Source organism: Denticeps clupeoides, unplaced genomic scaffold (assembly GCF_900700375.1).
Source record: "Denticeps clupeoides unplaced genomic scaffold, fDenClu1.1, whole genome shotgun sequence".
Classification (NCBI taxonomy): Eukaryota; Metazoa; Chordata; class Actinopteri; order Clupeiformes; family Denticipitidae; genus Denticeps; species Denticeps clupeoides.
The window spans coordinates 1-122975 of NW_021629743.1; the positions used below are offsets into that span (position 1 = coordinate 1).

At 41.3% G+C, this 122975-nt stretch overlaps 1 protein-coding gene across 1 annotated transcript; it reads right to left on the reverse strand.

Annotated features, from left to right (window-relative positions):
• Positions 1-133: 133 nt before the first annotated feature.
• On the reverse strand, positions 134-115186 carry LOC114773210 (inactive N-acetylated-alpha-linked acidic dipeptidase-like protein 2; the record flags this gene model as incomplete). Its single annotated transcript, XM_028965717.1, has 13 exons — positions 114700-115186; positions 91507-91774; positions 86112-86231; positions 80412-80562; positions 58590-58733; positions 50887-50979; positions 49872-50077; positions 48845-48973; positions 33099-33245; positions 20721-20816; positions 4127-4220; positions 754-952; positions 134-241 (listed from the first exon to the last, which is right to left on the reverse strand). Coding segments are annotated over exons 1-13 (2240 nt in total), but the record flags the coding sequence as incomplete, so codon positions are not given.
• Between the last annotated feature and the right edge of the window lie 7789 nt (positions 115187-122975).

Here is a 122975-nt window from a genome sequence, read left to right on the forward strand (position 1 = left end):
AAAAGTTAAGATCCTTCCCTGTCTGGTTGTTCGTTGAAGGTAAATACTTCCGACAGAAATTCAAATTGGCACGTCTGTCACCAGAGCCTTGAACAGTTACGAACAGCCCACCATGGGGAAGTGATGTCATTACTCATTTGGAACATGAACTTGAGAATGTCTGTCTTGGTCCAGCGTTTGCTTTTGCATCTTAGCACTGAAACAGAATTCCGGGATGCCACAGCATTCATTATGGATTGACCTGCATGGAGATTGGAGTGGGTATGGACAGCAGCAGCGTGAAAGTCAAGATAAATTTGTGCTGTTCATCTCAAAGGTGGGGCTACATCCTGTGATCTGTTCTTGATCTTGTGACAGACCATAAAGTGCTTCTGACAACAATGAGTGTTTATCTCGCTCACGGTCTGCGCTGCCATAGATGGCGTTAAAACCTTTATAAAACAGGCAGCATATTAGCGGATGTCAACGTTCCACTTGTTTGAATGTCAGCTCATTTGCTCAACATGCCCTTTACATATGTTGCGGTCTGCAATCACTTTTTTTTTTCTGTTGCTGTGCGCTTATTATTTTTCTGTATCTACAAACATCAAAGTTTCCCTAACCTGTCTCTCTTACCTTCTTTATTCCCTTTGAAATCTGGGAACCTTTGTGCCTTTATATATAATATATTGGTCAGTAGAGAAAAGCAGAGCAGGTAACTGTAAGTACTCACTTCAGTACACTATCGCTGGCGAGAGTCTACAGTGTGCCTACCTGTACAAACCAGGTGGAGGGTTACGGATGAGGAAGCTTTTCTCCAGGTCTCGCAGCACATCGTTCAGCATGCGCACATGGGCAGGGTCCCTCTCCTTGGGGTCATTGGCTGGCCGCATGATCTCTGACTGGAGCAGCGAGGCGTTTTCCCTCAGCGCGGCAGCTGCGTCCAGCAGGTCACTCGTCCTCAGCGGGTCATCTGTGCCCAGAGGTGCAGATACAAGAGTTAAGATCAATGGCTAAACATACAGACACATAAAAGCCACAACTTTACAATAGCTTCAGTCTTGAAATAGGCACACCATATGTTGGTCTTCAACAAACAAAAATTAATATATATATTGTTTAAATTCTATAGCTAGATACATACAGTGCTATGAGTGACAAATATATTATATATATATATATGTATATGTATATGTGTGTATATATATATATGATAATATATATGTATCTGCAAACAAAGCACTGGATCTGTTTATATTCAACATTTTTGCATCTTATGAATTATAGCAATCAATATAAAATGTATATTTATGCATGAATGTCCCTATGTGCACACAGGACTAGTGATATCCAGATGATTATTCTGATTACATTTAGGTTTATAAATGGGAATGAATTCAATACACTTGTCACATCAAAATGTTTTGCTTATTTTGTTCATTCTGTGATCAGTCTATTTGGCTGTTCCACCAATCACACACAGTCAAGTGGGAGTGGTTTCCACACCACGCCTATATCAAAATGAAGCCAAGAGTGACGCAGGGGTTTTGGAGCAGAGTGCACTGAGTGCTTCTAGTTGATTGATGATGTGCTGCGCTACCAATACATCAAACGCAGCAAACTGGTAAACCTAAGCAAACGTAGCACGTAGGGAAACGTAGGGAATCAGGGTTGCCAAGACTGCTTATTACAATTATAGCACAGGCTGATTTTCTCTCAGAAAATGTGTTTTTCATCCTATCACTGCAAGTAAACTACTACTTGACTTCTTTCTCATCTGTCACAGATGAAGTGATTAAGTAGATAGTTTCTATAAAATAAATAAAAATAAAAAAACACACACTGACACTGACTACCTGGACTCTGCACGTACATGAAAACACATTTTGCATATCTGTCTGGTCAATCAAAACCAGCAAGACTTGTTTTCAACCTTCCCAAATTCTCCCACAACATTCTCCCACAACGCTCCCTCCACTGGCTCCTAGTAGCTGCCCACATAAGATTCAAAATACTGATGCTGGCCTACAAAGCCAAATATCGGGTAGCACCATCCTACCTCAGAGCCCTTATTGCACATCACGCACTGCACCTCGCACTCTCCGACCCTCCAGTACTGCTTGCCCGGTGGTGGAATTAACTTTTCAAATGGCAGCTTACATAAAACTTTGACTAACTTGTTACTTTCCTAAAGTCTGACTTACGCAAAAGAAAAACTACAACTGAGTGAATAAAATGATTTGTATTCATGGTTTGAGTCCTAGTGAACCAGAACTGATGTTAACATGAAAGCACGTTGCAAGTCGTTCTGGATATGGGTGTCTATCAAATGGCACAAATGTAAATGTAAACATATGTAAATAAATCTGCTTTGTGCAGAGAGTCATCAAAAACTAATATTCATATTGGGTGTTAGTAGGGTGGTGGTAGTAGCCTAGTGGGTAACACACTCAACTATAAACCAGAAGACCCAGGTTCAAATCCCACTTACTACCATTGTGTCCCTGAGTTGCTCCAGGGGGGGACTGTCCCTGTAACTACTGATTGTAAAGTCGCTCTGGATAAGGGCATCTGATAAATGCTGTAATTGTGAATGTACAAAATATTGATACATTGCAGGTAAAAATTGTTAACCATGATGTTCCACATTCTGACTATAAATTAATCAGTTCCACATTTAATATATATGCAGACTTTATTACAACTTCCAGATATTGTGTTGTCCTTGAACGTTTCCCCCAGTGCCACAGAGACAAATTAACAGTACTTTGACTACTCTCGCCACTTCTGGTGCTGACATTTTCAAATGAAAGAGAACATTCAAAGGTGTTTTTTCTTCGATTAAAAAGAAAGAAGAAGAGAAAAAAGGAAACAAAAGATCTCAAAAGTTTCAATTAGCCATGCCTGTTTGATCTCTGAGAATCCATTGCATTACTCATGAATAGTGTAATTGTGTAAGAGGTGTCTGTGAAAATCCATTTACTATTCCAATCCCAACACAGCATGGAACGATATAAAGAGATGAAAGATCAAGACCAGCTGCCTAGAATTATTTATTTACCTTGGCCCCATCTTCCCGGTTTATTTTTAACCACACAGATAAAAGCATGCTATATTTAATTCAACCTGTTCTCGGCACAAAGCCTAAAGCTGGACGGCCAAGACACAAAGAAAACACAGGCAGGTAATCACTCGATCTCAATCACAGCACCCAGGCAATTTGTATGCATTAAGCCTGACCGGATTGTGGAACTGATGAGCTTCACCGGAATTTAGCATCATTAGTAAGTGTTACATCAGTTTTCTACAGACTCAAAGCCCTTTAAATGGTTAAATAACATTACTGGCAACAATAATGTATTTTATGTGCATTGTGCAACCACTACAGCGTACATAAACTCATTTTACTGATTCTAATAAAATTGTATTATTATTATTATGCAAATCACACGTGCACAAAGGAACTTTCTCTTTCCTTGTAAAGCTTACTTGGATGCCTTTTGCCTTCTATTTAGTGAGCCTGTGCTGCTAAAGCTTGAATCCAGGGCTGTATTTTTTAAAATAAAAAAAGAAAAAAGCATTTTTATTATATTTTTCTCCTTCATGTCACAGGACAAGCAAATGCAAATGCAACTCTTCACAACTTTACTTTTTTTTCTTTATTCAGTGCTCTTTTTGAAGGCTATTGGGAATGAAAGGCAATCAAGTCCAAAGCTGATAATCTTCTCCCTTTCAACGGTACCAAAAGAGAAAAGCCTGCTGCTGATTTGAATTTTTTCAAATGCAGAAATCAAGGTCATTCTGCTAGTGGCCTCTTGTGCTGTGATGTGGCGATCGATACGTCCACCCAAACAGATGATCTACCACTAAATCATCCTTATGGGGAGAAGGAAGAGCTGTCATTGCCTGGCTGTGCGGTGAGGTTATAGATCTGCACACACTGCCTGGAATACACAGGGCATTTAGAGAAATTCTGACGGCAACATATTGCAGCAACTTGTGCAGAGCATTACAGAGCACGGTGTTTTGCTTGTCCATTGTCAAAAACTTTTTTTAAAACCGTTTTAAGAGTAGTGTAATTACATAATTACATTATGCATAATACCTGAACATTTATGGCACTGAAGAATAATAAAGTCCTCATTACCTTTAAGTTTATTCTGCACATCTAGAGCAATGTCCAATGGGTAAAATGGTAGGACTGGATCGGAGCTGAGTCGCAGAATGGCCTCTGCAGTCATCTTAAAAAAAAATCCAATCAATTAATAAATAAATTGAGTGATACAGTAGATGCTACATACAGTATGACAGTAGGAATAGCCAATACTTTAATACTGACATCTCTAAGTGACAACAGTTACAATCAATAATCACAACAAGGACAAAGAAGACATGTATTTAAACTATAACATGAAAAAATATCAGCTAAGTGGCATCACCTCCTAGAATCCATTGGTGCATCCAGACACCCATTTTGATGTCACTGTATTGCCAAATTGTAGGTTTTAAAACAGAGTTGTCTGTGGTGCTGACTCCTTATTTTCTGACATTTATTTCTGAATTAATAAAGCACATTTTATGAGATGCATAACTGTCAGGTCTCCGTTTATGGCAATTTTAATCAAAGTGGTCATAGGGCACAAAACTTTAAGACCTGCTTGAGACTTTATGGAGAATTGACTGTTCAGGTGCCTGGATCGCGTCACTGGCGATAGTAGAGAGAGACGACTCTGTGATTTCCCTCAAGCCTTGTTCAGTGTTTGTATTACTGACCCATGAACAAACACATTACGCAGTACAACGGACACCAACAGATCCTTAGCTGTCTTGAGGATCTGTAGGGTGTCCACAAGCTCCAGCGGTGAGCAGGAGCTCCAGAGCATTGACTTTGGAGTGAACAGTTGTTCAAAATTCTTTATGTTACCCTATCATTGGTACCCTTAAGTGCTTCAACAGCTCTTCTTGAAGTGATTGTCATTGTGAAACACTGCAGTACAGCACATGGTGACACAATTAAATGTGTCCTCTGCTTTTAACCCATCACCTTTGTGAGCAGTGGGTAGCCGATTACGGGAATGTTTCCTTCCCTCTTCTGTGGTCCAATGGAATCTCTTTTCAGATGTTTGAAAAGCTTTGCTTTTTTTTGTTATCCCAAACTCAAACCTGAGCTTTTTTCAAGCAGTTATTTGATGCTTTAGACCAAATTAAACATTTTTCACGTAACTACAACAAAATTCACGTAACTACATGTAATATTTTTGTCCCTCTAAAGCAGAGTAAAGTAAAGGTATTTCATTAAAAATAAAAAAATCATAGATAACTACCAAAAACTTTCAGATATAGTGTATGAACACTAACATATATAATTTCCCCCACATTTAATATGACCTATGACACACAGAATTATATGGAAAATCAAAACAAATCCAAAAAAACCAAAAAACACTCTTTCATTAACCAGACATGTAATTTATCCCCCCAGTCATTAAAGTAGGACTCCTCTCCTCCAGGTGGTAAGTGAGATTGTTGTGAGCCTCTGAGAAGTTTCAGTCTGCATGCAGACTTTGACATCTTGGTTTCCTCCTTTTCCAAGACACACTGAAGAACCAGAGGGCTTTGAAAGGGGAATACATTTGCGTGCATTACAGCAACAGGACGAAAAATCTCACAACAGCATCTGGTCTGTACTGTCAGCAGAGGGCCCTCTTGGAGAAGCTTAGTGTGTCTGAAACCGCAGCGTGGTGATTGCTAATTCACCAGAGAGGGTCCGGCTGGCTAAGCTCTGCCGTGGCGCGCCGAGGTGATTTGTTTCTCGTGCCGCGTTATCCTATTTCAGGGGTCAGCACCGCAGAAGCCATAAGCACTATCTGGATCCGTTTACACTGGGAGTTGTTCATGTAAATTCCAGGATTAGGGTTGGAAAAGTCAATGAGCGGTGCTGAGGAGCACAGAGCTCAGGGTCTTCTTAGCACTTTAAACCTCATATTCATTCTGCAAGAATTCCAGCGGCAAAATCAATAGCAGATTGGAATTAACGGAGTCATTTGCATTTGCCACTGACATTCATCAACCTTAGTTGAGAAGGATGTCTTGAAAGATCACAAAAAAATCGAAAATAAAAGTAGAAACTGATTAAAAACCTGAGGGTTAATGTGCATTGAAAACAACAACAACAAAGAAATCACGTACAATACAGCAGCCACTTCTCTTTTTCATACTGAAATACTTAATTGGACAAAAAGCTGACTCTCTTATGCAAATCGGGCCATTATTATAGCAAATTGGATAAAATTCGAGACAGAGGCAAATTCTTCATGTGGTGGAATCTCACTGAACACGAGCAAAAAAAAAATGGCTAAATTGCCAAGAATGTAAACATGGACAATGTAAATTCTCAGAGGCTTATATATTCCAGCTGTGTTGTGCACACTAATTAAATATTTTCATATTTATTCTTACAAAAAAAAGTGTTAGTGAAACTTTCATAAACTCTAATTTAACGAAGCCTAATTAAAGTGGTCAAGGAAGGCACATCAAGGATCAAAGTCAACATCTTACATTCCTTGGTAATTAATTAACACTTTGACGATCATTGTTGCACGTCTTTATGAGATCAATATGCCGCACAAGATTGATTCTCTGTCTCCAAGCTCTGCACTCCACTCATTACGATGCCAGATGGTGCAAGAGAGTCAGAAGTTAAAAAAAAACAAACGCACACTAAACAAGACAGATTGACGGTGACATGGTCATATTTCTGAGAGGCCGGATGCAGCGATTTTATGTCAGTGCCATCTCAAAATATGTCACCCAGTTCAATCGTGTGAAAATTGTCTATTACTTTAACAATAGGAAATCCGAAAGCTGATCTATGTCATGAAGGTGAATAATCTAAAAGTGGAGATACAGACACAGATGCTTTTAATGGCATTTGAGGGTCTACATGTTCCTTAATGTTTTCTCTGCAGAGACTGAAAAATGTGCTTTAAACTTGAGCACCGCACAATTTAACATGCATTATTATGTAGTGTTATAGTTTGCACCAAGAAACATAATAGTACTTATTCTGCAGGTTAGAGACTTTAGCATGTGCCACTGGGAGCTACACCTGTAGGCAGAAAATAGAGAGAGAAGCAAATGTTTATGTAATTTTATGAAAAAGAAATGATCTGATGACATGTATCTGGTGGGTCTGTAATGGTTCCCCACCAGTTTTTGGAAATTTCAAGATCACAGCATTTCCTGTTTGAATTCAACCCTTCATATGTCAGTATGTCTGATAGAGCCTTCCAGTACCATTTGGCACATTGTGACATGTGCTACAACTGCTAAAAGAAAATATCTGAGTAAAACCATCTTGTGAAATGACCTGACTCCATCCACCCACCCATATTTTTAAATGAACATATTCCCATCATCCTACACCAGTTAGGAGCAACCAACTCCAACCCACTGAATGTCAATTTAGAAGTAGACCCTGATAATATATATCAGAATATTGTGGTCCTTTTCACTTTCTTCCCATGCTCATATACTTATATTGGTAATCTATTAATCACCAAAAATGAACACATATTACTTCCACTCTTGACTTAAATTGTGGTAAGATCAAGTGATGATTCAGCCTTATTCATTAGGAAATAAATCACTGAAACCGGTGTTGGTCATTTCCAGGAACAATTTCTCAGGACTTCATTATGGACAAATATGCTGAGAGGCCTGAGAAAAATAGATGCACTTTAACTGGCTGCATTTCTCTTTTAAAAAATGGTAAAAACACAATAATGAATGAAAATGTATGGAGAGGGTTTCCAAGAAGGGGAGGTTATTTTTTTAAAAATAGGGGAAAAAGTTTTTTTTTTTCTATGGATATGCTGATTCTAAGCATCTGCTAAAAACCTGTGAAGGGCAGTCTTAAAAGATCTGGAACACAGGAGCTGGTCCAGCGCCAGGATGGTAATCCAGCTCCTTTCCCCTCCAACCACTTCAGACTGGAGATTGGTATTAAAAGGATCAAATGCACTTTGTGGTTGCAGCAACCATATGGTCTTGCAGCGAAATCAAAGCCCATCATGAGCACAGGAGAGGCGTTATGCCGGTAAGAGTCACTGTCGGCTCAAAACCCGTGCCCCAGAAAACCATCCTGAAACCCACAAACGAGGAACGTCTGCTGTGGATGCAAACTGTCCTGTATATCTAAGATGATGTTTTTCTACAGCAAGAAAGTACATACTGTAACACTGGGCATTGTAAAATATGAAAAAGTAAGGTCTGTTAATAAAGGTACTGGAGCTCTGAAGGGACTGCATGTGGGCTTTGCATGAAGGGTGTTGCTGAGAGATGAAGCTAAAAGTGATGAACAATGCATGAGAAAGACAAGGTATGCAGTCATTGGTTATTAGTTATCATTTTATGAGGCGAGGTTGCTCGGCGAAATATACGTTTATGCCATCAAGTTTTGTTGCGAGGAGTGGAGATTAAGGAGCGTGAAAAATTAAAAATGTGAGAAGAACTGACATCCAGTTTAAAAGAACTTCATCAAAATATGTCAAAATGAACACTGCCTCAGCACAATGCTGATAAATCCCTCATTACACCTCGCCAGCGCTGAAGGAATGCAGAACCATGGGAATTCTGCTACCACCGCGTGCATGTGTAATGCGTGTGGGAGTCACTGTCGCTGTCGCTCTCAAAGAGGGGGAACATGAATGCTGATGGCGGCGATGACAGAGCTGTTTAATAAACATTGTTGACAGGTCCCTGAGGAACGGTGGGCCCCAGACCCACATGTAATTTCCTAAAATATACCATAAAATGTCCCCTCTCTGGCTGCTGCCAATCATCCATGCTTGAATGCGCCTCCACCATTTCTTATACAAGTTAGAGCAATGGGGTCAGATCTCCACAGACCTGCCCACGATCCACGATTGTGATGGATGTGCCAATCTGCCCCCCCCATCATTCCTATTCCTGAACACAGGTAGTACAATACTGAGGAGGACTGAGTGTTTAAATTCACCCCTCAATATATGTGAAATTTTCTCCATTGTGATGAAAAGAACGATTATGAGGGCAGGGTGCATCATTAGCAGATGATGTGACAGGGAGGATAAGGTGTGACAGAGAGGAAACTATGTACACTACCGTTCAAACGCTTATGGTTGCTTAGAAATGTCCTTTATTTTGCAATTATTTGGTGCATTAAAAAGACCTCCAGTCCAGACATTATTCATGTTGTAAATGTCAGTTAATGATGGAATGTCTGCATACATGTAGAGAGGAACTTTATCAGCAACATTTACTCTTGAAAAGAAGCAGTAAAACCAGCCAAATTCACTAGTGCTGTATCTTGCATGAACTACATGATTATTTCAAACTTTGTCGATGACAATTTATTATTATTTTTTATGGAAACAAATTCTAAATGAGTATAAATGGTAGTCCTCATGTTTGTTTACGCAAGTCTTAATTCTGAAACACAGACAAAGGAGGGATGGCTGAGGGGTGTTGGGAATGAATAAAATAACAAATGTGCCAGGCAGAGAAACTGAAACATAGCACCAGAGAGAGTTTTGGCAGGATGAGGTTTACGCAGCATCTGGAAGAAAATGCTGTGATTTCTTCAGACAGAAGAAAGGATAGTAAAGGATCGCCATTAACACCACGTTAATTATTCATTATTCAGAGACTCTGCCTGCCTGTCTGCAGCAAAACAGTGTGGAGTTCTGGCTGTGAGAAACGTCTGTGAGAGCACAGAGGGAGGCCAAACTCATAACTGTGGTTTATGTCTGCATACATCTTCTAACAATTTCAGATTCAGTTCTAGTTGGGCTAATTATGCATGCATATCTGACTGTCCTAATTGGCGTTGGTGGGACTTCCAAAAAGGAAGTCTGAATCTACTGCTCAGTGAATACTGGTGTTCGCTCATGAAATAAAGACTTCAATCAAAACATTATACATAAAACGTACCCATTATTAGACTCTTGAAAAAAAGCTGAAAGTGACAGCAACGATTTTACATAAAACTTGTGGTGCACTGGGAAACATAAATGTTTTTGAAAAATATGTCATTTTTTCTTCTTGTCAAAAAAGACGTTTTATTGGCAAGTGAAACACTTCTTTTGTTTTAGCTGACAATTTTGCCTGAAATGGTGAAAACATGAATTAAAATAATCAAAAATGATCTGCCAACAGGATAGGAAAATTGAGATTTGTCAAATCCCACACAGCATCTGTAAGAAATTGAACAGTGACCAACGAGAAGGCAGTTGATTGTCAACATAATTGAATTTACTCAACATTATATTAAAAACAACTCAGCAGCACTTTGAACAATGTGATTGAAAACAACAAAAACAATATTAATAATAACAATAAAATGATCAAATACTTAATTAACAGAACCTGCAGTCATGAACAAACCCAAATCTTCCAAAAAGGGAAAATTTGTTCACTGCAAAGTGCCGGGTTAGATCCCATGTGTCATCATGTCTTGATTTTTAAGTTTTAAATTTTTCAGCCAGAGCAGAGCAGCATCAAAAGTGCAGCGGGGTTTTTTAATCACGAGCAGTGATGGATGAGCCGCAAGTTCCTCGCTGCGCTGGGGACAACTCTGGTGAGACGGCCGAACCGGCGTGGCTCTGCGGACAAATTACACTCCTCCATTACAATGCACATCAAACACGCCCGTGTCAACTCTCATCCACCCAGACGCCAGTTGCGTTACCCAGGTGATGAAGGAGCACGCCTGAGATACTGCCGTCAAAACACAGGGCTAAACCGCCGTGTGTCTGGGAAAATTACTTCCTGACACCTTGTCATGTTATATATTAGGGCACAATAACCTCCCCACCATTTTTGGAGCAGTTGGTGTCAAATTTGTGGGAGGTTGAAGAGTAACTTCCCTGAAGGAACTGATACTCTGAGACCACTGCCAGGCTCAAACCGGTGCAATATAGGCGTTGTTTGGGTGTGAATATGGATATGGAAAAAATCCTGCTTCTATCTCAGGTCTTTATCTCATAAAGGTAAATCTCTTTAAAATGCACACACCTATATATAGACAGGTTAGCGTAAAAAATTATGCTGTGCTATTCTTCAGCCTCAGCCGGCTTGTTTAAACAGTGCTGGCCAGCACATTTTAAAAACCATGGGGGAAACGGTTCATTTAAGTTAATGAGAAGTCAAGAAACATATATGCATTTTAGAGGAATATGGAATGCATATTTAGCCCCCCATCAATGTGTGTAAAAAAAAAGGTTTTAGACTATTGGAAATGGTTCCTTAATACTGGCTATATTAAAAAACTCTCAGCAGAACACAGTCAAGTGTGAAATTTACAAGTGAAGCTTCTGTGATTCTCTCTGCAGTCTAATGAACGTCTTGGAGGGTAACACATGGCAGCCCCAACAAAGAAACCAATGACAATTAGCAGAGGAAGTCTGACAGGGCACCTCTGAAAATATTAAGTCAATTTATATATTCAAATGAGAGAGCAGATATACCCTTCAGTTAAATGGCCTGCCAAGAAGGTTCAACTAATAAAAAAATCTTCTCACATGGACTTTCAGGACATGATCTCTGGACACCACTGTTCATCTGGATATACAGTACAGGCCAACTGTTTGGACACACCTTCTCATTCAATGTGTTTTCTTTATTTTCATGACCATTTACATTGGTAGATTCTCACTGAAGGCATCAAAACTATGAATGAACACATGTGGAGTTATGTACTTAACAAAAAAAGGTGAAATAACTGAAAACATGTTTTATATTCTAGTTTCTTCAAAATAGCCGCCCTTTGCTCTGATTACTGCTTTGAACACTCTTGGCATTCTCTCGATGAGCTTCAAGAGGTCGTCACCTGAAATGGGTTTCCAACAGTCTTGAAGGAGTTCCCAGAGGTGTTTAGCACTTTTTGGCCCTTTTGCCTTCACTCTGCAATCCAGCTCACCCCAAACCATCTCGATTGGGTTCAGGTCCGGTGACTGTGGAGGCCACTTTTTGTTAAGTACATAACTGGCCCAAAACAACCAATGGACTAAATTCCCAAAACCAAAAATTCTGTAGGAATAATTGGACTACTGAACAAGGATTATTTTGGGAGTTAACTGACACTTCAGGCGAGTGCTGCACAAGAATATAAGCCCTAATATCTTCTTGCAATTGGCAGAAGGAAAAATGTGAAGGGTATTTAATTACTTATCACGGCGGTATTGTTTAGAATGTCAAAAAGAGTCAGAGAGCTCTTATTTAAGACCCTTTGGAAAACAAATTGTCTCCAACTTCACTGCCTAGTTCACAGGGAATCACAGCAATTTGCAACGTTATTTGCCAGTTTTAGCATTGATGGTAAGAGAATGCCTCATCAAGTGTCATAATTACAGTCATTAGCATTTGCTGGTGTTAGGAGGGGAGGAACACAGGATTGGGTGAAATCAGATGGAACTTTGCCTCACACTTTACTACTCATTATCACTGAAGCACAACCCCCAGAGGCTAATTCAACCTACAAAACGGTGCACCCAACACATCCTCTATAACAAAGGGAAGCGCAGGGAATGTTAGATGGAAGTCTAATTTGTTGCCTATAAATAATGAAACAAATTGGAATCGCAGCTAATCTAGCAACAAACCATTTGACTCACATACAAGTGTGACAACAACATGGTCAATTGGACAAGAGAAATGGCAACAATATATCAAGGTCCATAAATAAATAGACAAAATGACTCCCCTATTTTGAGTTTGTTACATTTACATTGTCTGACCTAATGTCTCCTTCTGATTTGTTAGTGGCACCTTCAGTGGCACCTCAGTGGCACCTTAGATTCCTTTGAGGTGCCACTGAGCGAAGCACCGTCCCCACAGACTGCTCCCCGGGTGCCTTTATTACCCTTTAATAAAAAAACTGTAAATAATAAAAAAAAAAACAATATATATTCATTTGATTTAGGCCATCTCACAGATGCATGGTTGCAAACTTACACAGAATTAAAGCAAGAATGGTAAATGATCTTGTTTTATTTTACAGCAAGAAGGAAAAATTTTACAACTACATCCTCTAGAAAATGAGCAAGAAAGTAAGCGCAATATTTTTTCTATGAAATTAGAATATTGACAAATCTCTCTCTCTTCTTATGATTAAGATCCCTTCTCCCTTGGATTCATTGTTTTTGTTTTGTTATTTCTCCATTCAATTCCATACTTTTTTATGATGTTCAAAAATCTACTAATAAAAACATTTTCCTATTTTCCACTGTGACCTTTACGCTGGCCATTATGTATACACATAGCTTTACTAGATATTGTAGAATCGGCCTTTGCAATATCTACCCTTCAAAACTGTCCCCTTCATCTATGTGCTGTACTTATTGTAAGATGCAGTCCTTCTTTAGCTTTTGTATTTACACTCCTCATACATTCACTTGAACTGTAAATGACAGCGTTATTCTGTACTTCTGACTAGATGCTAACTGTGTTTTTAAATTGGCTTATTATTTGTAATAACTTAACAAAGCTGATAGTAATTGAGAAGTAGTAGGTGAAGCAACAGCAGGTTCCTAAGTAATGCATTTTATATACAGTGCATCTGAAAAGAGAGCATACATTTTCCCACATTTTGTTATGTTACAGTCTTATTTCAAAATGGATTACATCTATATTTTCCATCAGAAGATAAAAAACCTGATAATTATAATGTGCATAAAGTGTACAATTATAGACATGCAAATGTTTCTGATACACAAACAACACAGATACACAAACTCACATAGATAAGATGAATACTATGAATACTATGTTGCAACATGAGGATTTAAAGTATTAGATATTATAGTGCTGCAAATGTCCAATAAAAATTGTCACTGTCAATTTTGTCAAATTGTCACAATTGTCAATTGTTCACTGGCTCAGAAACATGTCTATGTTGCAGTCGGACTATTGTCTGAATACTTAAGACCTTTTAAAGTTACTACATATGAAGAACTCAAAAACTGTAATTGTGTAAAGATAAGTAGATTACAATAAAAATTTTATGAACAATAAATTTGCGTACTGTCTGTAGTCATGCACATTACACGGTATTGTAAAATTTTATATCAGTATTTTGTCATGAGACCAAGAAACAGGTTGGACTATTCATAATTTTTTTTTTACTACTACTACTATGAGCTGCTCACTGAGTTCCTTGTGTTATGAGAACATCCCCTGGACTAACCTCCAAACAGAACACTGACCCAGCTCTACACCCTTTAAACCAGCCTTCTCAGCTCAGCTCCACCTTCAGACCATTCACCACTCCAATCAGCAAAGTCATTTCACTTTCCTTTTCTGATCGCCCACACGAATGTGAACACCTTGGGGTGTTCTGTTTATTCATTTCCATGCGTCTGTAGAATAAAGGCAAGATTCACCTCCCCACTCCATGTTTGGGTTTTCAGATCTCTCGACATTCATAGTATTATTGTCACATGTTTGCCACAAAATAAGCATCAGATTTATTTTCAATAACATCATGTTCAGCATTGACAATACGAAATCAGAATTTGTTATTAAAATGCAGCTGATTAATCAAGAATGTAATACAATTAATAATATTCAAATGATAAGTATTCAACATTACTAACATATTAAATAAACTACCAACATCATGTAAACTTCTCGCCCCGGCTCCAATCTTGACACCATCATCATTGAATGCACTGGACCTTGGCACTAAAATAATCAGTGTAACCACATAACATTCTGAAATAGTAGCAGTACTAGCTGTGGAATCTCAGTACTTTTGCATTATTTTTACACAAACTAATCAATGCAAAAATAAAAGGAAAGAAATGTTCAGTGTATGTGAAAGTGTCCATTAATGCAAATCCATGGTAACAAATTTTCAACAGGAAAACAAAAATTAATCAATAAATATATTTTATTAATACAATAATGACATGCTAAATTATAACCCAGGGTGTTAGGAATTAAACTTCCACTTCACATGATGTTAGCAATGCATTTTTATTGTTTATTTAGGAATCTTTCTGTTCCACAGTGGGCTACAATGATCATTTGATTGGACAGGACTGACTGCACAATTTCCACTCTGTTTCAGCCACTCGGTAGCTAACTGTCTCAGGCACACACCCTTCCGACCCACACCAAACCCAGTGCAGCAGTGACACATCTGTCAAATTCACTGCTTGCAGTGATACCATGGCCATGTCAGAGCTCAGCCACTTCCAGTGGCGCCCAGGGCTGGGGCATCAAGATGGCAGCTTGACACCTTTCATTACATCATGCGTGCTTGGCTTCAGGTAGCCTGGGTAAGGGCAGATCTTCTGGGTCTTAGCAAGATTCTCTTCTCAAGGCACAGCAACCCGGTTCTTGATGGTAATAGGAATGAAAATCAGCAGTACAATACCTGGATCATGCAGAGTATTGTCATGGCTGGATGCAGCTGGGTTTGCAGCCTGCACCAATCAGCGTGACAACAGGGCTCTAATCATGGACAGGTGCTGCTGATTAGGCTTCCATGATTAGGGCCCCGTTAAAAGGGAGCCGTGGGGATGGGTCGAGCCACGGCAGGACACACCAGGGCAAGGACGCAAGCACCTAGAGCTGCAAAAGAGGTGTCACCCATTCGAGTTGTGGATCGCGTAAGGGCGAGTAGCGTTGTGGTGGAGCGACAGCCCCAGCAGGATCTGTGACACCCGGAAGCGGGGCAGTCTGTAGGTGAGTGGTTGGAGGCAGGAAGATGTGGGATGGGACTTCTGCGTGCGCTGGCAACATGTCCCACATCGACTGGGATGATGCCAAGGATGACATCAGAGAAGACTAGGATTGGTTGGGATAGGCGCGGGGTACAGCCCAGAGAGAGGTCCCTCCCATTTGTCTTTGTATGACGAGAGGAGAGTGAGGTGGAAAGTGGGGAATCCACCATCAGCAGCAAGACACAGGGAGACTCAGCAAGACTGCAGAGTCAGATAGCCATGCCTGTATCCCATACCTGTGCCAAGAAGTCACCAGTGATGCCAGTGAGGGGGTGTTAGCACTGGGGGGCTGCTTGAGGGCCCTGGCTCCAACTTTCCTGCCCCAGCTTCCAGAAGAGGTTCCAGAGCCTGACAACCCACTCTTTTGTTTCTCCACTTATCTTCCAGGTGGCGCTGTCAAGCAGAACCCCAAGGACAAGGTCCCTGACCTGCATTCGCCAGTCCAGGGATGGTGGGTAGGGGCATGTGGGTTGTGCGCTCATCTTGAAGGTGGGGGTTGGCAGGGAAGCAACAGGACTGGACCCTCTGGTAGCCAGTAAGGAGGGTCTCCTGGACTGCCCCCTTTTCAGTACACAGTACCGATTTGACTACAGTCTACTGTGCTTGGTCCTGACCTCTGTCAAGGTTCTACTCTAAAGCTGAGTTATGGAGATGGGCTTAGTCCATCAAATACTTCTATTTAGTGATATTACACAAGTTTCCATGCTTGACCAGTATTATATTTGGGAGATGTATGTGTTAATATTTTTGGTTTAACATTTTGCTTTTTGAGGACTACCTTCTTTTATCACAATCATTCTTACTTACAGTCTGCAAAGGAAAACTAAGGACCTGGTGCCCATTACTTGTTTCACTCTTACATGAACATATTTATATTAGAAATCATTTGTGTGGTAAAATCAACCCTCCAAATGACCTGTTGCACAAACTGCCAACTGGCTATCTGCAACATACTTCCGCCTATTTTGATTTTCAGGAAGGCTGAAGCCCACAGTCTGTGGCAGGTTCATTTAAAAGCACCTTCCTCCAAGATGACTCCATTTCTGGCCCACTCTCCCTCATCCGTCCCCACCCTGCATCCCGTCTCAGTGCATCCTGAGCAGGTTAATGGGTTCTTTACACACCAGCACTCAGTCCATCATCATATCGTCGCTGTTCCATTTCAGTTACTGGCCTCTTTATACTCCTTCACAGGAGGCATGCCGAGGGAGTTGATGATTGCAGGACGAGTCACATTATCAGCAGCACAATGTGGAATGCATTTCTGGTAAATTCACTTCTTCCCCAAGCCAGTGGTCCAGGTAAACACACATTTTGTGACACCTAAGCTAAACAGAAACAAGTGATCTAAAAACCAAGTGCAATAAGAAGGAAAAAATGTCAAAAATAGGAAATGACAGAGGCCATCTGCTCGGAATACCCGGACGGTATTATGGTCCACTGGGAAGCTGCATGGTCCACTAGGCTTCTTTCAGTCACCCTGTATCGCCAACAATCTAACGTGCCTTGATAGTGAGGATTCATGGCACCCAGTCCCTTTCACTCGATGCTCACATTCAGCGATCTATTTTCTGATACTCGACTGTCACTAAGCCTTTTATTTGTGAAATGAGATCCCAGCAAGCACTGATACATTTGTATTGTGCTCCTTGATGTTGTGGAGACAAGGTGATGTAGTTAGTGTAGATTGAAAAACAGTAATTTGGTTTTTAGGCCTGACTTTTATTTCATTAGTTTGACTCTTTTTTTTTAAAAAATGAATAAAGAACATACAGTAAGTATAACAAGTATTGAAAGTATGTTGTGTTAATCAGGTGGTGTTAATGATAGATGAGTATCCACAAAGTCTGAATGCTGTAATTAAATCTAAAGGTACCTTAACCAAGTGCAACCAAGGGTGCAACCAGATTGTTGTCCTTTGTGTTTTCCCCCTTTGGGGCAGTAGTGGCCTAGCGGTTAAGGAAGCGGCCCCATAATCAGAAGGTTTTTCACAATACTGTAATATTTTGAGATGCACAACATTATTAAAATTCAGTTTAAAGTGGCAAAAACAAGAACAGCAGGGTCCATCAGTCTCTCCACTGCTCGATGCAGTGTCTGTATTTTTTTTGGCCTCTCCTGCATATCACAAGTGGACTTAGCGGAGCAGGGGGATCGAGCGCAAGCGACTCTGGAGCCCCAAATGATCGATGCCGGCCAGCCATGCCAACTCAAAGGGAGCTGTCTGAAAAGGGGTCTCAAAAACCCAGTTGAAAAATGAGCTTGGGGAGACGAATTGAGGAGGGAAAAATCCCTCGGCTCCATTGCGAGCGGGAAGAAAGAGTGGACCTTGGCTGAGCTCCCCAGGGATGCAGGTAAGTCTACAGCTTTCATGACAACCAGAACTGGCCTCAAAGGGAGAGGCTGGGGAATTTCACTGCTGCCTAAAATGTAGGGGATATTGCAGAATTACACACACACACACTCACGCTCACACAGAGACCCAACAACCAAATCAATTAAGTTCCCATCAGGCCCATATGGAGGCCACCACAGAGGAAGCAGTGCCCACCAGTGCATTTGAAGAACTTAATCATATTTGCTTTTTAACTTTCACTTCACCTGGTGTCACAGTGAGGTCACAGGCTCTATTGTGAGCGAGACCTTGGCTGAGTTGTAGCATGCTGCTGTTCTAGGGATTGCTAAACTTTCATGCAAAAAATGCACAAGTGGATCAGCTATGCAAACTCAGCCTGCAGTTTGTGCATCTGGGCGCTTTGTTGCACAGACGCCCAAAAGAGGCAACTTTGTGTCAAGGTCATTTTGTCATTCACAGACACACTACCCACTCGTTTCACCACAGCTTAATTAATGTACCGTCAGGGAGCTCATTATGTGTTCCCGGGGCTTTTATTAGAAGCGGAGAGGTGAGCGGCCTTACACGACGACAGACACATTAAAACCCAAACATGCAATACTTCATGCTGCAATTAGACACTAATGCAGGGACGGCATTAATGGCAGATATAAAGCTCTTCGCTAATGCATCCGGGACGTTGAACGAGCGACAAGTCCACCCGGGCGCGGCCCTGCGAGAGGACGGTGGTGGGAGGATTTTCTTTGTTGCTCAGGGTACAGACAGACTTTCAGAGGAATTTCATAGTGACTTTTTTTTTTTCTCTCCTCCCTTCTCTCCCCCCACTGCTTTCTATTCTCTTTCCCTCTGTCTCTGGCAGCTGTGTTCATGTTCGGCGTAATCCCGCGAGGACCGGAGAGGTTGCTTGATGAGACAAAAGTGTTCCTGACACTTGTGCGCGGGTGTGTGCGCATGCAGACATTTGTGTCCATGCTGGTGAGCCTGCACACATTCATCCATCCATCATATATATATATATATATATATATATATATATATATATATATATATGTATGTATGTATGTATGTATGTATGTATGTATGTATGTATGTATGTGTGTGTGTGTGTGTGTATGAATAGAAGTTTGTCATGTGCATTTGTTGTGTGTGTATGGGGGTGTGTGTCACAGTGAGTTTGTGTATGATATATATATATACACACACACACACACATATATATATATATATATATATATATATATATCTAAATGTAGTATTTTTTTTGTTCTCTTTGTTATTCAGGAAAAGTTTTTCAACCCCTGCCCACTGTGCTGGGAAATGTGATATCTTGACACTTTCGATTCCGTTCTTTGAATTCCATATCAACGTGACGGCTGCTTCTCCTCCAACTTCTGCCATTGTTTCTGATCAGTTTGCCTCCAAAGTTCTTCATGCTCGCACATTTCCCTCTGAATCTATGTAAATGCGCGGACAGCGGCACGGCGCCGCGCCTCTAATTTCCTTTCTGTGTAATGTGACACTGTTTTTTTGGGTTTCTTTCATCCGCCGCCGCTCTTCTTCCTCGCAGCACAAATAATCCCTGGCACTGAACATTATCTCTGTGGCAGTGATGAGGAGCTCTAACTACGTTCATATTTCTTTCTGCCACCGATTTGTTAGGCCGTCATCAGACGGGCAAAAAAATGTTTATGATGGGCGCTCGTCTTTTTTTTTTACCCCACCGCCGCTTTTGTTTTCCGTCTTCTCCCCCCCTCCTAAAACGTGCGACCTGTCCTTCTGAAGACAAAGAGCAGGTAGGGTGAAAAATGAGCTGTCAGGCCTGAGCCTTCAGCCAAGCAATCAGTGTCTGTTGAAGAGGAGGAGGAGTGACTGCTGGCTTTTAATGAAGTGACACGTCGGCAACTCTGGACAGTGTCTCCTCCAGCCCGCGGCCTCCACGCTCGGACATATGGCCAGGGGGTGGAGCAAGGGGAGGGTGCGGGACGCGGTAAGCGAGGCACGCACTCAGCTGCATATGCATTCAGCCGGCGTCGCGGCCATGGCTCTGACAGTCTGAGGAGTGTCTGAGGGGGAGCTCGTGATTGGGTGAGAGATGCGTTGCTCACACATCAGCAGACAGCACGCCGTAGTCTTACGTGACTACATCGCGGTGGCGGCCCGAGCGCCACGAGGTCGTCAGTCAGTGTGTGCTGATCGAAGGAAATAGCATTTCAACCACAGTTCTTCCCACTATCAGCTTTATTTAAACTTTTAGCATCACTGTTATCTTTTTTTAACAAACATGCCAAATATAAAATATATATAAGCAAAGCATAAATAGCAAAGTCCTCATAATTGATTGAAATCGCGAGGCAGACACAAACCACATGATGCATTTCATCCAAAAGAAAATGCACACTTCACATGAGGAATGAGACTCTGGGAGTCTGACAGAATGCTGGGGAAAGGTATTCATGTATTCTTTGCATAAATATGGAAGAGGTGTCACGATAAGGATATGTGCTGCACATTAGTAGACACCACAGAATGGTGACCACTGAGGGGACTGGCTTCACAAAATCTCAAGTTCATCTCAGTATGGATGAAACAGGGAAAAAAAGAATAGACAGCTGGCCTACCTTAGCAACAGACTCGTGAAGTTTAAAGGAAGGATCCAAGATTTCCACCGCCGATGAGTCAGTGTGGAAGAAGGCCTCGGAAAGGAAACTTGTGCTCTAGGAACAAAACAGAAGGAGGGACGACCTTCATCTCCAATGCTCTTGACAAAAAAGGGATCTTTTAAAGCTCAATTAAAGCCAGTTTAACATTTATTTATTGGATTGCAAGCGACTTGATTACATCTAAAGCATCTTGCTTAGGAACACAATACTTGTGAGAAAAATTTGGACCTATGCATTTAGCTGAATGATAAATGCCTCCCATATAGATAAATAAATATAGACCTGTGTAGATAAATGCATGTTACTTAATGCACTACATTTACATTTATGTATTTTATGGTGTTTATCAGACGCCCTTATCCAAAGCGACTTACAATGTGTAGTTACAAGGACAGTCCCCCTGGAGACACTCAGGGTTAAGTGTCTTAAGCGGAGTTGGACATAAGCAAATGTGTTGCCCACTAGGCTACTACCACTCATTAGTTTCATCTTCCATTTCAAGGAGGTATTTTTTTCCTTGACCCATGTGAGTAATTAGCATAATAATTATGGTAAACTCAAGGGTCGGAGTAATGAGGGCTTTCACAAACACACATACTCAGACAGACACAAAAACCCTGCAAAATGTGCTCTGTGCTCTCTGAGTGGCAGCTCAGCCCACACACCGTTTTCCCTTTAGCTCCGATGCTAAATTACCTCCAACACAGCCTGGGTCGAGAAGAAGAGACGCCTGGCCATTTTCAAGACTAATACTAGGCCCTAGTGAAGAAGCATGTGAGTCACTGCAGTCGTGAGTCATCATCCCGGCTGCGGGCAAAGCCCTGCCCTCAATAATGATGGTGCACACTGGCCGATAACCAGAGTGAGGTGGTTCTTCTCCTGTCTCACCACTGGGCGCAGAACAGAGAAGAAAAACGCTTGTGGCTTTCCGCAAAACAAACAGCCAGGAAAGCTTTGATGCACCCACACTAGTCATATATAGCTGCGAGTATTAGTTGTGTGTGTTCCTATTGAGTATGTTGACCAGAATCACAAGACAAGGTCCCTAGAACAATGGTTGTACTTTTCCCCATCATCTTTTGCAGTGGTCTTGTAAAGGAGCACAACAAAGACGGCGCCAAGGAGAAGATTAGAGGCATTAGGCACACTGTAGCACTTAAGGGCCACTTTTCATCCTTCTGAGCTCCTCTCCTTGATCCTTGATGTCTTCCAGCACAATGGTGCACTGTGAAAACTTCCCTTGTTATTTATTAATATAGAAATACTTATTTTTTTGGAAGGTTTGCTTACCGTAATAAAAAAAATGAGCCACTGCCATTTTCTCTCATAAGGCCATGTTACAGGTCACTGTAATTTTTCATCAAAAGTTATCTTCTACACAATGCACCTCGTCTCACATACGCCGTCCATTTAGCGCTGAACTAAAGCCAAAGTCTCTCATGGGCCCATTTGAATGTGCCATCAGCCATTAGGGTTTAGAGATCAGAAAGCTCCTGGTTGGTAAATGGCATCATTTTAATGCAGTGTGCTCAGATCCCTCATGTGAAAGTGAAAAAAAAAAACCCACATCTGCAGAAAAATGACCTGTAATGCTTATTTTGACCTGGCTGTCAGGGCTCCACTGCAGCGTCAGCATGTGGGATTTGACCCAGCTTTAGCCTCGGAAGGCTGTATATTTAGTCTGTTGGTGCTGTTCTAGCGGCCGCCGGAAAAAAAACGTATATATTTTTTTTCTTTTTTATTATACAAATGTATTCGCTGAGATCTACATGAATCCTCAGCTCTGCTTGATAAACCACCCCAAGGCCAGTAGTGACGAACCACAGATGTTGGCAACTGCTGCGTCCGGGTCAGCGCCGAGCTGTGGGCAGTGTGGGCCGAGTTTCCTTTTCAGACTCAAAGTGCAGTCGTGCTCTCTCCCAGCCAGAAGGGTCAGGATAGAGGGCAGCGAGATATTGTGTGTGTGCTGCGGACGAGTGTTGAAGTTCTGTGATGAGTAGGTAGAGTTTCATTTTTGCAGAGCTTAAAAGCTTAAAAAAATCTCTCTCTCTTCCACACACACACACACACACACACACACACACTCTGACTCAAACAGGTTAGATTTTATCAAGGTGGCAGTTAATGCCAGAAGGGGTCCCCTGCATCCCAGAAAGACCACTTTGTGACAGCAGGCGCAGAAGAAGAAATAATCACATACTGTGTGTGATGGTGAGTGGGACACGCTGTTTGTGGAATTTGGGAAACGATGCTTTGAATGGGGTAATCAGTGTGACGCTGTAGATCACCCTCTCCAAAAGCTCACGCTTTGAAGCACGGGACACTCATGCCGTGAGTGCTTTGAGCTGTTTAGTGCAACATCATTTCACAGCAACCAGAACTAATGGCCTATTGTTGGCAACAAGCATATGAATATTCAAGCACAGTGAAAGGGGAATAATGAGAAGCGCCAACGCTGGAAAGCAGTGAAGGTAATGGGATCAGCTGTCATTCCATGCAGCTATCACTAATTTAATCAAACAGGGACTTCAATGAGATGCCGGACGTGTTGAGTTCAAGTGAAATGAGGATTCCACAATGCGAGGGCGGAAAGCCTTGGTCATAAAAAGATCCTCAGGTTAATGAAAGATGGCATGATAACTTTTCTGCCCCAGTTTATCAAAAAGCAAAGGTTTGGCCCAAAAGTTTCTTCATACCACTACAGAAGTTAAGGATTAGACAGCCATTGTCAAGAACAACCTAATTTAGGCCTTAATACTACTTAATACTACAAAAAAAAGAAAAAAAAAAAAAGAATATGTGTGTGTGTCTGTGTTCATTCATAGTTTTGATGCCTTCAGTGAGAATCTACCAATGTAAATGGACACACCTTCTCATTCAATGTGTTTTCTTTATTTTCATGACCATTTACATTGGTAGATTCTCACTGAAGGCATCAAAACTATGAATGAACACATGTGGAGTTCTGTACTTAACAAAAAAAGGTGAAATAACTGAAAACATGTTTTATATTCTAGTTTCTTTGCTCTGATTGCTGCTTTACACACTCTTGGCATTCTCTCGATGAGCTTCAAGAGGTCATCACCTGAAAATGGTTTTCCAACAGTCTTGAAGGAGTTCCCAGAGGTGTTTAGCACTTGTTGGCCCCTTTGCCTTCACTCTGTGGTCCAGCTCACCCCAAACCATCTCGACTGGGTTCAGGTCCGGTGACTGTGGAGGCCAGGTCTCCACTTTTTGTTAAGTACGTAACTCCACATGTGTTTATTCATAGTTATAATGCCTTCAGTGAATATATCTACATATGTATGTATACATACATACATACATCCATACATATACATATACACACACACACATATATAGATATTTTCACTGAAGGCATCAAAACTATGAATGAACACATGAGGAGTTATGTACTTAACAAAAAGTGGAGACCTGGCCTCCACAGTGTGTGTTTGTGTGTGTGTGTGTGTGTGTGTGTGTGTGTGTGTGTGTGTATATATATATATATATATATATATATATATATATATATTCCTTTAACTGTAATTTCCATTTTATTGCATCATCATACACAAGGGAAAAATTGTGTTCTTTATAGGAATATTGTTATGTATGTTTCATTTGTAAAATGGGTGGAAAGATGTGGATATTAAGTTTAGGTTTTTATTCTGCACTGCATTAAATAAATAATTACGTGAGAGACTATTGAAAAGCATCAGGAAGGGGGAAAAAATCTAATTTCCAGATTTTGGTGTGGTGGAACAAAAACAAACTGTTAATTAAGAGGGAGACAATTCCACAATATAGGTACATAAACCACATTTACGGGCAAGAGGGTGCAACTCTTTAACATTTCCAACACAGCGGAGCAGTTAACAGACCAATGACTTTCTGCTGTAAACACGCCTGCAGTAGCTGAGGATATAGCTGCATAACTTTTATTCCACATTAAATTACCGCTCGCGTTTCTCGGCAACTGGGATAATGAACTGAAAGTGAAAAAAAAGGCTTTTCAAGGCATGGTCCATTACGGGTCTCTAGACACTTCACAGTGGAAAAAAGGTCTTTATCAGATTTAAGTTAAAATGGACTCACTTCAACTTTAGCAACCTTGTATTTACTCTTCAGTTATCTCAGTAGTATCCCTGGGTGCGTTTATATAGGGAAGCAGATGAGTGCTGGAGAGTTCCAGATCCATGCCACCAGTGGCACTGGGATTATTTCACCACCTAGGTGGGGGTTCCTACAGAGTGAGATCTAAAGACATCTCAACCAGACTTGATTCCATTGTGAATTTACTGGAAAGTGTCACATCCACGGGCTGATGGGGTTAGGAAGTGCAGAGACGGGACATACAGGAAACAATGATTTATTACCAAAAGGACACAAAAGAAAAATGGCACAAGGGCCAAAACAAGGGAAACAAACCCAAACAAACCCACAGGCGTGTGATGATTGCCCTGAGCTGAGAACCTGCATAAAGTAAGTCACAGAGTCCACTTTAATTCAGTTTTTTTGGATTCCCGATCCATTCATAATGGTACCAGATGCATTGGATCAGGACTCCATAATCAGGTGCATGGACACCTGCTGTGACAGAAAGTGTCCCACTTTTAAAACAACAAAACCTAAATCCAGGTTAATTACAATGTAATTAGTGCAGCAGAGCTGACACTCACACTGTGAGGTGAAATGAAAGAAGTGTTGACCCCAATGTCTCTTCAGGAGAAAAAAAAGTTGATGGCTCCAGTTGGGAAGTTGTCCCCATTGGCAATGCTGAGCCACTGTGTTAATAAAAAATTTGCCAACAATCCAGACTGATTAATATCTTGGCCTTGGATTTGGATCGTTCTTTCTGCATGTTTTATTGATTTGCGAAACAAATTATCCATGTGAAGATTGTCTGCAAGAGTTTTTAGGTAGGCAGTATGTATCCTCCTCAACAAAACCAGGACCCAAGGTTTCACAACAACACGCAGCCTTGAGCATCTCAGCAGACTCTAATTCCAGCCACAGTGCACCACTGCAGCCTTCTCTTTCACATCCAGCCATCCATGTGATATAAAATCAAAGACTAATCAGCCTAGAGTCTCTATTAAAACTGACCATATAGCTTAATGTGAAATTTCACTACATAGTAGTGTGAAAGTGTGAAAGTGATTATTACATGTGATACAGCACAGCACTCAGTGCACACAGTTAAATGTGGCCTCTGTATTTAACCCATCCCCTGAGAGAGCAGTGGACAGCCACGACAGGCGCCCAGGGAGCAGTGTGTGGACGGTGCTTTGCTCAGTTGCACCTTGACGGTTCGAGATTTGAACCCGCAACCTTATGATTACGGGGCCACTTCTTTACCCACCACTGCTCACATTCTAACACAGGCTTCTGCGATATTCTGAGACTGAACTGTGCACGTTTCTTTTGGTAAATCGCTAAAAAATTATTCCGCCATTGCGAGAACTTGACTGGAACAACCGATGAAGGACACTGGCAGTCACCCAGAACCTCTAACACTTCCTCTTCTCTATATGTGTGTGGTATTGGGGGAATATTGCATCAGATGTAGGTGGCAGAACAAATGTTCTCTGCTCTTCTTTTTAGCATCATTTAAAAGAGGTAGATGTTAATGCATTGTTCAATTTCCCCTGTGTATTTATTTTCCCAACAGAACACTGTTTCCATTTCCGCACACAGTTCCATTTTAAGGCAGCAGAAAATGAAAGAAATGCATTTTAAATGAGAAATTCTCAATTGAACGGCATAAGGCATACATTTGGCAGCGTAGCCCTTGAAGACATGCGAGACATTGTCATGAAATGAGAACACAAAACATGAAAAATTACCGTTTTCTGCTCCTAAATAGTCTTCAAGGAGGGTAGTGTATGTGTGCAAGCAAAGATACTTTCCCTTCCAGTCTGTATAAGATTGGAGGAAAAAAATATTGATTGTGAGAGTGTCGGCAGGGAGATCTTTAATTGTCTAAGATCCACGCGTAACATTTCCGGATCATGCTCACCCTCCATAATGGCTTATTAAACATGGCCTGACGGAGATAAGAAGTCATTGACCAGCTGTTTGTGAAGAATGGCTGCCTTTTTGATTGCGCTTCGATTAAGAATAAAATGTTCAACGTTCAAAAAGATCAGCATCTTCTACATTCATTTGGCCAGGTCTCTAGATGTTCATTAATTGATTTAAACATTACGCAGCAACATCTAAACACCATCTTTCACTAAAAAGTTCACTTTTGTTCACTTTGTTGAACAACAATGTTTACGATAAATGACGTAAAGTCCCTATTGATTAATTAATTCAAATAATTTAAAATGAGAACCTTTCACAGTCAGGCAGATTCCATCTGGATGAACATACAGTGCCCTTCACTGGACTGATGTGATCCCTTTGTGCATGAACCATGGCTTTTGCTGTGGCAGGAAAATTCTACTGGGAGAGCTGAACTTCATTTGAGATTAATCCGAGTCTCATATTTGGTGGCAGGTGTGAACCCTAGAAAAATGCTGTAAACCCTACATGACTAAATGCTGTGAAGGTGTTTCAACAGTGTAAAAAAACGCTCTGATTTGACCAAATTCTTGCATGTGTGTTTTTTGGTTAATTTATTCAAATTATTCAAACTCAAATTTGCTTCCTTTTTGGTTCAGTTAGTTTTTCAAGGACCCAAAAAGCGGCGTTCAAATCAAATCATGAACTCTGGTGCGATTCATCTGGTGAGAACACGTACTGAACCAAAACAGGACAAAACGCTATCATAGGATTTGAGAACAGGTACATTTCAATTTATTTTGTGTCTGACCAATCAACAGAGAGAAAGCAACGGATTTTGCGTGAATTTGTCCCTGTGTGAAAGGAAATCAAACCAATAGGAAAATTATACAATGTTCCAAATCATCGACTGTTTTGGACTAAAGCAAATGTATTAATGTGTGAAAGCACCCTAAATATGAAGGTTTCTTAAATACACACTATTTTCAACAACTTTGTCACATTGAATTTACCACTCAGGTTACAGCATGACTTCTACAAGGAAATAAATGGAACTGTTAAAGTGACCACTTTCATTTTAATAGTTCTGGAATACATGCTAATCAGATTTGCCATTAACAGAGGTATATCAATGCAGACAGCAACACATTTTAAAAAATTCCATCTACAAGAATCGTAAGATGGTGGGCCATGCTTCGGCCTGTGTCACATATCAGCCTATCCCCTGCTCACCAGTCTACAGACACATCTGATCACAAGACATCAGCACTAAGGTATCTCCCACATCCAGCTGTAGCAACTTCACACAGTTAATTGGATTAGCTGTCCAATGATGAGTGCGGCACCTCTGGACAGGAAGCCTGAACACAGTCGTCTGTATGGTCCTGATCTGCTCCGGCGTAGAATAGACAGGACAGGACATGGCTGTGAGGCATTATGAACCAATAAACAGTGGCAAGTGTTAGCGCATTTGGGCACACGTCTCAACTGGTTATCAATTCTAAGATCTGAACAGGGATGGAGAACGCAAGCAGTATGCAGTGACCAGCTGGTGAGAGGAGCACAAATGGCAGCATAGTGGGGAAGCCTCCCTGACCCGTCACTTTGCATTAAGTGAAGGTGTCTTTTGCGGAGAAAATGCCGACACAAGCAGCTATGGACTGGATTTACCCTGTGCACAGAAAAAAAATTATATTATATTATATTTATTTATTTATTTGCATGGGCAAATAAATAAAATGCTTCAATAAATCAAACTAGCCAGTGACTATGATAAATTGCAAGTTCAAAACTTTGAATGAATTTTTGAATGAATAACATTCCTTTCAAGTTTTTTTTAGGCACTGTCTGATTCTTCAAGAGCAGACTAAGATGAACATAATAAAGACCAAATACTTAAGTAAGTTTGGGGCTCATGACTCATGACAAACCTTTCAGTCTGCAACAGGAAGCTACAGGTTCAATTTGATTATCACTCTCTTCCCCCGCTTCTGGCAGAAATTACAGTACCATTTTTGGCCACTAAACAAGCCTCCTTTCAATCCTCCAAGGATCCTACACCGCCTTTATATCCCAAGAAGATCTATCAACATGATCTTTAAAAACACAATTTTATAATCACTGGTTAAGAAGGGTTTTAAAGTTAATAGCATTATAAATACACCATTAAGATATTGTGCTCTTACTTCTTGTTCTGAAAAACAAACATTTTCTATGACTTCTGTTGTGCTTCCCAGTCATCAGTGAGGTTTTATTAGGATGAATTTATTATATATAATTTTAACATTATAATGATATTTTAATGACAAGAAGTCCTTTTCTCCATTTATGTGGAAAATAGTTCAAAATCAGTTTGCTTTGGCCACAAGATGCCACTAATTCCCCAGTTATACTCTAGTGCTACGAAGGCCTGAACAATAAAAAATATATATATTTTTTGTTTTTCTTTAGCAATTTAGCTTAAGCATTTAAGCAAAGAAAGCCTGAGTTGCCATTTTTATACTTATAATTATTTTATTTATTTTCACTAAGAAGATAAGAACACACACACACATTCTCAATTATTGCAAGGAAAGCCTCTGAGCATGTGTGTCATTTTAAATCTGCAGACTTTGACTCAGAAGGATCCTCAAGCTGCTGGCTGTGCTGGAGACTCCGCCTCCAAGGCTGGTGCTGCTCCCCACAGTGGGCTGCCCGACATCCCCACACTCTAATTCATCCTGATGCGCTGTATGCCAGGAAAAGGTTACGTTCACAGTTTAGGGCACACAAGTATAGCACGGCAAATGCCTAGCCAAGCATGTATGCAGGATTAGACAGATGGACCAATGAGAGTGGAGGAGGTGTCACCATGGCGCATGGACGCCTGCTCCCCGAGAGATCGGAGAGGAAAGCTGAGACAGTCCATTTGTTTATGAAGCCACATTTTACTGTCCATGGCAGTAATGAGCACCAAAACGATCCATCTCATTTTAACGACCAATGCATTAGAATTCATCTTTGTAATCTAATGCCGAGCCTCATCAGATGTTAGAACGCATTGGAGATGACCATAAAGTTGTTATGATATGTTCAAATCAAAATGCATCTAAAAAAATAAAAAGTCCTTTGGAGGTATGTGGTAAGCACACTCCATACAGAGAGCTCAGATGTGGTCAAGATACCTCCTTGGATCCAGACACCACACTTAAAATGCCCCCCAACAAAAAGAGTCTGAGTGGATGTGAGGCGGATGCACAACTTTGGAGGTGACCTGACACATTTTACACAAGCTTCTGACAACCAAGGCGCCGAGACAGATGGCAGCATGACTCTGTGTGCGTTTGTTTGTTTGCATATTTCAAATTTGTTCCTTTTCACCTCCCTAGTCATAATATCCTCTCGGTATACTGCATTAACCCTGTTGAGCTCACACCCATGTCTACTTAAAGAAAAAAAAAACGTTATAATTTTTTTTTGTTGTGACAAAGATGTCATTTTCTGTCACTATTTTAAAGTTAAAATCCATTTTCCCGTTCTTCCATTCATCAATTTGGCGAATTGTGTGTGTGATCAGGAGTTGATGCAAAAATCACATGATGCACCAGATATGTTATGCTGCTTAAAGCTGTTAAAGCTCAATGAAGAACTTTGCTGACCTTTGCTTAAAGCTTTTATGCCACCATTGTTTTTTGTGGGTTAAAATCACAGGTTATGAACAATGAAAGAATTACACAATGACACGGCAAGCATTGTGTACTGTGTTAGTGCTGGTCAGTTTATTGATTGTTTCAAAAAGGCCGAACGGAATAATTTTTTCCCAACATTAGCAGACGGAAATGAATAAAAGCTGCGGTAATTATGGCACAGGCCGCAAAAGGAAAGTGGATAATGACTCGCATTTGACGAATGCATTTGTTACGTCGACTGATAGGCGCCTTTCAAATAGATGGCAAGCTCCCAGTAAGCATTCAACACTTCCCGCCAGCCGGAGATTCGGGGATCCGGGGATGCTTTGTGCTCTCTCGCTCTCTTTCTGTTGCCCTCTTTCTCTCGCTCTTCTTCTCATTTGTTGAAAAGTTGAGGGAATTCATTGATTTTAAAAGAGAGAGAAACTGCTTTCAAACCGCCTCACTATCATTCACAAATCAAAAGCCCCAAAGATTTTTCGAACTTTCATAGTTACTACAATGCAGAACTAATAAACGCCGAGAATATCGCTCTCTCTCTCTCCTTCTTGTACAAACAAGAAAAGACATTCCTGAAGGATATGCCAGCACCCAGCTTCCTTCCTCTCTCCCTCCCTCCCTCCCTCCCTCCCAGTCCTGCTCTCTCTGCATATGCTTTCTTTCAGCTGACGGATGGCTGTAACCTTGTTAAGACACAGTTTTTAGTTCATCATTCGGCAGCCGCCTGTGCCTCCGCCGGGGCTCCGAGACGCGGCGTACCTCGCACCCAATCTCCATCCATCCTTTCCGCATAATTAAACCGTGTTCTCGCTGGTCCGAAGTGCCTCCTCCCTGCACGCCGCTTTACTTCCACGCCATTGGGTGTGATGCTGGGCGTGGAAACCGGCCAGGTCTTCCGGAATGCAGTGGTCTTTGCGAGAAGCCAGACAAATGATGGATAAATTCATTTGCAATCTTTAAGCCTCTGGGCCATGAGTGTGACTGCTTCAATACCAAATTCATGCCTGCCACAACAACAGAGGCCACATGCGAGCTGGAACCTGTGATCCCCGGAAGAGAATCAGTAATAAGCAGCGCATGCTCTCTACTCTCCAAAAAGCAGAGTGGACTCGTTCAAAAGTTTGCGAAAGCGCATTGCGGTCTGGGGGTCTGGGTTGTATTGTGGAGGCGAAGCAGGCTCTCTCGGAGGCTGTTTGGAAATGTTCTTAATAAATGTTTTAAAAGTGAGAACAAACACAAGGTTTGAAAATGTAACCTTCAACCGCACCTTAAGTGCATAGTTATTTATAAATACATTTACAGTTTCCCAGTGTCTGTACCACATAGACGTGTGGTTTGGAATATTAGTTTTGTTCGTTCCTTCACTCGCGGCTTACTTCAAAGTGTTCCGAAAGTGGAGTGATGGCACATTCATTCACAAATGCAGTTTAAATGCAGGTTTCAATGCAGGCCTGTCGTGTGTAGTGTTTGCCGAGTCGTTGTATGTAAATGGTTGTGTTATGTCCACTTTTTCTCCACCATGTGCCCTTATTTGTATATTGTGTTTTTAAAATTGTATTTATACCTTTGTATTTAATGTTACTGTTTGTATTTAATGTTACTTGTAAGCACCATGGGTCTGAGAGTAACGAAATTTCAATTCTCTGCATGTCCTGTACATGTGGCAGAATTGACAATAAAGCTGACAATAAAGCAATAAAGCTTTGACTTGACTGTATTTTCTGATTTTGTTCTAGGTAAAATCTCGTGAGACGTCCTGCAAATGCGTCCTTCCTGCTCTGTCCTGTGCCTACCGCCGCTGTGACACTGAGATAACATATATTCTGTTACAGCCAGCTACCCTAGCTGGTTGAACGATAAAACATGTGATGTTAACACATAGAGACTAACCCTGACCGACACAGCATGTGACCACCCCTCAGTAAACCAAAAGGCCACCCTTCGTCTCCCTGACAACAGGAAGGGGGGTCATGACCAGTGACAGAAGGCTTACAACATGCAAAGCATTATGTTATCATGCGTGATGGGGCTCACCAAACAGAAGAAAATGATGAAACAGATTTGACCAATGCAAACCACAGTGATTGAACTTATTTTTTGCACATTGACATCTAACAAAGTCAACAATGCTCCCCGGATGTCATGGCTGCTCACTAAGGCCCCCCTTCCCCACACTCACATTCTTTTAACAATAAAGTTGAGCTGTCCATGGTGCTGATTGGTGAGGTTTTACTCCATTCCTTCTAGTCCCACGTCTCACCTTTATCAGCCATTTATAATTTTTACTTTTTCCCCTCATTTGTACTAGAGAGTTCTCTGGTACATTTTCTTTCTTCCCTTTGAAGCTTAACTTTGGATAATTACAATTGATTTCATCATTCTGTCAGAGTGAAACATAATGTCAAATATAATATATCGGCCTTCCTTTTTTACCCCCTTAATCAGCAGTTTGCATTCAACACTCAGCAGTGTGAAATCACGTAAAATATACAGCAGACAGTGTGAAGGTATGTAGACAGTACGTAATTAGCAATTTACATCAAGCTAAGAAGTACTTACATCAACATGTCAAATTAAAAAAGTGCTTAACTAAAAAAAAACAACGAAACACAATGTTAAGGGGCTTTTTGCAGTGTGTGCCTGTGTGATGTTCCAGCACCTCAACTGTTCCAGCCGCAGCAGACGTGAACTCCATGACAGGAATTGCGAGGTGGTTGGCGAAAAAGTTCACATCCCCGGGGGTCTGCACAGAGCTGACATTTGGTGCTGGGCAGGCTTCAGGCTGGTCACAGCGTTTTAACTGCCTCTGAAACATGAACACATGAAGATGTGGGGTGAGGCAGACATCAATGTGTGTTTTTACTGCAACGGCACGTGTGTGTTTCATATATTTCATCTGTAAGCAACAGACATGCTAAATGCACATATTGTTCTAGTTAGAAGCTGAAAGTGAAGTGAAAGTGAAGTGATTGTCATTGTGATACACTGCAGCACAGCAAACGGTGCACACAGCGAAATGTGTCGTTGTACACACGAACCTGTTCTGCACATTGGAGAGCTATTTCTTTGCCTCTGCAGAACTGTGCCTAGTAAAAGTTTTAAAATGTGCATGTGCTTTAAAGATTAAAGGTTTTTTTTTCTGTACATGCTGATTTATAAATAAGTGTACGGTTGCTCTGTCCCAGTGGATGCAGCAAGTGAAAGAAGGAGCGCAGAACATACATGATTTTGGAAGTGAAGACTGAATCCAAGACACTTGAAAAGAGTCCTTTTTGGATTCTACTAAGTCCTAAAAGAAAAACAAAAGACTGCACATTCTGCACGGCATCAACACCTCCGTCCCTTCTAAACTTAATATTCAGCTGAAACACAAACTCTCCTAGACCTGTCCATCAAATCGACTTTTCTCCCATGTGTCTAACATGCATTTAGACACAGCCGTGTCCCAAAAAATCGATTTCCTGCCCTTGTAAATAAGCAATATCATGCTGTATAAATGTGATTTGATTTGATGTTCTTAAACAGATTAGAATCAAATATTTGAGCCATAACACACGAGAGGGAGAATCTGTCCACCAGTGCAAGTATTTCATGGTATATCATGTCATGTAATTTTGACCACGAACTATTTAATAAGGAGGAAAGATATTCTAGTGCCACACCCAGATTACATCTCTGCTGGTCAAATTCCATGTTTCAACTAGGCAATGAAACCAATACAGTAAAAGATCCAGAACTGTCACGCATAGGATGGCAAATTTAATGGAAACAACATAACGCTATTTATTGAAACATTGAAATTGTAATTTAAAATAGCCTACAGTATTTCATTACTGGTATACAGAGTAACATAGACATAATTTAACAGACAAAACAAACATTATGTTTCTTGTATGATGTCAATGTGACCATTTAAATAATCTCTCAGTTTTACCTGATGGGGCCGGATAAGTAAAGACATTTAAAACCATGGATGTACAGTATGTCTGTTTCCACCATTTAAAAACACCACAGCTCCTATTCATTAGTCCTGTTCATTAGGTACAGGTCTCTGGAGTGAAGTGTGGCAGTCACGACAGCCCAGGAGAAGATTAAGACAGTAAGCAAGAATCGGTCACTCCAAACAATGACACCTTTACCGGCAGGGCAATCAATATTTAATTTCTTTGCAACGATAACGAGATACCGTAATTCCGAAGACAGCAGCTCAGTGGAGAGGCAGGGTCGGTGCAACACCCTTACTGCTCTGCCCCCAATCAATGCCTCATAGTCACAACCATTAGCAAATGACCAGGTTTTTATCAAGCTGTGGAGCAGCCACTGCCTCGCTGGAACAGAATTGCCTTGGACTCATGCTCAACGATAACAAAGGAATATCAGAGGAAACTTAATGAAAAAAAATACCCCCAATGATATGAAATGTTTCTAACTTTCTGGCTGGTCTTACCCTGACGGGCCTTTGCAGAAAATCCACAGCATGCTGAAACGTGCAGCAGGTGAAGCCACAGACAGCATGTGTGCTTCAGCATGCGAGGCATGCTGTGACAAAGGTTAAAATACTGTCAACATTTGGGAGCACTGTGGGGTGTCTGGGGTCATGTGATGCAACTCAAGTGTTGCTGGCTCAATTCCTGCAGCTCATCATAAACACGGAGAGTCTGAGACCTCCTGAGCAAAGATCCTCACCCTCAATGCCATAATCTTCAGACAAGTTAATGCCAAAGTCTTATTTGCTGAAATTCACTGTGTAAATTGAGCACTGAGAGGGTTAAGAATGGATAAAACATTTCAATGAAAATATTAACCTTTTAACACTCGACAGTACCCTGAGATGAAAGAATAAGGGAAATGAAAAATAGATCAAAATGTTGCAAAACGAATGAGAATGTTATCTCATTCACAATGCATGCTGGACAGAAATGGCATTGCATTGTTGAAATAATTTATTCCCGGTGACCTTTTGAAATTACATCTGCAGAGGCTTGGAGCGCACAACACACTTCATTTAACACAAAAGGAAAAAGGGCCAAATACAAATGTGAAAGCAGGGTGTCGCAGCTAGTGCCATGCCAGAGCAGTATAAAAGAGGAAAGCCTGTCTGAGCTTCATTATATTCCTGCACACTGTTATGGTGATTATAATGCTTCGCTCATACAGCAGCTGAGACGCTGCTGTTTATAACAGAGCTGTAAAGCAGGCCGACGTGATGTGCGAGTCACTACAGGGAATTAAAGATTACAACGTACGGTCGAAAGCCAGGGTTCTTGTTTCTGTTTTCTTATTTTTTAATCAGGGAAACTCTCGTTCTGTTGATTATCTGCACCTCTGCTTTATTTCTGAGCTTGGGATAATTTTTTTGGCAAAAAATCCCATTGATCATTGACAAATATCAGCATTTTTCTTTTTAAAGGATGGTATTGGCCACAACAGGTATAATAATAATAATAATAATAAATAAAGTGAAGTGATTGTCACATGTGATACACAGCAGCACAGCACACAGTGCACACAGTGAAATTTGTCCTCTGCATTTAACCCATCACCCTGAGTGAGCAGTGGGCAGCCATGACAGGCGCCCGGGGAGCAGTGTGTGGGGACGGTGCTTTGCTCAGTGGCACCTCAGTGGTACCTTGGCGGATCGGGATTCGAACCGGCAACCTTCTGATTACGGGGCCGCTTCCTTAACCGCTAGGCCACCACTGCCATAAGAACCCCGCAGCACAAAATACATCTGAAAAGGGGTGTGTCTTATGGGGTCTATGTAAAAAAAACAAACACTTATGTATGGCAACGAATGCAGTCTTGCAAAAGTTGAATATCGGGAGGCCGGACCCAGTGCGGTGCTTGACGCCGAGCATCACCATGGAACAGCTGGGATGGAGGGCCAGAGGCAGGGGTCAGAGTGATACACAGCAAGCACAGCACACGGAGACACAACGAAATGTGTCCTCTGCATTTAACCCATCATTCTTAGTGAGCAGTGGGCAGCGATGAAAGGCACCTGGGTGACAGTGTGTTTTGGATTTATATTATATACAAGACAAAATTGTGACAGATCTAAATAAACAGATAAACCATATAAAGAAGCACCACTGTCTAAATAATTTGGCTATAAAGTTATTCATTGTCACCATCTTATTATTTACTCCTGTTTGTTTATACTTTCCCTAATATCCCAATACATAGTCTCATTTCTCTCCCAACTGTGTCCTCGGACTCCAGTACAACATGACATGCTGTGTCTGTCACGTCCATGCGGGCATGACGCGGCGGGTGAACGGAGAGGAGGACGAGGAGTGACGAGAAGACGTGGAATGAAGGACGCTTTCACCTGACATCACGAAACCGGGTTTAATTGTGAATCACAAGACAGGGGAGACATCCGAGACATAGACACTGGTGAACACGGAACATAACTTCAAAGACCTGACAGCGGACAGAAACGAACAGGGCAGCTTTATACATTTGACACAGGTGAAAACGATTAGGGAACATTACACATGACAACAGTGAAACTCCGGTCCGGACACCGGACCGGAGTAACCCCCATTTCGGACCGGAACGTGACAGTGTCAATGTGTATTCACCCAATTATGGCTCATGCAACGAAATCCAGCCTTAATGTTGACAGATTAGTATGTTATACGTCATTAGCCTAAATAAAACTAAAACAAAACTTTTATTTTGTAGAGTTTAAGGTTGCAAGACTGAAGTTGCTGCTCTGCTTGTACTATTTGAACTGTACTGGTGCAACTGTGCACCTGAGTGGTTCCCAGCTGACACTATTCAGGTCTCAGAGGCACCTGCCGAGTAGCCGTTTCAGAAGCATGGACAGCGGCTGCTGTCAGAACCTCTCTCTGTTTACAAGGAACCCATAGCAAATGGCGGTGGCAAAAAAAGAGCAGTAGGATCTGCACCTGGAGCGACTGGTCACCTGCAGCTGCTCTCACCTCAAGAAAAAAAAGTGAGCAGTGGGGCCTTGGAGCGCTGGGAGACTCCATACGTCTGGAACTGTCAAACAGTTGGACAAAACAGACAATGGAGTTCAGAATTTGCCAGGGGGCTTGTCAGCATCTATGGGTAGCCTTACTCTTTTTCTTCTAGACCCTTCCATGCCTCTGAATTAAGTAAGCATTAAACTAAAAATGTAATTGAATTTAATAAAAAAACAAGGCATCAACAATTTTTAAATCAAATTAAATTCTGATCTGTGGATTCAGTTCTATTTTTACTAATAATTACCATAATATTAGTTGATAAATAATCAATCAACAGCATTTTGCAAAGCATCTTACAGTACCTGCCTCTTTATGCCCACTGGTGTTCTAATGCATTTAAATTTACATTTACATTTACTTTTATGGCATTTGGCAGACGCCCTTATCCAGAGCGACTTACAACGTGCTTTCAAGTTACCATCGATGAAGAGATCAATTCCGGTTCACTAGGACCCCAACTATGAATACATCTATTTAATTCACTCTGTTGTAGATTCTGTACACAAAGTTCAACAACAAGAAAATTACAGTTTAATCTAAATATTCTTTAAAGAGGAAGGTCTTGAGCTGTCGTTTGAATGCACTATTGATGTATGTAATTGCATTTTCAGTTGTCTAATAAATACTCACTGAAAAGGCTTTTATTTTAGCCATTTGAATTAAACAGCCAGAGACAAAATGACTAGCGTTTGGATGATCATGCAAGCCCAAAGGACCTCTGAAGGTGGGTTCAGAGTCAAATGTGCAAATACACACATAAAATATGAAGGAGGAAACGACTGCTCATACAGTATTGTGCGTCATTCCACATATTCGTGGCAGAGAGTTGTCAAGTGGCCAGGTGCGAAGCATGAGGTATCGGCAGGGAGTGAAGGAACACACAATAAACATGTGCCCACCGTAAACAAGCTGCACGTCTAGACAGAGAAGACCTGGGAGGCAGGCCTCTAATTTGTCAGCAGAGAGCCAGTTGACTGCCGAGGGTTTATTGATTGTGAACTAATTGATAGCCAACAGAGGTGATAAACACGGTGCGCAGCGGTGCAGCACCACCAGTTCCGGCGGAGGAGGGCTGAGCGCCTGCCGCACTGCTCAGGCGGACCCCATTTTGGAATGCAAAAAAGCCGGACTGCGGAGCTGCAAGAAAGAAAGTTGCTTCAGAGTGTTGAAGATTGTATGATGCTCTTCGGGGCACATCTGCCGTCTTAAATCAGTCTTAGCTTCTAACAGCCAAATGAAGACAAACACACACTGATCAGCCAGAACATTAAAATAGACTGCCCTCAGGGGGGCAGCTGTGTGCATATGAATTAGATAGGAAAGATCTGTGATCAGTAATGTATTCCATTACAGTGCAGTTGTCTGTTATTTTTTAATAAATAGAAAACACATTTTAAATGCATCTGTTCATTTTTCTCGTGCAATAATTCTCAGTGAATAATTTGTCAATTACTTTTTGCACATCAGCATCAACATTAATATTATTTATTACAGTGCTTCACATTTATTACTGTCCTCTACATATAAGCACACGAAGCAGAAACGCATCCTTATTTGATCACATGCACACAGTTGAATTAAATATTATTCATAATATTTAATTGATAATATTTAAAATATGTGTCAAAGAATGTCCTAGCTACATACAAGACATATGTAGCTTCCATATAAGCATGAAGATTATTATTTATTATTATTTTCTTACTGTCATCCACATCTGCATTTCTAAAACATTTCTGAAAGTCTTCTGTAACCGTAGCCTTGTAACAGTCAACAAATAATGGACATAGAAATAAAATTTGAAATACAAAGTGGAGCAGCTATTTCTGCATTTCTGATCCTGATTTCATATGGCCACAGTGCTTAACCACATGTCGCAACATTCTTTTTTACTTTTAAGCTTGTTTTGATACCGGCTGGGGTTTGACTGAGCATTGCAAATGACATAAATAGGAGCGCCGGCACCCAGCACCGATGAATGTGGAGGTAAACCAGTGTGAAGGTAAACTGTCGCAAGTGATGCATGTGCAGTGAAGCTCGTGCTGTGACAGATATGAGGTGCACACACTCCCCACCACTTTTCTGCTGTGTAATCTCAGCGACGAGGACCGGCCGAGCAGCCTGAGCTCGTCTGACTGATGTAAACCGATACGGGTACTTGCCGACAAAGTGCGCTACACTTTAAGAAAAAATAAGTTTACACTTTTCCTATCTAAAATTAGCATATAATTGTGTGAAGAATACAGAGTCAGAATGATGTGTGCATGTAATTTTTTAATATATATACTGCAGAATTTAATGAAAAATACCTTGGGTTTGGGCATTTCATGTGCTACAGTGTGTTCCCATTCCAGTTTTCACCCTATGCAGATGAGCTGCCACTCAGTGTCATATCACACATGAGACATTATTAAAGACAATTTAATACACGAGGCCCTAAGGTCACTGCATAACATTTTTTTATGCACATAGCAAAAACAAGCTGATTAACACTGGTAAACAAAAAAGTAACTGAAAAATAAAGTTAATACTACAATTACGATAGTTTGTTCAAAGTGCTAATAAAATAAGATGTGAGTGTCAGGATTGCCTTGCGCTGGGCTCCACACCTGACTCCAATCCTGACGCCCCATAAATGCCGGATGTTTCCGCCCCTTCTAGATCTCCGGCATTTTGGTGAACTTGACATTGTAACCGTGTAGGTGTTCGTATTTTCAGTTCTGGCAAATGCCACACGCCTGCGGGTTTGTTTTAGTTCTTTATTTAAGTTAAATCCTTTTTGGCCACCGCGCCATTGTTTCTTTGTGTTTATTATTTGTTATAATAAAACCCCTTCCCAGCATGTCAGACCTCTGCGCTTCCTTCCCCCGTACGTCCGTAGTCGTGACAGAATGCCGGAGATCCACCCAAAAGCGCAGAGGTAAAAAGCAGAGGAGAAAATGCACGCCAGGGGAGAGACGAGTGACCCGTTCTGGTGGAGCGTTTTCTCCCCGAGAAGCCGTGGTTCGCGGCGCCGCGTGATGACATCACCCCCGGGAAACTCCGCGAAACCCGGAAACGACAACGTCGGCGGGTGAGTGGGCGGAGCGAGGACGTTGCCGTCCACAGCAGCGAGGAAGTGACATGGTCCCGGAGAGCCCAGAGAGGGAGCCAGATGACCCTCTCTTCTGTCTGTGTGTGCGTGGTATATGTGTCCGTATGTCGCCCCCACTTCCCCTCTTTGTGTCCACCAGATGGCGACCCAGCCGCGGAGCCGAACCCCAGGGAGGAGGTTCCTGACCCGAATGTGCTGGTCCAAGGCGAGGTGGACAAGCCCCAAGGTACCTCTAAGTCCAGCCGGGGGGGGGTGCTCCCCCAAAGAATTTTTTGGGGGGGTGCAGTTCGGGTTGGGGACTCCTCCGTTGCCGTTGAGGAGGGTGGGCCAGGCATGGGTCTGTGTCCGCCTCCAGAGGGGTGGAGCGCCATAGAGCCCCCGGGTAGGCATGAGGACCCAGCTGGGACAGGCAGGAAGAGGGCCTGCTTGTCCCAACGGACGCAGAAGGGGCTAGCCGGATGGTCTGGCAATGCCCCCCCCTTGGCACCAGGGCCGTGCAGCGAGAGGGGCTGCATAGTCCCAGAAGGCACCAGCCTGGGGTGCCTGGAACAGTCGCCGGAGGCTCTGGGACAATCTCCCTGCGCGGTGCAGGGGGTGACACAAGACGTGTCAGAGGGGACGTGTGGAGACAGGGCCCACACGTACCCAGATGGATCGGCCCTGATTATTGTGTGCAGGTACGGGAGTCCGGGGCCGCCACGCCTGACCACGTCGGGGAGCCAGGCCGAGGGACCGGGGCCGCCACGCCTGACCACGTCGGGGAGCCAGGCCGAGGGACCGGGGCCGCCACGCCTGACCACGTCGGGGAGCCAGGCCGAGGGACCGCGGCCGCCACGCCTGACCACGTCAGGGAGCCAGGCCGAGGGACCGGGGCCGCCACGCCTGACCACGTCGGGGAGCCAGGCCGAGGGACCGGGTCCTCCAAGGGGAGGATACAGCAGGGCAGGAGCCCTGTTGTTGCCACCGTCCGCCCCGCCGCCTCCACTGATGGTACTGTTGGGGCTCCGAGGACGTAGCCCTTGGAGGGGGGGCTCTGTCAGGATTGCCTGCAGCTGGGCTCCACACCTGACTCCAATCCTGACGCCCCATAAATGCCGGATGTTTCCGCCCCTTCTAGATCTCCGGCATTTTGGTGAACTTGACATTGTAACCGTGTAGATGTTCGTAATTTCAGTTCTGGCAATCGCCACACGCCTACGGGTTTGTTTACGTTCGTTTGTGTTCCCTTTTATTTCCCGTTTTTGGCCACCGCGCCATTGTTTCTTTGTATTTATTGTTTGTTATAATAAATCCCCTTCCCAGCATGTCAGACCTCTGCGCTTCCTTCCCTCATAAGTCCGTAGTCATGACAGTGAGATTGCTAAGTTAAAGATGCTTCTTTTAAAAGTGCTTTATAGATTTGGCTGTTCTCTGAAAGGCTTTTCCAATGCTGGGGAGCATAGACACTACATGTCTGAATGCAGATTTTTTTTTAATTCTGAGCTTCTTTGTGTGGTTTTGCTGTCCGGTTTTTGTGTACGTCTCAACCCCAAAACACTTCATGAAGTTGCACTACAGAGAGCTTCTCTTTATTATTCAGCAACTACCCTAAAGACATTGGCTGTGTGTCTGGACTCACTGATAGGTCACTAGAGATCTAAGAATTGTGTTAGTGGGGTCTAGGATGAAGTTTTTCTATTGCTCTTGTCCCCACTTGTCCTTATTCTTGGTGCTATGCATGTTTTATTGAGTGTTTTACTCAACCCGGTCTGTCTAGATTAATTACCCTGCACTTACAAATTCTCTGAACCATCCATGTGTGCTTGTTACAGGACACCTCGTCCATTTTCCTTTACTGACAATATTCCATTAAAATGAGCTGCAGTCAATAAGAGAGATGTCTTTGAAACAGCCCATAAAAATGATCAAACTACATAATTACATCTGTGAACAGGAGCCAGGATATAGACCGCAGCAAATTTTGACCACGATGCACCAGAGTGGAGATGGAGGCCTGGGATAAAAATTTCAAGAGACCGCAGGCCGACGTGTGAAGGCCGAACTGCACCATAACAGTTGTGCTGGAGCCTGGCTTCTTTTCAAGGGGCCGCACGCCTTCACTAATGACTTGTAATTACCTTGTCACAACACGCGAGCAAAACAATGACTATCGCAATGGAATCCCAAGGAAACACCAGACCATGCCACATGGTTTCATCATTCTGATATGTAACAGCGGTTTGCCGACTGAAACCTGCACATTCCCAGTGTGTGAAATGCACCAAGCCTTCAACCGTCACTTAGAAGAAGCACCATGGTGCATTGAAGCATTCTGATGCTGGGTGATTCACACGTCTAACAAAAACACATGACCTGCAGGCACTGAGGACAAAACCATGAAACAGAACAAAGCAATAAATAATGCTGCAGTGCAATTAACTGGGATTTAAACATGCACGCCAGGCCTCACCTAACCAATAAGGCTGGCTCTCACTCTGCAAATAACACACGGGTAGAAATAACTATAATTTCATTTCTCGCCCATAATTTGCTTCAGTCCCATTGGCATAATTGGCAGCATACTTCAGCAGAAGCTCTGCAATATCGCAGCAAAACAAAATACACACAATTTATACATCAAACCTCATTCATGTCATAATTTCAATATGTTTTGGTGTTAAATCTAGTGTCAGGTCTCTTGAATTGTGTGGGTCAATTGGTCTATAATTTCCACACAACAGAGAAATGCAAAGAAAAGAAAAATATAGGGAATTTCTTGTGCACCAGAAGAAGAACATTGCCCTGTAAAATGAAGTTTGTCCATGTTAATGTCTGTCTAACCTGAGATGAACCAGTGAGGTGGGGTGGCCTTTTACCTCAGACACATGAACCATTTCCAATCTAAATCTCCTGGCTTTATGGAACACTGTTCTGATTGCTTTTGAACTGCCCTGTATGTCCTTTTAATCAGAAATGACTATTTCTGAGGAGATTACACACTACATTTTTGCCTCAAAATGGACTTTTCATTTGAATACAATCAAGCTGTCAGGTTATATATAGGTCAGTTTTAAAGGGGCTAATACAGCCAGCTCTTCAAATAAACATAATGTCACTCCTTCTCTGCCCCTTCATGATAAGCATGCAACAAACATTTATTAACAACTTATGCTAATATAATATAATGTATGAATAGTAAGCACTGTTTTGAAATGCACTAAATTATATGAATAGAGTTGAATTTGACATGTGAGCATCAATGTGACAGTGCGTTTCTTGGTGCTGGTCCCAAACCTCAGTAAATGGGAGGGTTGCGACAGGAAGTGCATTTGGCATAAAACTTTTTTGCCAGGTCAGTTGTGCAGACAGCATTACCAGCTGACCCACTGTGGCAACCCCTAACAGGAGCAGCAAAGAAGAAGAAGAAGATGAAGAAGATGCAGTCATCAATAAATAAAATGCACATGGTGCACGTGTGGAATCCTCCAGACAGGAGTTTGAGTATGACTATCACTATAAAAAGACATGTCTGATCAGCTATGACACCCCAAAACGGATGAATAACACAACTAAGCAAAACTCCCGTGCACAACGCATACCAATGTGACCCAGTTTTCTCGCTGCACATTTCAAATCAATGTGGCGAGGGAATCTCCTGATTTGTGGTAATAGAAATGGGGTTTAAAGTGGATTATCGGGGCTTAACACATTTAAGTTCACTTCTTCTGAGGTGGAACCAGTACAGATGGTCCAAGCTGGACATTTATTGCATGTTCCAGCTTTTTTTTTTTTTTAAATGAAATATTTACCTTTCCTCTGAGAACTTTATGGATGGGGGTAAAGTATGACATGCCAGGCCCATCATGATTTGGAACATGTGCTGCATGGGAACCTATCTTCTTGTACATAACAAAACTCGCGAGAATTCTCAGCTCAGAAATCTATGACAGGTCTTTTTGGGGAAAAATTTTATCCAGGGAATGACACTGTTCTCTTTTCACCCGGGGAAAAGAGAGATCCTCAGAAAGCCAGGGCTTAAAATAGACCAAACACACACAGTGGTACAACAATGCCCAATTAGATGATGAAAGGCCTCTCAATTTATTTGTATGCTAAATTTTATAATCCCAATTGCAGTGTCTGTTTTATTATAATTGGTTCCAAAGCACCCATTGGAAACGTATCAGCGCGGTGGCATCTCTACTCCTTACAGAGCAGCGCAGTGTAAGTGTGATTTACTGTATATTCAACACGTCTCAAAATACAGAGCTTGTGGAGCCTACCTGATGGCAAGTGATGCTTGAGAGGACAAACAGCTTAATTGAGCCCATGCAAGGAATCTGTGAGAGCTGAATGCACAATTAGGCTACATGGAGGAGGCGGGCCCTTAGTTTCTAATAACTGATTTAACAATCCAGGACATTCTGGGAAACATATTCTAGACCACTTGTTCACACGAACAAATGTTTATGCACACTATTTTCGCTATCACTTACAATGTCCTGCCATTGTTCATATAAATTAGGCACATGGCAGCAGGCATCATACTTCTAACTCACAGCATGGCAGGAGCTAAACGCTTTTTTAGAGGACCACAGGTGCCATGGAAAGAAGTAATTCATTATTTCCTGTTTCAATGGTCCATGAAAAGGAATTATAAAAAGAATGGAACACTGCATTTAATATTTCATGTGATATTTGTAATATTTGGCACATTAAATATTAATCCAGCAATAAACCATTCAAATTAAAAAGGGATTAACATAAACTCTAAATAAGCACATCATTTAAAAACTACAGGAATTCATAAATAAAACACTGCAATACATATTCAACACGCAGTTTAAAAAGAGAAACAAATAATCGGATCCAGAAAAAAATCAATTAAGTGGTTTAATTTTTTTAACTGAGCATTAAGTTTATGTTTCATTCTTTTCTGATATTTTCTGAAATTCTTATGTCCAGAAGAAATTGCAGGTATGTTAGCGGAACAATGTCTTGATGACCAGGGGATGATAGCGACATCACAAGATTTTCCAAGTAGGCTGAGCATGAAGCTTTAACTTTGATAAACTTACAAATAAATGCTGGGGTGACTGTTTTTTTTTTTAAGTAAACACACAATTCAAGTGCTTGTGCTCCCTGTAATTAGCCATCTATATTACAATAGGCACTGCATACAACCTGTTTACTTGGTGTTACAGGTTAGTTGCAACATCTGAAGTAGTGGAAGGGAACATGTTTATTATATTCTGGTACTAGGTGGGTGCATAATGGTGTAGAAAAATTGACAGGACAAGGTTGTAAAAGGGTTTTAACTGCTAGATGGAAATGCTGAACAGCTCATGGACCCAATAAAGAGAGAAGCTGAAACATGCTCTTTTGCACTTTGACAAATGTGATTTATGTTTATGATTAGACTTGACACATTTGATTTAAGAGTTCAATATTTTAATTCAATACTCCACAGCACATCAGGAATTTCCCCAAATATCTTTATTTCATCATTCGGCTGTATTGCCTAATTTTTTTTTTAATGTGCAGTGTCATAATTTATGCTTAAAAAGGTGACTAGACAGGGTAGAATCATCAGACACATGTACCTCTCCCAAACACCCTGTTTAAACATCCACAATAAAGATACAATCAATTTACATTCAATATACAACTGAACATTTCATAATAATATCTGATTATGCAAATGCAGGTACGTTTGCATATTGCATTCTGCCTGCATTTGTAACAGCAGTTCAATATGATTGGACACTAGTGCAAGATAACATTAATCAATATGCATCACACCACACAAAATCCCTTTCCTGTCATTGAAATCGCAGCTCCTGATTACTCTAAAGCAATTACGAAAGTAAGCTCCAGCAGACCCGACTTCTTTCATTAGACAAGAATTAATTTCATGCTAATAAGGGCATTTTGTGGCTTGTTGTATGGAAGAAGGTTAGACCAGATACGATTACCACAAGTCATAGCAAATTTACAAACCATCAGATAATGATGGGGATAAATTAGAGTTAGGAGAAAAAGAGGTTGGATCTATTGACAGTAGGCTTGTCACAATACTAGAATTTGTAACTCGATATCAATACTAATGATGGTACTTGACACTCAAGTATAAATATATATATAGTATTTATATATATATTTGATAGCTTTGATAGCAACTAGATGGACTAGTGCTAGACAGAACTTGGTGCTGCACATGTTTAAAGTGTGTATTTCATGTAAACAGTTGGTCCAACAGGTAGGTGAGCAATGGGCAGCCATGACAGCGTGGGGGTGGTGCTTTGCACAGAAGCACCTCAGTGGCACCTCGGCGACTTGGGATTCGAACCGGCAATCTTCTGATTACGGGGCCGTTTCCTTAACCGCTTGGCCACCACTGCTCCTTCACACCTCCAGGGTCACACATTAGAACCTGGACAGTGTCTGTGTATGCCTGCATACTCTCCCTGCATTGGCCCGGGTGTCCTCTGGTATATAAGTGTGGGCGTGTCAGGGAATTGAATGTGCCCTGCGGTGGGCTGGTGGCCCACACTGGGTGAGTCCCTGCCTTGAACTCAGTGCCCATGATGGGCTCCGGCACCCACAACCCAGTTTAAAATTAAGCGATGGTGGGTAGTGAGTGAGAGAGGGACTACAGAGAATACAGGGTGGTAGTGGCCGAGTGGGTAACAGAAGACCCAGGTTCAAGTCCCACTTTCTACTTATATGTCCCTGAGCAAGACACTAAATCCTGAGTGTCTTCAGGGGGACTCAAGAATTCAAGAGCATATCACTGGCTGCCCTGTCACCTATGAGAACATTCTACTGAAAATAAGTGCAAAGAAAAAAACATTTTTGATGGTTTCATGACCTTTAACAAACCTCTGCCATACCAGAACTCTGGCCATTAAAAGCAGAAATTCTATGTGTGACCACCTTACATTATGTGCATGTTTCACTAGTGTGTGTGTGGAGTGGGGTTTACATTGGACAAAAGCAAGCCATCTCTAATTACAATTAGGGGAAATAAGGAAGGGGGGGGGGGGGGGGGGGGTGCAGTTTTGCACTTTAAAATGTTCCCAAACGAGAGCTGTCTTTTTTTTTCTAATGAGATTCAGATTGTGCTCGCAGAACAGGTCAAGACTTTGACTCTGAAGACTTTATTACTCTGAAATGTCACAGGTGGACTGGCATTTAGGCTAATGAACGGAATTATTGTTTCATAGAAAATAATGGGGCTTCTGCCATTACCATGACCCCTTATAACCCTTTGTGAACCACAGAAAGCTTCTGTCAGCTGGAGTTCCTTGTCAAGGAACTCATTGACAATCTTTTTTAATATATTAACCTTTTCAGCACTTCTTTGTGCTAAACTCACAAAGTGCAATTGCACAAGCTTACATCTAGAAGTGAAGAGGAATGGAAATCAGACTCAATCACGTTGATGAGCTACAGAGAGTGACTATCCAGTAATATATGTGTGTGTGTGTGTGTTGTGTGTGTGTGTGTGTGTGTGTGTGGAAATAAAGAAAGCAAGGAAAAATATACAAAAGGTATGATGGATGGGCTCATTTACGCTTAACGGGGCAGTGGTGGCCTAGTGGTTAAGGAAGTGGCCTCATAATCAGAAGGTTGCTGGTTCGAATTCCGATCTGCCAAGGTACCACTGAGGTGCCACTGAGGTGCCACTGAGGTGCCACCGTCCCCACACACTGCTCCCCGGGCACCTGTCATGGCTGCCCACTGCTCACTCAGGGTGATGGGTTAAATGCAGAGGACAAATTTCACTGTGTGCGCTGTGTGCTGTGCTGCTGTGTATCACATGTGACAATCACTTCACTTTTCACTTTAACAGATGTAAGTCTTTTAAAGGTAAAATATTTGCATTCTGGGAAAATAAATAGGCTTGCCTTCCATCCAAATAAAGAGAAATTATGCCGACAATAAAACGCAAAGAGATATGTCGTGATAGATGGATAGATAGGATGCAGGCTTTTGAAACAACTGTACAAAGAGATTACAAAATGACCCACACAGTGGAGCTGCAACTGGCTGAGCGGACTGTCTAATGTTACCAAAAAATCAACTTGCTGAGGGTAAAGTGCTGATGCGGCAGAAGGTTTAAAGCCAGAATAGACTTCAAGTAACCCAACAGAAAGTCCAACAAGTTGAGCTTTTATACTCACAAAAAATGAAATTTATGCAATTTAAAGAAAATGATTCTGTGGAGCACCTTGCATTTACAAAATGGGACTGAACTAAATTTGGATTTCTAGGAAAGTAAGTTTACTTGAAAGACTTAGGTGAAATGTGAAAGGCAAGTCATGTATTCACCTTGTGGATGTCAGAAGCGAGCTGGAGCAGCGAGGGAGACGCTGTTGAGAAGACAGACCTTCCAGCCCTGACTGGCTTGAAGAGGTTGATGTAAGCTACAGCACTGTTCTCAAGCACAACACGATTCTCCTGCAACAGGAAAGCATGGCATCTATTAATACCAAATCAGCAGAACAGACATATATTCTCAAAAAATCATTAATATACACAGGCCTCAACTGACATTTGTTTCTGAGCTCATGAAAGAAAGAACAGAAAATTTATTCATTACATCGACAGTTATGGGAATTATTTGGAATTCTCATGCTCATAGATCATATTCTAAAACCACTAACCTTAAAATACTTTTGTTTTTACCACAAATTATTCATTTACATTATTGTTCCATATAAGAACACTTCTTCATATCTTCACAATTCATAAGGTGCAGACATCAAAATTAAATAAAAATGTGGTTCTTCTTGCAAGTTTGTCATGCAATCAAAGACTAAGACCTTTCCCCCATAAAAAAAAACTAAATTATTTACCATTTTACCATTTTTACCATTAGTCTATGACTAATCATAGACTATTATTGTGTTCAATTTAAATGACTGACACTCCTAAATGATTGAAACCCACCACTGTTTTTGCAAATTTATTGTTCATCATATTACTGCTGCTGTTCTTGCCTGTAACCTGCATTTTGTTTGCAGCATTCGGTGGATCAGCATAGGATATGTGGATCATTACAGCATTTCTGTTATGTCCTGTGGTGCAACACTGTGTAGCAAATATGTGTTCTGTTCACCATATGCTGAACACTCGTCATTAACCAGTTAATTTAGATCTAATGCAAACGGCAGTCAGTGAATGTCATTAGAACAGGGAACCTAAACAACATAAGCAGAAAACCCACTCGATCTCCACTTTAAATTCTGGCTCACATTCAGAAGCAAGCAGAGGTTTTTGGAATAATGCTGAGTGCTCAAGCTAACAACACCCCTCAAAAATAAAGGGGGTTTTCAAAAAGTGTCTGGACTTTTACCTCGCCCCATTCGAAAGATCCAACACTGCCAATCGCTGATCCCCCCCAGGAGCAGAAGACAATGGTGCGGTCTGGCTGCCAGCCATTGTGGGTCTGGGCCATCATAGAGGCAATGACCTGAGTCATGACAGCAGCGCCACCACTCCAGTCCGCTTCAGAGCCTTCGTACCAGCTGCTGTGGCGACTGCCCACAAGTACATATCGATCTACGGCAGGAAAATGGAAACACTCAAACGCGTGTACACACACAGAGAACAAACATGCTCGGGCCTTCTTGTTTAAAAGTGGAAGGTCCTTCATGTGAGAACAAGAGCTTTCCACAAAGCTGTAGGTTTTGCAGAGTGCAGACTGAGCAGCACAAGGCAGAGTAGCCTTGGGCATTGAAATATAGAGCAGGCTAAAGAATGCAGTGTCGGATGGTCGTTACAGAGATTTATGGTAAGTTATGCCCCTTTGGTCTTCTAGGGCATTGGGGAGGTCGCTAAGATGACCACGCTTATGGAAATTGGCCGTATTAAGGAAAGTGGTAAAAGAGTTCACTTGAAAAGTTCCTTCAATAAAGATTTGTGGTCATTATTTTAATTTTTGGCGGCCAATTATGACAGACTAATACCAGACGGTAAATCTGAGGGGCAATTTTAGAAGTGTTTAAACAGGTAGACAATCTGGCAAGAAACGTGGGGAGAAGGAGATTAAGGGCCTCCACTGCATCAGGGAAATCGATTAAATCACCCACATGGGGCAAGCGCTGGACGGTAATTAAAAGGCCATTTGCAGAAGGTAAGTGCCCTGCTTTTGAAGCAGTGGTGGCCAACATTGTTTTAAGATGGCAGTTTATCAACTTCAGCACCAAGATCCCAGCTCAGTTCTGTGGCATAGCACTAAATGAGTCACCAAGAGAAATCAACAGGAGTCCATGAGATACTTCTAAAGTGTTTTCTTAAATTTTCGGTGGCAACACAACTGCATTTAAATGTAGCTACTTATATACAATTTTTTTAACAGCAGCCCTTACCTGGATTGATTTTTCCTTTCAGATAACCAATGACATTATGAATTGTTCTGTAGGATGCCTGAGAACTTATATTGAGTTTTATGGTCCTTCTTGCTGTAAAAGAAAGATTTAAACATGCTGAAATACAACCTCTTAACCAAAAACAACAGACATACTACGTTTTCTCAAATTATTTCAAAATGTTCCTGGATATGCATAATGAAAATTGGTACTGAAAATAAAGCAAACATTGATTAATATTTTACTCTAAAAAATGATTTACTGTAGAAAGGCTTGTTGATATCTAAAGCCATATACGAATGAAGCAATTGCCTGTCTTAGGTAATACAGACATACAGACAATACAGACAGACAAAATACAGACAATAAAACTCGTATAATAGGTCGATGAATTAATAAATAATAAATATTCTAATCTTTGACACACCAAATTTTTAATGACAAGATGGTCTGGACATATGAGGCAAGTATATATATATATGTGAAAACGGGACGCTAATCCCAGGACACACAAGTGTCCCTAGTGATAAATACCTGTCTCATTTATCATTTTCATGATCAATCCCTGGAATACACACACAAAAAAAATGACCAAGCACAAGCTGACCATCAGTTCTCTAGTAATAGGATGAAAAACACAATTCAAGGTCATCAATGACAGATGTGCAATGAGCGGTTTGCAAAATGTAATTAATTTTAAATTAACTTAATTTGACATTTAAGTCACCTCAAATGCCCTGGAATTTGCTTATACAAAGCCTCAGCAACTGATCTTGTATCTTTTTTTTTCAAAAATAATTAAAAGCGTATATATATATGTCATATTGGGTGTAATGTTTTATTACTATTCTTTGCACTGTATTAGTGAGCTAAATGCTTTTTATTGTTAAGTAGCCTTGAGTTGCAGAGTTTTCTGTCAATCACAGTCTCCTCTGAGACATGAACTGACTGCTTCTATTCACCTGTGATGAGTGTAGGAGTTTCACACAACACTCTGAAGGAGTCGCTTTTGTTCCTTGATACGCCTAGCTGGGGAAGTGTACCAAGAATCTGAACCTGTTAGCCCTGCGATCTTGTTAGTATTTTATTATGCTTTTATATAGTAAGACCCAAGCCAGTATCTATGTTTAAATGTACTATTATCACAAACTAAATACATTTATACATACATTTAATAATCAAACGACATGTGATTCATGTTTGGCTATAACATTGATTCAACTGGCAGAAAAATGAGAAATTACTGTTCTCTAATGCCTTGTAATGTTCATTGCTTTGGGTTCCACAGTTCATTGTTACATTTGTACATTCTTGGACCTCAAACTGTGTTACTCCAAAACCTTTAGGAAAGAAATTGCCACCCATGTAAACTAATACATTATGCCAATCCTAGTTCAAGTGGATTATTATGGTGGTGTTTTGGGAGCCAACTATTTGGTACTCATCAGTTTAACCTAACAACCTAAATGCATTGAAACACACCAATAATAAAAAAAGAACAAATTCCCCATGTCAGTGAGACATATCTTTTTTGAGACTGCAAGGACCCGCATAGACCACTGCTTAGTGGTCCATTCATGAACAACTGAGATAAACACAATGTGTACTTTAACCTGACATCCTGTAGACTTCTAATGCACCAGTAGATAGCCCACAGATATTGATGCTCTTTTCTCTGCTGACAACCTGAAATCCATCCAGAGCTTTGCTCTCAGGAATGGGCAGAAAAATACCGTTGTTTCTTCCCTGTGACAGGAGTGGAATTGCAATATAGACAGGTGACTGTCTGCACTTCAGGAAAAAAATACCTTCCTGTTTTTTCTTTCACTCCTCGAGCGCGGCACTGATCATTAATGGTCAGTGCTGAATATTAATTACTGTATGCCAATGGCGCAGTGGATGATAGTAAAGCCCATGTAAAGCCCAAAGTCTTTCCCTCTCCTTGCAGTGTCTCTTGTCCCTCGTGGCACAGTATCTGCGGGCAGTGACTTCTCGGGTTCACACGGAGCATTGGTGGACGTGATATGGTCCCTTTGCAGGTTTAAGGCGAGACCGAATTGAAAATTCCTTTTTAAGACAGCAGACAGAGGCAGGGAGCGATGCCTGTGCTGGCCGCCGTTATCTGCTGTACAGGCAGTAGCTTTTTCATTTCATTTTATTTTTCTTAAGCTCAATGTGGCCCAAATATCACAGGGAAATAAAGATGAAGCCGCCAGTGAAGATGTAAGTGCGCAGACACAAATAAAGGCAAACAGGGAGACCCAGTAACCGCGGTTCACGACTACAGAGTCCTGTTTGCCTCTTTTGAGTACTTTAATTCCGTATAAAAATTCAGTGGTCTTCTCACATGCACCGGGCGCCATTTATCACGTTTGACAGCCACACAAATGACTCTGGATAAAGAGCCAGGGACATGCGTGCAGCTTCTCAGCGCTGGTTAAGGGCTTTGCTGCTCAGGATGCTGAGCTTTTTCCCCCATGTGTAGCACGCACATTTATCACAGCAACTATCTCTATTTTGGAAATACACGAAGCAAAGTGTTATCGCGACATCGGCGGGACAGTTCTCTCGCGAACATACTCCGCTTTGCCGCCCGAGCAGCTTCCAGCGATTAGGCACGGTTGCAGCGATCCTAGCCTCAGATTTGGGTCCATTTTTAGCCCGGCCCTGTGTCTTTCCCGCGGACCTCATCTACAGAACAGCGCAAATCTGTCCGCACTCAGCTTGCCGTGCAGAAATGTCATGGGACGCACGGCAGCTGTGATGGAAATGAAGATGATTAAAAGGCCAAACATCTCATTTTCTGTGCAGATGAGACGTTCTGCCTCGAGGCTTCTGACCGTTTTGCTAACATATGATTTCGCTTGTTTCTTGGCCGCTGTCAGTGCTACCAGCAGTGACAATGTGGGATCCTTGTACAATATAAACATAGATTGAAAAATATCAGTCTAATGGATTTTGGCATGGCGCTCAAACACAGCACATTCAGAGCCAACATGAACTCGCACTGCTTCGCAGGCATGAAGACGTTAACAATTCTTAGCTTGGCTCTGATGCTTGTGGGCAGTGCTGCCTAATATGTCCCAGTATTATAAGCTTTGTCCACAAAAATGGTTTAAATGAATTAATGGAAATGGAATTTAGATTTTTTTGGCAAATAATTTTTTGTTTGTGATCTGTTAGCTTAATGCTAAAATAATCTTAAATAAAAAAAATGAATATAACTTTCGAGATATTCTTTGAGTCATTTATGCTTTTCATTGAAAATTCATGAAATGAGTTTGAATAGAAAATATTACAAAACGAATGATGCAGTTGAATTCACATTTGCTCATGCACCAGATCCTCATCTGAACTTAAGAAGCCCAAATGATGATTGCAAAAAAATGTTTTACTATAATCTATGAAGCTTTAAAAGTGACAAATTGTTGTGATAGTGGTCCACTCCACATTTATGCAGATATCCCATTCATTAGCAAACATGTATATGCTATCTGGACTAGATATTTGATCAATATTATATTATTTTAATGGGAAGAAATACGGTTTTCTATCTAAAAAAGCACATTTCCAATTGACCCTAAACCATTGAATGGTAGTGTAAATTGTCACAGCAATTTTTCTCTTTTTTCTTACCCCACTCAGTACTTTATATTTTGGGTCACATGACTAAATTTCTGCATTTAAACCTGCATCTTAGAGAAGAACGTGAATAGGACACCAGTCCACTACATGTGGCTTGCCATAGTGCAAGACCTTCAGAACCACTGCTGTTCTGGAATTAGCCATAATTAGATTATCATATATGCTTGTGGTGGGTGTTCAAGCGTGTTAATTCTGAAGCCAATCTTTCAGGAAAAATCTGAGTAAAGTGGGTAGAATCTCAATTACCATCTATGGGAACTGCAAACAACACATTACATACAGTGCATGTGTCAAGCATAATTGGTCAGTAATTGAATGCATTTTCTGCTAATCAAATCTGAAATTGCAGCATCTTTGCGTTTTTTTCTTCTCCCCCACCAAGGTTAATCAAGAAAAGTAGGAAACACAGTTAATGAAACCAATACCAATACAGGCTACCTAAGCACAGCAATCAGCAGTATTATAATTAAAGGGCCCTGAGTGTTTCTCTGCAGATATTTCACGTAGTTTTCTGCTCCAGAGCTGTAATTGCACTGGCAATTTATTATACTTATGGCATTCAGCTGGGGCCCATGGCATGGAGGCAATGCTTCACGGAAAAATCGGAATTCATCTGGGCCCCCGCTCACCTCTATTGAATTTTTTCTTTTTTTTTTACGCTGAATGAGTAGCTAGATGAAAATGGCCTGGCTGATCCACGGTGGGACAAATGCGCAGAGTAATGAATGAGAGATGATTCTCTGACACATGGCACCAAAGCACCAAAACTCCAACAATGGCGTGACCAAACGCATTATCTGTCACAAATTTTGCAGGCGGTGGGAGCTGGTTTGGAATGGTCTGCGTTCCTTTATTTTGCGCATATGCACTGTGGTCCTGTTGTTGGTTTTGTTTTTAATGCTGATGTCTCGATTTAAAAGCAGAAAGGACCGCACAGTCAGATGAGCCCAAAGCAATAAAGCCACTCTTAATTGAATGAGAATAAAAAAAGCAGAGGGCTAGAGCTGGGGAGAGGACAGAGAGAAACAAATGATTTGAAACCCCCGGAGTGGTCAGTGCTTCGCTCAATCGATAGAGCACAGATTACTAGCCCTCCACATTTGATTGAACTAATGGAACGTTGCAGCCATGCTTGGTGGCTTGGCTCGAGGAGGTCATGCTCCATGGGCTCGTAACAGGTCCCTGAGAAGGCAGACGCGCCTGGGACAACCCTCCCCCTGTGGAAGATCGATGACGCTCGTGTTGGGGGTGCTGCTATTTTGGTCACATTGATCGCTGGACATCAGGGCCGGTGCAGGGACAAGGTTGCGCAGCGTTCCAGCAAGTGGCTGAGCAGTGCGAACGGAGCCATCAGCCGGTCAAGTCTTTGTCCACGTCCTTCGGCCCTCCTCAGCTCAAAAGGTCAAAGTCAGGTTCAACAGGTTATGTAAACTCAACATAAATGTCCACTATACTACTGACTGCTCTTTTCAGATGTTGTTTCTGTTCAAGGTTCATTGGGGCAGTGGTGGCCTAGCGGTTAAGGACTCGGCCCTGTAATCAGAAGGTTGCCGGTTCGAATCCCGATCCGCCAAGGTGCCACTGAGGTCCCCACACACTGCTCCCCAGGCGCCTGTCATGGCTGCCCACTGCTCACTCAGGATGATGGGCAGAGGACAAATTTCACTGTGTGCACCGTGTGCTGTGCTGCTGTGTATCACATGTGACAATCACTTCACTTCAATTGAATTGATCAATTGATCAAATTCGCTTACTACAGCTTACTACTGACCTACTACCACTACACTTAGCCCTAAGTTGCTCCAGGGGGACTGTCAATGTAGCTACTGATTGTAAGTCGCCCTGGATAAGGGTGTCTGATAAATGCTGTATATCTAAAATGTAAATGTAAGTGATTGTCATTGTGAAACACTGCATCACAGCACACTGTGACACAACAAAATGTGTCCTCTGTTTTTAATCCATCACCCTTGCAAAGCAGGGAGCAGTGTGTGGGGAACCTCAGTGGTGCCTTGGCGGTTTGCGATTTGAAACAGCAACCTTCCAGTTTCTTTACACGCAAACGCAATATAATACGCAAACCACTGCCCCATGGTAATATGGTAAAATGGTAATATGGTAATTGGAACTTGGAACTTTTACTGCACATTTACTGCAAAAGTAAAAGTGAAAATTTTATTTCAAGCAAACTTTAGAAATGTAACCGACAGGTAAACTGGTAAAATGTGAAGCAACTAGATTTCAATTTTTGTAGTCTAAAGGTTAAAACTATTCATTTTGAACAAGACAGGTGTTTCTAAAGTGCATTGAAATTTTGCCTGAAAAGGGTTTCCATTCTGGCACGGCGCATCAACAAAACACATTCAGAGCCAATGTGAACTTTGCACTCTTATGCAATTGGAATTTTTTTTATCTTTCTGTGCTCTATTGAATTTGAGTAGCATGTTGGAAAGAATAACAACTGTCCCCGGGAGTTACATTTTGACAAAAAAATTAATTAATGAAATGGAACTAGATTTTTGTATTTTTCAAATGAAAAAAATAATAAAATGTATTTATTGGTTGTTGTTTACACAATAGCATATAAAAGTGTAGCCTGAAGTATTTTTGATGCAGATTAGATAGACACAATAGAAAAAAATTCTATTAAAAATGAAGGCTTGACCACAACATCCTTTTTGAGTGTAGGCCACATTCTAAAATTGCACAGTACTATCCTGAACAACAGCAAGGAGCCTCATAATCACCCCAATACAGACTGTGTTTAACATCCTTATTGGGACTTTGGCAAGGGATTTGACTCAAAGCCCATTTTCCTTCATTTTGTCATCAGAGCACAAATCCTTTACTGTCTGTCAAGGCGAGACAACTGCACTGCAGCACTCCCTGCCTCTCCTGGGTGACGATGCAAAGATAAGAAGGGGATTTTCAGTCAATAGCAGGAATTAGAGTTTAATACCCCCATTAAAAACCCTCAGTGTGATGCCCGCTATCCCAGGGCTCCAGAAGAGGGCCTTGTCGAGCTACAACATGTGAGCATCTAAAAAAGAACAAAAAAAAAAACTGAGTGAGAGAGAGAGAAAGAAAGAAAAGTCTAAATTGACTGCATGGGAGAAAGGATGCACATAGAGGTCCTCTGTCTCAAAGAGAAATTGTCAAATTACTTCCTGCAAAATTATCTTTCATAAACAACCAGGAGATAATTTATGAAGTTGCAAAACAAGGAAGTTTTCAAAACCGAGGCAGGGCAACGGGGTGAAAGGTAGAACAAGGCACTGTTGCAGTATGTATTTTTTAATTGTTAGATTAAAAACCATCATTCTGTGTGAAGAATGACCCTTCACTTGCACACCCCCATTTCCATCCAATGACATGCCAATGAACGCCTCCTTCCATTTGTCATATTTTTATGGGGCAGAAGATAGATATCTTCGGCAGGAGTGCTGACCAGATTCCTTGTTAAATTTGACCTCTCTAAGAGATCACCGCCGCGACCGGTGTAACGTGGCCGACCGGTGGTTCACTCGCGGATTCAATTAAGTCCTCGGAGTATCCCCCAAGCTGCGCTGATTGACACATGTAATGGCCTTGAACATGGACTGCCATGATGAGGGTAGCCATGAGCCGACGTGGAGGACTGCTGTAATTCACTGCGGCGTAAAGACCCACTTCGCAGCGTGCCCTTACCAAGGTAATCATTTACGCACCGCATGCCCACTCCTTCAACTGGAGTGGAGGGCTGAACCCCCAACCCCCTCCCATTCGCCCTGCATAATGCCGCCAGGCACAAATGTTTTGATCGCAGGAAAGAAAATAAAAAAAAAGTCGAGATCAAACATTTGACCCTGATTGTATCTCGTCTTTCTTCCACATTGCTACCTTAACGGGAAAATAAAAGAAGATGCTATGTTTGAACACAGCAGGGCTTCGCAGCGCAGAGCGATCAAAAGACCGGTGGTGGCCACCACCACCGGCCCAGAGGGGGTGTCCACGCTGGGGCATGGAAGCTTATCTCTGAGCCAGGCGCTGAGCGGGCGTGCAGAGTACAGCAGCTTTACCTGAGCCTGCTGGCGTGGCTATACGGATACAAGGAACTCCTTGGCCCATGACGTGGGTAGAAAGAATCTCTTTGGCCATGCCTGCTGAGATGGGCTGCACCAGCAGTGGTGTGTGGTTGGCTCGCTCTTCTCTGTAAATGCCATCTGCAAGAAACACACACATTCACACTTCAATACAACACTTAATCACACTTAAACTCATTAAGAAAGCGTGCATAGATCATGCAAAAAGTACAATGGACCAAATTAAGTAAAATTGTTCATTATGGTTTTGTTTAAACCCCCATTTATTAAACACAGTTGTATTTAAAGTTGACCCTTTCTCACGATCTGTTGGGCGGAGTGAGCCACATGTGCAAGCCTAAAACAGCGACATGGTGACAAAATAAAAAGAACAAGCCAAACTAAATTATAAAAAACAAAGGGTACAAACATGTAATTAAGCAGTGATACACAAGAGACAGGTTTCTGGCTTTCTGCCTGGCAACAACAACTGTTCCATTAGGTTCCATTAAGCTTCATTAAGTTCAGAATAACATCATTTTGTGTTAAACTGGATATTATGTTACAAAAATAATTTTTTTGTCAATCAAAGATTCAAGACATTCATGATAAGGTATGCTGTAGTTTTTACATGATTTTTTTGTAATATTCAGAGCAACTTGCTCAGAGACACAATGGTAGTATGTGGGGTTTGAACCTGTGAATTTGTGGTCTTCTGGTTCATAGGCGAGTGTCTGACCCACTTAGCTTCTATCATATTCACATTTATATCAGCTAAATATAGATAAATGTATTACATTTATGAGTACATTTCTACTCATTTGTACTCAATATACTGGTTTTCTTATAGAACACCCCAGCATTTTTTATAATTTACCGTGACTGTAATTTTTTTGTTTACATATTTGAATAAATGCTATATCCATATATATAGTGTTGGTAAAGTCGGTCAGTTTCTATCTTTCTGTCCAGCCAGAGGGATCTAGATGCATCAAAATGTCCAGTTTCTGGTTTCAGGTATGACATGTGGATAGAGAGGTGGAGGAAACATATGAACTGGATTCTGTAGGTTTCTACCCAGCACTCTGGTTGGGTGAATTGGTGATGCTGAGTATAGATGGGTTCACACTGTGATGGACTGCTGCCCATTCAGGTTTGTTCCTGCTTTGCCACTGTAGATTAATGGGTTAGGGTCCCTCTTCTGTAACCCTCACCTGGAAGAGCAGTTTTGGAAAATTAATGGCTATGTCTTTCCACTTGCTGCAAAGTCACACACTAATGCATATCCTGTAACAGTATACCTTTAACAGCAATTTCTACACCAGATATTAACAATTCCACTTTCTTCAGGGTGACATGGCTGTAACAGTGATTCAGAGCCCTGGCAGCACCTTCTGCCAACCAACATGACAAATCAAATGGGTGCCCAATATGAGGGCAGTGACTGTAATCCACAGAAAGTGGCCCAAACAGACCAATAGAAACAGACAAAAAAGTAGGGGAGAGGGGCTCGAGTTGGGCAGCGAGGGATGTCTCCTCGCGTATCAAAGCCTCTCTGCACTTCGACTGAGGCTCATGGGCGCTTTGCTAATAGGCTCACGGATTTTAAGTTTGAAGTAATGGTTTCCTCCAAACCAACGGGGATTTAGAGGGGCGATATGCTCCATTGATTTGGCCTCATTAAAACAGGGAAAAGTGCGAACCTAATCCTGCTTTAGGAACAAATTTATTTAGAGGTTTCAATTTTCCACCAGCAGAGCTCCTCAGCCATGATAGACACAGTCATACACACACAATAATAAAAAAAGAAAAACTCCATCGCACTGCAGCTCTGCAGCCGATCACATTGCATTTTAACAAAATAGCCAAATACCAAAGGCTGTACAAAGACACGTTCAAAAATATCAGCCTGACATCCACGCTGAAAATGCTAATCTGGCTGTCATCCGTCACTTTTTATACAGCGACTGGATTTAATATCCTCCATCGACTCCTATCGGGGAGATGTACAGTACATTGCACTTACTGCAATTCCAACCATCTTTCAGCCAGTGCACAAATCCACCCGGCGTTACTACAAAGTGATGAAAGCTGCTAGAAGCTGTTGATTCAATTTCAGAGGAACTTGTATATTTCCCATCCTCTTTATTGTGGCAACGTAATTTATTGCTTCCTGTGCACTCCATATCATTCCTCATATTTCGTAATTTAATATAAATGCCACACGGGTCATCTACCATAGCGCATTATAGTTCAGACTTAATTTCCAGAACTAATGCATTCTGCCTTTAGATTTCAAATAAGGCTGATCCTTTGAGAATGGGCTCTAAGGTGAAGCAGCTACACAGGATGGGCGAGTGTGGAGGGCAACACTGCAGATGTGGTTGTAAATAAAGCAGGACTGCTTTTATTAGTAGAACCTAACTATTTATTACATACAGGTGACACAAAGCAGCTCTCGATTCACTCAGAATTAATTAAAATACCACATTGAACAACAAATAACATAAAAAACATGGTGAAGGTCAAAACCCATTTCAACCCAAAACCCATTCCATCTTACATCTAAACATGGCAAGAACAAACGTGAAAATGCCGGCTGTTCTCTCTCGATCTTTACAATGTAATTATGATCAGAAGCCCCTTAAAAGAATCAGCACCATGGACAGCTGCCCAGTATTATTCAGTATCTGCATTTTATTAATAAAAAAGGGCACACAGACACACACACACACACACACACACCATTCATTCACACACTCACATAAACCACTGATATTTTATTCTCTAACAGCAATAATTTTGAATTATCTTATGTTAAAGGGTATTAAATGAAGAAATGAACACGCAGAGCCTTATTTTCAAAGTGCCACATGAGCTTATTAACTTGAGGAACCAAATAAATAACTACTGTCTTTATCTTGAATAGTAGAACCTAACTATACTTTGTTGTTTGTGTGTCTTGTTTTCTGTCACCCAGAAGATGAACTTCATGGATTAAAAGGGGATGGCAGGAGGTAGGGGGTGTTAATAACTGAGTGTGAAACACACTCGCCTATGAACCAGAAGACCACAAATCCAAAGGTTCAAACCCCACTTACTACTAATGTGTCCCTGAGCAAGACACTTAACTCTGAGTCTCCAGGGGGACTGTCCCAGTAACTACTGATTGTGAGTCGCTCTGGATAAGGGCTTCTATTGGCAGTCATACGGTAGTGACAAAATGATTCTTTAGAGCTGTCTGATCGCTGGTGACAAGCTGGTGTCAGAAAAATCAGCTCCTCAGTCATTGAAAGAAATGTACAACAACCCTAAATCATGAAGGTATTCAAAGTTTACTAGAGTATTTTTTTCCAAATAGAGAGTATTCTCAAAACTTTTATTATAAATGGAATGGATGGACAGCTAGAGGAAGATTCAACTACACTGCGATGATACCACTGAGATGGTATCCCTTTAAAAACAAACATTCTAGAAGTCAGTGGAGTCATGTTAAACGTCTCCTAACCTAATTTAGCCAGAATTCATCTGCCTATCAAACTGGAGATCTAAGTCAAAGATGACACCCAGTGTCACACCTCCGTCATCACTTTCCTGTGCCCTGAACCCGTCCTGTCTTCCCTAATTACACCACCTTTATTTGCCCTTGCCATGTTTGTCCCCTGTTGCCATCCCCTGTGAGTTTGCATTTGTTCTGATCAATCGATAATCTAATAAAATCCACACAATGACTTGTCTTTTGGTGTCTTCCTCTTGTAAGTCGCTTTGGATAAAAGCGTCTGCTAAATAAAATAAAGTAAGATAAAGTAAAGTCTTTTATTTCGAGGAACATCCTGGCATTACACCTCCATACCAACAGAGGGCAGACAATAGACTGATAGCCCTGAATAGTCGTCATGTTTCTGTCAGTTACTTCCACCAAAGGTGAAGCATTTCACCCTTGAAAACTGCTACTTCTCTAGACAAGAACTCTGTACACACTGGTACTGGACTCTGGCTTGACAAGTTGATAGGCTTGCCAACATTTTCAACCAAAAATGAGGGACACTTTCTTGCAGGTGCACATGCCAAGCAGTTGACTGCCCCCGGGAAAATTCCATTTTATTTTATTTTCTAAACACATTCTTTCTTTTTATTTTCTAAACACATTCAGTTTTTGTATGATCAGAATCTCCAATACCAACCTGAATATTACTTGGCATCTGATAAAAAAGGAAATCGAGTGGAAACTGCTCCTGTACAGATTCAGCTGCAGTATAAAAATCACGTTTGGCAAGGCAACTGAAGCATTGCATTATGGGATCTGTTGTTTGTATTCTATCAGCCCTTTAAATTGCTGGGCCATAATAATACATCCATACAAATTGATCTTGTAGTTTGACACCCCTGAAACACCCCTATAACTCATAGGAATGTCTGCATGAGTTTTGCTGTACTTACAGTAGTCTACTTTTGGCTGATAAGGCTGTGATTGGAATAAGTGATAAAGTGAAGTGATTGTCACTTGTGATACACAGCAGCACAGCACACAGTGCACACAGTGTAATTTGTCCTCTGCATTTAACCCATCACCCTGAGTGAGCAGTGGGCAGCCATGACACCCGGGGAGCAGTGTGTGGTGACGGTGCTTTGCTCAGTGGCACCTTAGTGGCACCTTGGTGGATCGGGATTCGAACCAGCAACCTTCTGATTACTGGGTTGCTTCCACCACTGCTCCTTGAAGGAATACGGGACTTCAGCTGCCCCCGAAGGGACAAATCAAAAGCACCCATAATTCGGGATGCTCCGGACAATTTGGGATGGTTTGCAACCCTACATGCTGACATCTTCTTGGCCTGGCTCCTTGAAGGAGACCTCAAGCCCAGGTTACTTGCACAGGGCTCCATAAAAGGGAAAAGTCTTTTTTTGTGGACCAAATAAACTATTATTTTTATAATAGTTTGGACAATGAATGGATATGTTATTGCATATTTCAATTATTTGACCAAGATGAAGAATATCCCTGGTAAATAGGATTGGGAAAACATTATTAATAACTGCCGGAGGGGAAAATAATTGACCGGTGCTCACTGTAAACGTTCTGTGCCTAAGGAAAGAAATTAACTAGTTTAGCATTGTGCCCTGAATGCAACCCTGCTTTTCAGATGGCTAATGTGTATGCAATGGTCAACAGTACCAAACACAAACGCTACGATCTGAAAGGACCAAAATAGTCCATAATCCACAGGCAGCAACAAGTCATTAGTGGCTCTCAGCAGGGAAGACTCTATGCAATGTGGAGCTCTGAGAGCAGACAGAATTTTTTTCAGGAACACCACTGTTGTGAAAAATTGAGAGAATACAAAGGGCTCCAGTTGCATTTGGAGATTTTGAATTGGGCTGCAAAATAGGCATTTTAATTGTGCATCCAATTAGACATTAATTACAAACTGAAATATCAAAGATTATATGTTGCTGTAACATCAGGTAAACAAAAGGTCAACATTATGCATGAAAATACGGTGATATGCAAGGGTAGAAATATTAAACCAAATACAATTGCATTATCTACCATTCATGACACGGCTAGCACCTGTACTGGGACAGTAGCATCATGTTTGGCAAGAAATGCAATGTGAGCATCACAAGTTTATCCAATAAAAAAATAATGAATATCATCTCAAGCTGTTGTACTCAGGATTTCTCTAGTGGTGCGCCAGAACATTTTAAGTATTTTTAGTATTTTAAGTATTTTAAGTATCCTCAAAGAAGTTCATGTCCTCACTGTTTGTGTGTTTGACTGCAGTATTGACAATACTAATAATAAGTAGTATTCATATTAGGAATAAACATGCCTCCAGCATAAACTGTATAAATAGAGTTATGGTGATGTTACTTAGAAAGTAAAATCCAAATATTTTGGAGGCACTTTTAAGAACCAGTTTAAGAACCAGTGCACCAATGCATTACTTTTGCTAATAATACTAACTGGCATTATAACTAGTTCACTGTCCAAACAAACTCACTCTATAGAGAACATTAGCTGAAAAGCCCTATGAAATGCATAATCCTACAGATTTTTCATAGACTCACACCCTCACATTTCACGTCTCTTTGGCTCTCAGTTCTCTGCACTTTCACATCACTTCAAACACAAGGTTGTTTGTTAGGTTCACACACATGTAAACACATTTTTGACATAGTAAAATCCAATGCACCAAAATAGCACATGTTAATGAAACTGAGGCAACCAAAGGTTTAGAGGTCCAAAAATGTGTATAAGAAATGTATCAGAATTTCAGAGTGGATATGAGCGAGAGACATTGGGATTCAGATAAACTTTTTCACCAACTGCAGTAAGGAATGGGCAACAACCCACACCAAACACAAAAATCTGCAGCCCAGAAATAGTTGGTCAAAGTGAAGTACCGGGACGGAAATCTTCTGGGAGAAGACTAGAACACTTAGCTCATCCAGAATAGCTGATCAGTCGTCCATGAGCACTTTTATTTCTCAGAGCACTGAAGATATAAACAGCTCCCCAGCAAACAGCTTTTATCTTTACGGAAAAGAAAACACTCATGGCATAGAAAAAAAACCCAAAAAAACAATGCTTCAAAATGGCTACAAAAAGGCAACCAAAAAAAGAGATGCTGATCGGTTAGACTAGGTTAGAGAGTGTGGGAGCATGGCACTTTTGTTGTTGTGCCCCATGAAAGTAATATATGAGTTGGGTTTCCTTCTTCCCACAGCAGTCTTTTATTACCTCATAAGGGGCAGGCCTTTCACAAGGGGCTGGAAACCAATCTCTCAGCTGCGGTGATTCATGGCTCTAATGAAATATATATACAGTATCCTTTTCCTTCATCTGTTTTGTTCATACGTGCGGCGCATGCTGCTGACTGGGACGGGGCGCCTCACCTTTCCTTTTCGGGCCCATTTGTGTCTGCCTGCAAACTGTGTGGGCAGAGGAGCATTGGGGCACCAGGGACAGAACGCCCATTCCAGCTTGTGGGAGTCTTTAGTGCATTTACAGAAGTGCCGAAGGCAATAACGTGGAAAATACGGACACTGCGGGCACACATTAATTCAAATGGACCATCCGTCCACCTCCGGTGCACTATGTAATCAACTGTCGCTTTTTCTAAATTTCCTACCAAATTCTGCCCACCTCTCATTCCCCACAGACTTATTTACATCACCTTCCAGATCCCATGTTCATTACAGCACAACATGCACAGGCCTCTTCACGTGAAAAAAAGGCGAGGCTCACAAATGGTGCTATGAATAGGCTGATGGACTTTTGCTGCATTTCTGCCACCTCTTTTAACACAAAGGCATGAACTACATTAAAATCAATTTACCTCTCTGCTGTGCCTCTGGTTTATAAACTTTTAATTCCACCCCCCAGCACCACCCTCCTCCACTTCATTAAAGCTGCAATCAACGCAGCATGATGACTGATGTACTCATAATGCAAACGCTCTTGTCCAATTAATGGTGATATGTAGATAGAAGCAACTGGTACAAGAACTCGCACAAGAAACTTCTTTTCATGTATTTTGCAGAAAATAAAAACGAATTGAGGGTTTATGACAGCAACAAACTTTCCAACAAACGGGAAGGCGGGTCAGGCTTTTATGGCCAATAATGTTTTATTGAAAACAGGATTTTTACTATGTAATTAATTCAATTTTTTTTTTTTTTTTCATATGAACTGCTTTGTAATTTGCATTGAGACAATGGATCCCTGGATAATTCAACACTCCACCAAATCTTTGATGTATAATTCTGCTTACCTCTTCAGACATGGACTCTTTCATGTGCTAAAATATTCCAGTGGGACAATAAGTTGAGTCCTTGAGTTCAATTTGGATTATCGCATATTAATTAGTCCAGGCAAAAGACTGAAGAAGATGGTAAATAAAATGCACAGTGCGCAAACACAAGTGAGCCTGGGTTTACATTTATACTTTTTATCAGACGCCCTTATCCAGAGCGACTTACAATCAGTAGTTACAGTCTCCCTGGAGCAACTCAGGCTTAAGTGTCTTGCTCAGGGACACAAGGGTAGTAGGTCGGGTTTGAACCAGTGACTGTGGTCATCTGGCCCTCTAGGCTACCACCACTATATATGCTCATATGCAAATGTATATTAAGATATTTAATATTCTTTTCCTATTCACAAACCCTTAAACTAAAGGAGGGTTTTACAAACTATGCTTAATAGGACTACCTTCTATAGAATGTGAAATATTTCTTTTAGTCATGATTTAATGTTATTTATTGTGTTGCAAAAAAGATTTAAAAAAAAGTCCTAGATGTCAGAACAGCTTACAGTTTGGGCACCCAATGTCACCATCAATTTTGTTTGGAGCTGGTTTTGTAATTGATTTTTTTCCCATACGATGTCTAAGAGCCTTCAAAATCCTGTTTTATGCATCAATTGCACCTGACAGACAGACTCAATTTTCCTTGTGACCGTTTTACTTCCATTTGCCCGAATGAATCAAACAAGACAAATTACAGTTAAGAAATACTATTAACATGTCACCTGAAAAATGCCTCTGCTGTTTTCATGTCCCTTAAAAAACCTCACAAAGTATCTGTATGACTGTAGATTTTTTTGCAGAATGAGAAATAAATGTACATTATCTCATTTATACATTAGTATTTTAGTCAGTTTCTTTACAACTTACTGTAATTCTTTGTTTCCCAATTTGAATTTACTTCTTCTCAAACATACTCCTGTCAACAAGTGACATGGCCAGGTGTTGTGCTGCATCCAATCTCAACTCCTTCTCCTCCCTTTCCTTCTCTGTAATTTAGCATCCCTTAGTGTCTTAAAAAAATAACCTGATATCTCATTAATAATGTTTTTTGGCCTTTTTTTTTTAGGCATAATTATGTTTCTCATCATTTTAGCACTGGCTAAAAGCACAACCTGAAATTGCGCTGGTATCTCTTGGCATCTGCAAAGCACCCCCAGATTCAAAATGGACAAAATTAAACTGATTAAATGGTTTAACTAGCTAAAGCTCTCTTGTAAAGTTTAAAGGCATGGATGTAAGGATGGACAAAATTAGGAAGACACGACTGAGATTTGTCAACAGAGCAATTACAAAGATGACAATACAATCACAGACGTTGGCGCCGTATTTGAGAAGCACACGCACAGAGAAGCTTTCTAGAGAGAGCGTTGTACTATTAGAGCTTTTTGCGAAAAAAGAAAACTTAAAATGGGAATCAATTTATAGCATGGGTTTTTCAGATCTTTTAATACATAGTGCTGTGATGACAAGAGCAGTGTATTTTAATAAGGGAGAGCATTTGCCATAGGGTGAAGCCCCTTGAAAAGGTAATTACTTTACTTTACTTTACTTTATTTGGCAGACGCTTTTATCCAAAGCGACTTACAATGGGAAGACACCAGCAATTCTCGTTCGATTTCTATAGAATATCAAGTATACAAACTAAGAGCCCTGATAAGGCTTAGACTTGTCATTGAAGAACATGCTCGGAGAGTGTTGGGTGCTAGACTAAGAAAAATTATAATGTATTTATACATTTTGTATTTATTTGTTAAATGTGTATGCATGTGTATGTGTTAAATTTGTCTGTAATATTTTTGGAATAAGAAGGTTTTCACCTTCTTCTTAAAAGTGGTGATAGTCTCGGCTAGTCGTGTGGAGGAGGGTAGGTTGTTCCACCAGCCAGGGACAACAACGGAGAACAGACATGATTGGAATCGGAGACCCCGTGAAGAAGGAATTTTTAGTCTCCTTTCGTTTGCCGATCTGAGAGAGCGTGTAGGAGTGTATCTAGGTAGTAGATTGTCCAAATGGCAAATTGTCCAAATGGCAAAGTGGAATCGGCTGCTCTTTGCGTCTGTCGTATGGCTGTCAAAAGGACTCTTTTCAAAATGGGGGAAATGGTGCAGTTGTTAATGGTAATATATGTCCATCTGTGATGAACTAAACAGACGGCAAAATTTTTTGTGGTCTAGAGTCCAGTGTTAGTTGGTGGTGACAACCACAGATTCACACCAGAGAAGAAGAACTGCAAACTTATGTCAATATGCTAATTGTGTATGACAGAATGCAGGTATGACACGGACGTCCTCTTTTTGAGACCTGGAAACTTATTTGAGGCCAGGTTTTTAGAATTGTCCAGGGTTTTGAGCTTAATCATTGGTCACTCATTGGCCAGTAGCCTTCCTGTAGAAACGTTTTTATCAATAAAGAAGCATACGGCCATGTGTAAGGTTTAACCTACCTTTATTGGCACAAAAGATTTACAAGATGGTGGGAGCTACATGACATTCACTTCATAACCAGACAGAAAATAGAATAGCCTGGAAATGGAAATTCTCAACCTTTTAAAATTCCCAGAAACTATACAGATTCCCCTGTATAACATTGCCACTTGCTGGTCATTTTGGTTTATCATTAGGTTTATGGTTTTCTTTTGTATTGGCGTAGTGTGATATTCTGTTTTATTATCTCGGGTTCAGACTTTTCATTTAATACATTTAAGTTGTCATGGTTGATGGTTGAGAACCACTGCTCTAGGCCTTTCTGAATGCCATGTTATGCAACAGATTTGCTCATCCTTTTTTGGCTAATTTTATTTTCAGACTGTACAGGTGGGCAAGGTTGGGTTGGATAGCATCCTCGAGATGCAGTGTTTCTCTGGCATGAAGGAAGCTCAATTTGCTACATGACCTCAAGAGTGCCAATGGTGCCTGCTGCCAACAAAAAAGGAACTATTAATGACCATTCACGGGGATGATCAGTGAAAGGCTCTCTGACGTCGTCTCTGCTTAAGATCGGGCAAGAATACATCACAGGGTGGGAAATGATCAAAGCGGATAAGAGAACGGTGCATTAAATTTAATCAGGGTGGTGGTGGCACATGCAACCGGGGGAACACAGGCCTCATTAGCCTGCTTTTGCAACATGTAACTACTTTCATGGATACCTCGCAAACACAGAAACTTAACAAGGTCCCGTACTGTGGCTTCTGAAAACATTTCTTGGCTCCTAAGTGATCTAGTTCTCATAATTGTGCGGTGGCTGTCAGCAGTGAATTGGTAAGAAGAATGAGAACTGAAGAAATGAACAGCAGTGTAAAGAGAGCACATCCCAGCAGAGCCCTGTGAATATTCAGAACTCATAAAACAGAGAGATGAAGGAGAACAGAAAATCTTGGAAGTCTGACAAACATTTCAAAGACCAAAAAAGCCATATCAACATCCATCCATTCATTTTGCACCCGCTTTTTCAAGTCTGTCACTACAGACAGACAGACAGACAGACAGACAGATAGATGAATCAAGTGAAACCATGCAGGACCATTTAGTTGCACTTGAGAAACCAAAAACAATTCCACATGCTTGTTTGCCCTAGAGGGATTAGCAGGTGCTAGAAAGATAGAAATTGTAGGGAAATTACACTTTTGCATTTGTGAAGAAAATGTTTCCCTCTGATCTTTACACCAAGAGAAAGTAATTCCAAAGTGTAATATCCAGACACAGCCCTGTTAATATGAGAAAAAAAAATGGAATTTAGCTGTCCTCTGCCACAACTGACCATGGTTCCTATACACAAAGCCTCATTGGCTGATTGTGAATTGCCATGACTGGAGAACAGGAGACTTTGGAAGGTTAGAAAATTTGCTCAGGGACCAGCTAGTAAATTATTTTGCATTGGAGTATTCCCACTCCAAATTGCCTCTGTGGATGTTGCTAATGACTTTTATATTATCCATTATTATGGCAAAGCAATACAGCCCCACCTACTTGACTTACATGTGAATTGAACATATGGGCTTTTTATGGAACACATATTCAATGTAGAACTTAAATTCCAAAAATTCACATTGAATCTAAATTTAAATTATTTTCTTATGAATATATGCAAGAATACACTGTTTATACAGCATTGTGCTGCATCTATAGTACTTAACCAAACTGAATTAAAAATAAAATGTATTTGTATATTGATGATTTAATTGGGTTTAATAAAGAAATAAACAAACAAATACATAAAACAAATAAATTATTATTTCTAATTAAACAGAACAAAGTAACAACTGCAGATGGCTAATGGCAGCATCAGCCCCATGATGTGTGCTGTGGTATCAAAGATGTGCAAAATTACATTGTTTTTAAATTGACCTTTGTTGGTTTTCATGCACAACTGCTAGAAAATCAGCAGACCTGGGAAACCGCAAATCCTCCCTTAATGATAATTGCGTTTTAATGATGGCTTAATGACACTTTTCCCCCATGAAGCTGCTGTTTTTAGCAACACAGATTCCACAGACCATGTGGTAAACTTAACTGCAAAGGGGCAAAACTATGAAAGAGAGAGGAAAAAAGACTAAATAAAAATAACTCAAATTAAACATAAAAAAACATAAAAATAAAATGCCGTTTGTATATTACACTTCTGTAGTTATACAGAGGTTTTACCATGTCAACATCTGTAGTCTTGTCCTCTCTCACCAGTACAGGCAAAATGAAGCAATGCCACATATATGTAAAGGCTTTATTCTTAAAAAAAAAGATCTATAAAAAAGCACCGTAAAGCTGATTAATTAGTTTGCATTGGAAACCCAGAGGACCTATGAAGGAACGGGGCCAATTGCTTATACTACACACTGCTTACGTTTCAGGAAAGACTACATCTTCATTTAAATAGGCTACAGCAGTGACAGAGAGAAGCAGCCAGCTACCTACGGCACACAGTTAATATTGCAATATTTCTGCAATATTGCAATGATGTCTGAAATCTGCGATCCAGATTGTTCTCACTGTGATGTGTTGTTTATACTGTAATACAAAAGACAACACAGTTTTTTTTCCCGCAATATGCTCATTAATGCAACACTGAGTATGGCCGTAAAATTAGGCATAAAACTGTATATGTGTAAGCATTATCACCATGCGACACTAAAAAAGCACCTGGGCTTGACCCAGTCACTCTATCCGAAGAAACAAGGGGTTACAAGACGGAAAAAAAGCCCTCTTAATTTATGCCTGTTCAAGGGTCTGGAGCCATGAGTAAATCCTACAGCCACCGCTGGCCATAATCTCTCACGCCGCGGATGCAAAGAGGAATGGATTTAGGACCAGAGGGGCTTGCAGGATGGAATTCCTCTTTGCAAAAATTATTTCCCATTTGCCAAGGCTAAACTGTAGCCATGTCCCCCAGAGGGGTGCAGGAGGTCAGACAGCAGCCAGACAGAGAAGGATTGGAAATAGGTAAATGACACTGGAAATAAGTAGCTGAGTAAACACTTGGCTTTGCCCATCTAACTATATACCACCTATAAATCCACTGGGCAGGCACCAGTGCACCATGTTGCAAGGCAGAGCGCCAAGGGAGCAAAGTGAGTATGTTTCTGGGGGTGGGTGGGCTAATGAAGATACCATGTGTCTTTGTCATTTTCAGCATCCTAATGACACGGGTACATCTGCACCAGGCGGCGCAAAAAAGAGGGTCAATGTTCATCCACTTAAGAGGGAACATGTTCTCAGTGGGCTGTAGATCAGGAACGAAACACGGGACCTGACAAACAGAGCAGCACTCTCCAAGCAGAGAAGATGCCTGCCAACGCTAAAATTCTCATGACCTTCTGAAGGAGCGGTGATAACTCAGACCCTTCAGGGTGGGTGCCACTTTCATTGCTCATCAAGTGCATGACAATAAACCAGAATGTGAGGCTAATTATTCTTTTCCTGTATAGCACTGTGCTTTACAGAATTGCTAATTGAAAAAGTTCTTATAGCAAGGCACAATATTATTGCTATCAGGACTAAGATGTTGCTCAGTTTTGGTGCAGGTTACAATGCAATATGGGTTGAGCCATGAAACCCTTTTTTTTTACAGTGATAATCAGCATAATTACATTTGATCTGCTTGTACCCCACTTCACGGTCAAGCTCCAACAATAACAGGCTATAAGAAAGAGATGTTGTCTTCATTTTCCCCCATAGTCATATGAGCAACACAGCTGTGTTCATTTAATTAGATGCATGGTGTCTAAAGGCAAATTCAGTGCAGTAAAATGTGAACAGGCTCATCAACTGCACAGGTGAGTCATTTTACAGCACAGGTTGGGCTAATGCAATGCAGTCAATCAGAAGATTGGCATTTCTGGGAGAAAAGACATAAAGCTTGAACTTTAGCTATGAAAAGCTAACAACCAGGAAAGAATATGATTGGAATTTAAATGTAAATGTGAACGTGTCTTAAAATCACAATGCATGGGAGGCAAACTCAGAAGCTGCTCATTCTATGATCAAATAAGAATCAAGTAAAATGAAAAACAGAAATAATCGTTAGTCCTCCGCAGAATAAGAATAAGATGCAGTGTTCTTAATGATTCTGTGTGAACAGCCTTGGCTGAAGAAACATCCAATATGAGTATGTGGGTTTGTTTGATCAAAGAATATTTAATTGATTTAAGACTAAAATTTGTTGAATACCTACCTGCATACCCGTGTAGAGGAAATGTGACCCTCAGTAAATTAGGCCTAGAAGATCAAGCGCTGCACACATTGCTTGAGTATTAGTAATATGGTCTTCATATTAATCATATATTATTATAATAAAAAAAAACATAAGTTGAATTACCTATATTTATCACATAATGATCTTATATAATAATAAGATGTTGTGGCTCTAACACATATTGTATAAGTAGCTTGCCCATCAGAATGCTTGAATTCAGTTACTAAAAATACTTTTGTCTTGGTAAACAATCTATTACATAAAATGTGTTTGTGATGTTCTGTGACATAACCTGTAGATGAGGGCCATTATGAGAATAGAGGAAATAGAGTAAGTGTGTTGAGTGAAGGGGGTGTAAATTATCTTAAAAATATAAACTTGGGAGCATAAGCCTCCTTCCTTTTCCTGCTGTCTAGCTGACAGAGTTTGGACCCGACCAGATTTGGATGCAGTTGGCGCTGCCCCGCTGAGATCCAAGGAGCCGTTGTTCGCCAGGAGGACGCCGCCAGTCCCTGGCCAGTGTTGGCTTCATGTTCTGCAGGGTCCTGCCGTGCCCGATGTGTTTTCTGGACGGTCAAGGACGCCTGCCCCATGTCTGTCCCATGTCTGGTGGTGTTCAAGATTCCGCGTCACCGCCATATCGTCCGGATTCCAGTTACGCACCTCTGTTAATAAATGCTATATTTTTAACATTTCCCCAAGCGAGACAGACTCTTGGTGGCCCACGAAAGCTACTGTGGGGTCGAGAAGATATGTCACGCTGTCCATGTTTCCCCTGGCGATTCTGGAGGAGGGGAGTAGTGGCAAAAAAATAAAAAATCTGGCTGTATCTCCATTAGCAAAAAACAAATTATGTAACCCAATGAAATATAAATGAATGAATAAGTAAATAAATAAATAAAAATGCTCAATTAATGCTTGAGACTTAACACCTTTTGAAAAGGAATCATCCTGAATCTGCACATACAATCCCATTTGCAAACTAATCCACTTATATCTTCGCAAAGTATTAATAAATTAACAGGGAAGCTTTTAAGAGCTTTAACCTTGATGCATTATGAAACTCAAACAGATGCAAATGCAGTACACAGATACGTATTCGTATGTATTGTTTATTTTAAAAAGGCCATTAGGCATAATGAGGTTTTCCATCTTTTATTTTGAAAGAAAATAAAGTACAAAGTTTTATTCATGCAATCTTGGGGATGACCTAGGCATTATTAATAAGACATTAAGGTAATTTCTTAAGGATTTCATGAGAGGTGAGAGAGGTAACGACTTTACCAAGGGTGAAGACCACAACCGAGATATCAGTGACAGGCATTTGTTCATTAAAGGCTTCAACAGGAGTCCCGAAGCTGTGGCGTATTTAAATAAATATGCAAATGACTACATTTCTTTTCAAAAGCTTCTTTTGACTTCAACAATCCTCCTAAACAACTCAGGGGACGCAATTCTTTCCGTGTGAATAGAGCCACCTGTCAGCAGTCGGAAATTAACATGTAAAAATTGTTTGAAGTTCTCCCTACATATGATGCTATCTCCCCCAGTCGACTGGGGAGGTAGGAGAAATAAGGCCGCTTCAGTTTTTTAAAGGTTAATGCAATTATGCAATCACAAATAACCCCCCAACACAGAGCAGTCAGCTAATAGAGAAAATATTGTATTTTAATGTGAAAGGCTCTGTTTATGACCTGGAGCAGATGCTGGTGTATTTGTTAAAAAAATGTGGTAATAAACATCACCACTAAAGGCCCAACTCAGTGGCAGAGTGAATATTATATCTGCTGAAGGCCATGGCAGCACAAACAATATCCTGTTACCTCTGGGGAGAAAAATGAAAAGCAAACATGCAAGTGGGCATTGACTCAGTTCTGTTTTATTTCACTTAAAGGGTCCATTTATATTACAGAGCTCATTCGGAGGGGGCGGCTTGTCACATTTCAATTTTCTTCAGTGCACTCTGCTTGAACTGGGTCCTTGAACCGAGGATTTTATCCACGTCGACTGATATAAATGCTCATGAAATATATGACATGGACAAATGGGAATATCGTACACTGTGCTGCATGGCGTTCATTGCTACATTTGTCTCTGAAGAGAGAGACGACTCTCTCTGGAGACTATACTGATGAACATTTAAAGAGGCTGACCCGAAGATGGTCTGAGCAGCACTCACGCACCCGCTTTCACATACAGAATGGCTGTCGTGGTTCAAGTGAGGCTGGTTTTCGCACACATTTGTCACACGGCCGTGGCCAAACATTAATGATGTGTTAAAACGCAATTGGTTGTAGATGTGCTTTCGTTTGCTGTAACACCTAATTCTCACTTATTCTCGGATAATTACCTGATGATACTAAACGAACACTTATGTACTTCTGTGTCATATAAAACACAATTGTATTCCTTACTGTGTGTATAAAGTGCTAAACATCCAAAAATCACACATAGTGTGATTTATAAGCTGTCAATGGGCAGTTTGCAAAATTAAGAGCATCCTTGTAGTCTTAATAAATAAAGAAAGAAGATGGAACAACTCCCAGCTGGCTGAATAATTCAGTATCCTGCAGACCTCCTGAAATGTTTCCAGTGAGAGCACTGGACGTTCTTCTGTGTGAGGCGCTGACGCCAGGCCTTACTGGAGAGGGAGCCGACTACGAACATCTGCTCTGACATCTGTTTTCAGAGTCCTTTGTGTCCTGACTCCATAGCCTGCAGCAGTCCTAGGGTATTATTCCAGTAATGACTTGTCCATGTGATCACACAGGGTAGCATACAGAGGTCAGACAGGGCAGCAAAAGGTCTATTGTCGTGGGGTGATGCTGTAAGTACAGTCAGCTCTGCCTCAGATAAAACAGAAAGCCATAGACCATGAAAAATGTATATCAGTAAATCTTTTATAAACGTTCTTGGTCATGCTTCAGTCTGGACACTTTTTAGCATAGGGGTAGCTGCTCAGTCCATACTTCTCAGATTGCACTCATTATTTGTACAAAAAGGATCATCAGCGATGATTATACTGCTAAGGCCACAGATAATACTTTGTTAAAAGCATGGCCAGGGCACAGATACGTTTTCAAAAACGGCAGAATTACAAGTGAAATATTTTGTTGAAACATGCCCAATAAATTACTGGAAGGAATGTGGTAACTTAATCAGGAAGTTCAGGTGAAGTTTAATCACCGCTCTAAATTCTCAGACAGTCAGAGATACCACCCAACCCACAGGTCGTAGCCATAGCAACTTGGTGAAGCCCCAGGGAGACCAGACCTCGATTCAGCCTATTTAATTACAGCAAGTTTCTAAAAACATTACATAAATTGTAAAAGTGTAACACTTTTACACTGAGAGTCAGTGACTGTTTTTTTATCCTTGTGAATGCCATTTGCCCAAGAAGTGACAGTCCAAGATGCTGAAGTGCCACCAAATAAGTACGTTTAAAAAAAATTAAATTCAAGCAATTATAAAAAATACATTAAGTCGAAGCTCTAATGAATAGATTGATGAACTACATTTGCTGCTGGGCCCCCAGACAGCACCAATCAGCCTGACAACAGGGCTCTAATCATTAGGGTCCTGTCATAAGGAAGGAGATGTTAGCAGAACAAGGCCGCTGCATGAACACGTTACCTTGCGTTCCTTAGTTCTTGTCATTGAAGACACATGCTTTAGGGTTTGTTTTGAGTCTTTACTATTTCCTTTTGGTCATTGAGCATTGTTGTGTTAAAATAAATTGTCATGATCCGGACCGGAAGGGGTTGACTCCGGATCCGGAGTCCGGACCGGAGTTTCATGTTTGTCTCGTGTAATGTTCCCTGATCGTGTTCACCTGGTGTATATTTATATAATTGTATAAAACTATCCTGTTCGTGTCTGTTTGCCGTTGGGTCATTGTGCGTGTTTATGTTCCCTTGTCTCGTGTAGTTTGTATTAAACCCCTGTCACGTGAAATCATGCGAATGCGTCCTCCTTTATTGCCATGTCCAGCTCACGCGTGACAGAATGACCCGACCATGTGGACGCAGCCGATCTACGCCCCGCCGAGATCCAGGGAGCCGTGGTCGGTCAGGAGGATGTGTGCTCCACAGATCCATGTTCAAGATTCCATGTATGGACGTCCCCCGATGCTGCCGTCTCGTCCGGATTCCAGCGACGCACCTCCGGTAATCGTCAGTTCCCCGCCATGATCCATGTCCTGTTTTTATCGGTTCCCCAAGCGTGACAGACTCTCGACGGCCTACAAAAGCTACCGTGGGGTCGAGAGGATCTGTCACGCTGTCCATGTTCCCCCTGGCGATACCGGAGGCGACCGGACCTCGATGGCCTATGAAAGCTACCGTGCGGTCGAGGAGACCGGTCGCGCAGTTCAGGTGCTCCCAGCGTTAACCGAAACGAGGGAGGCAGCGAACTTCCCAGCGGGGCGTGCCGGAGACTGACCGGAGTGACGGTGCCTGCGGACGGCGGACAGGATGCCGGTCCCCCACGGACGAGCCATGCTTTGGCCTGGGCCTGACGCCGCTGGTGCAGGACTGCCGCCACTCGTCCTTATGGACTTCTCCCCCCTTTCATGGACGGTTTTGTGGGGCACTCCCAGGTGGTAGTTCCTTTGAGGGGGGAGTACTGTCATGATCCAGAACGGCAAGGGTTGACTCCGGATCCGGAGTCCGGACCGGAGTTTCATGTTCGTCCTGTGTAATGTTCCCTGATCGTGTTCACCTGGTGTATATTTATATAATTGTATAAAACTATCCTGTTCGTGTCTGTTCGTCGTCGGGTCATTGTGCGCGTTCATGTTCCCTTGTCTCGTGTAGTCTGTATTAAACCCCTGTCACGTGAAATCGTGCGAATGCGTCCTCCTTCATCGCCATGTCCAGCCCACCCATGACATAAATCCTTTTTGCCATAATGTCCAACCTCTGCGCTTCACTCCTGCTCCAACTCTGACGTGAAAAAATACCCAACGTTTTCAATACACAATTCTATATTTATTATATGATTGTTTGCTATTTTGCTTCATTTCAATGATCCAGGACTGTCACAAAGGGAATCCGATGACTCACTTGCAGACATACTGTGGGCGTGAGGACAAGCCGTCGTACCGGTAGAGGACACTGGGCGAGCGGGGCAGGAGGACCGGAGGCGCCTGGCCGGCGAGGATTGAGGACGGAGAGGACACAATGGACGCGCTGCCACGCAGCGGGGAGTCAGTTCGGGGTCTTTGGGAAGTACCGGGGCAGAAGAGAACCGGAAGACGGCGGGTTTCAGGATGGTCCGGGATCTTGGACTGGACGGGAGTAGGTCTTGGGCGGCAGGAAGGTAGGGGAGCATGGAATCCCGTCTTAACCAATGGGCCAGGCAGGTTCAAGGTCAGGGAAGGCAGAGGTCGTGGCCAGGAAGTTCCGGTCGGGGTTCTTTCAAGGTTTCCAGGGGATCAGGCAATTCTCGAAGTCGTGGGCAGGCGAAGGTCATAGTTCATGAATCACAATTATCTTGGCTGTGGGTGAGAGAGCTAGCAAGTAAACTCATACAAAGAGTGGGCCTCCTTGGGGTTACCTCACTTTTATACTTGCACCGCCCGCTTCCATTTCCTCTTCCGGGTCGTCGTCTCCCAGGCTGGTGAGGCGCCCTCTAGCGGGCTGGAGGCGCGTTGGCCATGACAAGGACATTAAGCAAACTTCATTTTTGCTTTAATTAAGTATTGTTTTAGACTAAATTTACCTTTGATGTGTGAATGTCTGAAGTATGAAATTTGTGATTTATCAAATATACACAGTGGTTGAAAATTCTCCAAATGGGACAGAATTGTATAGCACAGTGGGATTTTACATTTTCAAGAGGTATGAAAAAAGTCATGCATGATGCAGGTTGCTTAAAGTGCCCTGGGCTTCTATTCTTTGAAGAATATCTCTTGTTGCACTTACTGTGCATTTCCCCACTTGACCTCCACTCACCATGTCCCACTGAAACGATTACACACTTGTCCTAACTCCAGAGCCTCCCATTGTTATTTCTCTGTGTTCTTCCTTTTTAGCATTGGGATAAAATTAGCAAGATGAGTAATTGAATATTCATGTAATCACAGGATGTCACATATCATTAGTAGTTTTTTTTTTACTTTACTGAAGCAGAGGATGAAGAATTCGCGCTTAACTTTGCATCTTACATTTTACCACAGTCTGGCTACTGGAGTCATTATAAGAGTTTGGTCAATATAAAGTATAAATCATGCACATACACAATCCACTCACACCTCATGTGCATGGACATCGAGAGGAAACCAGAGAACCTAGAGGAAATCCCACGGCAACGCCGCGAGCGCATGCAATATCTGCACACACAAAGCCAGAGAAGGGATTCAAACTAATGACCTTGGAGGTGTGAGGCCAAAACAGCAAGCGCTGCGCCTCTGTGTGGCCCATGGGAATTAACATTTATGTTAATTACAGCAAATAACTGTAAACGGTGAAATGGTTCTGGGAATGTGTAGGCAGAAGGGAGAATAAAGTTTAACCCTAGAACTATTTACAGTCTGAAAGGTTAGCATATTGACTCTTTTTAAAAGCAGTTGTCGAATATCAAGTAAGCATGTTCCCATATTGATACTGTGGTCTACAGATCATGAGAATGGTCTGTACATGCTAGTCTTCTTTAAAAGTACGTTTTATGACTGAACTCATCCTATTTGTTTAGTGAGTAAAAAAAAAAAAACACAAGAAAAAAAATTATTGTGAACCAAATGATCACAGTTCCAGTGTAAAACCCAGCATACCCACTACCACAGTTTCACTCAGCTTGATGCTTAACACTGAGATGCAGGGTTACTGTCCCTGTAACCAGTCAGTGACAGTGAAGTCACGCTGAAGAAGAATGTCAGCTAAATACAACATAATCTATGTAAAGAAAAGAAAAGACAAGATGGAACCCTTTCAGTCCATGTCATTCCTTTTTATCCATTTTGTTTTCTATCTCTAAACCATGAAAAATTTGTCAATGTTGCTGTATTCTCTGTATACATTACCTCCATGAATGTTTTGTCTACTATTAGACATAAATACCAAGAAATTAGTATACATTTGTACTGAATTGTCCAAATAAACTGTACAGTATACAATGTTTTATTGTGATTGTCTTTGCTGTGCAATAATTTAATTGTTACTTGTATATTGTCCTCTATATTCTGTATATATGCCCAAATTTACCCACATTTTTTTTGGTTTTGGTTGCAATATTTTGATAAAAGTGCTCAAATTTCACACGTCTTACATTTACTACAACATTTTACCCTGCCACATGGCACTTTCCAATATCAGTTACTCACCAAAACTGGGGTAGCCAGGGGTGGAAGGGTCTCCTCCAGCGTTCAAAGTGACACCAAAGGCCTGGTGCCAGATCTCTGTCTCATTGAAGACATCGCATGGGTCTATGTAAAGAAGAGCACCCCCAAATCCGGCTTCAGCCAAAAGGGAAAGCTAGAAAGAAAAGTTACAAAATACATATATTACAGGAACATACGTACTATACATTCTCCACATAACACCTTTCATTACACAGAAGAGCATGGTCACTGGCCTATAATTGGAAGCCACCGAGATGTGATGTTCAAGAAGTCACTTCAACTCATTTCAACACTACTCTTTAAGAAGCAGGAGAAGACACGCAAATGCAGATGAGAGCTGGAGGTGTAGGATGACTCGCGAGCAGAGAAGGTGTGAGTGAGTAATTCTGGGTTAAATATATTCATCAGGGCTTGAGGAACGATGGTGGGGAAGGGATGTTTATGGAAGTGTTCCTGAGTCGAAGACCCAGACAGAGACAGTGACATGCCTCTCTCTCTCTCTCTCTCTCTCTCTCCCTCTCTCACACTCTCTCTCTCTCTCTCCGGCTATTCAAGGAGGATGTCTGACAGACGCCCTGGAGCCCGTCACTCCAGATAACAGCGGGTTGACAGCCGTATGAGCCCAGCGCACCTCTGCCAGCTCCGCTGCAGGCAGCTTGCTCCACGCCGCACACATCCACGTCTGAGGAGCGCAGCCCTGGGTGCAGACATGCAGAAACGGGACAGATCTCTGTCCTGCCCACCCCCCTTCCCTCTAACACTGGATTAAAGAAAGTGAATCAGTGTTCTGTAAATTACTCATTTATACAGAGCTAAAACTGTGCTGTTTTTTGGTCCATCAGCAATGCATTTAGAGAATAACACAATTTAAATAAAAACGATGAAAATGTAAAATAAGAATCCATGAAATATTTATTTTGAAGGCCACAGAGCTCTATTTTCCTTGACCACTGATAACTAATTGATGAAACCTACATCTAATTGGATCAGAAATGAAAATTAGTTACTAAATATATTTTTCTGTTTGAAACTTTGTACATCCTGATATACTACAATGCATTACACATCAGTTTCAGTTGCTCCAGTTACATTGTCTATTCTCCTTACTGTATATATATTCCACATGCCCACTACCAATTCAAAGTTTGAAATCACCTACTCATTTACATTTACATTAACAGCATTTATCAGACATCCTTATCCAGAGCTACTTACAGTCAGTGTAAGTCTACTCGGCTCCAACCACCACTAGGCCCATACTCATAACACAGGGGATCATTCACTCATATTAATGAGCATCTCATGAAGTGGCTTTTGATGTTGACAGTAGTGAACAAAGCAGCCATGAAGGTAAAAAGAGAAAGAGGCGACTCTGAAAAAACTAATTCATCAAACATACATAACTTTCTCCTGATACAGAAAAAACTAAATATGTTTCTAGCATTGGATTCTTCAAAATGGCCTCCACTTTTGTCTCCATAATCACCAGTGGCGGTTTTGATAGTGTGCTTCAATAGTTGTTTATACAGTTTAAAGAACTGTGTAACAAAACAAGGAATCATGTGCTTAAGAACAATTTAATATCAATATAAAATCATTAGTTAAGGGTTTCATAAATGTGCCCTGATGAGTCAAAAGGTTAATAGTAACCTTGTTTTTTTTCTTTGTTTGAGTGCAGCCTACATTTGTGCTACCGGCCCAACCATGCCCATATATAGTCTGTATAACACCACAGTACGCTGCTTAGCAAAGTGGTGTAACAACATTTTGGACCGATCCAATATGTGAGATGTTCTCTAAGGTAAAACCTACGAAAGCTGCAGGGTGTTTTTTCGCGAGCCATGGTTGCTGCTGCTGACCCACTTTGTATCACGACAGCCATTTATATCCTCTGAGTCACTTTTTATTATGCTACATTTGCTTTTCACATTGCAACTGTAATGCAAACTCCAACGCTCTCATGAAACACAAATGGCATGCGGGGAAAGAAAAAAAAAAAGCAGGGATTTTATGTGCTTCGATCTGGTGGAAGGTAGACCATGCATCAACAAGATGGGGACCTGAGGTAAAGCACATATTGGGGCATTACAGGCTTGTAAGCATGAAGGATCCTCGCTATGTAGCATACATATGAAAAAAGCTGAATGACCTTTTTCTACAAAAGCATGGTTTTCAGAAGGGGTGAAAAATGGATCAGAATCATCTCAAATCCAATGTGGGTGTTCTTCCCAGATAGCAGGTACCTTGCAGGTATTTTTGTATCTACTCTAAGCCCCAGGTAATATTTCTATGGATCATGGGCCACTTGCTAAATGCCAACAACCACTAACACCTTGTCTTTCATGACAAAATATGGGAGCACAACTAAGCATACGGCACTTGACATTTACTCAGAGGTACAAACTCCACTGCACACAGCCTTGTACCAGAGCTGCTCCATCTGCAAAGCAATGCTATATTTAGCAGCTGTTTGCATAAAATACATCCTGAGTGCTCAGGTTCAGCAAAACCACAAAGAACAAAATAGTGATTAACAAAAAATGGTCATATGTAAGCTCTATGTGTGCTAAGGTACATAAGGCAAACATGCACATCACCAGCACAAGATGCAAACCTAAGGAAATGTAACTAAATGTAAGCAAAACGTAATGCATGTATACAAGAAAGTAAGAAATTCTTCCAGTTTTATTGCCTGTGTTCTAATGGTGCACTGGTGTGCTGAATGTGCTCCTACTTTTATAACAAATCAGAATAAAGAATCTTTTACCGTCAGTTTTGCCAATTGTTTTCTTTGCTGTTCTTGGCAAGCGAAGGCTTGCAGAGATCATTTGGGTCTTTCAAGCCACAGACTGAACTCTGAACTTTACCATTTAAAGGGCATCCCCTGAGTCTGCATCTGCTGTACGATCTCTTTGTGAACCATGCCTAACAATCTGGACTAAATGTCTACAGGTCAGTTGGTCGGTAGTAGCAGACAATGCCAGAACACACATACGTGTCCAAAAATAAATAAAAAACTATTCAGAAATTGATTTCTATTCAATTCAAACCGAATGCTTATCAAGAATGTGTGTGATAATGTCTTCCCATTCCTTTGGAATTTTTACGATGCTTTAGAGCAGAAAAACACACATCCATCAATAAATGTGCAATTTATGAAAAAGTGAATTTAACAAACATGAATCATAAGAATCATAGGATGTTTGGTTAATATAAAAACGAACACACTAATCACAAAAGGGGGGATTTTGAAGAATTACAAAATCCAAATAATAAGGAAACTCATCCAGAGGCTGAATAATCTTTTTGAAAGTGGAGGATACAGAAGCTCAAACTGCAGCACCTCCAGAGCAGAGAGGTGCTCTCAGGTCTCACAACTCCAGCTTCAAAGAAACATATCTGCCATTAAAGGAGCTAGAAGCCATTTGATTACTTAAAAGTTTGCGTTGAGCTTGCAGTAACTGAATATTCACAGGAATTGCTCATCCACCTCTCCCTTAAAACCGTTATGCATCATAAAGCTCAAATGTGCAAGAAAAAAAGTTGGCTAACCCACCTGGGTGCCTTTAAATCCTTTTAGAAAGAGAAAAACTCTCTCTCCTTGAACTCACCTTTACCTTTCAGTTTACCCCCTCATCTCCCATTTATCAGGCAAATATCCAACACGTTTAGAAAGTTCAAATAATAGTGGTGGAGATCTATTTTATCATTAAAAAACAGGGCCGTCAAATGCCAAAATTAGTTAACTAATTGTGATTAAATCTGTGACGCATATTTAAAACAACACTTAGGGTTATGGGGTGACAAATAAATTTGTGTTCATGTCGGGTATGTTGGGGGTATATTGTCATGAGCAAAAAAAAACAACGTTCATGCTTAAATTTTAAAATGATTCGCAGCAAATCATACATTTATTTTGACAGCCCTATTAAAAATATTTCGTCATCACCACTTCCCAGCAGCAGGTGTCCTTTAATGACATGTCAGTAACTAGGGCAGATGAAATGTTGACAGTAGTCCAGGCTGAAGCTTGTGCTAACATCACCGCGCTAGGCCTGACCTTTTCACTAATCCAGTATAATTAGAATGATAAGACCTGGGATAAATAATAGGCGACAGCATCAGACTAGTGGGAAATCGGTGATATATAACCATGACTGACAGGTACGGGGGATGCAAAGCACAATTAATAATGTTCACCTTCCAGGATTGTAGGACTGCCATTTTTAACCCGATTTTGCATGGGGCTAATAGCTCTTCAAACACACACATGTCTGGTTGAGACTCATTTCAGATCATGAGTCATTCTCTATCCAACAAGAAGAAGAGTTGACTTTGTTCCCAAATTAAATGCTAAATTTTTGCATTATCACAAATAATTAAGAACATAGACTTGACTATAACAAGATTTGAAACTACCTTCTTAATGTAAGGGTAAAAATTGCTTTTTAATATATTGTGGAACGTATACACCAGAAAATGATATACAATTTTTTTTTTTATAAGGCCAGAAGTTCAGATCAGTGCATGATAAGGTCAACTCATTTTTTTTTCCATTCACAAAGCAGCTTCCTCTGGGCGGATCCCCAGGCATTCCTAGAAAGACTAGTAGATCAAATCACTCTAATGTGTGCTGGGTCTATTAGGTTGTCTCCTCCCAGTGGTACGTGGCCAGAAACCCTCCAAAGGGAAGTGCCCAGACACCATAAGCTGGCCTTTCTTAGTGAGAAAACAACTAGTCTGACATTTAGCTTTATTTCTGAACCCAAAAGACTATATTTTTTCCTCCAGAGAATTAATGTAATATAAACATGTGTTTGTTCTTATAGAATAAAAAAATACAAAAGCATATAAGTTGAAAATGAATCAAAATAAAAAGTACCCATTATGGTGCATAAGGATTGATCACTCAAAAAAATATTCATGGTGAGTCTCTGCAGAAAAGGTCTTAAAAACTGGTAAGCGATTGCATGTGTTTTGCGAGGCACATTAAAAAGGACATGTAAAAAATATATGACATTGTGAAAACTTTATCATTCTCATTTCCACCCCAGACACTAGAGTTTGGCATTCTAAGCATGCTTCATAAATACACACCATCAACTCCACTGGCCATTATTGAATTATGTCATAAGTCACCTTCACAGCCTAAATCAACTCTTCATTAATCAGGCCCACACTCATCAATCCAGCCACTTTGTTCCTTTAAAAACAAACCATTTTACCAGACGCTGCTTCATGTTTTTTCCCCCAACTTTTTTCATCCATTTAACAATAATGATAACAAATATGACATTCAAGATGTATTACATCAGTTTGTTTACTAGGATTAATAGCATCTATCTGAAACGAAGTTCAATGGTACAGAAAACAAATGAGCTGCCACCTTAAACGGTTCTGTCGTCATATTGTTCAACCATCTAATCACCACTGTGCTCCGCTTCATCAGGACACAACTCATCTGCCGGCTTACAAATCAGACACGGCCCAAATAAAAGCTCCTCACTCCGCTGGACAAATGTCACAAGTCAAAATTAAAATTGATCCGTCTCAAGCACACCCCGACGGCGACGTAAACATCATCGCCATTTGTCCTGAAGTGAGGGCTGCTTTTAATCGCCTGCAAGTAAATGAGTACATACGTGAATTGTCTGTGTCCTTTCCTGTGCGCGTGGCCCTTACCTTATAAAGCAATGGCTCATGTCCCAACTTCATCACTGCTATTTTGCTGGTCACGTTTGTCAATGCCTTGGCATCAATGAGGTCATTTCTGCTCCCATATTGTACGTCAACTACTTCTGCCTGGAGGGATGAGAATAAAAAAGTAAATAAGTAAATCATTTATAAAAGATGGAAAAACACATGAAATAGTAAAATCAGTAAAGGCGTGAGAAATAATCCCAATCATGTCCATTCCAGCTGATGTGAAAGTTAAAGAAAAGTCACAGTGAGTAAAGGCGCCGTCGAAAGGGCCCATGGTACGCAGCAGGAAATCAGATGGCGCATTATACCTGGGCCCCAATTCATTTTTCATGAGACCTGGGGGCAAGAGAAATGTGATACCGGAGAGAGGAGAGTACATCTCGTTTGCATCCACTGAGCTGGGGAATTGGAGATTTATCACCGTTGTCAGCATTTGCATCATAAAAGCATTCCACTAAATTCCCCAGAACAGAGGCAAAATTGGAAAACGATAGAATGATTATTTTTTTCTTCCCTGCTATTCAAAGCAATGAAAATAACAAGGTTTCCAACTGCTCTCAGGATGCCTTTAATGCATTTGTACCATATCATGTTAAATTATAACAAAAAATTCCTATGAAGAAGAGGACACATAAGCTGATCTGGTTAAATGAAAAAATGTGGCCCAAAGAAGGACTGGGCATGGTATACAGAGGTGTATACCAGAGTTTACCAGAGGTGAAAACAATCAGCCAAACCAGGGAGGGGCAAGGGAAGGAAAACGACGTTCTCTGGTTCAGAGACCTCAGACCCAGAATGGCCCTACATTTTATTGGAAACGTCATAGAATTTTCACATTCTGGAAAGTGCATTATATGGAATATTACTGAGGAGCCAATCTCCCCTGTACATTTCCATCTAAATGAATGCACAGGGAATACACAGGGGACAGATTGGAAATATATTTTAATGCAGGTCATAAGATTGATGTGCAAAGGGGTCATAAAAAAGGAAAAAGCAGGAAGAATGGAATTGAACAGAATGAATGTAAAATAAATACACAGGTGTGAACAGTCGAAGCCGAAACAAGAACTCATAACCAGGAAGCAAAATGGAGGTCCAAATTTTTTTTCAGGAAATATTTTTAGGAATTATTTCTGTTGAGGTATTCACCTTTAATATATTAATCCAATGCTTTTGTAGGACCACTGACTTGTACTTTGATTTCATTTATTTCTATTACTGTTTGTCCAGGCAGCCAAAAAAAAAAGAAAAATCGATATAAAATGATTCTAATGCAAAAGGTAGGCATGCATGAAATATGACTCATACAAAAAAAAGACTACATAAAAACAAAACAAAAAACATAGACTTTTATTGTTGTTCTACATCAAGAAATTAAGGCGCAAAAGAATCCCAGCAGTTTATTGTGCTTCAGATCTTCAGATTAGTACGACAAACTGCATACAATTGCAATTAAATGTTTATTTATTATTCATAAGACATGCTTTTGCTGTGAAGACACACTTCTTTAAGAAATTATCAGCCAAGGCTGTTGTGTTTTATGTCTGCCTAATTGTCATTCAGAATTCATATGCCTGCCATTAAAAGTACCAAACAATATAACCATAAATTTCTGGTTTTATTAGCAACATTAACAAGTTAATGACTGAGAGGACTGAAAATAAGCAACGCATCGACCGTGCTGTGCAAAGTGAGTAAAACCACTCAGAGAAACTGTATTAAAAGGGTTTTTTATCCATTAAGTATGAGGGAGTTTGTCAGCATTGAGCATTGTGCACTCCTTTTGCACTCATATGAATCTATTTAATTATAATATTTAGCATTTATTGAGTTAAATTACCAGGAAAAAAAATTGCTATATCGTTTGCTCTTCCAATGTGGACTGCAGAACAACTGCATGCAACAAACCAATTAACCAGTGAGATGGTGGAATCTATATGCCTAATGAAACCTGATCTGGGATGGATAAAAGCACTGTTGACAGCGCATAAAGACAGAACACAGAGGGAATGCGCTCATCAGACGAGACTGATTACTGAAGGGAGAAAACTGAGAAGTGTAACTGGCCAGCAGATGAGTTAAACCCCTGTGGAAAACCAGGACCTGTAGAATTCGATTTCCTGTGGCTATTCCTTGGGTCAGTCCGCTGTTTTTTTTCTCTTGTCTCTGATGAGAAGGTAACAGTGCAGTGCTTAGGCACAGGGCTAAGTGAGAAATGAACATGTATAGAAAAAAATGAGCTTTTTTTTTACGGTTGTATTCTAGTTTAATGTATAATGAGTTGTTGTGTGGCTTTAATGTTCAAATAAATAAACACATCCCCTAAAAATAAATCCCCAGTGGTGCATTAAATACAACATACGTTCAGCAGCAAACAAGCGCTGTTAATGCATTTTTACTTTTCTAATTTTAAATTTAAATGTTATTTTAATCATCACTTTTAGAAACTGGCTCTATTTTTTTATAAATATTATTATGTCTTACGCCAGCCTTATTATAGTTGCACTTGGACGGCCATTTTTATGTTACTGTGCCTTATGACATTGTCGTGGTTGCAATGACACATGGCCAGCTGCAGTGGAAAAAGCTGGATCAGACATGGAAGAATTTCACTGGAGAAGATGAATCCACTTTGGTGGACTGAGTTTGTGTTATACCGCGACAAAGTGATTGACAGTCTGATACCAGCGACCGCAGCACATCATTGTCTGTGTGTAATTAGCCACTTGATACTCTTCTGACCTGTATAATAAATAAAAAGGGAGTGGTCTATGGTGCTGCATCCTGATTTTTAAAAAGTTGATTTTTAAAAAAAGATAAAAAAATAATAATAAAATTAAATTGCTAATGGCACATTAAAGCCACATAAGTATTTAGAGGAGTTTAGAAGCAGCATGTAATGTTGGCACAGGCACTGCTATGGTCAACAGTGCAGATTTATTCATTTATTTATTTTACTTGGAACGAAGCTGTAATAAAGCTAAAGTGAGGGACTGCCATTTTCATCTGGAAATCACTGCTTCTTTCATCTTTAATGGGAAATACCGCAAGCCATCAAACTTTAGCAGCTGATGTATATATTTAGAGGGGCCGCCAATCAGAAAACAGTAACTGCAGAATGATTTGTTCATGGTCAGCTAGGATTTATCCATTATAACCATACATGACCGAAAAGACTGCCAACATCGCTACAGGACAATTTTACGCTGGTGGTGGCGGCAAGCAATTGACATTTGCATGTGTTTAATAATGTATAATCACTAAAAAATTCATTACGACAAATGTGACTTTCTACTGCTGCAGACCAAAAGGGAACCTCGCCTAAAGTTTTATTGAAAGGTGTGAAGTGGACAACATTAGGTTTCAGAAATTATTTATTGAATTTTAAAATGTTTTGGGACCACTCTGACTAGTTTTGTTGTGTGCATAATAGCTGAAAAGGTTAGTAACAGTTGTATTAAAGCTGAACATAGTAACATTACAGTAATATTACATTATAATACTATTTTAATGTCTTGGCCCTGGCACCTCCTTGCCACTAGAGGCATTAATTGCCACAATGGAGTTCTTCTCTTCATCCTCAGTTTTATTAGTTTCACATGTGTTTGCCCCATTATGATCATTCAGTCTATGTGACTCTTATGATTTGATTTCCTCATTTAATTTCTAAGAGTACGAGGTTCACGTACACTGGCTCATGTCAGTGCCTAATAAATTAATAAAAATAAACAAAACGACCTAGACTGACTAGCTCATTCTTCAGCAAAACTTGGTCATGCAGTTTACATTGTGGCAGTGAGACAAAATAGAGTGATTTAGAGATGGGTGGAGAATCTGTGAAATGTTCTTGATGGCCTGAGTGACACTCTGTTCAGTTTCCATATATATTTCAGTTGCTCTGCCACATCATATTGACAGTTAAATTACACAGTTGTTAGTCTACCTACTCTACCCTTCACATTTCTGAGCAGTTTGGGTGCTACTGAAACATGTTTTGTATTTTGTGAATTTTTTGCAAATAGAAAAGCTGTTTTTCTAGTGCAAATCTTACTTTTATGTCACATTTAAAAGGGCCCAAGTGGGTGTCTTGTTCTGAATAATAAATGCAGGGTTCATGCTGTCGCATGCAGCATTGTAACACTTTTTAACTTTTTAACACTTCTCGATTCTGTTTGTGGGATCAGGGAGGTGAGTGGGGTTCGGGGGCTCATGTTTTTCAAGCTTGCTAGGTATAAAGGGAGCTTTTTGAGGTCATTTGACAAAGAGAACCAATACTGCCTTCAGTCCTTCAAAGAGCAGGCTGCTCAATTTGCATTTAAGAAAATTACGCCCATACTTAACGCCTCAACAGTTTAATTCAAACTAATGTGTTCAGTTTTGTTCTAATTTGGAACTCAGCTGCTTAACTTTTTAATTTGTTGCTTGTTTAATCAGATTCAATTAGCTGCCTCGCTGGGGAAAGAATTTCCCATTTAAATCTTACACATCATTTGTAAAATTGTCTCTAAATGTTGTTTAAAAAGGCATTTCTGGACATGAAGACATGTTTAATTTATTCAAAGTGGCATGACAATTATTGAAATGAGAAGTGATATTAGTAATGGATTTATAGTTAGGAAAATGTAGTCCAAACTCGGTTCCTCGTGTTGTGCTTTAAATCAACATCTTTATTGCTGACGGATCAATACTGGGCTTTGGTAATTCATGAATGTTTAGACAGTGTCTGTTTTGTCCATAAAATAGACCACATTTTAATACAAGTAGTGAATTATCGGGAAAGCAGGAGTGAATTGCTCGCTGACCTGTGGGTTAGTAAGGCTGGTTTTGGGGGGTCTATGACAGCCCATAAACAGCACATTTAAAACAGACTCCCGGTGTTTCATCCATCAAGCCAGGCATGTTTGCCTATTCTTTCCACCTCCCCATACTGATTTTGAGATATTACAAATGGTGTTTAATTCATATCAGTGAACAGAAGAGGAGAGTCAAACTGCATTGTGATGGATGACTTTGACCCTTCTTTTGGGGGACAGACTTCAAAGGACTAACTTTGGATAACTTCGTATTCAGAGCACAGCACAGCATTGCTTTTTTTTTTTTTTTTTTTTTTTGAAGAGCAATGTATCTTCTTCCAGCACTCACAGCTCTCTCTAGAGACAGGACGCCTGGACTCTAAAAATAGCCACATATTGCATAGGCCTGTGATGCAGAGGCTGACTGACTTGCATAATGGTTAGAATTAACCTTCACCAGGGAGGACACGGTCGGTGGCAATGCATCATAAACACAGAGATCTCTGCTGCTCCGATTAAGGAAATACATTCCTGTAAAAAAAAATTAAAAGAATGTTGTGTTGTTATGCGCTGCATACCTCCAGACTGCCCACGGCAGAGTAGGCTGCAAAGGAGAAGTTTTGGATTTCATTGGGTGGAGGACTTGATGGGTCACAGCCCTCTCCATTGGGGAGAAAACACTGGCTGCTGTTCACATCTATGATGGAGCTGGAAACAGGCCCGGGGTGGCTCAGGAGGACGGTGTAATTGGACAGCTGGACATCCTTCAAGCCCAAATCTTGCCACTTGTTGAGGAGAAGCCTTGCCCTGGTCAACTCACTGGTGCCCGATAAATAACTAAATTCCCTGGACATAACAGTATACAAAAAAAAAAGCAACAACATGAAGACACAGTGAGTGACGCATGGCGGTGGACGTGAACAACACTGTCACAACAGTAAATAACAAAGTCCTGCAGGACTAATCGTCATTAGCCTAATTAGTGGAGTGTTGACTCAGGGTTAACTTTCTTATTTCTCAAAGGGTTTAACGTGGTCTTCTAATTAAGAAGCTGTATACGCTCTGGGATCAAAATCAAGCACAATCTCTTATTCAGATTAATTTAATTATTTAATATTGATAGAAGCAGCTGAATGAACTGTTGCAAATTCACTGATAATCAGAAAGGAAATGTACATATTACATGTATGTACACATAATAGTTTATTTTTATTAATTAACAAAACAATGAATGGGAGAAAAGTCTAATATCAAATCTACATTTGGTGTGACCATGCTTCAAAACAGCATCAATTCTTCTAGATTTTTTTGAAGGAACACTGCTGGTAAATTATTCTAAAGATCTTGAAACACTAACCACAAAATGCTATGTCTGAAAGCACCCTCAAATCCTACTGTCTCTTCATGTAATCCGGACATCTGAGTCTGCGATCCCCAACATTGTCTGTTTTCTGTGCTTCTTCAAAACAGTACATCCTCAAACCCTGGTCTGCATTGAAATCTTTGTCTGATCCAGTATAAATACCTCGCAGGTGTTGCTGCGTTCAGTCTTGCCATGCTCTATGACCTGTGCCATGAAACTCTCTTCCATGTTCTCACAGTGGAAGCAGTTTTAAACCTCCTGTTTAAGCACAGCAGTTTCTGTTTCAGTGAATGATGATTAGCACCTTTTTGGAATAACTGATAATACACCTGAAAATTACCCTCAAAATCCACACGTTTGTGCAATTGTAACAACAACAAAAAAAAGAAAGAAAGAAATGATGACTTGATTTAGACAATTTGCATCAATTTGCATTTTGTAAATTGTTAAAAATTCTGATTAGCTTTTTCATGAGCATTCTTAGTTTTACACCTTTTGCAGAGTACCACACACACACACAAATATACTATTCACATTCGGAGAGTCATCGCCTCCCTCAAAAAGAATGGATTTTTAAGAATCCTGCTCTTCAGCTTCATCCTGGCGCACTTTACACATCAGAGCCTATACCATTCAGGCTGAGTTGCACCAATTCCCCACGGCTCTGCATGGGCGACTCGGTAATCTAATTAAAGCAGCAACGCGCATGAGTGGAGAGCCTGATTCTTCCCCCATCTCAGGTAATGGGCCCTGAATGGACTGAGAGCTCTCAGTAAATATCGGAGAAAGTCTAAAGTCTCAAATAAAACATGTGTGATTCGGCACGGCCAAAGTCTTTGGCGGACAAATGATCTGAGGTTCTTTTAAAAATGAGTTTGACCTCTGGGCAAGGGCCCGATGACAATTACTGCAATATAATCCCTCATGATCCCTCTCCAGTGTGTGCTCTCCTAAGTAAAAAAAAAACAAGATGAATTTGTCTCCCTTTCCACAAAATGTCAAGATTTTTGTTTTTGAAGAATAATTGTTGAGTTAATTAATCAGGGGGAAACTTAACATGGCCTGTATGACTCTTGCTTTTAATTATTGCACACATGGGATAAGGACATTTCTACTGGAATTGACAGTATTACCAGATATTGCCAGTAAAGATCCGTGTCACCAGGCTGTGATATACGGAAACCGACCATCACTATGAGCTGCAATTGGATGTTGCATCAGTCAGATTTCATCAGCGGAATGTCACACTCTGGTAGGCAACAGGGACCCCAGAAAGGCTGTGGGGCTCCACCCCTATCAGCCCCCAGGTATCAGGTTTATAGAGACTTGTAGTGACAGAGCGACGAGGACGAGCCTGCAGAGCTCCTGTCATTACTTCCGGAGACGCCACGATTCACAGGACGCGGGCCGATGTCACATGCCACAGGTTGCCACCCTCGACAGCTTGGCTGGCTGATTGATGCCTCATTCTTGGGGCCGAGGAGAAGAGCTGAGATTCAGCCGGCTGCTGCTGGCGAGGCTGACTAACCATGAGCCTCAAGATGGCAAGGCACTAGCTACATTCCATCTGTTCTAAAGACCAATATAGATCATCTGAAAAAGTGTGGCATGTGTAGATGGAGAATTTTGGAAATGTTTGGAAACTTGTGTTAAAATCATAAACAGCATGTTCTCATGTGCAAAGGGCACAGGGCATGTTTGCTAATCTCACAGTATCTTCTGGACTTCCAAAAATCAACAAATGCAAACAAGAAACAATCCCCCCACCGAGCTTTGATGATGAACTTTAAATACATTAGATTATCAGCACTTCAATTCATTTTGACAGGCAAACTAGTGAATGTGACATTCGCGAACATGCCCTGTGTGCTATGGTGATGGGAAAATATAAATAATTCCCTGTAAAGTGAAAGACTGCAGCACAGCACACACAAAGAAATGAGTCTTCTGCTTTTAACCATCACCCTTGGTAAGCAGTGGGCAGCCATGACAGGTGTCCGGGGAGCAGTGTGTGGGGACATGCTTTGCTCAGTGGAACCTCAGTGGCACCTTGGCGCATCGGGATTTGATCATGCAACCTTCCTATTAAGAGTCGGCTTCCTCACCCACTAGGCCACCTCTGCCCCTGGCCATTTTCAATCACGTGTTTAGCAATTTGCAGTTTACACAGAGACATGAATCACTGCTCGAAGGACAGATTTGTACTACTCTGCAGTGTCCAGATTTTCTCCAAAAGCACCATGTTAATACCAACCTTGCTCTGACCCCTATTGGACTGTTTTCTTGGACAAATCAATACCAACTCTGCTCGGACACCTATTGCACGCTCACTCTACCCTGTAAGGGAGTCCCTCTCTGACTCACTCCTTCCCAAGGTTTCTCCCTTTTGTTTTTAGCTGAGTTTGTTCTTTGTGTGTAGAAAGGGTCAAGGTGTGGGGGTCAACAGTAGGGCCTGTCAAAACCCATTGAGACATATTGTTTGTGATAGGATGGTAGTAGCCTAGTGGATAACACACTCTCCTATGAACCAGAAGACCCAGGTTCAAATCCCACTTACTACCATTGTGTCCCTGAGCAAGACACTTAACCCTGAGTGTCTCCAGGGGGGGACTGTCCCTGTAAATACTGATTGTAAGTTGCTCTGGATAAGGGCGTCTGATAAATGCTGTAAATGTGATTTTGGGCTAAATAAATGTTGTGGTTGTTTTAACGGACTTCACAGTGACCTCTTTGAAGTACAATACGGTGTACAGCAAACATGCGTTTTCAGAGAAGCGGACATCTGCCTGGATATATTAACCTTTCCCCCTCTTTCTCCTTCCAAGGACATGTTCTGGGAAAGCCATCTGTTGAGCCTGAGTCTGACTAACATTGATCAGCGATTGCCTGTCTACTCTCAGCAACGAACCATCCGAACCAAGACAGAGAATCAGTCATCAAAACAATACCCTGTACGCTGATCCAATGTGAAAATGAAAACAACGTCCAATCATTCTGTTGTTTTCATGTATTTATTTTATTTATTATTTATGATTTTTAGATTAGTTTATATGTTATAAGCTAATCTACAGTCAAAGTTAAAACTTTGTACTGTCTCACTTCCACTGACATTTTCTGGCCTTAATTAAAGACTGTTGAGTGGCAGTGACTGACAGCCGGGCTATCCCTTTCAGCTGCAGAGCTGGTCACCGGGAGCAAGTTGGACGGAGGGCATGGCTCTTGATAGGAGCTGTCTGGGAGCCTGCTGAACTGTGGAAGAATGCCTTATGGAAGATAATGCTGGCAGCAGTGAACCCTGCTCTTTACAGAAAGCCTGCCCCCTCTCTTCCCCTCAGCTCTCTAAAGAGGCGGCTTTGTTTAAGCACAGACAAAAGAATGATGACAGATAACTATGAATTCTTGAATCTTCAAAAAAAAAAAAAAAAAAATTCTTTTGGATTCACTAGAAACCAGTCGAGGCAAAGACGGCTGAACGCCGAATTACAGCCACAAAAAAAAAAAAAACAATCATTGGTATCTATATAATTATTAAAAGTAAATCAGCTAAATATTAGATTGACAACTGTCACGGTGGACCAGAACGTGAGCACGTGTGGGAAGAAACGAGAGACCCCGGTGCGGTGGGACGCAAGGAGGCAGGTAAGTTTAATCCGGTTTACTATGCAAACGAGAGCTGGCGTGAGCCGCAACAACACATGGATGTTGTCGTTTGCATTTTAGGTTGAATTTGAGATGGGGCGGGATGAGAGGAATGAGTAGAAAGGAGAGGAGATGAACAGGATAGGTCTTACTGGTTTTGGGTTGAGTAGGAGCCGAGTCGAGTTGACGGATATCAATCAATGACTGAGCGACTGGCGGTGGCCATCTTGCCATTTTATAGGAGTCACGTTACCTCGTTTCCGTGTTGCTCCCAGTCATTTGGATGGAATCATGTGACAACAAGTTATTATTAGACTACTGTATATGGGAAGGGTTAAGACGAATGTTTTCAGCAGAAATTAAATAAAAGCCCATGTTTGCCGAATCCCAGACAGAGAGTGTGACTGGGGAACACATCTTCGTGTGTAATGGAAAATAATAAGCAGATGTCAGGATTGCCTGCAGCTGGGCTCCACACCTGACTCCAATCCTGACGCCCCATAAATGCCGGAAGTTTCCGCCCCTTCTAGGTCTCCGGCATTTTCATGAACTCAGACATGAACTTGACTTCAGTGAGTGAATGTCTTTATGTTTTTGAGTTCTGGCAATCGCCACACGCCTACGGGTTAGTTTAAGTTCTTTATTTAAGTTAAATTGTTTTCGGCCACCGCGCCATTGTTTATTTGTATCTCTTTATTGTTTGTTATAATAAATCCCCTTCCCAGCATGTCAGACCTCTGCGCTTCCTTCCCCCGTAAGTCCGTAGTCGTGACAGCAGATCAGTTTAGGAGAACTCATCCAATCACTTTAGAGACTCATGCTTCATCCATTGAGTATGAGTGCCGACATCCCTTCAACTCTGACCTGGATAAATCTTTAGAAAATTAGAGGATTCACTGATGTCAAATGAGCACAGGAGAGATTTCCTTCACATGCTCTACCGTGAAATACCACTTGCATAATTTAAGATTCCCTTTAAATACAATTTGTAAAGACAGAATAGTACATTATCTTTTGCATTTCGACAAGCTATCCTCTGTTTCTATGTTCTGATGAAGAGTGGATTGAAGGCTGGCCTGGCAGACATGACTGATCACAGAATGAGAGACACAGAGCGCCTGGTAAAGCTCATTTCTCCACCAAACAAACAGAATTCAACTTGTTGTCATGAGGGGGGTCTTCAGGATGTGACTGAAGTTCACAGGAATACACAGGATACTGTACAGTATACTGATGGTACAGAACCAGTTCCGCTGCCTCATTTCAAACGTCTTTTTGCTCTTGAATGAAGAAAGCAGCATCACCATAAGTTGTACCAGGAATGAGTAAATAATGTGTACGCTCACTGCGGTTGGCTGGCATTCCACCCTGGATAAGTCCTCGCGGCATCCTGGGATGGGCTCCGGCACCCAGTATTGGAGTTATGGAAAGTGAGTGAGGGTCTGTTGTGCTTATGCATTTTGTGTGCTGCAGAATATCAGTCAGATCTTCCCAGCAACAGCACTCCAAATGGACTAAACCAGAAAGGCTCAAATTCTATATTTGAATAGTCAGTTCTGCAAAAGTCAGTCTTGCTTCTCAGCCTGTACACTGCTGAAGGCAAAAAAAAAATAAAAAAACACACACACAGAAAAACATCTTATTTTCCAGCAGAGAAAAGGCATTTTTATTTATCTGACGTATCTCTGTGAGCAGCGCCAGCAGGGGAGTAAAGCGAGAAAAAGGAGCAGGCGCCAAAGCCAGATAATAATGATAAAAGATAAAAACCTTTCCCAGTTCAAGATAAACTCATAAACACCAGAGACTGTGTGTGTGTGTGTGTGTGTGTGTGTGTGTGTGTGTGTGTGTGTTTGAGTGTGAGTGGTCTTAGTGGGGAAATGTCAAATATCCAAACGCAAAACACACAATTACTATAAACTATGACTTCTGAGATTAAGGGTTAGGATTACAACAATCGTCTTGGATAACGACAGTTGCATTTTCTTTTTTTTTAAACAAACTGAACACACAAAAAAACAAAAGCTGCAAAAGCTCAATCGCATGCAGTATCTGATGGTAAATTTCTACAAAATTTATATCAGCCATGTTTGGTGTCCAAATTATACTTGAGCTACATTGAATAATCTTTATGCTTTCTATCTTTTGTAAAGATCATCTTAATTGAAAGCCAAATGAACCACATCACCTGTGTGTCAATTTTTTCGTCGACAAATTTTGTGCCAGATTTATAAATTATTATGTAATTGGCCAATCTTGAAACAAAACTTTTACAGTACATGTTACATATTTAATATTGGAGTTACTAGGGCAAAGAAGTAAAAAAACATGTGCATATATAGTGCACCACAGACATTTCTTTGCTGATGGCTAAAAAATATGCAAAACGAAATCTGATTGTCTAAAAAATACATTTGCATCTGATACAAATAAAAATGATATTGAGGCAGAAGCATAACAGAATAAAATAATGCTAGCAAAACTTCAGGAGACTTACACTGCTGTGACAAACAAGAGTGAGCCGGTTTGCTTTTGATAAGAAAGACATTTCAACAATAGCGCTGTGCCGTCTGAGCCTCTAAATAAACTCCTCTACTCCTGGCAGAAGCCACTAAGTGCTGTGTCAGTTTGTCAATGAGACGTGGCCTACCTATCAACCAGATCCTGTTCTGCAGTCCTCGCTGCTGTTCAAAGGGGAATCTGTAAACTGGCATCAAGTCAAGCCACTATGTAAGGAGGCCGGGCGTTAAGGTCCCTGATCCAAGGATTACAGTACCTCTGGACCTTTTACCAACATGTGAACAAGACCCCGACAAAAAGACAAATCTATGACAGTTCTGAACATGCAAAATCATAAAAGTACCTAAACCAGTGAACTGTCCATTTGGAACTTTGCTTTTGTATTCATATTTTATTTATCACAAGCTATGACAGCTTTTTTAGAGTGTGCTATGTCGCTATGATTTCAAAATATTAGCCACAGACCAACCTTGTGCAAATTGCACTAAAAACAATAAGAAAATTCATTTGGGACATAATCTTGCAAAGTCACTCAAGGAATGTCAAACAGCGTCATGCTGAGCATCATAAACACTGGCTACCTACATAATAACCATACAGTCAGCAAGTTGGATCAATACCCGAGGAAACTAAATCCCTAATTAGAACCCTATTAAAGAGCTAATACAGGTTTATACTGATCTTTTTTTGCACTTCTTACAATATCACTTAACATAAGTCTGAGAACATCTTCAGTATATTTTGGTGCATTTGCTCATATAAACAGGACATATGCATTTTCTATTTTACTTACATACTGAAAATGGTGCACCAAATGATCCTAGCGATAAATAATGCCTCGATGTTGCTGATCCCGGTAAATAACAGTAAATCTGCGCACTAATTGGCCATTCCTCATTACCGATGAACCAGATCTCAGAAGTCCCTCGAGTTCTGACAGGCGATGGCTGAATGAAGGACGCTCACCTATGCAGGACAGCAGCCTTCATTTTGCGTGACAGAGCCGAGAGGCCGAGTGATTCATGGCAGAGGAGCAGTAGCCCTCTGCGTCGAGCCCCGGGGAGCGGCTGGTAAACACACAGCCCTAACCAGGCAATGCATCTGAGAGGCTGACAAGCCCCAAATCTCCCCGGCCATCGGCGTGCTGGGAACAGGGGCTATGCTCAGCATACAGAGCGATGTCCCGCTCCTCCATCTCTCTTTCGATCGACTACTATAATGCAGCTACAGTCCTATACACCTCTCACCCGTGAGCTGAGGCAAATGAGATGTAGTGCACGCTGGGCACCTGTTGTGCCTGCATGTAATAGTGAGACGCATTAACGGATCAGCACTGATGGAGGGGAGGTGCTGGACGGTGGCTGGAGCTTTTTGCAAAACCATTAGCATTTCGCAGCCGGCAGAAAGCACGCTACACAGTGCACACTTTTGAAATGGCAAAAGAGATTATCGTCTAAGGTGAGGAGAGATGTGTGGGTAAAATGCATGACCCCATCCATGAGTTGGGTCATTCTTATCACATGGCAACACATGTTTTCACGCTGTGCTGTCGCCAAGTAATGCATTTAGTGAAAAAGGGATTTGCTAAAGAAGCATTTCACTTTCCTCCTTTAAGTGAGAGAAGTGTTTGCTTGATGCAGGTTTTGGGTTAGTGGAATCACAGCTTTTTTTTTAAAGAATGAGGCTTTGGCACACAATTCTGTTCTACCCAAGGGGCTTGTTTGTACGTCTGTATGGAGGTGAGCAACCTTAACGGCACAGTGCTGTGTCAGTGGCTGAAACGCCAACTTACGTAAGTCAAGGTGTCTGACTCACCCTCCCTCTGACTCCCAGTTTTGTACCAGCTTAAACCGACCAGGCTTACATAAGAAAATAAAAAATGAGCTCTCAGTTGTTGCTTACGTGTTCATCATTTGTTTTTTTTGCTTTAAAAGTTGGCAATTCAATCACGAACAGCACCAATGCCATTTTTCTGTTTTTGGAATAGGAAAGTATCACAATTGAAATCTGATGATTGTATTTAAAATGGAAAAAAGGACAAATTCTAAGAGGGACAGCTGACAAAAAATTGTGACAAAAAAATGGCAAAAACTGGGGAAGGACGAGGCTGATGGAGAGTCAGCAGAAACCAGCAAATTGGAAGAAACCAGTGATGAGGAGGTTTGGTGAGGAACCAAACATGTCCCACCCACCTGTCTCTGAGGTCCTGGACCCATCATTGGGGAAGCCTTGGTTGCACAGCCCCAAGGCCCACAGCCCCAAGGCCCACTGCAAGACCCCACCTGTCCCGGCGCCCCATTGCCAAGCCCTGTATTCCAGCTGTCCGGTTTCAGGAGGGCTGACTGTGTCCAACCCAATACCCATGCTACCAGGCAGGCCAGCAGAACTGACTGACACACCCTGACACTCACTGGCCCTGGCCCTGTCCCTGCGCGTCCTGCCTCCATTCTGGACACTGGAGTGCATTGTTTGCCGCCACCAGCCCCACCGCCTTCAGTGACTGTTATACCGTATCTAATAAAGGATCAATTATCTCTCATCTTATCTGGTTTTTGCGATCTTGTGGGAGGGCTCTGGGATGCCTAGACAACTCCAGGCCTGCATGGGTTCTAATCATTCCTAGTTTAGTGCTCGTTCAGTGAGGGTGATTAAAACTCTTTATGAGTTCATTTCTCCCTTACCCACTTTTGCTGTATTAATGTTTGCGGCTCTTGCATCTCAACCCGATGTGGTATGACAGTGAATTAATGGTGTGTATGTGCATACTGTGCATTGAAGTCTCTGACCTGCACCCAATGTCCCGGGATTGGCTCCTGCAGCATTGACGCTGTTCTTGGGGCCTGTGGAGGCCAATAGCCTGCTGAGATCAGTGACATTGTCTTGGAAGTGTATAGAATTGCTTTAAAGAGAAACATAATAATAACATAATAAACTAAAACTGTGATGGAAACATTATAGGTTGCTGTTCAGTAAATTATGTTTCAATTTGTATAGAGTTGTCTTAAGTGAATGTGTAACACTTATGCTTGCAAAGATGTGTTTTGTCAGGGTACCTGATTTCTACAGCAACACTAACAAGCTCGCTCCAAAATATATTACACAGAGAATTAAATCATTTAAAAATGTTTGCTACATAGCGATTAAGCCTTTGCGTATTTGTCATTGGCTAATTTTAGATGAAACGGCTCCCCCTCGGTGGCGGGCCGTGAAACACTACTCTGCAGAGTGTGGTCTACAAGCGGCCAGTGTCTGGTGGGAGCGTGCAGCGCTGCTGTAGTGGATTAATCAATGTCATCATCTACGAGAGGCAATTAAAACCCAGGGTTACCAAGTTAACCCTGTTCCCTCTCTTTCTCGCACCCTCCCAGTCTCTCCATCTTTATTTTTGCTGTCATTGTGGATGTGCAGAAGAGAGCAAGAGGGCCAGATAAATAGGAGGAGACTAGATGATTGGATAATAAACATCCAGCAAATTATCAGCATATGGAAAGATGGGAATAGTGAAGCACAGTTTGTTAGTTTGAACCTTAACTTGAACCGGAGACTTTTTACTGAATATATGTATTGTGTGTGAAGAGCTATAAGGGAGGTGTAGTGCTTCCATAAATCCCCCATTATATATCACAAATTAATCCATCCATCTATATATGGATATGGACCGATCATACATATGAGGGTCATGGGATTTGAAGCCTATCCCAGGAACCTTCAGATGTAAGGCAGGAGCCTGAAGACACAAAGTGGGGTGGTATAACATAGTGGTTTTAAGTGGTTTACTGGTTAGCATAGTGGTTTAACCTTTAGATCATTCCTTACCCATTAGGCCACTGCTAGACACTCACTCATGAACCACAAAGACAACAAAGTCACAGTTTCAAATCCCACTTACTTCTATTGTGTCCCTGAACCAACCACTTAACCCCGAGTGTCTCCAGGGTGACTGTCCCTGTAACTACTGATTGTAAGTCACTCTGGATAAGGGGTGTCAGTTAAATGCCACAAATGTAAAGTGTAAAGTTTCCACTGTGTCACCAGGCACCTGACATCTCGTCTGAAAAAAAGTGACCATTGATGATCTGGGCAGGTGGTGACTATCAGATTGTACAGCTAACAGACGTACACATACACACACCACACACACACACACATACATACATACATCACTCACAACATAGGGCATCTTTAAGGCCAGTCTACCTGCCACTTGAGTGCAGGCACAACATAGGAGTTACTCATGAAGTTGCCAGTCAGTGAGTGTCTTAATACAGAGAGGGCTCAGACAACAGATTTCTTCCTAATGCATAGTTTGAACATGGAATGTCATGCGGCTCGCGACAATGCCTGTCTGAGCAAGCCAACTCTGTGTCACCCTGACTGCGAGAGCGTCTTCTCTCTAACGAAGTAAAACCAGACACTGGAGGTCAGACCTATGCGCAGTCCTACACATATCCTCATCCCTCTTTAGTGCTGTGATCATTTAAGGATGAAAGTGGACCCAATGCACAGTGGGACAGCTCTCCCGATTCAAGGACATTCTGTGTGCTCTCTCCAGAGAGCCCTTCACCAGTGCCATGAGCAGGGCGCTAATGGGAGTAGTAAGTGGGTATGATAGCATGTTCTTTGTACACAAGGAGGAGAACTGAGGGGATGGCACTAGGGAATGGAAATTGTCTGTCTCTATGGACCGCACTTGCTGAGATGTGCTGAGAGGATAAGTCGAGAGCTGAAATCATTGTGTGAAAACACATTGAAAATACGTTGGCAAGATCATGCTTATCACAAAAATAATAACCTATAAATAAATAACTGAATTGGAGAAGGAATGCACAATTGTGAAATTCTGGACCAATAATGTTGACCATAGCAATTTGGCCAATGGCATATATTGTGCGTGGGAGTATTTGCTTATGTTTCATGTTCTTGTTATGAAACGTATCCCTCATCATAAAAGATAACTTTTCCAGTTAATGGGAAAAAACTGTAGGTGGAGAAGATAATATTTCCATGTCAGACCACAAGATAGCACCTTTTGTGCAAAACATCAGCCAGAGGCATCTGAGAATGTCATATTAGTTGATGCTAGGAATATGGCAAAATATCACCGGACAATGAAATATGACAATATATCAATACAACTTCTAGCTATTTTTGACATTTATCTGATTAAATTGTTGTTTGGCATAATCCAGTGTACTTTTACCTTAACAGAATAAACACACACACACACACACACACACACACCAGAAGCAGAATAATGGCAGACCAACAACAAACTTGTAAATCAATCTGTTTGTTGTATGTTGTATACACTGATTTTTGAATATTAAATAATCAAAATCACAAACAAAATCATCAATTAAAATCTTTTATCTTCTTTGCAAGTGTAAAGTGTAGTTTTTAAATAGACAAGAACCTGTTTCATTTTAATGTGCAGCAACGCAAAATCCCTGGCAGCATAACTAATCAGAGACAAAAGTAAGTAAATTAACACTGAATCTTTGACTTCGGCTTATTTAATTTTTAACTATTTTTAAATTCCAGTTCCCTTACAAATAGATTTTCAGTTTGGCTCTTAAGATTCATCGCCCTGCTCTGATGATGCTACTTTGAAGAAGGTTGTCTGGTAGAAATGTCCTTTCTGGCAAGATAAGCTAAAAAATATTACCTGTCTCGATTGCCTAGATTAGATATTTTTGTGTGTGGCAATTATTATCAATCTCTCTGGCCCCTGGAGGGATTCTCACTCAAAAAATGTTGGATATCCCAATAGGGCCTTGTTACTGTGAAAAGCAAGGAGTGCCATTATATCCATCTTTCTACCTTCTGCAAATTATTGCAACAAAATAGCAGAAAAACCATCAGTACGCAAGAAAGTAGGTAAGAAATTGTTTATTTTATCTAAATACTGCGGGCAATATATGTAGAGGGGTCTCTCTGTGTTATATGAATGGCCAGTGCTAATTGACCAGTCTGTAGCTATACATGTGTCATTTGTTAATAGGTTTCCTAATATACACTACTCACAATAGGTAGGGATATTGTGAGATACTTAGTGGATGTCATACATAGGGAGGCAATTATATTGGGATAGGGAGGCAATTGTATTGGGGTGATAGACACACCTCATTTTGGGTTTACCATGTAATGGTCTCATTGTGTACAGGTGTACCTTATATTGGGGTCAATATCAAGAGACAACCTTTCTCAGTGTGGCATCAATTTCATCATTCTGTGGGTATAAAAAGCTGGTATTGTCAGTAATTAATTCCAAATTCATCATTCAAACAGCCATGAACACACAACGTCACTTAACGGACAAGCAGTGTCACGTGGCCATGGCGTGCCTTCGGGTCGGTGGCAGGTAGTCAGATGTTGCTGGTGAACTTCAAAGAGTCATGAGCAGACTTGCATCAAGACACAGAACTACTGGCAGAGTTCATGACAGACCAAGGAGTGGAGCCCCACGAGTGACAGACCGCAATGATGTCCAGTACCTAAGGACCTATGCAACATCATTATGCAACTGCCACACAGCTGCAGGACCATTTACGAGATGCGAGGGGTACTGGGGTACTAATGTTTGCAGTGACCATGACCTTGCATAAGACCATGTGACCTAGAAAAAGCAGCAGTGGTCCTGTTCAATAATGAGTGTAGCATCAGCGTTGCTGGAGAAGGCACGGTGAGCTATGCGCTGAGGTCAACATGGTCTCCATGTTTGCTTTGGTGGAGGAAGTGCAACAGCTGGCATCACCAGTCAGCGCAAAAAAGATTTGGTTATTTTACATGGCTCAGTCACTAAAAAAACACTGTTTTTACCTCAGATATGTCATAGAACCCATCATCATCCTCCAATTCTGCCAGCACCCCCCCAACTTCTGTTCATGGATGATTAATGCTCCACCACATTGGGGCAGAATTGTCATAGCTCGACTTCAGGAAGTTGGAGTGCCTCATATGGTATGGCCCATCAATGTCCCCTGACCTGAACCCCATGGAACCAGTCTGGAACCAGTTGAAGCAGAGACTGAATGATCGTACCCCACCCCCACGTGACCTGGCAGAAAGCATTGTAGCAGTGGAACGCATTGCCTTAGAACAACATCATGAGGCTAGTGAGGAGCATGAGACGTCGCTGATGAAAATTCTCATACATTATTTGTAATATCCAAGGGAACATTTACTTATTTCATAAAATTAAGAGCAAATAGTAAATAACAATATCTCTAACTATTGTGAGTAGTGTAGTTTCAAATAGAAACCCTGCATAAGCAAGAGGAGAAATGTATCACACACACTATGCAGCTGTACAAAAGCTCTAAAGAATAAGGAATGGATGTTGAAATGGAATTTAGCTCATTGATAGGTCATTCAAGCATGGGCTGTTACATTGTATTCAGTGTCCAGGAGAGAATTCATGTCTTCTTCGAGAGCAGACTCATCTTTAAATAGCCACAGCCACCTACACATAGCAATACAAAAGAATAAAACTGATGCGAGAAAATGTTCTCAAAACACTTTTTTATAACTCAGTGAGTAATGTCTGAATTATTTTCTGTGCATTTATGTGTATACATTTATACTAGTGCCCTCTAGTGACAATTTGCCCCCTCGTTTTAATGAATGTGTCTCATTAGGCAAATGAGATGGGAAATCAATATGATATTATGGTAAACTTATTAATGAATAAGTACTCTGTCCCTGATGCTTATTCACATGGTGAATGCAACAGACCAGTCTTTCTCTGTCACAGTAATAATGAAATGCAATAGAGACACCCAGAGAGGACACCTTGCCCCAAGACTATATTCCGTTTGCTGATACCTAAACATCCCTAAACATTATACATTTACATTTAAGACTTTTTGCAGACGCCCTTATCCAGAGCGACTTACAACATTATCTGACTGCTACGGGTGCTTAAGACAATAATGCCAGGATTAATCTCACAAACAAAGCTGTTTCTGAAAAAAAACAATAAAGTAAACTGTTTATTCAAATAAAAATCGGATATGTTTGGGGGAAAAAAATCAGATATGATCTCAGCCCAGCACACATATTCTTTCAGGTCATGAGGACAGTTAGTGCATGTGCATCATTTAAATGGGGGAGAGAAAATGCACTATGGGAAGAGGAGGCAGTCCTTGGGTCTTGTAGTCTTGTAGAGTTTATTTGACATTTATCACGGACCTTAAGTTTACATGAACTTCTTCAGTAAAAATAAAAATATTCAGAATTCAAAGCGTTGACCTTCACAATCTTGTTTAGCTGTTTTGGCTGCACAATGGAGACTTACACAATAATGATCATGTGGTGTAGCTGATCAGTGAGTAATGCTTTTTGACAGACGTATGCTGTGGAGTCAAGTCTGCAAAAAAAAAAAAAAAATCTACCTGCTGTTAAAAATACAGGCGTAGGAAAGATAATGTTCCCAGTGATTAATTTAAAGCAACGTGAGTCATCTGAAAAGTTTACGCAACACCAAACAGACAAGTGCACAACTAAAAATAGATTCAACGTCCCATAAATAATGGGCAAATATGACAAGCCACTGAGGTGGTTGAAACCAAGAAGGATGAAAATTCCGGATAGCAGGCGGCATCTGTTACACAGCCGAGGTGTTTCATCCTCTCCTGTGGCATATGTGCAATCAGCAATTGCAGCCCGGCCTAAATATTACATAGGATGGCATTAAAGTAGTTCAACACCCCCCCCACCCCAGCCCAGCAGTCAGTAGTTCACTCATCCTATTAAGATGAAATGTGAACCCTGTAACCCTTCCAAGTGAAGGGGACTGTGCTGTTTGGGTAACCTCTGACCTCTGGGTCCCAGCCAGACTGTAATCCCGGAGAGTGTAATCACAGCACCTTTGTGCACCTAATGACGGGGCTAACGGCCCCTAGCCTCCCAATTACCCCCTTATGGGCTGATCTAATGGCAAGCCACCACTCCGAGAGCAATTAGACAGAGGCTTAGAGGCTCCTGTGTCTACCTGTGCCCCCTTGAAATGTAATGTACTCCAAACGGCTTGGATAAGAGGCTGGGCAGGAAGTCACATTCTCAGAGCGGCTCAAGAAGAATAAATAAGCAAATGCATTTGAAGAAAGAGAAAAGCAAGACAAACATCTGAGGTTGCAATTAAAACAACATCCCAGAAACAGGGCCTGCAGAGCCCTAGAGCTCAGGAAATGGTGCTGATGTTCATTTCAGACACCTGCAGCGCACCATGAGTTCAGCGGAGCTGTCTGGCACCCTTCAGACGTGACCTTTCCCTGATGCTTGTCTGTCTTGTCATATTTGAGCTGCGTGGGTGAAGAGGACCATGGGTGATGGGGGCCAGGGTGAGTGTCGAGACTGAATGTGCACACACTGCGGCGGCTACGGGAACAAGAGCCCGGACCGCAACCGCCACCGCCAGCCGCTTAATTATTCACATCCAGCTGGTGCCCACAGGGCACTCGGCTATCCAGGACACACGCACATAAAAAAAGAGAAGCAGTGCTGCTGAGAACCCTGGGGTGAAACTGATAGGTTTCTTACAGCAGCATTTAAATGGACAAGTCCAAGAGACGGGTCTTTTAAATAGAAGTTCAGATCTACGGCTCTTTTTTTTATTATTTTCTTAAGGACTTTTTGAACAGGTCATCAACAGCAAAATATGAAGTAGTGGATTTCACTCTATAAATGCAATTTGTTTGTAACTTTGGTTTCAGATTGGGTTCCTGCACAATATGCTGCCGGCTCCCACCATCACAGGCCGATATTTCCTTCTGATTGGAATGTACGAGAATGGTTTTTTAAGCACTGTGTAGTACTTTTTTAGACATTTATTCTCTTACCCAAAAGGCAGCTTCAGACTTCTCCTAATTTAATATGAAGGTCACGAGCGGGGCCAGATAACTGCACAATGCTGAAAACATTGTGCTCTTATCTCAATTCTCCATCCTCTGCTCTCCTCACATTATCTTGCATCTCTGACCATGGCTAAATAACCTGTTAAGTACCCCAATGACATTGCCTCAAGGGCTGCACCAGATAGAGCATTTTTTTTTCCTTCTTCTTATCCGACTGTTGTGTTTTTGGAGGCCAGTGAGAAAAATGTGACAATATGCCAGAGATATTGCGCCACCAATAAACAAAGAACAACAACGGGAGGTAATGTTTTTTCTTTTTTCTTCCAGAGCCTTCTCGGCAAGTGATCGAGTGTGTGATAAAATGTCTAGGTTGAGCCAGTCATGGGGACACAGTGAAATACGACAGCTCTGTCCTTATAAGGCCGCTGCGCAGGAGCCATGGGAACACTGTCACCCGCACTGTGTCTAACAACGACAGTGACCTGTGCAGAGCCTCTTCCGTAATCTCACATTTAATCACTATTTGTTTATAATGTCATGGGCTTAGAAAGGACGCTGCCAGATATCTAGCTGAGAGGGTCCCCATCTCCTGACATCCAAACTGACTCATAAAGCTCTAATTAGGTTGACCAGACATCGAGAAGATCCCAGGACAACCCTGTGATTTGTTTTAGGTGTTAAAAAAAAAAGCCCACGTGTCCTGGATTTTAGGTCAGAACGAATTAGCAGGAGTGCGCTAAATAGGGCAAGGCGCTCACTGATGCACACAACATGTAAACTGTGTTTTGGCAGCTCCCTCACAAAAATGACGGACTTTTTCTTTTTTTCAAAAGTCATACCATGGATCATGACCCGCTTGAGTTTTGGATAACAGCCTAGTGTTGCAGAGATCCAAAGGGCATGGTCATCACTTTGCAGAGAATGCTTAGAAAAAAAAAGAAATGGAAAGTATTTATTTACATACAGTACAGGACAAAAGTTTGGACACACCTTCTCATTCAATGTGTTTTCTTTATGTTCATGGCTATTTACATTGGTAGATTCTCAATGAAGGCATCAAAACTATGAATGAACACAAAACTATGAATGAACCATTTCAGGTGACGACCTCTTGAAGCTCATAGAGAGAATGCCAAGAGTGTACAAAGCAGTAACCAGAGCAAAGAAACTAGAATATAAAACATGTTTTCAGTTATTCACCATTTTTTGTTAAGTACATAACTCCACATGTGTTCATTCATAGTTTTGATGCCTTCAGTGAGAATCTATCAATGTAAATGGTCATGAAAATAAAGAAAACACATTGAACATTGAGAAGGTGTGTCCAAACTTTTGGCCTGTACTGTATATATACACGTATGAAACACATCAAATCAGATCAGAAGAATTAAATATAGAGCTAGCCCATACACTACAAATCACACATACAATTATTCCTCTATGAAATGTAACACATATAAAGGTTGGGGCAGTGGTGGCCTAGTGGTTATGGAAGTAATCAGAAGGTTGCCGGTTCAAAACCTGATCCACCAAGGTGCCACTGAGGTGCCACTGAGCAAAGCACTGTCATCACACACTGCTCCCCGGGTGCCTGTTGTGGCTGCCCACTGACCACTGATGACTTTGCATGACTTTGACCTCAGCCAATCAGACTTGCACATTATAAACCAATTCTTGTTTTGGGGGCGTCCAGACGTCCTCATTCAGTTTAAGGTAAATGCGTAAAGAAGATAAATAACCAATGCAAGCTCCGAGAAGAACTTAAAAACGATATAAAGGTGACCATAAGACTGTGAGAGCTCCATCAACCGCCAAAGAGAATCGCAAGGGCCATACCTCAACATGATACTTGCTCATCGTTATTGTACAGGGTGTTCTGCCAGCAAGGGGGGAAATGTGCCAAGTGAAAATATACAGCCAGAGCAATGGGCTATAATCCATCTGCCTGTATGAATTTAGTCTCTCTTTAAGTGCAAGGGGGACAAAGAGAAAGTGCCATCATGATTCCTCAGAGGTGGCAGTGGGCTCCGAATACAGACACTCTGATTAGATGGGCATTGTAACACGTTATTAATATTGATTTGCAGCCCCCAGGAATATCAATTTCATTCCGCTGCCATCGATTGCTGCTTGCATACCCTAATGATGGGCTTTTTGGCCTTGAGTTTGCCGCTCTGATGCTGAGTCGGTGAGGCAGCAGGAACTTCCTGCTCTACAAACAGAAGACAACGATGGGTACACAGCCAGGTCCCAAAGGGGAAATACAATATATCGACAGATATACAAAACTTACATTTTTATTATTACTTGCTAGGGCAAATGGAAAATTACTGATGTCTTTCTCGTATTATTTTGCCACTAGAATGTCTCACCATGAAACCCAGGTCCTTTGTTATTCTATTCCAAAGGCGTTCTGCCTTGAAGACTGCGAATCCAGCATTTCTCCAGGATGTGACACAATATTTCCGTAACAATGTGCCGCTCTAGTAATTGAAAAGTGCTCGATCACATTGTCATGCTGTTATGAAATGCATAATTCTGCCCCGTGCCCTGTGTGCTCAAATGAGTAGATATTTGTATTGTCTGTATATAGTTGGTCTCGCTGTCTGTGCAAACAGCCAGGGTGGAAAAATCGCGGCTGCTGTCAAGGCCGAGTGATGGGGGAGGAATATTCATCAGTCGTGGAAATACAGGGCACGCAAAAAAAAAAAAAAAAAAAAAAAAAAAGGGAAGCATTTAAGGCTCCCGCAATTCCTGTTGTACCTGTTATGGAGGGTTTTTTTTATGCTTAATTACATTCAAGTGTTTATATTCAAGGTGTGTGCGGGCACACACCCACACACACACACTTCAAAGGGCTGTAGTGATGTCCTTCGGAAAACACTCAGCTCCACTGAACACTGGGCACCAAGCAGAGTTCCTCATGCTAATTACAAGGGTGTTTGCATGAATGTAGAACTTTTTAAAAACTTTCTTCCACATGCCATAAGGCTAAAGTTCTAAACAGAACCGCTGGACACAAAGTCATTTGCAAGTTAAATGTAAAATCACGATGCACGGCATCCTAACCTCTGCATCTGAAGGGACACTTCATGCATTGCTGTAAAGACATTACAGCGGTGAAAGAAAGAAATTTTTTTTACGTGCTTTCAAGTTGGTTGCAAAAGAACAATCAGGCCGCAGGGAAAACATTAAGCAACAGATTGGAGTCTTCACTAAAAGCAATTAACCTGTAACACAACGAGGAGCGCCACATTAGGCTTAAACATAACATTATCATTCGTTATTTGGCACCTGCTTCCTCAAAAATACAATAATTTCTAAATGCAGCCACATCTCCTGCGGTGCCTCTGACTGGCACCCTACCAGCACGTTAATAAAGCCCTCACCAAAGATTAATAGAATTCACTCTATATAAATTACGCTTGGCCTTACCCTAAAAGCACTGTTTTCTAATCTAACTGAACGTGGAAAGTGCACAAGATCCCTCTTCTGATGCAGAAACCATGAGACTATTAGGATAAGCAGGATAATTAATCTGCTAGAGGTCCATCACTTAGGTAGACCTTGATTCGGAGGCAGGACCAGCTCTGGTTTCAGGAGCAGAATTATGTTTAGGTTCTTCATTGTGCCACTAGCAGTAGTGTTATCTTGCACACTGCACACACACACACACACACACACATACACACACACACACACACACAGAGTTTAAATTCAAGTGTGCTTCATGAAAGAGAAAAAAAAATGCAACCAATCCCAGTCCAATGGTCCTGTTTGTTTCTACTTGTATATTTGTCATATTGTTCCAAATCCTTTCAGACAACCCTATTTCTAGAACCCTAACCACAGAGCAGAGTTTCAAAGTGCTACCGTCTATTGTCATTTTTAGTCATTAAATAAACCCCTTGCGCAGTTGCCAGTGCTGACTGGACGCATCCACTTTATTGTGATCTTGACAGCGAGGCTCGCAAACGAAGATGCAGATTACTTAAATCAGGGTCGGGCCTTTCTGAAATCATGCGTAAAACGTTGCTTTCAGGGTAATTAATTAATTATCGGACTAAAATGCAGCACCACAGCCTTTTACCTGCTACAATCATTGCGAATAAACATGACCTGTGCAACCCCGCTGGATTAGATAATTTTTTTTACGTGGACGCCCACATGAACTCATTAATTCACATGCAGGTTCCACTGAACCAGCACCTGAGGTGAAATTCTGATTCTTCGTATGAGTGTTTAGTAACGATGTTAAGCAATAACGAAGATTGATAAACAAGCAGTGAATTATTTAGTTCCTTTCAACCATAAAATGGTCTTGGTTGAATAAAGGGCAAATGCACTTTTTCCCGTATTATGTAAACACAAGCGGAACTGACCTCTTGTCACGCCTCATCTGCATGTTACGCAACTCATGCACCTTAAACGCCCGCAGATATCGCAAAACAAAGACCAATCTAGCATTTCTACAGATCCCCTATACTGGCACACTGGAAAAAGGTAAGAATCAATGCACTTCTTTTCCCACTTTATAATTGGTCCCACGCACCCTGCTGATAATGTGCGGCCTCAGACACCCCGCAGATCTCCACGCCGTCCCTGGCACTATTATGTTTTTTTTTAGGGGAAAAGGCTATGTGCACTGAATATCTAGCAGTATCAATTACCAAGTGTAATTAGGAGTGAGTGTCTTGGGGAAAAATACCATTAGAGAGGACCAAACAGTGGGAAAGGCACTTCATCCAGGGATTTTTTCTGGCTAATCCAATTTCACTGTAACTGTTTCTCTACCCGCATGCTCTTTGAAGTGTAAATAGGAGCCAAATCTAGGAAGTAAACATAAGGGCACAGCAAAGAAATATCACTGTCACAACACAAGAGCCTATTCAGGGCTACACAATGTGCCAGCGAGCACAGGGACAATGCAGTGGGACGTGCATTTTAATGCCTCATCCTTTTCAAAAAGAGAACGTGTCCGTTCCAGTTCGCGATTGCCACCCGGCAAACGGACAAGAACGGAAAACCCAAAATACGGCCGGACTCGGATCTGCAAGCCACGGTCGCCGATAATTACGTTATTAGCATTTGTATCGAACCAATCAGGCCCGGGAAGAGCTGCTTAGCCTTCTTTCTCTCGCTCTCAGCCGGGTGTGGTTTCGTGCTTTCACTTATTCACGGTGTTCTTTGCGTAACACCCCCCACCCCCTGATATTAGCTACCAGAAAATCATCTTTCTCAAAAAGAGCACAATTGTCCCAATGAGATCTTTATCTCCTGTGCCCATAAGGACCCTAATGCAATTATCTTTGTAAATATGCCCTTATTTCCACGAAGCAAGTAATGAATATTAAGCACGCAAGTTTAGACGTGTTGTCTAAGTGATGAAAATGTGTTTTGTTTTCCTCCTCTAGCCTCTTAGGCCATTACAATGCCTCACATTTTTCTTCCTAACACAAAGCTGTAGAGCCGTTCTGTCAGTGGTGGCGATTGAAAAATAAATGTGACTAAATAAATAATAAAGACACAAAAAGGAAAAGACTGCTCCAGTATGGGATTGTCTCAGTTCAGCGGAGACTATCTTACCGAAACAAATATACATGCAATTCCTGATCCTTGGCTCAAAAACAATATCACGTCACTGGAGTCTCGTCGGCATTTAATTTAACATTAGTAGCTGCTCGGGAGACCCCTCTCAGCCTGGCAGCCTTGGCACAGCTTGGCTTGGAGTGAACAAGGCTGCTTGTCACTTGTGGGGACAGCCGGCGCTGTGCTTGGGCTCCAGTCTTTGTTGAAGGTGTGCAGGTTCCTGCGAGCTGCCCTCATCTGCGCTCCTGGAATATCTAATGTAGGGCGGTACCAGTCTCCAACACAAACACAATTCACCCACGATCACACCTACACATGTATACACATACACACATACACAATCGCTCTCTCCGCAAGGCGAGTAAATTATTAAAGAGTCTACTTATATTCGGTACAATATTTAGTATAATTAAATTAATGAGCCAAAACAACAAAAAAGGTTTTTGCTGTTTGTTTTGTTGAAGTGCTATTACATTGACAGACTGATGCATTTCCAGTAAAACAAGGTAATTATGGTGAATATCGTACTTAAAATAATGCCAATGTATCCTTGACCTCCTATATAGTGCATGTTCTAAATCAGCACCACGGACAACAAAACGCATTACAAAACTATTAACGTAGTAAATGCAAACAATAAACCCATGCAATAAGGACTTCAAAACTGAAACATTTAGGGAAGTTGGGTGATTTTCAAAAGTTCCTCTCAATGGCAATATGAGAAGGTAATATCTGACCATATTCAACTGGCTGAGCGCAATCTTAAAAAATATATATATATATTTATGAATATGGCTTGACATACTTACCTGTTCAGCATCTGCATTTCCTGAGCCCTGATACCATTCAGAATGTTATCCAGGACCTTTGGATCTGATATTGGCCCAGCTGTTTGCTTGCCCATGCTGTGGGCAACAAGACCAATAAACAGTCCCAAAGTGAAAATCCCAGCCCCTGCCAGGAAGTACTTGGCCATGCAGCTAAAGCTTCTCCTCTGGCCCTTGGACCCATAGTGGGACACAAAGTCAGCATCCTCCTGCAGCCGTTCAAATCGGCCGTGAGGCGAAACCGAGGGCTGGATGGGCTCAAAGTCAGTGTCTGCTCCCCCTCTGGCCAAGTTGCCAATGGATGGGTGACCCGCGCTTTTCAGCTCATAGTGGTCCTGGCCCGGCTCCTCCAGCTCCCTCTCCATCTCCCACTCCAGGTCCAGAGATGCAGTCCGCAGCTCCACACTGTCATGATCTTGCAGGCGACGAGGTCCAGTGTGACCAGCATACATCTTTGTGTAAGCCATGTCTTCACCTACACACACAACACAGATGATGCAACAGTGATAAAAGTCCTTCTCATAAATAGCTAAAATTTGAAGTGAGAGGTAGAAACATGGATGGTAAAGTAGATTTTCTTTGGACACTAATACATTTAATATTGTTGCTGACCAACCATTCAAACACAGTCACACGCATGAGCAAGAAATAAAAGTAGATGTAAAAGCTATGCACAGACAAAAATAAATAATAATATGACTACACCTGACATATATTGTCTGGCAAATTAATGTGAATGTGTTTAACAATCTCAACCCCTGTTTCTTCAGCCAGCAACATAGACTTAAAATATACTGTTAACAGATTTATAATGTGCAGCTGCTTAAAACGCCATAAAAAATAATGGGACCAAATGCATAAAATGAGTATTATTTCTTAATATGACACTCAAGCAATGTGATTCTAACACCAAAAAGGCAACATCTCTATTCATTAGGAGTTACAGGAGACTAAGGGATTACAATACTATGCCCCTTCTGGATATTGAGCATTTCACACATTCTGAAATGTGATTTGACAGTGAAAGAGTTCTCTTTGAACTGAGCCTTTGCAGGAAAAAAAGCATGAAAAGTGGAAATAAGACAGTAAAGAAATCCCTTTCTACATCAATCTCCATCACGCCACAAAGCCTCCATAATTTGGTGTGAAGATGCAGAGGAGAGGTCCCTTGGCCAGCATAAAAGACTTGCATTTAAACTCTGACCCCCTAGCCTGGCAGAGAGATGGGGTGTACGGCTCCCGTCTCCTCCTGTTGTCATTACCAAGTATGGTTCAGGCTGAGGAGAGCCCAATCCCTTCTTTCAGGAATGACAGATGACATTCCATCATGGAGACGTCAGCAATTTAACGCCTTTCAACTCAGCAACAGAGCCATCAATTAGACTGCGATGTATATACCTACTCTGACTTTTACCCATGATTGATGGGCTGCTGAGACCTGAGATGCCAGAGCGGCAGCATTTCGAACATGTCTGAGCTCGTTATCATAATCAGAATATTAAACTCTGTATAAGTAGAGAAAAAAGAAACTGCTGCGTAGCAACTACGTCCTGATTAGAGGTGACAATAAGATAATTATCAGTACAATTCACTTAGAAATCTCTACCTCGGGGCATATTTGCTAAAGTCATGTCAAAAATGTTGCCAGGATTTACCTTCTTGCTAGTTATGTGAATTTTGTAGAGGAGGAACTAACCACTCAAACAACCCTGTTTGTTTTGTTGTCCAGAAGACAATGAACAAAGTTTAAAATGGGAGGTGCCAACTGGCATGAGTAACAGCTCCCACACACCTTACTTCCACAATCTGGACAATGAAATCCCACTGCGGACATTCAGTCACAAGTGCAGTATAGTGCAAGCAGCGTTGCCAGATTCCTGATTAATTCAACATTAGGTCATCCAAAAATGGGCCTCAACACAACACACAAAACTGCCAATGCATTAATTAATTACATTAATTCAGCTGCCATAACTACACAACATGCTTAAATAACATTTGGGTTTGACATTACTTGTTATCACTTATCTTCTTCGCGTATTCCCCTTTGTTTCATTTGTTCAGATACAATAAACACTGTCATAGTTTGAAATCTGTAGACACCTCAGGACCAATGTCAGCTAAAGGATCAAGTTTGCAGAGGCTTTATTTGCACTTTATTCAAGAATTATGATTGGCAAACTTGTGAGCCTTAGATTCCCGAAAGTCCCACTAAAATGTGTCTTATATGGCACAACAAAAATATCCCCACTAATTACTGATGGTCCTCTGGCTGTCACCCCATCATAATACATTTTGGTACAAATGATGAAGCAGTACCTTTCACTTTTTTAACACATTCTCTCATAAAATGACAAGCAAATAATAATGTTTCCATATTCACAGTGTAGTTCATTGAACCCAGTCTTCATCTAATGTAATATGTTTGTAATACAATGCATATGTATAAAAGTCACACATGTGACCAGATTTTATTTATTTATTTGTTTGTTGTGATGAATGTCAATCTCAGCTCCAAAACGCCAGAAGAGTGCTTGAGGCGCTCAGGACAACATGCCAGGAAAGGCAGGGCTAACAGTCATCAGGCTCACTCATGTCTCCTGTCCTGACCTCCGTACCACATCCCTCTGGACTGGTCATGACTCTGTGTGTATTATGCAGCCGCAGTATATTTCAGTATAAGTGTCATAAAAAGCATGCTCAGAGAGCTAATAAAAATGGCTGAGATTTGCATCACAATCAGAAAAGTGTGATTCCAAAGTCCTAGCCTGGTTACATACAGTTTCTGTGGTGCTGTGCACGCGTATTGATAAATGCATGAATCCACAAAAAAAAAAAAATGGATTGGCAGTAACTTTGTTGAGATATATGTGAAGGTACAAGTCGGGGTTTGTATTGACAGAAGTGCTTGTATTGACCGGCTGGAGGAAGGAGAGAGAGTGAAAATTCCCTGGCAATGGCCCATTTACCCGCCATCTACGCTGACACGACCTTGTCAGTTGCCTTAGTTACAGAGTCAGCTGCCAATCAACTCAGCTGTTGCACATTTCAGTGCGTGACAGGAAAACAGTGTTGTGTGAGACCTTGAAGCTAATAAGATGGGATTGTGTGTCACAACGACAACTAATCTGGCAGAAAATGTGTACACTGATAAAAGCTGAAATCATTAATAGTGTGTGTTTATTAATACATTTATTTATCTGAAAGGTAAATTTTAAGCTCTAGACATCAGTGACAAGGCAGGTTTCTAGGCTGTTCACTGCATGCAGCTCATGAAGGTGAACTGCCACGCCCTCAGCCCAGGTCACCGTCTCACGTCTTTTGACTCAGATCCAGATATCTGATCGTTCCCATGAAATACCATGCACCACTGGCATAATACAATCACATACATACAACTCATGCAATGTTGACCTTGCCCTTGAGGACAGTGGTGGCCTAGTGAGTAAGAAAGGAGACCGGTGTTTGGAAGGTTTCTGGTTCGAATACCGAGGTGCCAAGGTGCCACTGAGCAAAGCACCGTCCCCACACACCCTGGGCGCCTGTCATGGCTGCCCACTGCTCACCCACTGTGATGGTTAAAAGCAGAGGACACATTTTATTTTGTGCACCGTGTGCTGTGCTAGAGTGTATCACAATGACAATCACTTCACTTTCACTTTCAATGTAAAGCAGAAGACACATTTCGTTTTGTGCACCATGTTTCACAATCACCTCACTTTAACTTGACCTGGCCTCCGAATTCCCTAATCACAAATCAGTAGAAAAACTAGATAAACACCTCTGAACTTTTAAAAGATCTGCTGCTATCATACCGTAGGACTCCTTTTGCCTCCTTTGCTAAGCAGGTGATTTAAAGCACAAAGAGCAACTACATTAGTTCTAGAGTACTGAAAAACCTGCCAAATATGGGTCATGCAGCTCCAGGACAGCCTTCAGATTTTTTAAATAGTGAAAGTCTTCAGTTAATTATTTTGATGGGAAAGGTCATAACATAAAGCTTTTCACATACAAGTATCATACCCGGGAGGACAGGAACATAATTAATGAAAATCAGAACATTTGACAGATATATTTGGATGTCTGACAGGTCCTGTGCTATTTCTTGAACATATTGATGCAATTTTCCTTTTGCTTTCGGTTGATGTGATGTGTTTATAAATGCTAGTTAAGAAACAGTTGAAAACCCACTTGTTTAAAAAGTATTTCAGACGGGTCTAACACTAAGACACGCACATGCACACACACACTGCACAAAATAAAAATAAATAAATAAAATATTTCGTCTAGCACTTAACAATTCCCTAGCATGTTCTATTCCTGACAAGTTAGGCCATATCAGATTTGTAACTCAAAATCTATAGAATTGTTGGTGTCTTCCTCTTGTAAGTTGCTTTGGATAAAAGCATCTGCTAAGTAAAGTAAAGTAAAGTAAAGTAAAGAAGTTATAGTTGCAACTAAATCTAAGTGTTCTCTACGTAATGTAGAACATCGAAACACAGATTGTGGTACGATTCTATTTGTGTGTTTTTACCAGGCATATTGCGGTAGGTACTTTTATTTTAGAGTAAATTTTAGATTTCATGTGCCTGGAATGCATTGGCAAGTCACCTCTGAACTTTCATGAGTATGAACTCATGAGTATGAAACAGCATTTCATATTTCTATGTCCCCACTCCTCAGCAAGTTTATGTGCTTCTTTCCATAAACTCTGTTGGTTTCCTATCAGGTCATTAGGAACTAGAGCCAGAAGACAACCACAGACCAGTGATGGAAGACGCGACCCTGAGCCAGCTAAGGAGGACAAAGGGGAATTTAAGGCAAAAGTTTCCAGTATCCATTTAAAGCAAGCATCTGGCTCCATCTCCAGAATATGTTGCTGGCCCCAAGCCACTGGAGCAAACCTTTATTTTTATGGAATGTATGAATAAAATATGCAGCCCTGAGGGGTTGGGAGGAATGAATAGTGGTTTATGGATCCTCACACATTAAATATCAATGTACATCAGCCTTGTCTGCGAATGTCAGACAAGAAAACAAATACACAGTCCATATGTACATTTCTCTTCAGCTGAGCTTGCAACATTATGGATGGAGCCCTGCAACGGTGGCATCTTATTTCCTGCTTATAAGCAAGCTAGATTCATTACGTATTGCTCCAAATCATTGGCTCCTTGTGTCATTCACTTAAAGGAATTTTAAAAAGAGCTTCCCAGGAAAGATTTGCAGTGTAAAAAAAAAAAACAGTACAGGTTTATCCAAATAGATATCCTGGTGTAGTTTATGGACAGCTATTATCTCTCCAGAGACACATGTAACATATTTGGATCAATAAAGAGAAGTTAAAAGCACTGCAAGCACCCAGGAGAAGAAATCTGATTCAGGAGATAAATAACCTGTTTTCGCCGCTTATTAACAATAACGCCAGATCAATTACCAGCATGCATTGAATTCGGCTTCAAGAGAAAATAATCCAACTTTGAGTCAAAGCAAACATTCATTTTGGACTGCTCTAATGCAACACAAGGGTTATTGGGCAAATCCATCAGGACAAACCATAATGTGGGATATTGTACACATTTGTATCCTGCAAAATGTGCGATAGGGCACATTTGTTAGGGAGCCTGTGAGTGAACATGGCTTTGACCATCTGAAATAAATTATAGCTGGCACTCAGATCATTAGAGTTCGACTTAGACTAACAATCGTTCATTAAAATTCTATGGAATTCAACAAAGGGGAGTAGAAAGGTGTTTCTTTTTCACCAAGTCACCTTTGTGACTAACGGCCGCAGAGAAACAGCATGACTGTATTGTTAGCTTGATTGAGACTTTGAGTGGCTTTTTCAGGACTAACGTCTCTGTGAGCTCTACAATTCTCATTGAGGGGTGCAAAATGAAAGTGTAGAATATGTAGGAAGGATTTTTAAATTTAGATATAATGTAAAATCCATACTTGTTCCACATAACACCTCAGGAATCTGCACTATGCAGCCTCTAAATATTATTCAGTAGGAGCATCTAAAAATTATTCATGTAACAAAGGCATTGAATGGGTGCCTAAACTGGACCTAGCGGGTGTGGGTTAAAACCATCTGAATCTAATTTGTGTGGGATACGTGTCACTTCAAATCAATACTGAGTGTCCGTGAGCAATGACCCTTGTCCTATAAAGAAAGTGTATCTGCCCTGATGCACCACAGTGAATGGTTGATGGGTATGAAAATCACCATAGGCCAGACGAACTGAACCCCTACCGGAAATTTTGGAGAGACAGCAGTTCCAACGCCATAAGAGTAACAGACAATTGCTCAAGATCAATAAATCAGATGTTTTAATCATGCATTAAAGCTGTTGAAAATGATGTGGTATCATTGATCAAACACGAAAGCATGCTTTGGGTCCTTCATGGTTCGAGCAGCAGATCTGCTTCACACTACATGGCATTTTATGTGAGCATAAGAGGTATATCTGTCACATCATTGAAAATGTCTCATGGGGCTGATCACAGTGTAACATTAAGTTTTATAACTTGCCCCTCATTTTTTTTTTGTCTTAAAGAGGAAGATATATATATACACACACATTTTCATTAAAGCTGTGCGGACTGCAGAATTGGGTACATAAAAACACCAAATGAGAACATATTTTACAGGAGTGATATTGTCACGGGTGGGCTGGACATGGCATGTTGGAGGACGCATTTGCATGATCACAGGACAGGGGTTTAATATAAAATACACGAAACAGGGGAACATCTACACGCACAATGACCCGACAGCGAACAGACACGAATAGGATAGTTTTATACAATTATATAAATATACACCAGGTGAACACGATCAGGGAACATTGCACAAGACGAACATGAAACTCCGGTGCGGACTCCGGATCCGGAGTAACCCCTGCCGGTCTGGATCATGACAGTACTCCCCCCTCAAAGGCACTACCACCTGGGAGTGCCCACAAAACGGTCCATGAAACAGACACGAACAGGATAGTTTTATACAATTATATAAATAGACAGCAGGTGAACACGATCAGGGAACATTACACAGGACGAACATGAAACTCCGGTCCGAACTCCGGATCCGGACTAACCCCTGCCGGTCCGGATCATGACAGATATCCATCTCTCCAGTCATTTACATTTACATTTACGGCATTTGGCAGACGCCCTTATCCAGAGCGACTTACAACGTGCTTTCAAGAAAGAGAATGTAGAAAATCTGTGATAAGGTGCACTTAAGATGTTTTTCTTGTAGCTTCTGTTCACTAATCAAGGTGGTCATAGCTTAGCATTAGAATGCAGTATATACATGTAAGAATATTCCTCTGATCATTATTCTGATGGGTTCAAAATGTGAGGGTAATAACCTGGAATTGGGCCATTTTTCATCTGCCCTGCTCAGTCCCATAAACTCATAGAGAAGCATCCCATGCAAACAACAGGCTTTTAATTGGTCAAAGGTTACCCTCAGATCTGAAGGGCCCGACCAGCATGGCTGAGCTTCTCCTTCCTCTTTGAAGGGGACATGTACACACTCCCTCCCTGCCAACCGCTAAAACATCGTTTGATCCCTGCCATCATGTGCTCAGTCCACCAAAGCAAATGAAATGCTAATACAAAACATAACCCAGGACATCATTTATCAAAATTAAAGGTGGGTACACATCCCTATGGAGAAGCCATATGCTTCCCAGTTTACTCCATTAGGTTCATTAAATGATGCTGGTCCATTAATTACATATCAGGTTAGTCAGTCAGGGGCTGGACAAGATTTCCACAGAACCGTGTGACCATTTAATGACACTTTCTTAGTTATTGGCAATGCAACTCATTTGAAAAAATTATCTAAGGAATGGTAGTAGCCTAGTGGGTAACACACTTGCCTATGAACCAGAAGACTGCAGAGTCACAGGTTCAAACCCCACTTAATACCATTGTGTCCCTGAGCAAGACACTTAACCCTAAGTTGCTCCAGGGGGACTGTCCCTGTAACTACTGATTGTAAGTCGCTCTGGATAAGAGCGTCTGATAAATGCCGTAAATGTAAATGAAATCTCTGAAATGTTAATTAGATGTGCACAGACAAATGAAGAATATTTTCATGCAAAAACATAATTCTGAAAACAATCTCATTTGTAGAACACTGATTTAAAATATTATTACCATACTGCCACTTAAATCAAGTAAATATGTAGATTATTTTAATATATTATTAATACTTCAAAATGGTTTCGCAATTATCTTTTTGC